At 42.6% G+C, this 114,974-nt stretch overlaps 1 protein-coding gene across 1 annotated transcript; it reads left to right on the top strand.

Moving 5' to 3' along the window:
- Positions 1-3,520: 3,520 nt before the first annotated feature.
- Positions 3,521-80,107, top strand: LOC139372554 (NALCN channel auxiliary factor 1-like). Its single transcript, XM_071112292.1, has 3 exons — positions 3,521-4,482; positions 73,411-73,582; positions 76,936-80,107. The coding sequence occupies exons 1-3, from the start codon at positions 3,778-3,780 to the stop codon at positions 77,262-77,264; spliced, it is 1,206 nt and encodes a 401-aa protein (XP_070968393.1). The 5' UTR covers positions 3,521-3,777; the 3' UTR covers positions 77,265-80,107.
- The last annotated feature ends 34,867 nt before the right edge of the window (positions 80,108-114,974 follow it).

The raw sequence follows: 114,974 nt of genomic DNA, 5'->3' as shown, positions 1-114,974 counted from the left end.
TCAAACAATGTCTGACAAGGACATGAGGGGAAACAGAGGGTTAAATACACAACATGTAATTGATGGGATTGGAACCAGGTGTGAAGGAAGACAAGACAAAACCAATGAAAAATGGATCAGTGATGGCTAGAAGGCCGGTGACGTCGACCGCCGAACACCGCCCGAAGAAGGAGAGGGACCGACTTCGACGAAGTCGTGACAAACTATGTCGTCGTTCAGCCACTACTTGGTGAAGCATAAAATATTACATTATTTATTTTACTTTTACCCTTTTTTTCCCATTTTCATTGTATCTAATTGGTAGTTACAGTCTTGTCTAATCACTGCAACTCCTGTACAGACTCGGGAGAGGCGAAGGTTGAGAGCCATGCGTCGTCTGAAACATGACCCAACCAAGCCGCACTGCTTCTTGACACAATGCCTACTTAATCCCAGAATCCAGCCACACCAATGTGTCAGAGGAAACACCGTACACCTGGTGACTGTGTCAGCATGCATGCGCCCGGCCTCCACAGGAGTCGCTAGAGCACGATGGGACAAGGACATTCCTGCCTGCCAAACCCTCTCCTAATCCAGACGAAACTAGGCCAATTGTTCGCCACCCAATAGGTCTCCCGGTCCCAGCCAGCTGCAACAGAGCCTGGACTCAAACCAGGATCTCTAGTGGCACAACTGCAATGCAGTGCCTTAGACAACTGCGCCAGTAGGGAGGCCTCAGATATTATACTTTCTAAGGTGCCGTTGGTAGGATATTCGTGATCGTAGCTTGTCTATTTTGTTATCCAATATTTGTACGTTAGCTAATAGGACTGATGGTAGAGGCACATTACCCACTCACCATCAGATAAGGCACCCATTACCTATGTCCCCAATATCTCTGTCTCTTTCTAATGCAAATGACGGGGATGAGGGCATTGCCAGGTGTCTGAAGTAAATCCTTTGCGTCAGACTCGTTAAAGAAAAAATCTTCATCCAGTACGAGGTGAGTAATCGCTGTCCTGATATCCAGAAGCTCTTTTCAGTCATAAGAGATGGTGACAGAAACATTATATATAAAATAAGTTACAAATAACGCGAAAAAACACAAAATAGCTCAATTGGTTAAGAGCCCGTAAAACGGAAGTCATCTACCTTCTGCGCCATTCAACTTTAACATATCAGCTAACCACATCATATGATATAGCAATCTGATGCCTAATTGTGCAGTCAATGACGTGGAGCACAAACATTGGTTGATGAAATGCAACGCCTGCAATATAGTTGGGGGAAACGCCACCAAAAGCTTAATCATTAGAAAACATTTTCCCCCACTATACCCCATACTTGATTCAGAACTGATACTTAAGAATGTAGGATGTTTTTAATGAGATCAACAAGAAAAAGACAATAATGCAAAAATGATCAAACATTAGTATATGATACATCAAAAAGACACCACACAACAAACTACCAATAGCAGGTGTTTCTCATAAGCAATGAAGTAGTAGCCTGCCTTTCTACTCCATATGGTGTGTGTGTGTGTGTGTGTGTGTGTGTGTGCCTGCTCTATTGTCAATAATTGTTTCCTGGAATGCATCTATGTTTGCATAACCAATTCTGTGTAAATCCTGAAAATCTTCAAACCATCCCTCCTGTTAACCCGCCATGTCAAGTGTGTTTGCGTGTCATTGTCTTTGCATGCATACTGTATGTGTGTATGCATGTGGTCATTTGATTTGTGTATATACAGTATGTGCACATTAGTGTTTGATTGTGTTTCTGAGTGTTTATATTACTTTCTTCTGCATATATGCCTTTGTGTGTGTGTGTGTGTGTGTGAGAGAGAGATTTATAAAGAAGGAAATGCAATAAGACAGACAGAAATAAATATATGTTTTTTTCTCTATCAGCAAACCTCTGATCAACTTATCAGTCTGTATCCTCTACACTACACTCTACTGTATATAGCACAGCTTTCAGACCAGCTACCTCTCAGACAACTGGGCCCATATTCTTAAAGCATCTCATAGTAAGAGTGCTGATGTAGCTTCAGTTTGAACTTTTGATCACAATGAAAAAGATCACATGGACAAGGGGGACCTGATCCTTGATCAGCACTCCCACTCTGAGAAGCTAAATATAACCCCTGACCTCAGTTCAGTTTCTCGTCTGTGGCCAATTGTCTATAGATTGCAGTCATCAATGGCAAGGACTCAAAGTGATGCAGAATAATTCCAAATGCTTGATGGGGTGTTACTTTCCACTGACGTTCTCTCATGCTTTCCTTTGGGTCAACCGGGTATTTACAAAGGATCCGTGAAGGAGTAGTAAAGACATTTGTATGGAGAATAGAGAAGGAACTAACAAGTATTCTACAGGAGAGAAGGAAGAGAAGCTGAAATTAGTTCAAGGAGCTTTGTTGCCAGGAATCTTTACCAAAGCTCATCTAGCTATTCACCTGTTTTATGCAATCTATACCACTCTGGATCGTCAGTTATTTAACTGTTTAAATGAGAAAGAAAAACTTTTGTTTGGTTTTTAAATGGTGTGTTTCAAATGTATCTTTGCTTTTATTGCAGTGTTTAGGCTATACTATTTGTTTTGTATTTGAAGGACTGTTGCAAGATAAGCCTGTGGGATAGAAGAGAAACAAACAAAAAACAAGGTCCACAGCCAAACAAACCACACAATACATGATCAGTGTCCTTGGATTCAATCCTGAACCCATGTCACCCTGAATGGTTGATTGTGCCATGAATAAATGTTATATTGTTGTTATATAAAGGTTATAATGATTGTATAATGACATGCACCTGATGAACATGTCAGGCATAGCAAATGAAAGGAGTGTGGGTATGTTTCTTTCTTTTGACCTTGATGGAAGTATTCACATGGCCATAATTCAGTAATAATTCCAAAATAATGCATGCATGCTATACATACAGAACACACATCAACCCCTATGGGTCAGATCAGACTAAGTGTATTTTTTTGTATTACAGAAATGAAATCATTCCCGGGTTTCAGGATCATGGACAGCTATCACTCGAACGCTATGGCTGCGTTTTGTGACTGATGCTAAATATTTCATATTCAATTTTGTCATCTGTTAGGCTACTTGTTGAGCAGACTCTCCTGTCTCTCTAATCCACATTATTTCCTATCATCTGTTTTAGCTTTCAGAGTAGCTGGATGGCAACTGATGCTGCACCTTCTGAAAACAGACCCTCCAGGTGCGTCAGAATCGAACGGTCGCAGCTCTAAAGATGTCGCGCACGATACAAAAAAGTGTTTCAAGAAGAACATGATGACGGCAACTAACCCAGGACCAAGATGACAGTGGACATCAAAATACAACTTCTCAGGCATTTTGCCGCCTAGCAGACACGGAAGCGAAAATCATTGGGCTGACATAGAACTCAGCCTTCATCCGAGAGCCACGACCGGCGGATTCAAGTCGAACGTAAATGCAGGTTGCCGTAAAACGGGTCCACGCAAAGGACCAGTGCTGAGCGCAGGCTAGAGGAGAGGAGGGGGAAGCGAGACATGTTGCTACAGAAAACTAGCATCTTCATCGGAGAGCCATGGAGAACGCGGCCCCATCAAATCACGGTTTAATCTCCTCCAACATATTACTTGAATGTGAATTACAGATAATCGCGGTGGTAAACCAGCAGCACTACCTACGACCCAACATTTAAGGGGTGAAAAACGCAAATTAGACCCCAAGTCAATGAATGTTGCGGCAGAGAATCCCCCACGGTGGAGTCGGCCGGTGAAGAAGCGCGTTCCCAAAATATGACCTGGGGTGCTTGGACGTGTCTGCAGCAAGAAGACGGCTTCAAAATCTGGCTAGAACCCCGCGAGAACGAAAAGCCATTCGCCGACTCAGAGAGGGCCCAGAGATGGCGACTGTCCTTGGCTTCACTCTTGTTTCTAACCATTCTGCTCTCTGATCACTTATGGTTCTGCGCCGAGGCGAAATTGACAAGGACCCGTGATAAGTTTGCATTAACGGACATGGGAGTTTACCCGTCTGCAAACCCCATCCCATCATCCAGCCTCCATTTAGCACACAGCAGCCTCAGAGAAAACGAATATGCTATTTTTATAGGGAATTCTACCAAACCTTTGTGGCGACTTGAAACTTGCCACCACGATAGTTTATCTAAAAACTGCTTTACTTTTGATGACGCCGATCATTTGTGCAAGGACCTTTCGGAAAAAGAACGGACCCGGACAGTAAATATAAGTGATTTGTACCTTTCATTTTGTAATTCTTATTCTCTTTTGGATTTGTTTTACGGGTCTACGAGTCCGGACAATTTGAACTGCAGTTTTGACGTGATTATTGATGGCGATGTGGCGAGGTGCAGCCTGTGCGTCCAGGCGTACCAGCGCTACGACCAACACGCCCTGGAGAAATATGAGGAATTTGAGCTTATGACTCAGAAATATGAAACGGATGCATATTCAGTGAGAACATGCATGGACGAATGCAAGGTAGGCTGACGGGGATCAACCCCCAATCTGTTGATTTTTGCTAAATAGATACAGTTTGGTCCCATACAGTCGTCAATCGTCATGGTAACGGATGGCAGATTCAAGGAGATCCTCTGCTCTCTTATCAGAAGGTTCAAGCAGGATGAGAAGCATATGGCCTTGTACTCTAAGGTCTTTCATGTGTGTGCCTTTGGTTGCTTTTCCCCCAATTGAGGAGTTTTAAATCGGTTGTGGAATGGAGAAAGGGCCAGGCCTTTAGGTGTCATAACTTTGCTTCCACAGGCTTCACAATATCACCAGAAGTAGGCTATTATTTCCAAGCAAATATCAGCCATCTTTACATGTTAATTCTTTCTGTAAATTATGATATTTTATTTTAGTGCTAGGCTAGTATGTGACAAAGACTACAGTAGCTGCTACTATTTTCCTATTCCTATTGTGGTGCGCATGCGGTGTAGCGGCCACTCGGTGCCAGGTGTTCCGCCATGGCCACCCCACTCCACATTGAGTACATTTCAACAACGTTATTAGGGCACCGGTGGCTTCCATGCCTAATCCGCTGGAATGGGCTTCCCCCGTCTCATTTGGCACTGCTTGCTCGTTATTCGCCCGCTGTAGCCCAGGGCAGCATTTTTTTCAGTCGTAAACTCGACAATGGCGTTGACACAGAATTACGACAGCTGCTCTCTTTTTATCACATAATTTCTACCTCAAATATGATCATGTGGCCTGGAGGAAGCTTCGACCCTGTAGTTTTGTTTTACACTACACCGACTGGTTGGTGAAGAGCCATTAAAAAAGAGGCCTATGTTCCAGTGTGCCCTTGCCATCTCTATTCGGCAATCGTATGCAACATTCACGAGTAGCCTGCTTGGAAAATATTGTTTATTCTGCATTCAGGGTTTTTGGTGTCAGATATCCTGTGCTCTTATAGGTTCAGTATAGAATTGTTGTATATTTTCTATTTGATTCTTTAAAATCCGCCACTATGGACTCGGATGAGAGCTGTCCATGGTTCTGAAATCAATCTATAGAAAGCCGAAGCTCCAAGCGAATGGCAGCCATGCGGTCAGTATTCATAAACCAGTTAGTGAAAACAAACAATAAACAAACAAAACATGGTGTGGGGTCGAGTTGCTCCTAGACACGATCTTCAGTCAATTTTGCATTTCTCCAACTAATGGTTAAGGCTAGGATTGGGGCACCACCTGAAGTGCTCAATGAACACAGGTGTTTGTAAACCCTACACGAGTCATGATAATAGTGTGTGTGTGTGTGGTGCTGAAAGACAGCTCCCAGCCTCCCACCAATAGGCCAGGAATCACTGTGGTGAGGATGCAGTAATAGCCACACAATTTTTTCACAATTTTGTCAGGATACTTTTGGCAGGATGCTTTCATCCATGTGGAGCTTATTGTGGTTCGATAATGATGAGATAACAAAACAAAAACATTGGCCTACATGCTCATATTTGTTTTATAATTCTCAAGGGATATCTCCATCACTACTAAAGATTTGTTTTCTGTCTTATCAGTATTTTCAGTTGATTTGTTCATTTTTTCTTTTGACTTTCATCCTCTTTTTCTGTCTATCTGTCTCATCCTCTCCTCCAGTACTCCCTCCATCCCTGGTTTTGACAGGCAGATGATGGATGTTGAGGGCATCACTGTAAACCCCAAAGCATGTTTTACTCAAATACGTCTAGTAAGTTGTACTCAAAGTCAATGAAAAGTCATTATTACTTAAAATGTTAATGTGGCACTGACTCGAAACTAAATGAGAAGTCCCACCAACATTTTTTTTAAAGATACAGAATGATAACCAACCTACAAACTAACTTTTTTTCCCAGCATGTTGATTTTATATAATTGTTTTTAATATCTGTGTTTTGGCATGTACATTGAGTGATTGATTGATTCAATGTTATGCTACACAAAATACTTTTTGTAAACGAATCCAATTATTTAATTTTAGCCTTCGCAGTCATTATGAATGCAGGTTGTGGGTGAATACAAATCTCAACTGTTGGATAGCCTAATGCAGGCTAGATTCCAATAGGAATTATCAAAGCCAGCATAATGGTATTTACAATTAGTGTTTCAATATTCTAGTAATTTTCCCAGGTTTTCCAGAAATCCTGGTTGGAAGATTACTGGAAAAAATGTTTGGGAAAGTTTGGGAAATTTTGCAACCCTACTTGCAGGCCTGATGTGGCCTGTAAAACTATGAGTTTCAGGCCACTGTATAACGCCTTTCGGTATATGTAATGGTTCAATTATAATGATAATATTCACCTAGGAACTCAGTTGGGGAAGGCCAAAGGACTGAAAATGTATGAATTCAACAACCATCTCTCAGTCATTAACAAATACAGTCATCGGTGGTAACTATACAATTCAATCGAAAAGATAAGGCACATTGGGAAATCATTGGAGGCGTGGCTAGTGGGGGCAGTCAACTAATAATATACCTTACAAAAAAAAATGCATTTGTATTACTCACATGAAGGTAGTACTGCTCACTTCAGCTATTTAAGTTTCTTAACTTATTTTTAGGTAGTCGGTTTACTCAAAATGTTTGAGTAGCCAGAACTTCTCCGGTTTTAAAGTGTTGGATGTGTTGTTATTAACTTTGCAATACAGCGGGCTCCAAAATTACTGGCACACCTGACTTGCAATGCACAAACAATACTTAAAAAACATAAACAATATCATTATAGAGATAATCAAAAAATACCAGCACGTGAGAAATACTGTACTTTATTAATGTTTTAATGGAACCCACCAACATTTTTTTTTGATTTAATTAAAAATCAATGTCCTCCAAATCAAGGTTTCACAATGAACATCTGAACAATGAACAAATATAACACATTAAACCAGGAATTAAATTCCACTTATTTAAGTTTATCTAAGTCTTAAGGAACTATATTGAGCCATTACATTCTGTTTCACTAGGGTTTAAAAACGCATGAAATATCCCTTTGTCATCCAACACCATGAAGAAAACAAAAGAACTGGCAGTTCAAAATAGACAGATGGTCATAGACCTTCATAAATCTGGTAATGGCTACAAGAAGATCCACAAACGATTGAATATACCACTGAGCACTGTCAGGGCAATTAATAGAAAATTCGAATGATATGGAACAGTTGAAAACCTCACGTGTAGAAGAAGATGCAAATGCATTTTGCTCCCAGGATAGGGAGGACACAGACGCAAGTGCTTGGAGTTTGCCAAACGTTATTTAAATTATGACTGGAAGAAGGTGCTCTGGTCAGAGGAGACCAAAATTGAACGTTTTGGTCGGATACAGCATCAGCATGTTTGCTGTCGAAACAGAGTTGCATACAAGGAGAGGCACCTCTTACCCACGGTGAAATATGGTGGTGGGTCAGTGATGTTTTGGGGCTGTTTTAATTCCAGAGGTCCAGGGGCACTGGTTAAGATTGATGGCATAATGAATTCCACCAAGTGTCAGGCAATTTTGGCTGACAATCTGGTTGCCTCTGCCAGAAGGCTGGGACTTGGACATAGGTGGACTTTCCAACAAGAATGACCCGAAACATACCTCAAGATCCACACAGAAATGGTTCTGTGACAACAAAGTCAATGTTCTGGCATGGCCATCTCAGTCGCCGGACCTCAATCCAATCGAAAACCTGTGGGCTGAGTTGAAGAGGACAGTTGATAAGAGCAAACCCAAGAATGTGAAGGATCTTGAAAGGATCTGCATAGAGGAATGGTCCAAAATCCCTCCAAATGTGTTCCTTAACCTGGTCAAACATTACAAGAAAAGACTCTATGCTGTTATCCTTGCCAGAGGTGGTTACACTAAGTAAAAAACGAGGAGTGCCAATAATCATGAAACCTTGATTTTGGTGAAATGTATTTTGTATTAAATAATTGTATGATTTTGGTTGGTTGGTTCCATTGAAACATGAATAAAGTACAGTATTTCTCACATGTTGGTATTTTGAGTTTATCTCTATAATTATATTGTTTATATTTTTTTAAGTATTGTTTGTGCATTGCCAGTAACTTTGCATCCCAAATGGCACCCTATTCCCTAAATCATTCAATCAATCAATCAAAATGCATTTATAAAGCCCGTTTTACATCAGCCGATGTCACGAATCAAAATCAAATCAAATCAAATTTATTTATATAGCCCTTCGTACATCAGCTGATATCTCAAAGTGCTGTACAGAAACCCAGCCTAAAACCCCAAACAGCAAGCAATGAAGGTGTAGAAGCACGGTGGCTAGGAAAAACTCCCTAGAAAGGCCAAAACCTAGGAAGAAACCAAGAGAGGAACCAGGCTATGTGGGGTGGCCAGTCCTCTTCTGGCTGTGCCGGGTGGAGATTATAACAGAACATGGCCAAGATGTTCAAATGTTCATAAATGACCAGCATGGTTGAATAATAATAAGGTAGAACAGTTGAAACTGGAGCAGCAGCACGGTCAGGTGGACTGAGTAATATTATTACAAAGTAATATACAGAAATCCAGCCTAAAACCCCAAACAACAAGCAATGCAGATGTAGGAGCACAGTCAGAGCCCTCAAAAGTAGTGCACTAAATAGGGAATAGGGCGATTTGTGTGTTGTTTCTCTCTTTAACTACATGCTTTTGCCATCGAGTCACTCTGTTAGCCTGGCCCTATATCGGTTTGTGCTGACTTGCCAACTCCTATCGTCAATGTTTGGTGTGACAGTGAGAATAGGAGTTGACAAGATAGCGCAAACAGATCTGGGACCAGGCTAGAGTGGCAATGCGTCACAATATAGTGTGCCTGATGTAGTGCGTTCGGTTGGCCAAATGACTGCTGTCACAAGGTCAGGTTCACAGAGAGGTCACACTTCAGTTGGATGGAAACATCTGGACATAGATACTTGTGGTCCTGTGTGGCTCAGTTGGTAGAGCATGGCACTTGTGGGTGTGTCTGTGTGTGTGTTTAAGTGGGGTCTGGTGGCACTTTACATTGGTAGATGGGCCCCTAGTAATGGCTGGAACGGAATTAATGGAATGGTATTAGCCATTACTATGAGCCGTCCTTCCCTCACCACAAGTGAGTGAGTGATCCCTCTGCCCCCCCCCCCACACTTTCTAAATGTAATCCGTTACATTTACCTGTCTAAAATTGTAATCCGTAACCTAACTTTTGTATTATCCAAACTCAGTAACGTAATCTGATTATATTCTGTTACTTTTAGATTACTTTCCCTTTAAGAGGCATTAGAAGAAGACAAAAATGTATGTTACCAATTGAACGACATCTATTGCAGGATAAATCAATGTTAAAGTTTACATAACTGGCCAAATATGGATTTGACATTTTACTTTATGGGTTGGTGATGTAGGCTTCTTCTATCGCTTTCTACTACATATAATAATAATACAATTAAATTATATCTTTACTTTAAAAACCAAAGTCTATCAGAATTCCAGTCATTCCAATAAATGTTATACCTCTTGATCTTCAAGAATAGGACTTGGAAGTATAGTATATATTAGCTAAATTGTTTTACCTGACCATGACCCCAAAACTAAGGATTTATTAGCCAGCCCAACTCTATTGTTTATGATTTTGATGTCATGGAGGACTGATTGGGCTCATTGATTCGAGTTGAAAAATAAATGCTGCACTCATGGAATGGCATGCTTTGAGCATTACTGAAAAATGCTATTTACATGTGAAAAATGAATGCCATATGCTGCATTTGCTATAGGCCTATTGTTCAGCTTTTGTTGGCGACACTTTGATATCTTGATAATATGCAGCTGTTTAAAGGGCAAATCCACAGATGAAACAATTACAAAATCAACATCCCGCCCCTGTTTTGATCAAAAGCTAAGGGATGGGCCTGCAGAAATGTAACCACTCTCAGGTTAATAGACAGAGCTATGGATGCAAGGACTGACCATCTATGATATCAAAATGACTGTTTTAACCATTTTATGAGGCTATACAGTGTTTATTAACATTTCCAATGTTTACAAGCATTGGAAAAGCTTATATTTTGGGTTCTCATGGAGGGTGACAGTTGAACTAAGCTCATAAGTTATATTTTTGAAGAATATAACTTGCCTAAGGAGAATGTAAACGTCCAACTTCAACTGTATACAGTGGGGCAAAAAAGTATTTAGTCAACCACCAATTGTGCAAGTTCTCCCACTTAAAAAGATGAGAGAGGCCTGTAATTTTCATCATATGTACACTTCAACTATGACAGACAAAAGGAGAAAAAAAATCCAGAAAATCACATTGTAGAATTTTTAATGAATTTATTTGCAAATTATGGTGGAAAATAAGTATTTGGTCAATAACAAAAGTTTATCTCAATACTTTGTTATATACCCTTTGTTGGCAATGACAGAGGTCAAACGTTTTCTGTAAGTCTTCACAAGGTTTTTACACGCTGTTGCTGGTATTTTGGCCCATTCCTCCATGCAGATCTCCTCTAGAGCAGTGATGTTTTGGGGCTGTTGCTGGGCAACACGGACTTTCAACTCTCTCCAAAGATTTTCTATGGGGTTGAGAGCTGAAGCCTGGCTAGGCCACTCCAGGACCTTGAAATGCTTCTTACGAAGCCACTCCTTCGTTGCCCGGGCGGTGTGTTTGGGATCATTGTCATGCTGAAAGACCCAGCCACGTTTCATCTTCAATGCCCTTGCTGATGGAAGGAGGTTTTCACTCAAAATCCCACGATACATGGCCCCATTCATTCTTTCCTTTATACTGGGAGAATGTCATATGATCAGATGAAACCAAAATATAACTTTTTGGTAAAACTCAACTCGTCGTGTTTGGAGGACAAAGAATGCTGAGCTGCATCCAAAGAACACCATACCTACTGTGAAGCATGGGGGTGGAAACATCATGCTTTGGGGCTGTTTTTCTGCAAAGGCACTAAGATGACTGATCCGTCCCATCAGTCGTCTTAGTGCCTTTGCAGAAAAACAGCCCCAAAGCATGATGTTTCCACCCCCATGCTTCACAGTAGGTATGGTGTTCTTTGGATGCAACTCAGCATTCTTTGTCCTCCAAACACGACGATTTGAGTTTTTACCAAAAAGGTATATTTTGGTTTCATCTGACCATATGACATTCTCCCAATCTTCTTCTGGATCATCCAAATGCTCTCTAGCAAACTTCAGACGGGCCTGGACATGTACTGGCTTAAGCAGGGGGACACGTCTGGCACTGCAGGATTTGAGTCCCTGGCGGCGTAGTGTGTTACTGATGGCAGGCTTTGTTACTTTGGTCCCAGCTCTCTGCAGGTCATTCACTAGGTCCCCCCGTGTGGTTCTGGGATTTTTGCTCACCGTTCTTGTGATCATTTTGACCCCACGGGGTGAGATCTTACGTGGAGCCCCAGATCGAGTGAGATTATCAGTGGTCTTGTATGTCTTCCATTTCCTGATAATTGCTCCCACAGTTGATTCTTCAAACCAAGCTGCTTACCTATTGCAGATTCAATCTTCCCAGCCTGGTTGTCACGTTCTGACCTCTATTTCCTTTGTTTTTGTATTTATTTAGTATGGTCAGGGCGTGAGTTGGGTGGGCAGTCTATGTTTGTTTTTCTATGTTTTGGGTCAGTTCTATGTTTTCGGCCTAGTATGGTTCTCAATCAGAGGCAGGTGTCATTAGTTGTCTCTGATTGAGAATCATACTTAGGTAGCCTGGGTTTCACTGTTTGTTTGTGGGTGATTGTTCCTGTCACTGTGTTTGGTGTCACAGGATAGGACTGTTTTGCGTGTTCACATTTCTTGTTTTTTGTTAGTTTGTTCATGTGTAGCGATTTATTAAAACATGAATAACCACCACGCTGCGCTTTGGTCCGCTTCTCTTCCTCCTACAGACGAACACCGTTACAGAATCACCCACCACAACAGGACCAAGCGGTGTGGTAATGGGCAAAGGAAAAAGCAGCAGCAGGAGCAGCGCGAGGAGGTATGGACATGGGAGGACGAACTAGACGGTAAAGGACCTTGGGCTCAGCCAGGAGAGTATCGCCGCCCCAAGGAAGAACGGGAGGCGGCGAAAGCGGAGAGGCGCTGGTATGAGGAGGCAGCGCGGCGTCGTGGATGGAAGCCCGGGAGTCAGCCCCAAAAATTTCTTGGGGGGGGGCTAACAGGGAGTATGGCTACGCCAGGTAGGAGACCTGAGCCAACTTCCTGTGGTTACCGGGGGGCTAGAGAGACCGGGCAGGCACCGTGTTATGCTGTGGAGCGCACGGTGTCCCCAGTGCGGGTGCACAGCCCGGTGCGGTACATTCCAGCTCCGCGTATCGGCCGGGCTAGAGTGGGCATCGAGCCAAGTGCCATGAAGCCGGCTCTACGCATCTGGTCTCCAGTGCGTCTCCTTGGGCCGGCTTACATGGCACCAGCCTTGCGCACGGTGTCCCCGGTTCGCCTGCATAGCCCAGTGCGGGCTATTCCACCTCGCCGCACTGGCAGGGCGACCGGGACCATTCAACCGGGTAAGGTTGGGCAGGCTCGGTGCTCAAGAGCTCCAGTGCGCCTGCACGGCCCGGTCTATCCGTCACCACCTCCACACCCCAGCCCTCCGGTGGCAGCTCCCCGTACCAGGCTGTCTCTCCGGCCCATCCGTCCAGAGCCTTCCTCCTCTCCAGCGCTGCCGGAGTCTCCCGCCTGTCCGGCGCCTCTGCCGGAGTCTCCCGTCTGTCCGGCGCCGCTGCCGGAGCCTCCCGCCTGTCCGGCGCCTCTGCCGGAGCCTCCCGCCTGTCCGGCGCCTCTGCCGGAGCCTCCCGCCTGTCCGGCGCCTCTGCCGGAGCCTCCCGCCTGTCCGGCGCCTCTGCCGGAGCCTCCCGCCTGTCCGGCGCCTCTGCCGGAGCCTCCCGCCTGTCCGGCGCCTCTGCCGGAGCCTCCCGCCTGTCCGGCGCCTCTGCCGGAGCCTCCCGCCTGTCCGGCGCCTCTGCCGGAGCCTCCCGCCTGTCTGGCGCCTCCGCCTGCGCCGCCCGTCTGCCCGGCGCCGCCAGCGCCGCCCGTCTGCCCAACGCCGCCAGCGCCGCCCGTCTGCCCAGCGCCGCCAGCGCCGCCCGTCTGCCCAGCGCCGCCAGCGCCGCCCGTCTGCCCAGCGCCGCCAGCGCCGCCCGTCTGCCCAGCGCCGCCAGCGCCGCCCGTCTGCCCAGCGCCGCCAGCGCCGCCCGTCTGCCCAGCGCCGCCAGTGCCGCCCGTCTGCCAGGAGCCGCCAATGCCGCCCGTCAGCCAGGGGCCGCCAGTGCCGCCCGTCAGCCAGGGGCCGCCAGTGCCGCCAGTCAACCAGGGGCCGCCAGTGCCGCCAGTCAGCCCAGCGCCAGCGCCGCCAGTCAACCAGGGGCCGCCAGTGCCGCAAGTCAGCCAGGGGCCGCCAGTCAGCCAGGGGCCGCCAGTGCCGCCAGTCAGCCAGGGGCCGCTAGAGCCCCTCTGTCCCGAGCAGCTGCCCCTCTGTCCCGAGCAGCTGCCCCTCTGTCCCGAGCAGCTGCCCCTCTGTCCCGAGCTGCTGCTTCACCTCTGTCCCGAGCAGCCCCTCTGTCCAGTGGGGTCATTGAGAGGGGTGGGCATGGGGAGTAAGCCACGGAGGTGGACAATACGGCGGACTAAGACAATGGCGAAGTGGGGTCCGCGTCCCGCGCCAGAGCCGCCACCGCGGACAGACGCCCACCCAGACCCTCCCCTATAGGTCAAGGTTTTGCGGCCGGAGTCCGCACCTTTGGGGGGGGGTACTGTCACGTTCTGACCTCTATTTCCTTTGTTTTTGTATTTATTTAGTATGGTCAGGGCGTGAGTTGGGTGGGCAGTCTATGTTTGTTTTTCTATGTTTTGGGTCAGTTCTATGTTTTCGGCCTAGTATGGTTCTCAATCAGAGGCAGGTGTCATTAGTTGTCTCTGATTGAGAATCATACTTAGGTAGCCTGGGTTTCACTGTTTGTTTGTGGGTGATTGTTCCTGTCACTGTGTTTGGTGTCACAGGATAGGACTGTTTTGCGTGTTCACATTTCTTGTTTTTTGTTAGTTTGTTCATGTGTAGCGATTTATTAAAACATGAATAACCACCACGCTGCGCTTTGGTCCGCTTCTCTTCCTCCTACAGACGAACACCGTTACACTGGTGCAGGTCTACAATTTTGTTTCTGGTGTCCTTTGACAGCTCTTTGGTCTTGGCCATAGTGGAGTTTGGAGTGTGACTGTTTGAGATTGTGGACAGGTGCCTTTTATACTGATGACAAGTTCAAACAGATGCCATTAATACAGGTAACGAGTGGAGGACAGAGGAGCCTCTTAAATAAGAAGTTACAGGTCTGTGAGAGCCAGAAATCTTGCTTGTTTGTAGGTGACCAAATACATATTTTCCACCATAATTTGCAAATAAATTCATTAACAATTCTACAATGTGATTTTCTGGATTTTTCCCCTCATTTTGTCTGTCATAGTTGAAGTGTACCTATGATGCAAATTACAGGCCTCTCTCATCTTTTTAAGTTGGATAACTTGCACAATTGGTGGCAGACTAAATACTTTTTTGCCCCACTGTATATATATATATATATATATACACAGTTGAAGTTGGAAGTTTACATACACCTTAGCCAAATACATTTAAACCCAGTTTTTCACAATTCCTGACATTCAATCCGTAACAATTAGGAAAGTTAGGATCACCACTCTATTTTAAGAATGTGAAATGTCAGAATAATAGTAGAGAGAATTATTTATTTCAACTTGTATTTCTTTCATCATATTCCCAGTGGGTCAGAAGTTTGCATACACTCAATTAGTATTTGATATTTGGCCTTGCTCGCACACGCTTTTTCAGTTCTGCTCACAAATTGTCTATAGGATTGAGGTCAGGGCTTTGTGATGGCCACTCCAATACCTTAACTTTGTTGGCCTTAAGCCATTTTGCCACAAGTTTGGAAGTATGCTTGGGGTCATTGTCCATTTGGAAGACCCATTTGTGACCAAGCTTTAACTTCCTGACTGACGTCTTGAGATCTTGATATGCTTCAATATATCCACATAATTTCCTTGCCTCATGATGCAATCTATTTTGTGAAATGCACCAGTCCCCTCCTGCAGCAAAGCACCCCACAACATGATGGTGCCACCCCTGTGCTTCACAGTTGGGATGGTGTTCTTCAGCTTGCATGCATCCCCTTTTTTCCTCCAAACATAACAATGGTCATTATGGCCAAACAGTTCTATTTTTGTTTCATCAGACCAGAGGACATTTCTCCAAAATCTACAATCTTTTTCCCCATGTGCAGTTGCAAACCTTAGTCTGTCTTTTTTTATGGAGGTTTTGGGGTAGTGGCTTCTTCCTTGCTGAGTGGCCTTTCAGGTTATGTCGATATAGGACTCGTTTTACTGTGGATATAGATAGTTTTGTACCCATTTCCTCCAGCATCTTCACAAGGTCCTTTGCTATATATATAGTGTGTGTATATATATATATATATATATATATATTTTTTTTTATCAGAATGAATTTGATTGAGCAATTTAAGCCTTACATTTATTCCATAGGCTTGCACCCGCACTATGCAGCTGTTGAAAGAGCACATTTTTCACTGGCTGTCCACTGGTTTCAAAAACAATGAATGATAGGCAGGTTAAACTTCTTGAATTCAACCATTATTAGGTTCAAATACACATTTCGTTTTGTGAACAGCCATTCACAACAACCACAATCCGTGAGGCACAGATAGATAAATGAGTGAGCAGCAGTGTGATTCACATCAATGCGTTTTGTAGATATCAATAATAAGTGATATCCATATTGCCGTAGACAACACTCTGCTGTCATCCTTACCTCCAAGCATTTATTCAAGATGGATAATCATTGGATGCCGACAGTAGTCGCACCATTGGAAGACATAGCTTTGACTGTAGCCTACAAAAGCCTGTTCCTGCTCTTTTCTCGCCATCCATCAAACACATTTGGTTTGTCATCACAGCGGTCTCTGACTTGTGGTCAGACTCGCTCAGCTGGAACAAACTTGCGCCTTTTTCAATGCTGATTTGAATGTAATTGAGAAAACAGAGAAGTGTCAAATAATTTTTTTCCGGAAACATCCTTTCTGAATTTAAAACTAATCTTCGAAGTAATTAACTAGTTTTTCAAAAGTATCTGTAATCTGATTACAAAATTTTTGCTGTTAACATTAACCCAGCAAAGGAATGTGTGTGTGTGTGCGCATGTGTTGATTGAGCGGGACAGAACTGGTGCTGAGAGGTGAAGGGTGACGTGAAACTTTCTCGTTCATTCAAACACACACATACAAATGCTCTCTCGCACGCACGCACATGCTCGCTCGCTCACTCACTCACGGGTAGGTTGTTTAGCAACTAAAGCGGTGTGCTCAACCGTGGAGCAAAACAGGCAGGGTTGGTTAAGAATCAAAGGATTGTTGACAACATGTAAACTATATTTCTCCCCCAAATATTTATTGAAAACATAAATACCTTTGCACAATAAGCAGTTGTTGTCTCTCAAATACATTTTTACAATTGTTGGTTAGCTAGCTAGCTTAAGTTTAATCACTATCGGGAAATTATGGTCTTTAGTACCACTTTGTAGGAGTTTTTTTTTTATACTGCAAAGAAACTGTGGTGGAGGGTTTATGAGTGGCATTTCTGCATGTCAAATGTCTGTTTTTGTGTGTGTCTATATACTGTTTGTTTATTAATAACACTTTCACACTTACCATCTCAATTTGAAAGTCTATGCCAACGCCGTGGTTTATTGTCTACAATAAATATTTCATAATGACCTTGTTAGTGTCAGGATTACAGAAACATACTAAGATCAAAACCTATGCTGTGTTTTAGCATCTACACCAATTCTACTGTTGTGTTTTTTTCAGACCAGGTGTGATCTCAGGTCTATGGCCCTGTACACACTCAAGTTTTACAACTGATCTACAACTCATTTGACACAAAGGTTGTGATACAACAGATATTTCTGTGATACAATGGAGAGTTTGTCTGCACAAAAATATTTATAGAACTATTGGAGGTGTCTTCACAATGCTTGTGTAAATAGTTTTGTGCAGAGAAGATCTTCGTTGTATCATAACCATTTGGTCAAATGTGTTGTACATCAGTTGTACAACTTGAGTGTGAACGGGGCCTATAAGAGTCAGTAGGCAACTTGACCTCACAGTTTCACTTTGGGATTTGATGTAACGTCGATTTTTGACCCATTAATTCTGCGTGGTTACAGGGTTAAAATGTCACGGTTTTCTTCCTGAGAAGGAGGCGGACCAAAACGCAGCGTGGTTATAGTTCATGGTTCTTTAATAAGAAAACTCAAACATGAACAAACTACAAAACAATAAACGTGAAAACCGAAACATCCCTATCTGGTGCAGTAAACACAAAGACAGGAAACAATCACCCACAAAATACCCAAAGAATATGGCTGCCTAAATATGGTTCCCAATCAGAGACAACAATAAACACCTGCCTCTGATTGAGAACCAATCTAGGCAACCATAGACTTACCTAGACACCTAAACTGAACACAACCCCATAAATCTACAAAAAACCCTAGACAAGACAAAAACACATAAATCACCCATATCACACCCTGGCCTAACCAAAATAATAAAGAAAACAAAGATAACTAAGGCCAGGGCGTGACATAAAACAGAAACAACTCAAAGGGTTAAGTTTAGGTATTAATTCCAAGTGGTTAAGGTTAGGGCTATGGTTTGGGGAAAGCATAAAATTAAATAAAAAATACATATAGTATCATCAAGTGCTCTCCCTGCTTGCTAGACAATTGTGAACTGCCATGGAGCAGTGGTTTATGCAGCATCATCTGGCTCTGTGAGTTTGAGCCCAGTGCTGTGCCATAATGTCTTTGTTTTTATGGTTTGCGCCGAGGACGGCGTATATCGAAGTCCTCAGGATAGAAATTGACGTGTGTTTCTAGTGACCAGCCTGTAATAGGAGCCATATAGCTACAGTTCGGTTCCCAGGGCTGAGGGCTGGCTCCTGAATCGACTGGCCACTAATTGAGTCAGCATGTCAGCACTGCTACAGGTCACCGTGACTCTGGGCTTCCCCCTCCCTCTCTCCCCCTCGCTGCCGTGGGAGTTTGACCTTGTAACCTAGGAAATATTGATTTTAAATCCCCAAGGGTCTCTCTCTCTCCCCCCTCCTTCTCTCGTTCTGTTTCTCGACCTGACCGCTGAGAGGGAGGGCCGTTAGAGCAGCAGTGAGAGGCAATAGTTTGGCACCTACTGACTTGAGTTTCCTCTTGACTTTGTTGTTGCTTAATGCAGTAAAATTCTCTCCACTAGTGAGAGTGGGTGAGAGATTGAAACCTAATGATACCTTTACAGAATTCACCTCACCTCACTGTGTGTGTGTGCACGTGGGTACACCTTCCCAGAATCTCCTCTCCAGTGTGTGTGCTCTGTTGTGTGTGTCATCCCAAACCTAACCCCATCCTTAGGAAATTGAATGACATAGTCTAAGATTCATTGTCTTGTTCTATATCCCTAAGCGTGGTAATCTCAATGAAGGGAGCTTGGCGATGGAACAGCATTGTGGCTGTGTGTGTGTCTCCTAGGATGTTAAGGCTCTCCTCTCCTCTCCTCTCCTCTCCTCTCCTCTCCTCTCCTCTCCTCTCCTCTCCTCTCCTCTGTGTGTGTGTGTTGTGCTATACTACGTGCTGTGGGTACACCCTGCCAGACACCCTTGACAGGGGCCTGGCAGCTCCCCATTCATCACTCACCCACACCGTGGTGGGCACCATCACTCGCTCCCTCCCTCATTTCCTCCCCCCATCCCTGAATGAGATACAGCCCCATTCAATCACAGCAACAGTATGTTTATTTTTCTAAACGAGCGAGGAAAGAGGGAGAGAGAGACGGTATGTTTCTGTGTATGTGTGTGTAAAGAGAGGGAAAGGCAGGGAGAGAGAAAGAATGAGGGAGCGAGGGAAAAATATAGATTATGAATGTGTTTGTGTGTGAGATACAGTGCCTTGCGAAAGTATTCGGCCCCCTTGAACTTTGCGACCTTTTGCCACATTTCAGGCTTCAAACATAAAGATATAAAACTGTATTTTTTTGTGAAGAATCAACAACAAGTGGGACACAATCATGAAGTGGAACAACATTTATTGGATATTTCAAACTTTTTTAACAAATCAAAAACTGAAAAATTGGGCGTGCAAAATTATTCAGCCCCTTTACTTTCAGTGCAGCAAACTCTCTCCAGAAGTTCAGTGAGGATCTCTGAATGATCCAATGTTGACCTAAATGACTAATGATGATAAATACAATCCACCTGTGTGTAATCAAGTCTCCGTATAAATGCACCTGCACTGTGATAGTCTCAGAGGTCCGTAAAAAGCGCAGAGAGCATCATGAAGAACAAGGAACACACCAGGCAGGTCCGAGATACTGTTGTGAAGAAGTTTAAAGCCGGATTTGGATACAAAAAGATTTCCCAAGCTTTAAACATCCCAAGGAGCACTGTGCAAGCAATAATATTGAAATGGAAGGAGTATCAGACCACTGCAAATCTACCAAGACCTGGCCGTCCCTCTAAACATTCAGGTCATACAAGGAGAAGACTGATCAGAGATGCAGCCAAGAGGCCCATGATCACTCTGGATGAACTGCAGAGATCTACAGCTGAGGTGGGAGACTCTGTCCTTAGGACAACAATCAGTCGTATATTGCACAAATCTGGCCTTTATGGAAGAGTGGCAAGAAGAAAGCCATTTCTTAAAGATATCCATAAAAAGTGTCGGTTAAAGTTTGCCACAAGCCACCTGGGAGACACACCAAACATGTGGAAGAAGGTGCTCTGGTCAGATGAAACCAAAATTGAACTTTTTGGCAACAATGCAAAACGTTATGTTTGGCGTAAAAGCAACACAGCTCATCACCCTGAACACACCATACCCACTGTCAAACATGGTGGTGGCAGCATCATGGTTTGGGCCTGCTTTTCTTCAGCAGGGACAGGGAAGATGGTTAAAATTGATGGGAAGATGGATGGAGCCAAATACAGGACCATTCTGGAAGAAAACCTGATGGAGTCTGCAAAAGACCTGAGACTGGGACAGAGATTTGTCTTCCAACAAGACAATGATCCAAAACATAAAGCAAAATCTACAATGGAATGGTTCAAAAATAAACATATCCAGGTGTTAGAATGGCCAAGTCAAAGTCCAGACCTGAATCCAATCGAGAATCTGTGGAAAGAACTGAAAACTGCTGTTCACAAATGCTCTCCATCCAACCTCACTGAGCTCGAGCTGTTTTGCAAGGAGGAATGGGAAAAAATTTCAGTCTCTCGATGTGCAAAACTGATAGAGACATACCCCAAGCGACTTACAGCTGTAATCGCAGCAAAAGGTGGCGCTACAAAGTATTAACTTAAGGGGGCTGAATAATTTTGCACGCCCAATTTTTCAGTTTTTGATTTGTTAAAAAAGTTTGAAATATCCAATAAATGTCGTTCCACTTCATGATTGTGATTGTTGTTGATTCTTCACAAAAAAATACAGTTTTATATCTTTATGTTTGAAGCCTGAAATGTGGCAAAAGGTTGCAAAGTTCAAGGGGGCCGAATACTTTCGCATGGCACTGTATATTATTATATTATAGAGGAGAGAAAAAATATTCTGTGTGTTTGGGGGAGAGAGAGAGACAGAACAACAACAGCCACAGGAAACTGTGATGAATTGAGAGGGAAACTCAGGAGGAGGAGGAGTAGAAGGACTTGACAGGTGTCTCCCTCGAGGGGGGCGGATAAAGATATTGTGACTTAGTGAAAGGCAATGAATGATGTCTCAAGATATGTGTGTGTGTGTGTGTGGTTGTGTAGGATTACAACAGGAAATAAATGTGACTAAAGGAAGTTATGTATTGGGTAGTAGTATCTTCATTGTCAGTGTGGTGTACTGTATAAGGTACAGTGGCTTTGGAAAGTATTCAGACCCCTTGAATTTTTCCACATTTTGTTACGTTACAGCCTTATTCTAAAATGGATCAAATCCCAAAAGGATTCTTAACAGCTTGTACCCCCAAGCCATAAGACTCCTGAACATCTAATCAAATGGCTACCCAGACTATTTGCATTGCCCCCTTTATTTTACACTGCTGCTACTGTCTGTTTATTATCTATGTATAGTCACTTTAACTCTACCTACATGTACATATTACCTCAATTACCTGGACTAACCGGTGCTCCCGCACATTGACTCTGTACCGGTACCCCCTGTATATAGCCTTGCTATTGTGATTTTACTGCTGCTCTTTAATTACTTGTTCCTTTTATTTAAAAAATTGTACTTAACACTTATTTTTCTTAGAACTGCATTGTTGGTTAAGGGCTTGTAAGTAAGCATTTCACTGTAAGGTGACTGTTGTATTTGGCGCATGTGACAAATAAAATTAGAATTTATTTGATTTGATATTTAGCCCCTTTGTTATGAGACTCGAAATTGTGCTCAAGTGCATCCTCTTTCCATTGATCATCCTTGAGATGTTTCAACAACATGATTGGAGTCCACCTGTAGTTAATTCAATAGATTGGACAAGATTTGGAAAGGCACACACCTGTCTTCATAAGGTCCCACAGTTGACAGTGCATGTTAGAGCAAAAACCAAGTCATAAGGTCGAAGGAATTGAGCTTAGAGCACCGAGACAGGATTGTGTTGAGGCACAGATCTGCGGAAGGGTACCAAAACATTTCTGCAGCATTGAAGGTCCCCAAGAACACAGTGGCCTTCATCACTCTTAAATGGAAGAAGTTTGGAAAGAGCTGGCTGACTGGCCAATCTGAGAAATCGGGGGAGAAGGGTCAGCGAGGTGACCAAGAACGTGATGGTCGCTCTGACAGAGCTCTAGAGTTCCTCTGTGGAGATGGGAGAATCTTACAGAAGGACAACCATCTCTGCAGCACTCCCCCAATCAGACCTTTATGGTAGAGTGGCCAGACGGAAGCCACCCCTCAGTAAAAGGCACACGATAGCTCGCCTGGAGTTTGCCAAAAGGCACCTAAAGACTCTCAGACCATGAGAAACAAGATTCTCTGGTCTAATGAAACAAAGATTGAACTCTTTGGCCTGAATGCCAAGCTTTACCTGGCTTATAAAATACTTATTTTGCACCATAATTTGCAAATAAATTCATTAGAAATCATACAATGTGACTTTCTGGATTTTTTTTCTCATTTTGTCTGTCATAGTTGACGTGTACCTATGATGAAAATTACAGGCCTCTCTCATCTTTTTAAGTGGGAGAACTTGGCTGACTAAATACTTTTTTGCTCCACTGTATGACCACTCTATGGAAATATGAGACTTATGAACATGGTGTTTTCCCTTTTACCCTCACGACCCCTACAAGTGTCACAGGACTCGTCTGAAGGTAACCCATACAAATTAATGGAAGTATGGATGTAGTTTTGTGCCACCAAAAATAAGGGGTTAAATGTGTCCAGAAAAACTAAAATATTTCCTGATCTTTCTTATATCTCCGAGACATAGTACAGACACTTCAAAACCTTATTCATTATTATGTATTTTATTATTGTCTTTTTTGCCATTTATTAATGTGTAATTCAATACATTTCTATGGGCTACAGTAGTAAAGGCCAAATGTAATATTTAAAAAAATACAAATAAATAAAATTAAAAAGATACATAAAGGTTTCCTTGAATTCAAAATCAAATAGCTAAATGATCCACGGTATGACCATCTTACAACCATTCCACACAATAGCTTAGTAGAACCCCCCCCCCCCCCCCCCCCCGACATCATGAATGGCCATAAATGGAACATTATGTTATATAACCATCAACCGTTAGCTTACCTTGTAACACCGATGTGTCATGACTGTTTGTGTGGGCATGACTGTGTGTGTGCATTTTCATGATGACTGTTTGTGTGTGTGTGTGTGTGTGTGTGTGTGTGGGGGGGGGGTTCTACCTGTTTGTTGCCCCTTCTTGAAATTGGATCTGCAATTTGGAGGGCATTACGAATGAGTATTAGCAGTGAGAGTGAGAGTGGGAGAGAGATGGCGAGAGAGAAAATGCAAATTAATTTCTAAATATGTTCATGAATGGAGGGGTCTCTGTTTCACAGGTGCGCACAGGGGCCTTTGTGTCTCTCATTAGCGCCAATGCTATCGTCTTCTAGGGCCTGGCAGGAGGAGCAGTGAGCTGTCTCTCTTTCTTTGCTCCCACTTTCTCTCTCCATCTCTCTCTGGTTCTCTCAAAAAAATACTGTTAAAAACAACCTAGTTTGGGTAAATATTGGACAGAACACACATTGGGTTATTTTTACTATGCCAGTTGGGTCACTTAGTTGGATTATTGAGCAATGCGTATCCTACGAAACAGGTTTGAGGAGGTAGTGAGGTAACTTTGGTCAACTATGAGTTCAACTCGGGATAACCGGTCATATGAAAGTGGCAAACCTTTTAGCCAGCTAAAATTCTAGGGCAACGAATCCTTCAGACCTACGCTGCTCTGGGGCAGGCTAACTCACAGCTAACTCAACTACCCTGAATTAAATCTGACGTGTATTCATGGCTACCAAGGGAAGCCAGGCTTCTCCAAAGAATGTACAAAAACCCCCCCTAAAAAATACAATTTATCTTTCACGTGTCCTTCAGTATGCAAGAGGCGGAATGTATCTTGCCCTAGAAAACCTCCAAGCAAACTAAACAGTAGCCCTGTGTGTCAGTTTGTGTAGCGTATAAATCTGATGCTTTCTGGTTAGAAAGAGTATGACATTCTTCCCGCCCATACCATTAAATGCATGGGAAGCCAGCGAGCATTTGGCTTCCCTTGATAGAAACAAATATAAAATAATAGCCAATCAGCTGTCGTAACTCTCCTGTGACGATCTGAAGGATCAGGTTACAGTGGGTCCGCTCTACAGCGTGCTCTCTCTCATAGAGGGGGAGAGCGGAAAGTCAGCTGTTTTATGGTCGGTCATAAAATACGCTGCCTCTGTGCTCTGTAGTGTTCGAGGTTGGAATGTAAACTGTGGTACACAGTGAAACCCTTGGACATAAGAAGTTGTAATAATTAAACAATGTTTATATTTTTGAGAATGTGGGAGTAATCTGTGGGCATTTGAGGGACATTTCGAGTGTGTTTCATTTGGTGATCTCATTAAGTACAGGAAACACATAACTGTATCTCTTGAAGTGTACATTTTCCAGCTGTCAGGTTTACATCAAAATATTGTGAAATGTATGTGATTAAACATGAAACTATTTGTGAAAAGATATAATGTGATGTCAACCCACATTTTCTCATTTAGAAGGTTTTCATATAAAGTTATCCAAAGCAATGGCCACGTCGACGTGAGCATAGACATTACATCAGTGTCATGGACCGCCCTTTTCTCAGAAGTGCATTAAACCCACTTCCTACAAAATGTACATTAAGTCAGAGAACGCCGGGACGGAGTCCCCACATTGGAATGGCTACAATTCTATAGACCATTAGACCAGAAAATATGTAGCTGATGCTAGATGTTGAAATGGTTAAGAACTACAATTCTATAGGCCATGGAGACCATACGGCTGTAGTTTTGGCTACACGGCTGGAAATGGTTAACCTCTCTTGGGTAGGGGGCAGTATTTTCACGTCCGGATGAAAAGCGTGCCCAAAGTAAACTGTCTGTTACTCAGGCCCAGAAGCTAGAATATGCATAGAGTTGGTAGATTTGGATAGAAAACACTCTAAAGTTTCTAAAACTGTTAAAATAATGTCTGTGAGTATAACACAACTGACATGGCAGGCGAAACCCCGAGGACAAACCATCCACCACCAAAGAAACTCAGCCTACCACTATTTTCAATGGCTGTCACTTTTATTATAAGGCGAAGTCCTCCCAGATTCCAGTTCCTTGGGCTTCCACTAGATGTCAAGTCTTTAGAAAGAGTTTCAGGCTGTTTTTTGGAAAAATGAGCCAGAAATTGTAGTTACCCTAGGGTGGCTCCCATTTTGGCTGTAGTGTTTCCAAGCGCGTCAATGAGAACGTGTTCTTTGTTGTTTATCTCCGGTAAAGACAATAACGATTCTCCGTCTTAAATTGTATTGTTTATTTACATTTTAGGGTACGCAAGGTTTGATTCTAAACGCTGTTTGACTTGTTTGGAAAAGTTTATTAGTAACATTTGGGATTCCTTTTGTGTGCATTTTGATGGAGGGAACTGGGTGGATTATTGACTGAAGCGCGCCAGCTAAATTGAGTTTTTATGGATATAAAGAAGGACATTATCGAACAAAAGGACCATTTGTGATGTAACTGGGACCTTTTGGAGTGCCAACAGAAGAAAATCATCAAAGGTAAGGCATTTTTTATATCGCTATTTCTGACTTTCGTGTCGCACCTGCCTGGTTGAAATATGTTTTTCATGGTTTTGTATGCGGGGCGCTGTCCTCAGATAATCGCATGGTGTGCTTTCGCCGTAAAGCCGCACAGCAGCTGGATTAACAAGAAGTTAAGCTTTATTTTGATGTATTACACTTGTGATTTTATGAAAGTTAAATATCTATAATTCTGTAGTTTGAATTTCGCGCTCTCCAATTTCACCGGATGTTGGCCAGGTGGGACGCTACCGCTAAACTCTGAGAATATGGATCACTACAGAATAAGAGCAAGTCCTAGACATATAATTACTAGTCTGCAGCTGGAAATGACATAAATCTAGTACGAGAATACCAACAACCGCAGAAGCATTTATTCTATGCAACTGTCACACCCTAAACTGTTTCACCTGTCTTTGTCATTATCTCCACCCACCTCCAGGTGTCACCTGTTTTCCTCATTTGTCCCTGGGTACTTATTCCTGTGTTCCCTGCTTGTCTGTTGCCAGTTTGTTTTGTTGTCAAGTCAACCAGCGTGTTATTCCATTCTCCTGCTTTTTCCTTCTCTCTGTTTTTGCTAGTCCTCCCGGTTGTGACCCTTGCCTGTCTGAACTCTGAACCCACCTGCCTGACCTTTCTGCCTGCCCTGACCTTGAGCCTGCTTGCCACTCTATACCTCCTGGACTCTGACCTGTTTTTGCTCTTTTGCCTGTCCAGGACCATTCACTTGCCTACCCCTTGGTTGTAATACATTTCAGAGACTCTAACCATCTGCATCTGGGTCTCGCCTTGTGCCCTTACATCAGGTTGTGGCGAAATCTGCACGGAGTCTTCACCGTGCACTGCCACTTTAAGAGCGCATGAGCAGTAAGGAAGGAGGAAATGAAGAGAGCTCATTCAGCTCTTTGGGGAGGGGCTCTTTGGTGGCGCGACAGTTTGATTGTGTGTGCTGTGCTGCAGAAGTTTTGTTTGTTTTCAGCGTGTGTAGTTTATAGAGTATTTAACTCAATCGTCGGTGTAATCGCTCTAGGTCGTGGTTGTTTTCGTTTGGGACCACGGCCGTTATGGATCGCATGGATTAGTAGCAACATTGTTGCGAAGCTTTAACATACAAACCAACAAACCATCGGACAGTCAGACAGTACACCTGCACGCCTGAAGACCACAGCTAAGACCTCTCTTGTTCTCTTTCTCTTTTTCATTTCCCTCTATCGTTCCAGTGCTTTACCCTGCAACAGACTCTCTATTTTTCCAATGCACTTCCCATTGAAGTTCATTAGAGCTGGACTATTATTGCCCTGCCAGAAGTATTTGGACATTTTAGTTAAAAGGGAGGTTGCTTGCAAGTTGTGTATTGTTATGTGAACTGTATTGAGGTGTACTAATGACATGTGGCCGAGAAGACTGTGGACATTTTTAAGGCCTTTGTTGTATCGATGAACACCCCCCACATTCATACCCTCTGCACTCATCCACTAGAAAATAATACAGATTTTTGCAAATCCTATGTTGATGACTGGGTTCGTTCTTGTATGAAGTTGCTGTTGAATTGCTCTGCCATTATTAGTATTATTGTATGAGGTATTCTTGTTTGGGTTACCCCTGTGCTGTGATGTGGGTTTTATATGGTGTGTATTCTTTTTTCTCTCCACTGGCTATCTGGTAAACAGGCTACCCTCTAGGCAGTCTCTTCTGCTGATGTGTGTGGGTCTGGTAGTGGTACTCTCTCTATTCTACTCTTTTCCTTTCGGCATGGTTAATACCTGCCTGGCGCCCGAACAAAATCTTTCTTTACCCCAATTTGGGGATTAGGAGTTTTGAACAAAGAGAAGCACTTTGTTCTGCTGGACTCTCCCTCAATACTGCATGGCAGTTTCTATCAGGTGTTTATGATCATTGTAAAACCTGACGTGGGAGCCACGATATGCACCCAAAAGGCCACATCTTGACACCAATATCTACTGTTTGTTTGTTATGTATTTCTGGGATTATTTAGTTAGTTAGGAAAATAATTAAGCCAAGTTGTATATCGCTGATTCATCATTTAGGGTAGGGTTCATGCAGATATCCAAGGGTTTGTGACGTTCAGTAATGAGAGCTGATGAGATACTAATGATACGTTAATAGAAGACTAATCAATAAGATATGAAAAAGAGTCGATTCGGGAAATAGAGAATTGATAAACATTTTCCTGTGGTGCCCTGACTTCCTAGTTAATTAAAGTTTACATGATTAGTTTAATCACGTATTAATAATTACACATAGAAAATGTATTTGATAAAATAAGTCTTCACATTTAATGATAGTCACAGACACGACACAGCTTTGAGCTAAACTATGCGAGCTCAGCTGTGAATGCTCCTAGTCCACTATAATAAAGTGTTAATGGAAGGCAGTTTGAATTTAGCTTCAGACCAATCAAACTTGAATTGTTGCATCTTTGTTGTGTTGTTGGCCTCCAAAGGCAAAATTAGCCATGGATGGAGATAAGGATTTGGACTTGAGGTTTTATGTAATTCTCCGTACTGGCCAATGATTATAATAGTGATTCTGATCCAACCATAAATTCATACATTGCGACCCTGGCCTGATAGGAAGGACGTTCAACATGTAGCTAAATGTCATTAGCTAATGTTAACTAGCTGGCCTGGTGGGAGTTTGGCTAGCAAGCAAGTATTTTAGCCAGGTAGCCTAGAACAACAAAAACTAAAAGCATGTACTGTATGACAGAGTCATAGGCAGTTTAGGCAACATGAAAGAGAAGGATGGCATTTGTGTTTCTCTACAACTAGGGTGAATCAACATGCTTTTTCTACACACACACACACACACACACATGCATACACACACAATCAGTCACATCATATTTACCTTACGTGATTGGACTAAATAGTTATTGGTATCTTTTAGTTGTCACTGTATCAGACTATGCACAGGTGATTAGATGATGTTGAAGTTGAAATGGTACTGGAATAGTGGAGGCAGCTTCCGTTTTCTTTGAAACTTGCGGTAACTCTCCGTGGTTCTAAATCAATAGTTGTTCAGAAACATTACCTTGCTTGACCATGCTATAGGTCATGTAACTGCTTGTTACATGCAATATGTTTTGTAGACTTCACGGGACAGATGTTATTCTCCGGTTTTGTAATGAAACAAATGTATGGTTGAATTTATTCTGCCACTGTGACTTCTTATTGTCTTGGGCCTTAGGCCTACAGATCACGCTGTCAAGGCATATGAACTAACAGGTTATAAAGCAAACAAAGCAATTATCACAACACACAGGTTGTTATATGGATTTTTTTCTGGATTGGCTTCACCAGTGATTTTACCCACGCACTGTTACTGCTAAGCCACGAGTTGAGGACCAATGAAATCAGATTCCCTCCCTCTTGCAAAGATTGCATCATCATCATACCCTTCATTTGAGAAAGACGACAGTTAATATTTTATTAACCAAATGTTAATTTGTGTTTTACATTTTTTTAATGTTAAAATATCACATTACAAATTTAGTAATGGCATAATGCATTTTAAACTTCACACACTTTTGTACGACTTAATACAATTATTTTATCAACAGGAGTGGGATTGATAAGCACACCAAAGCACAACAAAGTCAGCATTAACGATAAGTAATAAAGACATCATTTCAGAAAGCCTAGCTTTCTGAATTTGAAAAATAACTTTTCTTTCATTTTGATTTTGGCACAAATGAAAAGGTGGCAGTGACTTGTCCATGGATTGATGTTTTAGCATTGTCTCAATGAAGAGTTTGGCATTCAACTAGCCATGTGTGAACAGTATGCGCAGTTACAAGCCCGCCAGAGTTATTTGCAGGCGGACGAGCAATATCCACATTATCGGAACAAATGAAGCCTGAGCTGGAATGTGAAGCTAACTGAAGTTGGTTAGCTGTAGAAAACCCTGAGTAGATCTACAATGAACAAAAATATAAGCGCAACATGTGAAGTGTTGGTCCATGTTTCATGAGCTGAAATAAAAGGTCCTATTTGCACAAAAAAACTATTTCTGTCAAATTTTGTGCACAAATTTCTTTACTTCTGTGTTCGTGAGCATTTCTCTTTGCCAATATAATCCATCCACTTAACATGTGTGGCATATCAAGAAGCTGATTAAACAGCAAAATCATTCTACAGATGCACCTTGTGTTGGGGACAATAAAAGGTCACTCTAAAATTAGCAGTTTTGTCACACAACATAATGCCACAGAGTGTGCAATTGCAGGAATGTCAACCAGAGCTGTTGCCCGAGAATTTAATGTTCATTTCTCTACCATAAGCCATTTCATTGTCGTTTTAGAGAATTTGGCAGTATGTCCAAATGGCCTCACAACCGCAGACCACATGTAACCACACCAGCCCAGGACTTCCACATCCGTCTTCTTCATCTGCGGGATTGTCTGAGATCTGGACAGCTGGACAGCTGATGAAACTGGGTTTGCACAACCCAAATAATTTCTGCACAAGCTATCAGAAACCGTCTCAGGGAAGCTCATCTAAGTGCTCATCATCCTCACCAGGGTCTTGACCTGACTCCAGGTACGAACCTGACTTCAGTGGGTAAAATGCTCACCTCCGATGACCACTGGCACTCTGGAGAAGTGTGCTCTTCTTGGATGAATCCCGGTTCCTACTGGGCAGATGGCAGACAGTGTGTATGGAATCGTGTGGGCGACGCGGTTTGCTGATGTCAAGGTTGTTAACTTCTCTAGGGTAGGGGGCAGCATTGGGAATTTTGGATGAAAAGCGTGCCCAAATTAAACTGCCTGCTACTCAGCCATAAAAGCTAGAATATGCATATTATTACTAGATTTGGATAGAAAACACTCTGACGTTTCTAAAACTGTTTGAATGATGTCTGTGAGTATAACAGAACTCATATGGCAGGCAAAAACCTGAGAAGAAATCCAACCAGGAAGTGGGAAATCTGAGGTTTGTTGTTTTTCAACTCTTGGCCTGTCAATTACAGTGTCAATGGGGTCATATTGCATTTCTTAAGGCTTCCACTAGATGTCAACAGTCTTTAGAACCTTGTTTGATGCTTCTACTGTGAAGTGGGGGCGAATGAGAGGGGAATGAGTCAGAGGTCTGCCAGAGAGCCATGAGCTGGCCACGCTCGTTCACGTGATCATTAGCTTACGTTCCATTGCAATTCTACAGACAAAGGAATTCTCCGGTTGGAACATTATTGAAGATTTATGTTAAAAACATCCTAAAGATTGATTCTATACTTCGTTTGACATGTTTCTACGGACTGTAACGGAACATTTGGACTTTTCGTCTGCTCCCAGTGATCGCGCGTCATGGATTTGTGAACTCAAGGCGCGAACAACAAGGAGGTATTTGGACATAAATTATGGACTTTATCGAACTAAACAAACATTTATTGTGGAACTGGGATTCCTGGGAGTGCATTCTGATGAAGATCATCAAAGGTAAGTGAATATTTCTAATGCTATTTCTGACTTCTGTTGACTCCAACATGGCGGATATCTGTTTGGCTTGATTTGTTGTCTGAGCGCTGTACTCAGATTATTGCATGATTTGCTTTTTCCGTAAAGTAAAAAAAAAATCTGACACAGCGGTTGCAATAAGGAGAAGTGGATCTAAAATTCTATGCACAAAACAGTTGTATCTTTTAGCAATGTTTGTTATGACTATTTCTGTAAATTGATGTGGCTCTCTGCAAAATCACCAGATGTTTTGGAACTACTGAGCATAACGCGCCAATGTAAACTGAGATATTTGGATATAAATATTATAACTTTACCAAACAAAACACATGTATTGTGTAACATGAAGTCCTATGACTGTCATCTGATGAAGATCATCAAAGGTTAGTCATTAATGTTATCTCTATTTCTGCTTTTTGTGACTCCTCTTTTTGGCTGAAAAAATGGCTGTGTTTTTCTGTGACTTGGCTCTGACCTAACATAATCGTTTGGTGTGCTTTTGTCGTAAAGCCTTTTTGAAATATGACACTGTGGCTGGATTTACAACAAGTGTATCTTTAAAATGGTGTAAAATACTTGTGTTTGAGGAATTTTAATTATGGGATTTCTGTTGTTTTGAATTTGGCTCCCTGCAGTTTCACTAGCTGTTGACGAGGTGAGACGTTAGAGTACAAGGTGGGACCCATCTCGTACCCTAGAGAGGTTAACAGAGTGCCCCATGTTGGCGGTGGGGTTATGGTATGGGCAGGCATAAGCTACAGACAACAAACATAAAATCTGCATTTTATCGATGGGAATTTGAAAGCACAGAGATAGCATGTTCCAGTTCCCGGCAATTTCGCACAGCTATTGAAGAGTTGTGGGACATCATTCCAAAGTACACAATCAACATCATGATCAACTCTATGTAAAGGAGATGTGTTGTGCTGCGTGAGGTAAATCATGGTCACACCAGATATTGACTGGTTTCTGATCCACTCATCTGCCTTTTGTGCATTGTTCTCAAGGGCTGACCATGTTCGGTGTTAATTCATTTCAGGTACACACTTGAAGCTTTTGGGGAGAGGATATTTTGGCCGCTTTCCCGATCCTCAATAATTTTACAGACATATAAATCGCATTGTCTGAGCCAGAATGGCCGATAAGGGCAGGAGCCTATCTACTGTTTCTGTAACATGATACAACTTGACCTACAAGTAGACTCCTGCCCTGAACAGGACGCTAGTTTTTCGCAGGGTCTTTCCAGAAGTGTGCACTTGCACACTCTCCTTCATATATTGAAAATAAACTGACTTGTGAAAGCAAAGTGAGTTTCCAATATTGTTAAACCCATGTGGGAAAAGTGTGCTAATCATACAACCAGAATCCCTCAAGCAAACTGGAAAAGAGTAGATAACCTTAGATTTCCCTAGATTTTAAGTACACAGGTTGTGGGCTGGTATGATTCATTACACTATGGCTCAATTCAATCGGTAGCACAGAAGGTCAGAGTTATAGGACGATTTACATTTAAAGGTAATGTTTCCATGTTAGGTTAGTATTGTGGAGTAACTTCAATGTTGTTGATTCATCGTCAGTTTTCTCCTATCACAGCCATTAAACTCTGTAACTGTTTTAAAGTCACCATTGGCCTCATGGTGAAATTCCTTTGCGGTTTCCTCCCTCTCCGGCAACTGAGTTAGGAAGGACGCCTGTATCTTTATAGTGACTGGGTGTATTGATACACCCACCACTCTTCAGGTTGATACAGTCATACTTTTGACACTTAGGTTCTGTGTCCATTTTGTTTCTCTTGAAACATGATCCCTGTGAGAGGCCATGTACAAAACTGATGTACAATATATTCAACACAATGTTTGTGATATACAGTAGCTGAGTTTCTTTCAAAATGTTATGCAGCCAAACCTGTTTTATCTCATAAATATCAGTATATTGTCTTGTTACTTCAATGTTGTATTAACTAAAAAGCAATAAAAAATGTGTTGTATCACAACCATTGTGTCAAATGTGATGTACATCAGTTGTACAGCCTGAGTATGTATGGGGCCAGAGAGTGACTAGTCACCCTGCATGAGAGAGGCAAACACATTTTTCGTACATTTTAGAGGGTCATATCTTGGGGCAAAATGCAACTATAAATCAGTGGCAATGGTTGTTATATAACTCGTAACCATTCTTAGAATTGTCTAACAAAGGTCATTAAACTTTGGACAGTGGCCAGCATTGGGCTATTAATAAAGAGCTTCCAGATTGTCATGCATTTGTGTAGATTTGTCTGTATGCTCAGTAATAAACTGTAGGCTATTACTAAGGGAAGGCATATATTCTCAGTCTTTCTAAGTTTCTTCATTGATCAAACTGCTGTATAAACATATGCTGTGTGTGTGTTTGTGAGATAATTTGACTTTAAACACACCTTTACAACCACATGTTATGTGTGTGTGTGTGTGTGTGTGTGTGTGTGTGTATACATACTGTATATGTGTGTGTATGTATGTAAGTGTACAGTAAGTGTGTGTGTGTTGATGAAAGTCTCCCTTCCCTCCACTTGCATCTTGATATCCACTATGCCTCTAGCTCTCTATCCACAGTCAAGTCCCTCACTCCACTGACATATTCAATTCAATTAGCATGCTGGCTTGGCCATGTCATCATCCTTGCCATTTTAATCATCCTGATGGGATGCATGCAGCTTAGCCAAGAGTGCCCTCTAAGGCTGCATCCCACATAGATCCTTATTCCATATACAGTGGACTATTTTTAACTAAGACCCATAAAGCTCTGGTCAAAAGTAGTGCACTATGTAAATAATTGGGTGCTTTGGGACACAACCTAACTCATCCCTACCAGAGAGCAGATGCTAACCTACACTAAGGTGTTCAATGCAATTCTGCATAATGGCTGCATACGCTCCAGATTTCTACAGTTCGGGCTTAGCTTCCAAACAAACCAAATCAAATTTTATTGGTCGAGTACAAATATTTTGCAGATGTTATCATGGGTGTAGCGAAATGCTGTAAAAGGTCTGGGTGTAGCTGGTGCAGAGGAGTCAGGCGCAGGACAGCAGAGATGAGTAATAAAAGTAACTTTACTCAAAATTACCAAATACATAATACCAAGCCCACACAAAAAGACCGAAATACATAAAACAAACACGGACAAAAACCATGGGGAAAACAGAGGGTTAAATATTGAACACGTAATTTGGGAATTGAAACCAGGTATGTAAAACAAAGACAAAACAAAAGGAAAATGAAAAGTGGATCGGCGATGGCTAGAAGGCCGGTGACATCGGCAGCCGAATGCCGCCTGACTTCGGTGGAAGTCATGACAAATGCTTAAGTTCCTAGCTCCAACAGTGCAATAATATCTAACAATACAAAATAATACACACAAATTAAGAAAGGAATTATGAAATATAGACATTTTAGAATGAGCAATATCAGAATCCGGAATATAAATATACACTGAGTATATCAAACATTGGGAACACCCTCCTGAGTTTTTTTCAGTAGATTACCCTTCTGGGGGTTCCTTTGAATCATAATCCTTAGGATTCATATGTATAATGCACTTCCTTAGTTTAACAATACTTTGCCGGCATTGGCTCTGTACCAAAAAGCATCCGCTAACTCTAACATTTTAAATTCCATTATATCCCAACTTTTAAAAGGAATAAGCATACGCAACCTTCCCGGTCAGTTACTGTTTCATATACAAGATCCCTAAACAGCAGAGCTGTAAGTTCACTTCAACATTGCCCTATTCTTTCAAATGTTCAAACACCTTCCACAGTTCAACAAGGTCACTACACATCAATCATCATGACAGCTTTAGTGCAAACACAGGCTTTACTTCAACGGAACAGCTGCACTATCAGGTTACATGAACACTCACTCGATAGCATGAGAACTTCCGGACAGGATGTACATATATGGGAATAACCACGTGACACATAACATTCCTCATCAATCACTTTTTGACACATGCCGAATACTGTATTCTCTCTTACCTGGATTCACCTTGTCAGTCTATGTCATGGAAAGAGCAGGTGTTCAGACCCTTAATTTTTGTCCCACATTTTGGTATGTTACAGAGCTATTTTAAAATGGATTAAATAAAAAAAAATCCTCATAAATCTACACACAATACCCCATAATGACAAAGTGAAAACAGTTGTTTAGAAATTATGGCTATATTCTTAAAAATAAAAAACAGAAATAACTTACATAAGTATTCAGACCCTTTGCTATGAGACATGAAATTGAGCTCAGGTACATCCTGTTTCCATTGATCATCATTGAGATGTTTCTACAACTTGATGGGAATCCACCTTTGGTAAATTCAATTGATTGTACATGATTTGGAAAGGTACACACCTGTCTATCTAAGGTCCCACAGTTGACAGTGCATGTCAGAGCAAAAACCAAGCCATGAGGTTGAAGGGAATTTTCCGTAGAGCTCCGAGACAGGATTGTGTTGAGGCACATATCTGGGGAAGGGTACCAAAACATTTCTGCAGCATTGAAGGTCCCCCAAGAACACAGTTGCCTCCATCATTATTAAATGGAAGACGTTTGGAACCACCAAGACTCTTCCTAGAGCTGGCCGCCCAGGCAAACTGAGCAATAGGAGGAGAAGGGCCTTGGTCAGGGAGGTGACCAAGAACCCAATGGTGACTGACAGAGCACCGGAGTTCCTCTGTGGAGATGGGAGAACTTTCCAGAAGGACAAACATCTCTGCAGCACTTCACCAAAGCCACTCCTCAGTAAAAAGTACATGACAGCCTGCATGTAGTTTGCCAAAAGGCACCTAAAGGACTCTCAGACCATGAAAAACAAGATTCTCTGGTCTGATGAAACCAAGATTGAACTCTTTGGCCTGAATGCCAAGTGTCACATCTGTAGGAAACCTGGCTAACATCCCTACAGTGCAGCATGGTGGTTGCAGCATCATGGTGTGGGGATGTTTTTCAGCGGTAGAGACTGGGAAACTAGTTAGGATAGAGGGAAAGATGAACGGAGCAAAGTACCAAGAGATCCTTGATGAAAACCTGCTCCCTTGCGCTCAGGACCTGACTGGAGCAATTGTTCAACTTCCAACAGGACAATAACCCTAAGCACACAGCCAAGACAATTCAGGAGTGGCTTTGGGACAAGTCTCTGAATGTAATTGAGTGGACTAGCCAGAGCCGGATCAAACATCTCTGGAGAGACCTGAAAATAGCTGTGCAGTGACGCTCCCCATCCAACCTGACAGAGCTTGAGAGGATTTGCGGAGAAAAATGGGAGAAGCTCCCCTTATACAGGTGTGCCAAGCTTGTCGCGTCATACCAAAGAAGACTCAAGGCTGTAATCGATGCCAAATGTGCTTCAACAAAGTACTGAGTAAAAAGTCTGAATACTTACACTACCGGTCAAAAGTTTTAGAACATTCACCCATTCATGGGTTTTTCTTTATTTTTATTATTTTCTAAATTGTAGAATTATAGTGTAGATATCAAAGCTATGAAATAACACATATGGAATCATGTAGTAACCAAAAAAGTGTTAAACAAATCAAAATATATTTGATATTTGAGATTCTTTTAATAGCCACCCTTTGCCTTGACAGGTTTGCACACTCTTGGCATTCTCTCAACCAGCTTCACCTGGAATGCTTTTTCAACAGTCTTGAAGGAGTTCCCACATATGCTGAGCAGTTTTTCGCTGCTTTTCCTTCACTCTGTGGTCCGACTCATCCCAAACCATCTCAATTTGGTTGAGGTTGGGGGATTGTGGAGGCCAGGTCATCTCTCCATCACTATCCGTCTTGAGGGCAGGGTACTGGCTGGAGGTGTGTTGGATCATTTTCCCGTTGAAAAACCAATGATAGTCCCACTAAGCGCAAACCAGATGGGATGGCGTATCGCTGCAGAATGTTGCAGTAGCCATGCTGGTTACGTGTGCCTTGAATTCGCAATAAATCACAGACAGTGCCACCAGCAAAGCACCCCGACACCATCACTCCTCCTCCATGCTTTATGGTGATAAATACACATGCAGAGAACATCCGTTCGTTCACTCACACCGTGTCTCACAAAGACACAGCGGTTGGAACCAAAAATCTTGAATTTGGACTCCAGACCAAATAACTAATTTCCACCTGTCTAATGTCCATTGCTCGTGTTTCTTGGCCCAAGCAGGTCTCTTCTTCTTATTGGTGTCCTTTAGTAGTGGTTTCCTTGCAGCAATTTGACCATGCAGGCCTGATTCACACAGTCTCCTCTGAACAGTCTGTCTGTTACTTGAACTCTGTGAAGCATTTATTTGGGATGCAATTTCTGAGGCTCGTAACTCTAATGAACTTATCCTCTGTAGCAGAGGTAACTCTGAGTCTTCCATTCCTGTGGCGGACCTCATGAGAGCCAGTTTCATCATAGTGCTTGATGTTTTTTGTGACTGCACTTGAAGAAAAGTTCTTGACATTTTCCGTATTGACTGACCGTCATGTCTTAAAGTAATGATGGACTGTCATTTCTCTTTGTTTCTTTGAGTTGTTCTTGCCATAATATGGACTTTGTCTTTTACCAAATAGGGCTATCTTCTGTATACCCTCCTACCTTGGCACAACACAACTGATTGGCTCAAACGCATTAAGAAGGAAATAAATTCCACAAATTAACTTTTAAGAAGGCACGCCTGTTAATTGTAATGCATTCAAGGTGACTACCTCATGAACTGGTTGAGAGAATGCCAAGAGTGCAAAGCTGTCGTCAAGACAAACGGTGAGTATTTGAAGAATCTCAAATATAAAATATATTTTGATTTGTTTAACGCTTTTTTGGTTACTACATGATTCTATATGTGTTATATTTATTTGTATATATTTTTTATTTCACCTTTGTTTAACCAGGTAGGCCAGTTGAGAACAAGTTCTCATTTACAACTGCGACCTGGCCAAGATAAAGCAAAGCAGTGCGACAAAAACTACAACACAGAGAAAACACAATAGAAAAATCTATGTACATTGAAATGTATTATTTCATAGTTTTGATGTAGAAAATAGTCGAAAATAAAGAAAAACCATTGAATGAGTAGGTGTTCTAAAACTTTTGACCGGTAGTGTATGTAAATATAATATTTCCGTTTTGTATTTATAATAAATTAGCAAAAATGTGTAAAAACCTGTTTTTGCTTTGTAAATTATGGGGTATTCTGTGTAGATTGATTAGGGAAAAATACAATTTAATCAATTTCAGAATAAGTCTACAGTAAATTAAATTAATTCCCCATAGCCAGCAACTTTCTTAGTGCAAAGGTTGCATTTTCAGATCTCATCACGGACAACATTAGCATTTTAGCTAACTTTGCAACTATTATAAAGCCCCTTTGGAAGATCTGAATTCTTTCCAAATGCACTGTACATACCAAGGTCAATGGCTGTTCTAAAGCACGAAGCAACACGGAGTGCCTGTATACAGTCCTTAGCTGTGGTATATTGGCCATAAGCCACAAACCCCAAATGTGCCTTATTGCTATTATAAACTGGTTACCAACCAATTAGCATTCAGGGTTTGAACCACTCAGTTTATAATACAGTATATACTGTACATATGAAGTGGGTGAAACAGTATGTAAACATGATTAAAGTGACCAGTGTTCAATGACTATATACATAGGGCAGAAGTCTCCAAGGTGCAGGGTTGAGTAACGCTGGTAGCTGGCTAGAAAGAGTTAATACAATTGAGGGCAGGGTACTGGGTGGAGGCAAGCTAGTGGTGACTATTTAACAGTCTGATGACCTGGAGATTAAAGCTGTTTTTCAGTCTCTGTCCCAGTTTTGATGCACCTGTACTGTCTCCGTCTTCTAGATGGTAGCCGGGTGAACAGGTCGTGGCTCGGGTGGCTATGTTCCTTGATATTCCTCTTGACCTTCCTGTGACACCAGATGTTGTAGATGTCCTTGAGGGCAGGCAGTGTGCCCCCGGTGATGCATTGGACTGACCGCACCACCCTCTGGAGAGTTGCAATGGTGCAATTGCCATACCAGGCTATGATACATTCCTACAGGATGCTCTCAATGGTGAATCTGTCGAAGATACACCATTGTACTGAGGACTGTGAAGCAGCATGTCACTGCTATACTAATCTGGATTTATCTATGAACAGTTTTTAACTGAGTAGTTGCCCGAAAATGTAATGCTAAATTCTCCACCATAGGCTGCCTCCAACAACGTTTTAGGGAATTTGGCAATACGTTCAACTGGCCTCACAACTGCAGACCAGCCCAGGACATCAACATATGGTGTTGCTGAGTTGTATTTATGTCTGCAATAAAGCCCTTTTGTAGGGAAATCATTATTTTGATTGGCTGGGCCTGGCTGTCGGGTTATGTGAAATCGATAGATTAGAGCCTAATGAATTTATTTCAATTGATTTATTTCCTTATATGAACTTTAACTCAGTTAAAACATTTAAATTGTTGCATTTCTTTCTTAGTCTACATGGACCCTGATAAAAAGTACTATAGAGGCCTCCCGAGTGGCGCAGCGGTCTAAGGCACTGCATCGCAATGCTAGCGGCATCACTACAGACCCGGGTTTGATCCCAGGCTGTGTCACAACCGGCCGTGACCGTGAGTTTTATAGGGCGGCGCACAATTGGCTACGGGATGGTTTGTCCGGGGGAGATTTACTTGGCTCATTGCGCTCTAGCGACTTCTTGTGGTGGGCCAGGCACCTGCAGCCTGACTGATCGTCAGTTGAACAGTGTTTCCTCCGACTCAATGGTCTGGCTGGCTTCCGGGTTTAAGCGGGTGGGTGTTAAAGAGTGCGGTTTGGCGGTTCATGTTTCAGAGGACTCATGACTCGACCTTTGCCTCTCCCGAGCCCGTTGTGGAGTTGTAGCGATGAGACAAGATCGTAATTAGAATTGGGGATAAAAAACAAAAACAAAATATATAGTGTACTATACATTTATTTGGATTTTCATACGATCAACATACTATCTGTTGATAAGTAACTGCTTGCTAAGGTTACGGTTAGGGTTAGGTTTAGAATACGGGTTAAGGTTTGGGCTAGGACTAGGGTAAGGCTTAGTTGATAGTTGAAATGTTGCTGATAGTCCGTAGATAGTCTGTAGTGCATCTACATATGGACTATCCAAATAAAGTGTTACCTAAAGGAAAAAAGATTCCATTTGGAACACAGGCTACCATGTGGAGTTCAGTAAGTCTGTTTTGACAGACACACACTGTCACTCAGAACACACTGAGAGTAAAAACACTAGCATCAAACACCAATACAGAAAATACAAACAATTCATCTTTACAGTTTGAACAATTTCAGTGACTTCATACAAAGTAATATTTTCTTCAAAGAAAAGAGTGACATTCTTTCACATGATTTATTAAAATTTTTAGAACATAACAATTCTTTAAGGTAAATGAAAATTAGCAGTTTGCTTCAATAGTCTGTAGTAATTTACGGAATTACAATAATGAGAAAAAAAGGTAGAAACTAAAAGTACATACTGTAATTCGAACAAATAATTGAGGGGCTAATCCTGCCTCTCTCTAGCATCAGGCCACAGGTTTTCTTCAACACCACATCTAATGTTTTCTCTTGCCATGCACCTGGGGAAGAACCTTCTGGAGTGCCTTATCCATCCCTGGCAGTCCTCTGGACTCGTGTCCTCACATCCGGCACGCATGGCTTCCAAAAGAGACATTTGGTCATGTGGGTGGTGACCAAACACTTTCCACCCCCAGGCAGAGAAAAACTCCTCTATTGGGTTGAGGAAGGGTGAATATGCAGGCAGGTACAAAACCATAAATCTGTGATGTGCTGCAAACCAATCTGTGACAGCTGCAGAGTGGTGAAAAGCAACGTTATCGCAAACTATGACAAAAACTTGGGCGTTTCCTACTGGCTCCCCCTGTTCTGCTGGCACTAGCTGAGCATAGAGCTGTTCTAGGAAAGCTATAAGCATTTCTGTGTTGTATTGGCCAATGAGTGGTGTGTTGAGAAGCAAACCATCATTGGCCATTGCAGCACACATGGTGATATTTCCCCCCCTTTGGCCTGGAACCTCCACAGTGGCCCTTTGACCTAAAACATTCCTTCCTCTGCGCCGTGTTTTGGCAAGGTTAAATCCAGCTTCATCGATAAATACAAATGAATGTGGTCTTTCCAGTGCTTCCACCTCCATTACTCTCTGAAAAACAGTAAGTGCACAGTTTTACTGTAGAAATGCTAGTGTTTTTTTTTACTGTAAATATTTTGTATAGCTGTGTACGTAACCTCAGACGTCTTACCTGGACATATTGGTATCTTTGCTCTTTTACCCGTTCACTGTTTCTCTCGAACGGTACAGTGTATAACTGTTTCATTGTAACTTGGTGTTTCTTTAGGACTCGAGCAATAGTTGTTGTGCTGACAGAATTAAAATTTTCAAATATATCATTATCAGCCAGCACTCTATCTTGAATCTCCCGCAGTTTTATTGCATTGTTGACAACAACCATGTCAACAATAGCATTTTCCTGCGCATCTGAAAATATTTTTCCTCTTCCCCCTGTTGGGGGCAGCCTTTGGGTCCTGTTGTAAAAATATATTTTACAGTCAAACTTACTGTAATATATATCTGTGTAAATATTCTATAATTGCAATACAAAATAGATTCCTGTAATGTTTTCATTTACTGTAAGGATGTAACTCTCACCTGTTTGCATGATGGAAAATTTGCATTACAGATGCCACTGTGGATCTTTGCAGATTGGGTTGCACCCTCAACCCTGCCTCTCTCAATGAGAGACCATGGTTCACGACATGGTCTATAAGTGTAGCCCTTATTTCATCTGAAATAACAGCTCTTTGTCTTCTTTGTCTTCCTCCACGCATCCGCCCTCTCCCTGCCACCCTTCTCCCTCCACGAACCCATCTTCCTTGTTCCATTTCCAAAATGAATCTTTCTGAGCTCTACCTATATATACTGTAATATGTGTGTGTGTTCACTAACAAGTCTAAAACAAGACACCTGCTTAGCCTTTCAGCTGAAATTGCAATCAGCAGTGTTTGAAAGGCACAAGGCTGAAATCTATTCCGTTTTGAATGTGTGGTTCACAGTTTTGACAGCAGTGTGTTAGCATTTGAACAAAGTGCTGTAAATCCACAGTGTTGTGCAGGTTGTGGTTAAAGTCATGGGATAAGTGTGTAGAGTTTTGAAAACTGTGTTCAAGCAATGAAAAACGAACTAGAGTTTGGTCCACATGAACTGCTGCTGTGCAGACTGTAGTTAGAGTTTTGCACATGTGACTCCAGTTGTGTCCACTGTCGTTTAGCAATCGAAAAAAACTGTAAGACTAGTTGGTCAAGGTCTTAAAACTGCTGTACTAAGACCTACTCTTAAGACTTTTATTAAGGCCTACGTTGAGTCCACCTCTGAGATTTACACTAAGCACCTGCAGTACTTTTGATCATTGCGGCCTAATATGATGTACCTCCAACGCTTTGAAATCGGATACTTCCAATCAATCAATCAATCAATCAATCAATTAAATGTATTTATAAAGCCCCTTTACATCAGCAGATATCAATGACTCCTCGTACCTCTGCTTCACAATCAAAGGTGTTTATAGAATCCCTCTCGACCTTAACATCCAACTTCTCTGTCTGCAGTGCGAAAACTGTGTGTGTGTGTGTGTGTATGTATGTGTGTGTGTATTACTTAGCTGTGGCTGATTTCCTGTGTGTATTCTGTAAAATAGTTGTCTAGGGTCTTTTTACCTTATAGATCTTTGTATGTCATGTGATGGTTCAAGACCTGTATGCACAAAGCGTCTCAGAATAGGAGTGCTAATCTAGATCCAGTACTTGGGCATGTGTATGTTTACTGTATAAGAGACCTGCAGTAGTGCTAATAGTAGGTGTCTGCCTTAAAGCGGAAAAGAAAAAGAGGTGTGTGTCTTTCTTATCCATTGTTGGTACATTTACTATCATTAAGGGCTCTTAGTGGTTAGAGCGTTGGACTAGTAACCGGAAGGTTGCGAGTTCAAACCCCCGAGCTGACAAGGTACAAATCTGTCGTTCTGCCCCTGAACAGGCAGTTAACCCACTGTTCCCAGGCCGTCATTGAAAATAAGAATTTGTTCTTAACTGACTTGCCTGGTTAAATAAAGGTAAAATAAAAAAAAATAAAAAAAAAAAAAAATTACCATTGTGCAATGGAAGGGTAAATTAGACTAGCACAGAGGGACACTACTCATGCTAACCTCGCTCACAGCACCATTTCCTCTTCATCTCCCTGTTTGTGGCAATAGAAGCCTGTGTGACATACATGACACTGACTTTTGATAGTGTACGATCATCTGCTTATGATATTTGTTTATGTTCATCTGTACAGCATTAGAGGAGCTCATCTATGTGTTTGTGTGTGTATGTTTGTGTGTGTGCATGTCTCACACATCCCACTCACACATTCATACGTGTGTGTGTGTGCCTTCGTGTGTGTGTGTGTGTGTGTGTGTGTGTTTGCGAGTGTTTCTCACACACCCCCACAAATGACCCTGCTATGATGCCTCTCTGCGGTGCTTGAGGATGTTGACCTTGGCAAGGCTTTGACCCAGTGAGCCTGGCAGCCTAGAACTCCATGGCAAGCTTTTATGAATGAACAACTGTGACTGGAATTTTAATGTAGCATCCGAAGCTAAACCCAGTGCTGCAATGAACAACCTAGCACAACACAGACATAAGTCGAATCTGCTTCTCTACAGATCAATGCCAAAGGAGGGAGTACATGGAAGTCAAATTATACAGTCCAGCTGTTAACAAAATGGTTTTGTGTTCAGATATTTACTGTAGGGTATTGTAAGGTAAACAACCCATCTGTATTTTACAATCCTGTTCATAATTTTTTTTTGAAACGCATTCTGGCACTTTTTTATTTGGAGTCATAATCAGTGCTTACCATATAGACACGAACTGTGGCAGTTACCACCTACGTCATGTATTTGAGGTGTTTCATCGGTCTGTATTTTGTAGACCTTAAGCATTTAACATATCTGGTGACATCAGCCTCTCTACTCTGCAGATTGCAGGGCTGGTTTTCTAGGCACATGGTGTGTGTAGGACTGGGGGGTTGCTACTGTGTTTTCTTTGTGATGCTGGTCACGTGCAGGCTCTCTACAGAGACCCAACAGGGAGGCCTCGACTGTCGCTCACTCACTGGGGCTCCCCCTGTATTGACTGGTTCAAACCAAGGTTTCCTGTCTGCAACAAAACCATTTAAGCCCACTGAGCTAAAGCCTAGACATTAGCTCGGGGAGTTAATGTGAGTCTTCAGGTCTCAATAAAGGGTACTCATCAAGTGAGCATGGTTCAACCTCTGTTATACTTTATCTGCCTTTGACCTCCTTTGCAAAGAGCCATCTGGGTCACGACACCAAAGTGAGCGACTGGGTTTCAAAGATTGGTCTACTCTACCTTCTGAGCCAGTATAGTAGTACAAACAGTCTGATCTTGTGCTTGATGTCCCAGCTCTCTCCCCTCTCATTAGCCTTGCTGACCGGCAGAGAGTGGTGTGTTTGCGTTGGCCTGTCTAGAGCCCAGTTTATACCTGGTTTGAACATGCGTCCGTTGTCCAGATCTTGTCCAAATTCTGATTGTACCCACATCTGTCGACAGGTGTAGGCAATCAAAAGACTAATTTTGATCTGATTGTGATGAGATCTTCCTGACCACCTCCGATAGTTGAAGACGCATCTTGTACAAATATCCTTGAAGTGCAAATTAATCCGTACAACGAAAGCATATACATTTGTCCAGTATCAAGATTGTCCGACCCTAAAAAAATGTATGCACACCGGCCAGTTGATTTAAATGCCTACTGGCACTTTGGACCGATGCCACAGTACAATCCAGCTCTAAAGTAGCTTAAATAGTCCTTCATATTGTAGCCTATATCATATTGGACAATTGCCTCGCTCATGCTCACAGAAAGCTATGCGCCTTTACGCATCAGATTGGACATCTTCTGCACTTCATTGATAGCTGTAAAATGCTCAGACTCAGAATGAAATAGAAAATAAATACTAATGGAAATGGAAAAGGACTGCATGATAATACCAATGTGTTATGTTCATATCTGATATAGCAACTGAATTAGACTGTTCACCACTCGCCCACCATTCATAGGTGCCCAAAACCAGCTTCTCCCATTGATTCCCACCGGTGAGGTACTTTTTCTTAATGGGAGGAATCTCCCCTATTCGCAGAGTCATAGGCTGCATCTCAAATGGTACCCCATTCCCTATATAGTGCACTATTTTTGACCAGGGCCCATAGGGTGGTGCACCATAGGGAATAGGGTGCCTATTGGGAATGCAGCCATGCTATTATTGTAGGCTGAAGGTAATAAACGGCATGGTTGTTAGTCTGGACTGAGTTCAGGATGAGGAAAACGTTGCAGACATTTAAGAAACTGTGCTGTTTTGAATGACATGTTGAGGAACATTGTAAGTATGGCAATAGACAAAGATTTGTAATTATGAAATTATGGCAATAGACCAAGAATTTGGGGCTCTGGAGTGAATGGCTGACCGATTAAATGTAGCGCTCAGGTGGATGAATAGCAAGCTCACTCAGGATCTTTACAAAGCAGACATGAGATGAATGGCATGAGTGATGTCGGGGCTGTTTGAAAGCGTTAAAGGGGCAATCTGTTAACCACAAAAGTGGCAGGGGTGGGTGCACTTTGTTGTTGTTTTGAATCCCAGATTGACCATTTACTGTAAGTGCTGGAGAGTCATTGTGCACGGTCGTGACATGTCTGTAGTCTGTGACTGTGAGGAGCGAGTGGAAAACGGATGTAAAAGGGAATGGCAGAGAAGGCTGCTAGTGTTAGTGGTGAATTCCGCCTCTTTGGAGAAATGCTGAGACACATTTTGACTTCCTCATACAGGGAGGCAACGGAGAAATGTGTCAAGGGAAATGATTAATTGACCTTACCTGTCAGCTACCTGTACTTGCAACATGGAATGTCATTGTCTACCTGTTAGAATATTAGCCCACACAGCTCAAAAATCTAAATATATTGTCAAAGACTCCTGCTAAAAGGTCAACGTGAGGATACCCCACTCACACACTCTCTCTCTCTCTCTGCTCTACATTTGAGCTGCTCTCTGGTTGGTGAATGGGTTTTATGATCAAATATAAAAAGTCAACAGATGACTGGTGACATGACAGTCTTGTGATTGACAGTAGGGGCTTGACCTCCTGGCTGTCTCCCTCAGCTCTGAGAACCACTCTTTGGTTGTTGTGATGTAACACTTTTGGCACTGCTGAAGTCAAATCTAGGATCAGTTCCCATTCCCCCAATCCTAACCTTAACCATTAGTGTGGAAAATACAAAACTGACCCAAAATTAGCATCTGGAGGCAACTTCACCCTATACCCCTGGCACTGGTCATAGACGGGGTTGCCCTTCACCCACACTCCACCTTGTGAGAAGTCACTCGGTAGTTAGTTGGTGGGACAGTAACCGGAAAAGGTTGGGAACCACTGACTTACAGTAAGCATGTATCCAAAATGAAGTTGCTGGGGTCTTTTTTACACTGCTTTACTAAAACTCCATTGGCCAATAGAGTACTGTAATTTGCATATCAGATGCTTTTATCCAAAGTGACAACAGTAAGTCCATACATTTTCAACCCAGTGGGAATCAAACCCACATCCATGGTGTTGCTAGTGCCATTCACTTAAAACGGAGACACAAAGGACCATTTACAATACTTTAGTGTAAAAAATAATACATGATTGTGGAAGAGGTATTCAATGATCACACCTTTGACCAGATATGGGTTAGACAAGATGAAAATGAGATTTTCAGTCAATTTTGATGGGTAGTGCAAGTGAATAGCCTAATGTGAAAATAGTGAAAATGTACTGTAATTTACAGTACTGTAGCATATTATTTTCAGCACTTAAAAGGGCAATTCTGAAACAGGTAGGACTGTCTTTCATGTTTTTGCTAATGGTTTAACTGATTGTTAAAACTACTAAGTTGAGAATGTATCATTATGTTGTGTTTTGGTGATTAAACCAATATTTTCATTATATTTCACAGTAAACTTATATTTTGGATCAATGGTTGTGTGGCGAAAGATGTATCCCAACAAAATTAATTGCACAATGAAAGATTTTGAATGTCATAAAAAAAAAAAAATTAAACTATGCAAGTCAGTTAATTCAGAACAAATTCTTATTTACAATAACGGCCTAGGAACAGTGGGTTAACTGCCTTGTTCAGGGACAGAACCACATAATTTTACCTTGTCAGCTTGGGGATTCAATCTAGCAACCTTTCGGTAACTGGTCCAATGCTCTAACCACTAGGCTACCTGCCACCCCTAGATGCCATCAAGATGTTATTGCAAAAATGTTGGCATTTATTGTGACATGGTCTGGTTGTGTACTGGTTGCAGAAAGATGCAATTTTTTTGCGAAAATACATAAACGTTTTTACATGGTTGTAATCACACCCACCTGATATACAGTATGTGCCTTTTGGTGTATTCAACCAACTGAATTTTACATTGTTCCGTGCACTCGTTTTTTGCTGACTGCCACATTTCCTCTGTTCCATTCATTTCTTCTCCATCAGTCAGGCAGACGACAGGCATGTGAAAGGAGCGGAGGCTGAATGAGAGTGTTAAACAGAATAGGGAAAGAAAGGTTGCTTTTGAAGAGACGATGGTGGTCAAGGCACCTCAGCTCTAGGAGCTGTCACTCAAAGGCAGCGGGCTTCCTTTGAAGTGTGGTTCTCTGTAGGAAAAGGACCCAACTCTGTTGACCGCGTTTTTACTGATGGAGACCCGTGTTTTGTTTGGAAGAGACAGATTTAAAAGGAGATCAAAAAAAATATCCCATTTCTTTATGGAAGAGAGAAGAAGGAGGAATGTCAAGTTGTCTTTTCCAGAGAAGAGCAGCACTTGCTCAGCTGATGGTGTTATTTTTTATCATTTATATACATAGGTGGATCCCATTGAGATTAAACCTACATTGTATTACAAGAGAGACCTGTTCCCAAAAGACAGCAATCAAGACACTACAGTAAAATAACAATATGATTTACTGCCATTATTACTTCAGTATCCCTCAACGATTTATCCCTCCACAGATGTGCATGGTTGCAGGGTGTACATTTCCTCTCACTTCATGATGTAATGCTGAAATTAGTTATGAAGGCCAAGTTCCAGGCTGACTAAATTGTAGACTCATGCCAGATCTCACAATCCCTATATATGTGTTTAAAATCACACAGTATAGCAATCTGGTGCCCGATTGCGTAGACAATGATGTGACACAACCAATGGTCAAATCAAATCAAATTTACACATGGTTAGCAGATGTTAATGCGAGTGTAGCGAAATGCTTGTGCTTCTAGTTCTGACAATGCAGTAGTAACCAACGAGTAATCTAACCTAATAATTCCAAAACTACTACCTTATACACACAAGTGTAAAGGGATAAAGAATATGTACATAAAGATATATCAATGAGTGATGGTACAGAACGGCATAGGCAAGATGCAGTAGATGGTATCGAGTACAGCTTATACATATGAGATGAGTAATGTATGGTATGTAAACAAAGTGGCATAGTTTAAAGTGGCTAGTGATACATGTATTACATAAAGATGCAGTAGATGATACTCAATGTTAGTGGTGGCTGTTTAACAGTCTGATGGCCTTGAGATAGAAGCTGTTTTTCAGTCTCTCAGTCCCTGCTTTGATGCAGCTGTACTGACCTCGCCTTCTGGATGATAGAGGGGTGAACAGGCAGTGGCTCGTGTGGTTGTTGTCCTTGATGATCTTTATGACCTTCCTGTGACATCGGGTGGTGTAAGTGTCCTAGAGGGCAGGTAGTTTGCCCCCCCCCGGTGATGCGTTGTGCAGACCTCACTACCCTCTGGTGAGCCTTACGGTTGTGGGCGGAGCAGTTGCCGTACCAGGCGGTGATACAGCCCGACAGGATGCTCTCGATTGTGCATCTGTAGTTTGTGAGTGCTTTTGGTGACAAGCCGAATTTCTTCAGCCTCCTGAGGTTGAAGAGGCGCTGCTGCGCCTTCTTCACGACGCTGTCTGTGTGGGTGGACCAATTCAGATTTTCCGTGATGTGTACGCCGAGGAACTTAAAACTTACTACCCTCTCCACTACTGTCCCGTCGATGTGGATAGGGGGGTGCTCCCTCTGCTGTTTCCTGAACTCCACAATCATCTCCTTAGTTTTGTTGACATTGAGTGTGAGGTTATTTTCCTGACACCACACTCCGAGGGCCCTCACCTCCTCCCTGTAGGCCGTCTCATCGTTGTTGGTAATCAAGCCTACCACTGTAGTGTCGTCCGCAAACTTGATGATTGAGTTGGAGGCAAGTGTGGCCACACAGTCGTGGGTGAACAGGGAGTACAGGAGAAGGCTCAGAAAGCCCCCTTGTGGGGCCCCAGTGTTGAGGATCAGCGGGGTGGAGATGTTGTTACCTACCCTCACCACCTGGGCGTGGCCTGTCAGGAAGTCCAGTACCCAGTTGCACAGGGCGGGGTCGAGACCCAGGGTCTCGAGCTTGATGACGAGTTTGGAGGGTACTATAGTGTTAAATGCTGAGCTGTAGTCGATGAACAGCATTCTCACATAGGTATTCATCTTGTCCAGATGGGTTAGGTCAGTGTGCAGTGTGGTTGCGATTGCGTTGTCTGTGGACCTATTTGGGCGGTAAGCAAATTGGAGTGGGTCTAGTGTGTCAGGTAGGGTGGAGGTGATATGGTCCTTGACTAGTCTCTCAAAGCACTCATGATGACGGAAGTGAGTGGTCGTTTAGCTCAGTTACCTTAGCTTTCTTGGGAACAGGGACAATGATGGCCATCTTGAAGCATGTGGGAACAGCAGACTGGGATAAGGATTGATTGAATATATCCGTAAACACACCAGCCAGTTGGTCTGCGCATGCTCTGAGGATGCCGTCTGGGCCTGCAGCCTTGCGAGGGTTAACACGTTTAAATGTTTTACTCACATCTGCTGCAGTGAAGGAGAGTCCGCATGTTTTGGTTGCGGGCTGTGTCAGTGGCCCTGTATTGTCCTCAAAGTGGGCAAAAAAGTTATTTAGTCTGTTTGGGAGCAAGACATCCTGGTCCGCGATGGGGTTGGTTTTCTTTTTATAATCCGTGATTGACTGTAGACCCTGCCACATACCTCTTGTGTCTGAGCCGTTGAATTGCGACTCTACTTTGTCTCTATACTCTAGCTTGTTTGATTGCCATGTGGAGGGAATAGCTGCTCTGTTTGTGTTCGGTCATGTTTCCGGTCACCTTTCAGTTTCACAGGAATGCTGCCATCAATCTACAGTTTCTGGTCGATGCAATGTAATGTCTGCAATGAATTCCAGCTGGTATGTGTGTGTGTACGCATGCGCGCATGTTCCCTGTAATAACAGAGAAAGACAGCACATTTACACTGACTGATCTAATCTGTCTGAGAAGTCTGTTTCCTGCAGCCATACACAACTCAATTCCCCCTCAGACACATTTCTCTTTCCACGCACAGACACAAGACACAGTCAGTCATACAGACACAGCTTGGATGCACACACACACACACACACACACACATACACACACACACACACACACACACACTGCTCACCTACAAAGTCAAACATACTGTATATTGTTTTCTCTATTGCCTTTTCAACATATAGCGCCTTCAATAAGTATTCAAACCTCGTGACTTTTTTTCCATTTTGAAAATGGATTAAATGTAGATTGTTTGACACTGGCCTACACACAATACCCCATAACGTCAAAGTGGTATAATGTTTTTATTTTTACAAATGAATACAAAAATGAAATATAAGTATAAGTATTCAACCCCTTTGTTATGGCAAGCCATAATACAGTATGTTCAGGAGTTACCGTCTCACCGTGGAGGTATTTGACAGCCTTGAGGTTAGCCTAGCATCTTGCGACATCGAGAGAGAATTGCTTGGGGAAGATTAACGAGTTCATGTTTCCATGGGATATCGGGTTACTGCTAAGGAGTATCGTCTGCATTTATAGCTGTGCTTGCTGTGGACCTTGTGAGGAAACCTGCACGGAACTGCTATACTTTGCTGCGGGAATATCTTCAAGTCGTGAGTAACCACAACGGTGGGGTGCTTCTGAACTTTATGTCTGTCGTAATATTTTTTTGGACCTCCAACGCGCGCCAACGGGTTAAGCAAGCTTGAAATGATTTGGGCATGGGTTGTGCACGACTCATTGGGGTTTATTTTTATTTTTTTCTTCTGATGTGGTGCATTGAGAATGTAATAATACAAAATCAAATCAAATCAAATCAAATTTATTTATATAGCCCTTCGTACATCAGCTGATATCTCAAAGTGCTGTACAGAAACCCAGCCTAAAACCCCAAACAGCAAGCAATGCAGGTGTAGAAGCACCTACCTAGAAAGGCCAAAACCTAGGAAGAAACCTAGAGAGGAACCAGGCTATGTGGGGTGGCCAGTCCTCTTCTGGCTGTGCCGGGTGGAGATTATAACAGAACATGGCCAAGATGTTCAAATGTTCATAAATGACCAGCATGGTCGAATAATAATAAGGCAGAACAGTTGAAACTGGAGCAGCAGCACGGTCAGGTGGACTGGGGACAGCAAGGAGTCATCATGTCAGGTATTCCTGGGGCATGGTCCTAGGGCTCAGGTCCTCCGAGAGAGAGAAAGAAAGAGAGAATTAGAGAGAGCATATGTGGGATGGCCAGTCCTCTTCTGGCTGTGCCGAGTGGAGATTATAACAGAACACGGCCAAGATGTTCAAATGTTCATAAATGACCAGCATGGTCGAATAATAATAAGGCAGAACAGTTGAAACTGGAGCAGCAGCACGGCCAGGTGGACCCAGACAGGATGACCACATCAGTGAATCATCCCACTCAGGTGACGCACCCCCTCCAGGGACGGCATGAGAGAGCCCCAGTAAGCCAGTGACTCAGCCCCTGTAATAGGCTTAGAGGCAGAGAATCCCAGTGGAAAGAGGGGAACCGGCCAGGCAGACACAGCAAGGGCGGTTCGTTGCTCCAGAGCCATTCCGTTCACCTTCCCACTCCTGGGCCAGACTACACTCAATCATATGATCCACTGAAGAGATGAGTCTTCAGTAAAGACTTAAAGGTTGAGACCGAGTTTGCGTCTCTGACATGGGTAGGCAGACCATTCCATAAAAATGGAGCTCTATAGGAGAAAGCCCTGCCTCCAGCTGTTTGCTTAGAAATTCTAGGGACAATTAGGAGGCCTGCGTCTTGTGACCGTAGCGTACGTGTAGGCATGTACGGCAGGACCAAATCAGAGAGATAGGTAGGAGCAAGCCCATGTAATGCTTTGTAGGTTAGCAGTAAAACCTTGAAATCAGCCCTTGCTTTGACAGGAAGCCAGTGTAGAGAGGCTAGCACTGGAGTAATATGATCATATTTTTTGGTTCTAGTCAGGATTCTAGCAGCCGTATTTAGCACTAACTGAAGTTTATTTAGTGCTTTATCCGGGTAGCCGGAAAGTAGAGCATTGCAGTAGTCTAACCTAGAAGTGACAAAAGCATGGATTAATTTTTCTACATCGACAGAAAGTTTCTGATTTTTGCAATGTTACGTAGATGGAAAAAAGATGTCCTTGAAATGGTCTTGATATGTTCTTCAAAAGAGAGATCAGGGTCCAGAGTAACGCCGAGGTCCTTCACAGTTTTATTTGAGACGACTGTACAACCATTAAGATTAATTGTCAGATTCAACAGAAGATCTCTTTGTTTCTTGGGACCTAGAACAAGCATCTCTGTTTTGTCCGAGTTTAAAAGTAGACAGTTTGCAGCCATCCACTTCCTTATGTCTGAAACACATGCTTCTAGCAAGGGCAATTTTGGGGCTTCACCATGTTTCATTGAAATGTACAGCTGTGTGTCATCCGCATAGCAGTGAAAGTTAACATTATGTTTTCGAATAACATCCCCAAGAGGTAAAATATATAGTGAAAACAATAGTGGTCCTAAAACGGAACCTTGAGGAACACCGAAATGACAGTTGATTTGTCAGAGGACAAACCATTCACAGAGACAAACTGATATCTTTCCGACAGATAAGATCTAAACCAGGCCAGAACTTGTCCGTGTAGACCAATTTGGGTTTCCAATTTCTCCAAAAGAATGTGGTGATCGATGGTATCAAAAGCAGCACTAAGGTCTAGGAGCACGAGGACAGATGCAGAGCCTAGGTCCGATGCCATTAAAATGTCATTTACCACCTTCACAAGTGCCGTCTCAGTGCTATGATGGGGTCTAAAACCAGACTGAAGCATTTCGTATACATTGTTTGTCTTCATGAAGGCAGTGAGTTGTTGCGCAACAGCCTTTTCTAAAAAATTTGAGAGGAATGGAAGATTCGATATAGGCCGATAGTTTTTTATATTTTCTGGGTCAAGGTTTGGCTTTTTCAAGAGAGGCTTTATTACTGCCACTTTTAGTGAGTTTGGTACACATCCGGTGGATAGAGAGCCGTTTATTATGTTCAACATAGGAGGGCCAAGCACAGGAAGCAGCTCTTTCAGTAGTTTAGTTGGAATAGGGTCCAGTATGCAGCTTGAAGGTTTAGAGGCCATGATTATTTTCATCATTGTGTCAAGAGATATAGTACTAAAACACTTGAGCATCTCTCTTGATCCTAGGTCCTGGCAGAGTTGTGCAGACTCAGGACAACTGAGCTTTGAAGGAATACGCAGATTTAAGGAAGAGTCCGTAATTTGCTTTCTAATAATCATAATCTTTTCCTCAAAGAAGTTCATGAATTTATCACTGCTAAAGTGAAAGTCATCCTCTCTTGGGGAATGCTGCTTATTAGTTAGCTTTGCGACAGTATCAAAAAGGAATTTCGGATTGTTCTTATTTTCCTCAATTAAGTTAGAAAAATAGGATGATCGAGCAGCAGTAAGGGCTCTTCGGTACTGCACAGTACTGTCTTTCCAAGCTAGTCGGAAGACTTCCAGTTTGGTGTGGCGCCATTTCCGTTCCAATTTTCTGGAAGCTTGCTTCAGAGCTCAGGTATTTTCTGTGTACCAGGGAGCTAGTTTCTTATGAGAAATGTTTTTAGTTTTTAGGGGTGCAACTGCATCTACGGTATTGCGCAAGGTTAAATTGAGTTCCTCAGTTAGGTGGTTAACTGATTTTTGTCCTCTAGCGTCCTTGGGTAGACAGAGGGAATCTGGAAGGACATCAAGGAATCTTTGTGTTGTCTGTGAATTTATAGCACGACTTTTGATGATCCTTGGTTGGGGTCTGAGCAGATTATTTGTTGCAATTGCAAACGTAATAAAATGGTGGTCCGATAGTCCAGGATTATGAGGAAAAACATTAAGATCCACAACATTTATTCCATGGGACAAAACTAGGTCCAGCGTATGACTGTGACAGTGAGTGGGTCCAGAGACATGTTGTACAAAACCCACTGAGTCGATGATGGCTCCGAAAGCCTTTTGGAGTGGGTCTGTGTACTTTTCCATGTGAATATTGAAGTCACCTAAGATTAGAATATTATCTGCTACGACTACAAGGTCCGATAGGAATTCAGGGAACTCAGTGAGGAACGCTGTATATGGCCCAGGAGGCCTGTAAACAGTAGCTATAAAAAGTGATTCAGTAGGCTGCATAGATTTCATGACTAGAAGCTCAAAAGACGAAAACTTCATTTTTTTTTTGTAAATTGAAATTTGCTATCGTAAATGTTAGCAACACCTCCGCCTTTGCGGGATGCACGGTGGGGATATGGTCACTAGTGTAGCCAGGAGGTGAGGCCTCATTTAACACAGTAAATTCATCAGGCTTAAGCCATGTTTCAGTCAGGCCAATCACATCAAGATTATGATCAGTGATTAGTTCATTGACTATAATTGCCTTTGAAGTAAGGGATCTAACATTAAGTAGCCCTATTTTGAGATGTGAGGTATCATGATCTCTTTCAATAATGACAGGAATGGAGGTGGTCTTTATCCTAGTGAGATTGCTAAGGCGAACACCGCCATGTTTAGTTTTGCCCAACCTAGGTCGAGGCACAGACACGGTCTCAATGGTGATAGCTGAGCTGACTACACTGACTGTGCTAGTGGCAGACTCCACTATGCTGGCAGGCTGGCTAACAGCCTGCTGCCTGGCCTGCACCCTATTTCATTGTGGAGCTAGAGGAGTTAGAGCCCTGTCTATGTTGGTAGATAAAATGAGAGCACCCCTCCAGCTAGGATGGAGTCCGTCACTCCTCAGCAGGTCAGGCTTGGTCCTGTTTGTGGGTGAGTCCCAGAAAGAGGGCCAATTATCTATTGAAAGTTTCTGTCGGCTGAATGAGCAACACCGGTTGAGCGTTCCTACAGCGTTTCCTTCCAGAAACCGTGAGAAAGTTGTCCGGCTGCGGGGACTGTGCCAGGGGATTTATACTACTATCTGTACTTACTGGTGGCACAGACGCTGTTTCATCCTTTCCTACACTGAAATTACCCTTGCCTAGCGATTGCGTCTGAAGCTGGGCTTGTAGCACAGCTATCCTCGCCGTAAGGCGAGTACAGCGACTGCAATTAGAAGGCAGCATGTTAATGTTACTACTTAGCTTCGGCTGTTGGAGGTCCTGACGAATCGTGTCCAGATAAAGCGTCCGGAGTGAAAAAGTTGAGGAAAAAAAAACAAAATTATAAACGGTAATTAAAAAGTAAAAACCGTAAATTTGTCAGGTAGCAAAACAGGTTGGCAACAAAACGCACAGCAACTCGAAAACAAGTCTGCAAGTTGTGACCGGAAATGACGACAAGCCTCTCAGAAATGACGATACACATCTTGAACCTTATGTATGTTGCCTTGGTGGAGTCATTTACTGTTTCGATTTAATTTAATGCATGGGAAAGCATATTCTTATACAATAACAAAAATCTAAAATCATTCTATCCGTAGTTGTCATCACCCTAGATAGTTTACAATAGGGATTGTTATTGGAGATGTGCTTCTTACCTAACATCCCATGCGGTTGAGATATTCTACGTAAGGTAATATCGTGAGAGTCAAATTCGAGCCTGGTGAGAGGGTTACAGGTACAAATAAAAAAACAGACATTGAATACACCTTTGAGCATGGTGAAGTTGTTAATTACACTTTGGATGGTGCATCAATACACATAGTCACTACAGAGGAAGGAAACCACTCAGGGATTTCCCCATGAGCCCAATGGTGACTTTAAAACATTTACAGAGTTTAATGGTAGGATAGGATGATAGGATAGGAGATGGATAGGATAGGATAGGAGAAAACTGATGATGGATCAACAACATTGTAGTTACTCCACAATTCTAACCTAAATGACAGAGTGAAAAGAAGGAAGCCTATATAGAATACAAATATTCAAAAACATGCCTCCTGTTTGCCAAAGTAATACTGCCAAAAATGTGGCAAAGCAATTCCATTTTTGTCCTGAATACAAAGTGTAATGTTTTGGGCAAACGCAATACCACACATTACTGAGTACCACTCTCCGTATTTTCAAGCGTAGTGGTGGCTGCATCATGTTATGGGTGTGCTTGCAATTGTGAAAGACTGTGGAGTATTTTCAGGATAAAAAAGAAGTTGAATGGAGCTAAGCACAGGCAAAATCCTAGAGGAAAACCTGGTTCAGTTTGCTTTCCACCAGACAATAACCTAAAACACAAGGCCAAATCTACGCTGGACTTACTTACCAAGAAGACCGTGATTGTACGTGGCCTATTTACAGTTTTGACTTAAATCTACTTGAAAATCTATGGCAAGACCTGAAATGGTTGTCTAGCAATGATCAACAACCAATTTGACAGAGCTTGAAGAATTTTGAAAAGAATAATGGGCAAATGTTGTAGAATCCAGGTGTGGAAAGCTCTTAGAGACTTTTCCAGAAACACTCATAGCTGTAATCGCTGCCCAAACTGCTTCTACAAAGTATTGACTTGAGTGTGAATACTTACAATAGGTAAATTAGATATCTCTGTATTTCATTTTCAATACATTTGCAAAACAATTCTAAAAACACATTCTCACTTCGTCAATATGGGATATTGTATGTAGATGTGTGAGAAAAAAATACATTTAATCCATATTGAATTCAGGTTGTAACACAACAAAATGGGGAATAAGTCAAGGGGTATGAATAATTTCTGAAGGCACTGTAAGCCTATTCATCACGTAATTTATACCTCATTCAGATGACTTGAACTACTTTGGACCAGGGCCCAGTGCATTATATGCAGATGTATGATCTTCATTTGAACCAGTTTGTTACAGCAGGAAACTAATACTGCAGCAATTGGATATGTGAATTATTATGTGGATGATAATTAATGGACATGTGTTGTAGGGGTTGATCTATTTTTCATAGGGCAATGTCAAGTCTGACATTTTAAAGTGGAAATTACATATTTTAGAAGCCTTTTTAAACCTCGAATGCGCTACACATTTGCATTTCCTGCCGTGCAGGAAATTTCTGAGCAACAAAAGAGTGATCAAATTAAGATTTTGCATCTGTAGAGAATAGTTTGTCATTTGTGATGCACTATATCTTTCCCCCAGTGAAAGCTCCAGTGGGCTTCCAGGATGTGTAGACTGAGGAGATGGGGGAGGGGAGCATGAACAGCGCAGGATGTGCCAGTATATCACTGGGGCTAAGCTTCCTGCCATCCAGGACCTCTACACCAGGCGGTGTTAGAGGAAGGCCCTAAGAATTGTCAAAGATCCCAGCCACCCCAGTCATAGACTGTTCTCTCTACTACCGCATGGCAAGCGGTACCGGAGTGCCAAGTCTAGGACAAAAAGGCTTCTCAATAGTTTTTACCCCCAAGTCATAAGACTCCTGAAAAGGTAATATTTGCTTTGTGTGCACCCCCCCAACCCCTCTTTTTACGCTGCTGCTACTCTCTGTTTATCATATATTCATAGTCACTTTAACTATACATTCATATACGTATTACCTCAATTGGCCCGACCAACCAGTGCTCCCGCACATTGGCTAACCGGGCTATCTGCATTGTGTCCCACCCACCACCCGCCAACCCCTCTTTTACGCTACTGCTACTCTCTGTTCATCATATATGCATAGTCACTTTAACCATACCTACATGTACATGCTACCTCAATCAGCCTGACTAACCGGTGTCTGTATGTAGCCTCGCTACTTTTATAGCCTCGTTACTGTATATAGCCTGTCTTCTTACTGTTGTTTTATTTGTTTACCTACCTATTGTTCACCTAATACCTTTTTTTGCACCAATGGTCACAGCCTGTAAGTAAGCATTTCACTGTAAGGTCTACTACACCTGTTGTATTCAGCGCACGTGACAAATCAACTTTGATTTGATTTGACAAGGACAGGTCAAGCCAACAGAGAGGAGAGAGGCACTTCATGACTGCGCCATAATGAAAGTCATCCTGACAATAAACGACAATGTGATTAATATTTTATGTTTTTTGTTTTTTTTGTGGCGGGTGGCATTACCTCGAAGGAGCCGATAGATTTAATGCTAGCAGCGTGTGGCAGGGAATTTTGGCTGGCTCCCCAAATCAGGGGCATATGCTTTGCTTTGCTACACCACCCCACAGCCACAGACTGAAGAGAAGCGCATCTGAATCAGTTGTGCCTCATTTGGCGGATAAATGGACTTGCCACGATGAAGTACATGCCTCAGCTTGATGGAGAGATAATTACAAACATACGTGCTATGCTGCCCAATCCAAAATCAGCCCCTAGCTCCTAGGCAGTGGTGTAATGTGGAGAGAATTGTATGGGTATAGGCAATATGGAAGTAGTTCCACCTTGCTATCTGATAGGTTAGGTATATTTTCAAATAAAATAAAATGTTATTTGTCACATGCACCGAATACATATTGCTCATGTCTATCCAGTCCTCACAGATCTACATACGTGGTTAGGGGATATAGGGATATGGGGTCAGGGGTTAATTTGGGATTGCATGTTACTGTGATGTTAGGATGGGGAATGGCGATGATGTACTGTATAGCAGATCACAGCTTTTGACTCGTTCTTTATTTATACCAGGCAACAGATTTGGGCCTAATTTCTATAAAAACTAGCTCAATCCTTTACTTGCTGAACTGTGAGCACCAACTCAGCCAACTTACCCAGAGCTAAACTTCATTCCACAGTTAGCATAGCATTAGCCAGTGCCTTGCAACAGTCAATTTGCATTAGTATTATCTAGCTCATCAAACTAATACGATACCTTTGTGTCATTGGGTAATCTAATCGTTTTATTGGATTCTGCATCACTGCCTCTATTCTCTAGCTTGTATTACCCAGTTTTTGTAGGATTTCACTTCAACATGTTCTTATAAGTAGGCCTATAGTGCATAGCTTAGCCTTGCACAGCCGCCTAACAAATCATAATTACCAATGCTATAAAGCCAGACTCTGTTGTGTAGTAATTGTCTTCTATTCAAACACTTTTAGTCAAAAGATGAGGACCAACATGTTACGTTGACATTTTGTTTAGCATATTCCACAATAGTATTCATGGCATTCACACAATAGAAGGTGTCAGTGTGCAACTCTCAATTCCCTTCCCCTGATGTGGTGTGCGCCCTTCCTCTCTTTTCTCTCAGAGAAGAACAGAACAGAAAAGGAGAGGAGAGGAGGAAGAGCAGCATTGCATGCGAAATGATCTCGGGGATACACGTTAGGTCCAGGCGCAAAGGAGAGGAAGGCATGCACGTGAGATGGAGACGAGTGAGAGAAAGAGGTAGAGAGAGAGAGAGAGTCATCAGTTCTTCTTTATAATCTAAATGCAAATGTGTGGAGTACAGAAAAATATTATCTCAAACACTTGTCTACTATTGTGTATAGTGTTTGCGTCCTGTGTGTGTGTGTGTGTGTGTTCGTCATTGATCAAACTGGTTTTCAACACAATGGATTGCCTGTGTGAGAGAGTTTGAGTTTAAACACACCTTTACAACCACATGTTGTGTTGTGTGTAAATACACTGAGTATAAAAACATTAAGAACACTTTCCATGACATAGACCGACCAGGTGAATCCAGGTGAAAGCTATGATCTCTTATTGATATCACTTGTTAAATCCACTTCAATCAGTGTAGATGAAGGGGAGGAGACAGGTTAAAACTTCTTATGGCTGGGGGCAGTATTGAGTAGCTTGGATGAATAAGGTGCCCAAAGTAAACGGCCTGCTCCTCAGTCTCAGTTGCTAATATATGCATATTATTATTATTATTATTATTATTGGATAGAAAACACTCTGAAGTTTCTAAAACTGTTTGAATGATGTCTGTGAGTATAACAAAACTCATATGGCAGGCAAAAACCTGAGGAGAAATCAAAACCGGACGTAAGAAATCTGAGGTTGGTATGTATTCAACACACTTCCCATTGAAATCCCCTTGAGATATTAACCGTCTATAGAAATTTGAATGAGGCTTCTACTGTGCTGTGGGACTGAATGACAGCAGAATGAATCAGGTGTCTGGTAGTCAGCCATTTCCTGGTTATGCACATTTCACATTATAGCGACCTGCGTTCCATGGCTCCTCAAGACACAAAGGAATACTCCGGTTGGAACTTTATTGAAGACTAATGATAAAAACATCCTAATGATTGATTCTGTACTTAGTTTGAAATGTTTCTTCGACCTGTAATATAACATTTTGAAGTTTTTGTCCGACGTAACGCTGACCAGAATGAGCCTTTGGATATGTATACCAAACGCACTAACAAAAGTAGCTAATTCTACATTAATAACGGACATTATCGAACAAATCAAGCATTTATTGTGGACCTGGGATTCATAGGAGTGCATTCTGATGAAGATCATCAAAGGTAAGGGAATATTTAGCATGTAATTTATGGTTTATGTTGACTACAACATGGCGGCTATTTTGACTTGATTGTTCTGAGCTCCGTAAAGTGTTTTTGAAATCTGACACAGCGGTTGCATTAACTTCTTGACGCTACCCATCCAGTTAGCGGGATCATTTTCGGCAGCAACCGCTGAATAGCATAGCGCCACAGTCAAATAATATTACAAAAAAATATTCATATTCATGAAATCACAAGTGCAATATTGCAAAACACACCTTAGCCTTTTGTTAATCCACCTGTCGTCTCAGATTTTGAAATGATGCTTTACAGCGAAAGCAATCCAAGCGTTTGTGTAAGTTTATCGATAGCATAACATAACATTATGTACACTAAGCATTAAGTAGCTAGGTCACGAAAATCAGAAAAGCAATCAAATTAATCATTTACCTTTGATGATCTTCAGATGTTTTCACTAACGAGACTCCCAGTTACACAACAAATGTTTATTTTGTTCCATAAAGATTATTTTTATACCCAAAATACCTTTGTTTGTTTGTCGCGTTATGTTCAGAAATCCACAGGAAAGAGCGGTCACGACAACGCAGACGTATATTCCAAATAATATCCATAATGTCCACAGAAACATGTCAAACGTTTTTTATAATGAATCCTCAGGTTGTTTTTAAAATATATATTCGATAATATATCATCGGGTGTGTAGGTTTTTCAATAACACCGGGAGAAACAATGGCCGCTTTACACTGTAGCGCAAAACTGACTGAGAGCCCCCACCTATCCACTTACGCAATGTGATCTTTCACGCTCAGTTTTCAAAATAAAAGCCTGAAACAATGTCTATAGACTGTTGACACCTTAGGGAAGCCATAGAAAAGGGAATCTGGTTGATATCCATTTAAATGGAGAATAGGCATGCATAGAAACAGAGAGGTTTCAAAATAAGAGGCACTTCCTGATTGGATTTTCCTCAGGTTTTCACCAGCAATATCAGTTCTGTTATACTCACAGACAATATTTTTTACAGTTTTGGAAACTTTAGAGTGTTTTCTATCCTAATCTGTAAATTATATGCATATTCTAGTTTCTGGGGCTGAGAAATAGGCAGTTTCAAATGGGTACGTTTTTTAGCCAAAAACGAAAATACTGCTACACGCAAAAGGTTAATTACAGGCATATCTATAATTCCATGTGTATAACTTGTATTATCATCTACATTTATGATGAGTATTTCTGTTGAATTGATGCGGCTATGCAAAATCACTGGATGTTTTTGGAACTCAGATTTTTTTATATAAATATGAACTTTATCAAACAAAACATACATGTATTGTGTAATATGAAGTCCTATGAGTGTCATCTGATGAAGGTCAAAGGTTAGTGATTCATTTTTTCTCTATTTGTGATTTTTGTGACTCCTCTCTTTGGCTGGGAAAATGGCTGTGTTTTTCTGTGGCTTGGTGGTGACCTAATATAATCGTTTGTGCTGCTTTCGCCGTAAAGCCTATTTGAAATCGGACACTGTGGTGGGATTAACAACAAGACTACTTTTAAAACGGTATAAGATGCATGTATGTTTGAGGAATTTTAATTATGAGATTTCTGTTGTTTCGAATTTGGCGCCCTGCACTTTCATTGGCTGTTGTCATATCATCCCGTTAACGGGATTGCAGCCCAAAGAGGTTTTATAAGGAAGGATTTTTAACCTCTTTGATGTAAATCCCCTGTTTAGGTAACCTGTGCGGTTCTGGTACTGGTCCCCGACCGACTTTTTCATTTATAAATCAATCTATGTACACCGTAGATCGAAATCTGACACCACTTCTACCATTTAATTCACCCTTCTGACTGTCCATCAAGTCCTGGCTGAACCCTACTTCACAGCCTCTAACAACACATATGCCTGGAATCCTTACATCATAACCAAGCAGCAGAGAGTCGCTGTAGCACATTCAGAGATCGATTTATAGCCAGTATTCTAAAAATAAATTATGTTTGTCATAGATGGACGAGATTAATCTCTATGAGACGTTCACATCAATGGGGGCAGATGTTTTGATCAAGAGAGACCTTTAAAAAGTATGGACATTTTCTGAAACACTTAATATACAAATATGTATTTTACAGTTATAAGGAAGGTGAAATCTTATAGTTAGTCGTTTAATAAATTAATTATACAAATGTTTAGGAAATATTGACACAATTTCAAACCATATACAGTTTTGTTGCATAGGAAATACATCATATAAAATATTTCATATTTTCATATTTGTATCATATTTGTACTGTGAACTGTACTTGAGCTTGTGTCCTCAAAATTGACTACACCTCAGCAATTTATAACTATCTTACAGGAAAGGTGAGATTTGAGCCTTTCTTAGAGTACTAGTTATTGTTTATGGCCCTCTCATGGTAAATAATTACTTTTAGGTAATTATTTTAGGTACATTTGAAGCCTTGAGACATTTGACTCATGGATTATTATGTATGTGTGCCGTTCAGAGGGTGAATGGGCAAGACAACATTTAAGTGCCTTTGAATGGGGTTTGTATCAAGAACTGCAACCCTTCTGGCTTTTCACACTCAACAGTGTGTATAAAGAATGGTCCACCAACCAAAGGACATCCAGCCAACTTGACACAACTGTGGGAAGCATTGGAGTGAACATAGGCCAGCACCCCTGTGGAACACTTTCGACACATTGTAGAGTCCATGCCTCGCTGAATTGAGGCTGTTCTGAGGGGAAAGGGTGGGGGGTGCAACTCAATATATGTGTATGTGTTTGTATATGTACATATGGCCAAAGGTATGTGGACACCTGCTCGTCAAACATCTCATTCCAAAATCATTGGCAATAATATGGAGTTGGTCCCCCCCTTTGCTGCTAGAACAGCCTCCACTCTTCTGGGAAGGCTTTCCACTAGATGTTGGAACATTGCTGTTTGGGATGAAGTGGGGTATTGTGTAAATTGATGAGGGATAAAACAATTGTAATACATTTTAGAATAAGGCTGCAACGTAACAAAACATTTTTTAAGTCAAGGGGTCTGAATACTTTCCAAATGCAGTGTATAGTGTATCAGTTTGTGTGTGTGTGCATAGCTTAAAATAGGAACTTCACTTGCAAGGAACATTGGCCATGTTTTCTTTCTCTCCCTCTCTCTGGAAGTTCAAGCAGTGGAAAGAGTGACTAATCCCATCTGGATCCTGATTGGTCAGAATTTGTATTGGTAAAGGTGATGGTCATCAATGCTTGGAAAAGTTTCCTTGAAGCGATACTGAAACCCATTGAAGGCACTAGGCTACTCACGCCATTATGCAATCACACACACACACAGGTGCACCGCCAGAGTTATTTGTCCACATAATGAATGGGAACCCTATAAATATAATTCTATGGGAAAATCCCCTCAGATCATGGCAATTTGACTGCACCCTCATGGGTACACTTATGGCTGCTGGTCCACCGATCAACCACCCACGTATTTCTATGCTGGGAACATGACAGAGGTGTTGTCTTTGGCATTGCAAGACCATGGGAATATAAGGTTCTATCTGCGCAAAGCATAGTTCTGAGATATTGAGCATCAAAGTTTTCACATCCAAGATCTCAGAACAGTTTTTTTGTAAATTCTTTCATAACCCATTAAAGTTCTCACGTTAAAGATACCAAAATTGCATTTCTAAATCTTTATTTTTTTAGGGGGGTGCAATCGCAGATAGAACATAAGGTTAAAACAAACTTATCACATTTGATTGATTACTAGCAATTGAAAACTCAAGTCATGTGCATACGCCAGACCACCCCCTTCAATCCCTGAAATGTCAATCTGGGTTCAGCCGTAAGGGTCTATATTTTTTATTATTATTTAAATTTCAATGGAAAGGTACAGACATTTAATGGTGAAATAAAGAGAGAACCTTCCATTCTTTCTAATGACATCATCAAATATATTAATTAATGTTCATCACACATTTGTTAAAGCGATAGTTCCTGAAAATGACAAATATATTATATCCTATGGATAAGTAGCAACATTCCTAAAGCTTAGCACTGGATGAGTAAACTGATATATTTTTGTGGTCTCTGCCACACAAAGAAACAGACACCTCACAAGTCCTCAACTGGAAGCTTCATTAAATAGTACCCGCAAAACACCAGTCTCAACGTCAACAGTGAAGAGGCAACTCCGGGATGCTGGCCTTCTAAGTTGAGTTCCTCTGTCCATTGTCTGTGTTCTTTTGCCCATCTTAATATTTTATTTTTATTGGCCAATCTGAGATATTACTTTTTCTTTGCAACTCTGCCTAGAAGGCCAGCATCCCGGAGTCGCTCGCCTCTTCACTGTTTTTCACAATTTTTACGGATACTATTTAATGAAGCTGCCAGTTGAGGACTTGTGAGGCGTTTGTTTCTCAAACTAAACACTATAATGTTCTTGTCCTCTTGCTCAGTTGTGCACCGGGGCCTCTCACTCCTCTTTCTATTCTGGTTAGGGCCAGTTTGCGCTGTTCTATGAAGGGACATTGTACGAGATTTTCAGTTTCTTGGCAATTATTTTAACTACCACCCAATCCCTAATTTGAGTAAACTAATGGACAACAACACTTAGGCTTGTACTTCCAGCTTATACATACCATATACATTTTAAGGACACAGTGTATTTTTAGTCCCATCCTTCAGCTACCCTCAACCCCTCATCATTTAGCTATTTGATATAAAAAATGAGTACCACTTTAGGTATCACATTTTTTTTAAAGTATTTGATAAAATATTGAATTTGCCCATAACAACGTATTGAATAACATATTCATAAATGGCAAAAAAGACAGTCATAGAATATATCATAAGGAATACGTTTTTGAATTAATAAAGCTCAGGAAATATGCACTGAACAAAAATATAAACGCAACATGTAAAGTGTTGGTCACATGGGCTGAATAATTTTGCACGCCCAATTTTTCAGTTTTTGATTTGTTAAAAAAGTTTGAAATATCCAATAAATGTCGTTCCACTTCATGATTGTGTCCCACTTGTTGTTGATTCTTCACAAAAAAATACAGTTTTATATCTTTATGTTTGAAGCCTGAAATGTGGCAAAAGGTCGCAAAGTTCAAAGGGGCCGAATACTTTCGCAAGGCACTGTATCACCCATTGAGCATGTCTGGGATGCCCTGGATCTACATGTACAACAGTGTGTTCCAGTTCCCACCAATATCCAGCAACTTCACACAGCCATTGAAGAGGAGTGTGACAATATACCACAGGGCACAATCAACAACCTGATCAACTCTATGCGAAGGAGATGTGTTGCACTGCATGAGGAAAATGGTGTTCACTCCAGATAATGACTTGTTTTCTGATCCACGCCCCAACCTTTTTTTCAAAGGTATCTATGACCAACAGATGCGTATCTGTATTCCCAGTTATCCACACCCATAGATTAGGTCCTAATGAATTAATTTCAACTGACTGATTTCCTTATATGAACTGTAACGCAGTAAAATCTTTGAAATTGTTGCATTTATTCATCTGATGATATTGAGGAGTTTACCACATCAGCCACCGGCTTCATTAATAACTGCATCGACAACAACATCCCCACAGTGACCGTACATACATATCGCAACCAGAAGACATGGATTACAGGAAATATCCGCACTGATCTAAAGGTTAGAGCTGCTGCTTTCAAGAATCAGGACATTAATCCTGGCGCTTATAAGAAATCCCGCTACGACCTCTGACAAGCCATCAAACAGAGTGTCAATACAGGACTAAGATCGAATTCTACTACCCTGGCTCTGGCGCTTGTCGGATGTGGCAGGGCTTGCAAAATTATCACAGATTGCAAAGGGAAACCTAGCCATGATCTGCCCAGACGATCTAGATGCCTTCTAAGCTTGCTTCGATGCAAGCAACACTAAACCATGCACGAGAACACCAGGTGTTCTTGATGAGTAAGATCTTTAAACAGGTCAACATTCACAAGGCCAAATACTTATTTTCCACCATAATTTGCAAATAAATTCATTAACAATCCTACAATGTGATTTTCTGGATTTTTTTCAAATTTTGTCTGTCATAGTTGAAGTGTACCTATGATGAAAATTACAGGCCTCTCTCATCTTTTTAAGTGGGAGAACTTGCACAATTGGTGGCTGACTAAATAGTTTTTTGCCACACTGTATATAGCCAAGTCATAGTTAATCATTGTGGTGTATTTGTTATTACTTTTATTCTTATGTGTTATTACTTGTCTTTTATTTATCTATTTTCCTTTCCTCTGCATTGTTGTTGTCTACACCTGTTACAAAGCATGTGATGAATACAATTGTGACCTGGTAGGGCTACTCGTGATTTCGCTTCAGGCTGAAGGTTCCATCTGCTCTTTGGGTTAGGTACTTGCAACCAGTAAAACTGCCCTGGTCTTGGCACTTGATCTCCAGGAGTCAATGGGTGGGGGTTGTTTTATATTTGGTAGGTCAGAACAAATCCAAAGGGCAGCTCACCATACTCAGAAGGCACATACTGTTGCTCTGAGTTTGAGGCCAACAAGGTTTACATCTGGCAGTTGCTTCCAATTGCAGCAAGGTTTTGCAGGATGTTTCTTGCAAACTCTTTACTGGGTAATGGTGTAGGGGCTGGACAATAGAGGTTTGTCAAAATCCACTCACAAGTCCTCCGGGGACCTTGTTGGCAGGTGCATTGTCTTTCTTTGGTGGCTTTACTTTCAATATTTGAACTGTATTTAAAGGTTTTTACTGCAGACCTGACGTATGCGTGGGAATGTGCCATGTTTGAGGCAAGGATGTTTTGCTCTCTTTTGGTGGTACAGATGTGTAGCCCATTTTAATGTAAAGCTATGGTGTACAGTAAACTGACGACATGGTTGCACTTTTCCTGGCCCTCTTTGCAGTTCCATTTAGTCTCCATGATGAATGGACTTTCAGGGGAGAAATTTTCCTGGAAATAAGTAAAAATAGAATTGAGTTAGACAAGTCAACCTAATATTTATTTTAATACACCACAAGGGACACAGAAATAAGAACATAATAATGATAATGATTGTCCATACAATTCTATAAGCTATAACAAAGCAGAATCCAAAAGAAGAACAATGCAAAAAAGGCTACTTAGCTGAAATGTTTGATTATTGCATAGATTTTAGGGTTTTCAGTAGTGCTAGGTTTAAAAAACAAAAAATGTTTTATTGTAACTGGTAGGGCCAAAATTATTCAATTTGGGTCTATTAAATCTAATTGAAGATCCATAATCGATTTACATTTCAGCAGGGCGTTTAGCATGCAGATTTTAAATAATGTTGCAAACTGAAACAGGCTGAATATAAAGTTAATGTCATTTCTGCTACATTTTTGAGTGACTATTGATTATTTTAGTATTACATTTTTCTGGATTCAAATTAAAATGGGAATTGGGTAGGTTTTTACATACATATGCAGTATCTTCTATATGTGGATTCCGTGGTTCATGGCATCCCAGCACACGACTAGAATGCATACTACCACACTTGCAAGTAGAAATTGCCATACTCAATTGACAACCCCGCTTACCTAACTGACCAGCAAACAATCTGAATTATGTACGGAGTCTCATTCTTTCGCATTGAGCGAAAGGACCTCGCCCTCACATTACACCTGCCTGCCTCACTCCTCCTGACTGTGAAACCATTGGACAAGTCAAGATGACAAGCACAACCACAACAACAACAACCACATCAACTACTGAACTACAAAGGTTGTATGTTGTACCTGTACCAGGTTGTACCTGTACCAGGTTGTACCTGAAAGTATTCAGTAATATTGTCAATGAAGTTATGTTAACATATCAACTGTACACCTTTTTCAATCTACAACGTTACATTAGCTATAGCCAGCTAGCTAGCTACTGAGCTCTAGCAACAAACTGGCTGCAAAAACACTTAACGTAAACTCACCCCATTCCGTACAAATGTGCGCAACCGCAACATTCAAACGAGGCCACAAAGAAAACTGATGGGATTGTAGCGACTGTGTTGACGGCAAAATCGGGGGTGTGAACTAGGTTTCTATTCAAGGGTTGATCGACATGGTAATGGCTCTATAGTATTGAAGAAAAGTTGAAAAAACTGACCCTCCGTTACATCTTGATGTGTCATGTCGTAACGTACAGCACGCATAAAGCAACTATTTATGTCTTACAATCTCTCTCCACCAGGTGTAGCACTTCTCTCATCCTTTAAAAACAAGAAATGGACAGTGACGGGGGTAAGGGGGATACCTAATCATTTTTTTTTGGCATCATTGCATGCGATCATCATTCTCAAAGCCGCTGTTTACTTGTAAGATCACTTCAGCACCACCCTAAAAACCCGATTCAAATTCGACACAAACCTTCAAATAGGTATGTAATGACACATTATATAAACTCTTTATAGTGTTTTATTTATATCTGTCCAACTTAAGGTGATAGTTGGACAGATCGAGTCAAAAAAAGCAATTTTCCCACACATCTCTCCTTCTCACTATCACGCATTAGTTTCGCTTCCCCACACGCCATTTTTAAAAAGATCCGACGGGGCTCATTGCCTGCTTGAATTATGCAGAAACGGGCAGGATTTAGGTCATGTAATTGATATTGTTGGAAAGGGGAGAAATTGTGCTTTACAATGGTATTGACATTACAGTTGATCTGGAAGTATTACGTTTTTGGGGCGCTAAAATAAGGGCAATTGTACGGACCAAGGCAATGTACGAGTTTACGTGAGTTTACGTTATATACATAATCTTACCTTGTACATTGTGAATGTAACTCCCGATTAATGTACTGTAACCTTTTAGTTGGACTGCCTTGGGCAGTCTGACATCTTCATCTGCCCATATATCGATATAAGTCGATGTTATAGCCGGCAACAGTTGTAACTATGTGCACGTGACATTAAAACTTCAAACTTGTAAAATGAGAAGTCCACACAATTGTGGATTTGACTTCTGGGGTTCTCCCCTAGGATTTCCCACCTCAGCCTTGCTTTCTTTCAAAATAACGGCTGCGGGACTAAAACGTATGGCTTTAAGCTATATTACCATCATAATATAGTAATACATGGAATTTAGCAGACACTTTTCTCCAAAGCGACTTACAGTCAAGTGTGCATACATTTTGTTGGTCCCAGGAATCAAACCCACTATCCTGGCGTTGCAAGTGGCATGCTCTACCTAATGGGCTACACAGGACCACCATCAAATGGCCATAATAATTGAATGACACACAATATCTGGTTCAGGACTCCAGCCCTGTAGGTTCCTGTGATTCACCAATATTAGCTTTACACTTTTTCAAACACAAAATAAGTAATAAATGGACTACCTTAAATAAAGAATGGTACCACAATGGTACTGCCCATGATGTCACAGATGCCATAATGGCACAGGAACTCTATGAACACTACAGACAGTTTTGTGGCAGGCCTGGCCGAAGCTGTTCATGATGCTGAAATGGACAGTGCCGCTTTAGAGTCAGTCTGGTGGAAGTCTAATGTAACCTGATAGATGCTGTCCGTGGTGCTGAAACAGTGATGTCCTTGGGAAAACTGGTGTATATTTATTCACAGTTAAAACAGACATAGCTTTATCTAACCGTGTTCCTGCGGGTGTGTGTGAATAGATGAGGGTGTGTGAATAGATGAGTGAGTGTGTGTGTGCGCTTGTGCATGTGCTTCTCATTCAAATGCAGCTTGTGCTCAAAACCCCCTATGTTTGGTAATGTAAAGGAGTGCTGTACCGTTTACGTCACAGATGGAGAATGAGTGGTGATTATGTTTTCTTCTCTGGTAAACTATTCTTTATCTCTTTTATGAGCTAGAGTTGTGTTCAGGTTACTCCAGTGCCAAATTCAGCATGGCACAATGTTATGGAATGTTCAGTTATGCATGCGATCATCACATTATGAGAACAGACATGCCTCTCATACAGTATATGTAGGGTAAGGAATAATGCCTGCTTTATTTGTGGCATTCCTATCTGCAACATTTAGTGTTTTGCACACTCCTGAACATGACAAATATCATTGCACCAGTTGTTAATCACTTGCCTTTTTCCACTCTTTGTTTATCCTCTGAATGGAGCATGGCCATGCTGAAGCCATTGGAAAAAGTGGCACTTAAATTCTGACCTTGGCTCTCAGCCAATGATGCGGGCCGTTCGGGTCGATATCATCATTATCGCTGTTTAGCATGCTCAAAGACTAATTTACACTATAACTCCTAGGAAACTTTGACCTTTACTATTGTGTGGGCTTAGATAGACCAATCCACTGAAACACAAATTAAACAGTCTGATTACCAGCAATGACGAGAGGGAGGAGGTGAGGGCCCTGGAGGAGTGGTGCCAGGAAAATAACCTCACTCTCAACGTCAACAAAACAAAGTCGCTGATCTTGGACTTTGCATGCTGCTTTACTCATTTCATATACTTTATTCTACTGTATTTTAGTCAATGCCACTCCAACATTCCTTTATACATTTCTTAATTCCATTATTTTATTTATTTTTAATATTTAAAATTTTCACCTTTATTTAACTAGGCAAGTCAGTTTAGAAAAATTCTTATTTACAATGACGGCCTACCCCGGGCCAAACCCGGATGACACTGGGCCAGTCATGCGCTGCCCTATGGGACTCCCAATCAGGGCTGGATGTGATACTTTTAGATGTTTGTGTATTGTTGTGAATTGTTAGATACTACTGCACTTTTGGAACTAGGAACACAAGCATTTCGCTACACCCGCAACAACATCTGCTAAATATGTGTATGTGATTTCATTTTTTTTAATAGTCAATTCCTGATAGGTACATTATGCATTTTTGTGTGAAGGTGGTGTTGTCTACTGGGAGAAAGGGAGATTGCACTGGGGGATGGGGGCCATTGATTTGTTTAAGGGCAGAGTCGGTTGTACAGTACATTGGCATTAGCAGCACTATGAAAGGTCTTGTGTGGCTCAGTTTGTAGTGAATGGTAATTGTAATGCCAGGGTTGTGGGTTCAATTCCCGCTGGGACTACCAATATGAAAATGTATTTATGTACTATTGTAAATGTCATACTTTATGGGGCAGAGAACCTCATCCTGAGGATCAATTAGGAAGAGACATTCTCCTCTGCTGGTTGTTTATAGGTAATGGCAGCAAGAGTAGGAGTGCTGAAGAACTGAAAGCTTTATGAACACAGGCCCAGGTGATTCCAAATACAATGTACTGAACAGTAATTAGTAGAATCATTGAATTCAAAATAATTTTCTTCCTTTCTTTAGGTTCTGATACTGCATAATTGGACATTTGAAAGTGATATGGCAACAACCCCACCCAGCCTTCCTTGGGTTGTAAAATTCTGGTAACTTTCCAAAAAATGTCCCAGTTTTCCATAAGGAGGATTGCCATAAGCTACTTCCTGCTTTTTCCTTCCTAATACCAATCATCTCCAACCAGTATTATGGGAAAACTGGGAAAATTTGGGAAAGTTACAGGAATTTTGTAACTCTATACCTTCTGCTATTCTTTTCATATTGTTTTCATATACTCCTTTTAGGTATCATGTAAGTATGAACGTAGTATAAGAGGAAGGAAATAAGTACAAGTAGTATAAGAGGAACCTTGCCTCTGTATTTACCAAAATAGCTCAACAATGGCACACTGCCACAACTCCTTGTTCTCCTCGAGATACTTTAAATAAAAGCACTCCTAATTACAACAAATATGATTTAGTCACATGTCATGGGTGGATTACATTGACAATTGATGATTGGCATCTGGTTGTCTTTTATACAGTCATGTATCTCTAACACATATCAATTTATAAGGCTGAATCACATCAAATGGGATTTTGCAAGATCTGTGAGAAATTGTTAAATAACTGTTTCTGAAAAATTCCTATAGTTTTTTCTGGAAATATGTGTACTGAAAAATCTCTAGTTTTGAAGATAGGATGGATGTTATTTAATACCATTCAGAGCCAAACAGAAGACAACTGAGATCTTTGTTTTTGAACAGACATAGCTTAGTCTTGATGTCAAAGTAATAGTTTGCTTATTTATGATGTGCTAAAAGTGAACTTCCCCTTTAAGTTGTTTGAATTTACATATGGGTTTGATTTGGTTTAACTAACATGCTCTATCTTCTACCTCTCAGGCTGCCTACAAACCGTGGCTGTGTGCACAGTATTTCCCCACCACACAGAGGCATTGTAGAAGGACAGTACCTTGTCTCCAGTACTGCCTTGAGGTTCAGCAGAGGTGTCCCTTCATACTACCGGACAACGACGATCTCATCCACGGAGGAAGCCCCAGCTTCATATGTACAGGTGGGTGTGGTGGTATGGACTGATCAATCAGTCAGTCAATCAATCAAGTGTGATTTGCATTCACAGCTTATGCGGGTGGGCGTATATCCACTCTAGGGCTATGCTGTTTACCTGAGATGCAACATGGATCTAGGATAGATGGGCTTGGGTCAATTAATTTTGAAATGTACTAATTGTAGGAATTTATTTGCACTCCTATGTCCACTGACAGGAATTTAGATGGTATTGTATGTTGCAGGATATATTTAATTGTGCTCTTGTGCCCCTGATGATCCCTTGTAAAATTACTTTTCAGTGGTATCGATAAAGTTGTACGGTTTTGAACTCTGGTACTCAAGCCAATAATGTCCTTGTCACTAGCGACATCTAGTGGACATATAAGGCAGTGTTAGTAAAATCAATGACACTTCCCTCTCAGTGTAAAGTGTATTGCTGAGACAGTCACTGTGATGGGGTACAACTCCAGAGTAGTATTTTAATATTCCACAGTGATCAAGACAGAACCAAAATAACATGACCTGCCCTGTCCTGATTTGATATCAGTGGGGTGCTCTGTCATTTCCTCCCCCAGCCCCAAAAACGTTAAGTGTTTCAATACCGTAATTAGAGCAGCCTTTGATATCTTTGTATTACTTGTGCATCAGCGATTAAATGGTAGGCTTTGCCTTTTGAGATCCCCATTTTCTGATACTCATTTGATGAGATTAGAGAGATTACACAAGTCGTGACATCAAATCAAATGACATTTTATTGGTCACATACACATGGTTAGCAGATGTTATTGCGAGTGTAGCGAAATTCTTCCGCTTCTAGTTCCGACAGTGCAGTAATATCAAGCAAGTCATCTAACAATTCCACAACAACTACCTAATACACACAAATCTAAGGGACGGAATAAGAATATAGAATTATATGGATCGGCATAGGCAAGATGCAATAGATGGTATAAAAATAGAGTATATACAGTTGAAGATGGAAGTTTACATACACCTTAGCCAAATACATTTAAACTCAGTTTTCCCAATTCCTAACATTTAATCCCATTCCCTGTCATAGGTCAGTTAGGATCACCACTTTATTTTAAGAATGTGAAATGTCAGAATAATAGTAGAGAGAATGATTTATTTCAGCTTTTATTTCTTTCATCACATTCCCAGTGCGTCAGAAGTTTACATACACTCAATTAGTATTTGGTAGCATTTCCTTTAAATTGTTTAACTTGGGTCAAACATTTTGGGTGGCTTTCCACAAGCTTCCCACAGTTAGTTGGGTGAATTTTGGCCCATTCCTCCTGACAGAGCTTGTGTAACTGAGTCAGGTTTGTAAGCCTCCTTGCTCGCACACTCTTTTTCAGTTTTGCCACAAATTGTCAAGGCTTTGTGATGGCCACTCCAATACCTTGACTTTGTTGTCCTTAAGCCATTTTTGCCACAACTTTGGAAGTATGCTTGGGGTCATTGTCCATTTGGAAGACCCATTTGCAACCAAGGTTTTAACGTCCTGATTGATGTCTCTAGATGTTGCTTCAATATATCCACATAATTTTCCTCCCTCAATGCCATCTATTTTGTGAAGTGCACCAGTCCCTCCTGCAGCAAAGCACCCCACAACATGATTCTGCCACCCCCATGCTTCACGGTTGGGATGGTGTTCTTCAGCTTGCAAGCTTCCCCCTTTTTCCTCCAAACATAAAGATGTGGCCAAACAGTTATATTTTTGTTTCATCAGACCAGAGGACATTTCTCAGAAAAGAACAATCTGTGTCCCCATGTGCATTTGCAAACCTTAGTCTGGCTTTTTTTATGGTGGTTTTGGAGCAGTGGCTTCTTCCTTGCTGAGCTGCCTTTCAGGTTATGTCGATATAGGACTTGTTTTACTGTGGATTTAGATAATTTTGTATCTGTGTCCTCCAGCATCTTCACAAAGTCCTTTGCTGCTGTTCTGGGATTGATTTGCACCTTTTGCACCAAAGTACGTTTATCTCTACAAGACATAATGTGTCTCCTTCCTGAGCAGTATGACAGCTGGTCTCATGGTGTTTATACTTGCGTACTATTGTTTGTACAGATGAACGTGGTACCTTCAGGCATTTGGAAATTGCTCCCAAGGATGAACCAGTCTTGTGGAGGTCTACAATTGTTTTTCTTGAGGTCTTGGCTGATTTCTTTTGATTTTCCCATGATTTCAAGCAAAGAGGCACTGAGTTTGAAGATAAACCTTGAAATACATCCACATGTACACCTCCAATTGACTGAAATTATGTCAATTAGCCTATCAGAAGCTTCTAAAGCCATGACTTAATTTTCTGGAACTTTCCAAGCTGTTTAAAGGCACAGTCAACTTAGTGTATGTAAACTTCTGACCCACCAGAATGATATAGTGAATTATAAGTGAAGTAATCTGTCTGTAAACAATTGCTGGAAAAATGACTTGTGTCATGCACAAAATAGATGTCCTACCAACTTGTCCAAAACTATAGTTTGTTATTAACAAGAAATTTGTGGAGTGGTTGAAAAATGAGTTTTTTTTTACTCCAATCTAAGTGTATGTAAACTTCCGACTTCAACTGTACATATGGGATGAGTAATTCAAAATATGTACAAATTATTACATTGGCATTGTTAAAGTGACTAGTGATCTATCTATAAGTCTGTATGTAGACAGCAGACTCTCTGTGTTAGTGACAGCTGTTTAACAGTCTGATGGCCTTGAGGTTGAAAAATAGCTACTGTCTCTCGGTCTCAGCTTTGATGCACCTGTACTAATCTCGCCTTCCAGATGGTTTCATGATGAACAGGCTTGGGTGGTTGTTGTCCTTGATGATCTTTTTGTCCTTCCTGTGACATCGGGCGCTGTAGGGGTCCTGGAGGGCAGTGGCGTAGATTATATTTACCGTGCTGCAGTATGGAGTCGCTACAAAATGTCACTTACGTCTTTTTTAATTTAGAGTTCAATAAAGGATCATTAATGTTAGGTTATGATACAGCATATAACATAATGATACTGATAGTTTATTCATATGAAGACTGGGATAAACGTGCATACTGACTGGTATTTATGCTCTCATGCACATGGTCATCTGTCTTTTTTTTGGTGATACATTTCAACAAAACACTGCATTACCACACTGCAAGTAAGACTGGAACTAGGCTGGGTCATTTATTTAGCTTATTGTGGGTCATCTGAATGAATGAATACACTTTATTGGTATTGGGGAAATTGGGTTTGTCATCATCATCAGACACAGGCATGGATGATACAGACACACAGGGATGCATGAGAGGGATGCACAGAGACATGAGCATCTATGGCTTATATCAGTGTTTACCCACTACTCTCTTCATCCCCCACAGGGCTACTCGGGAGCCATGGGCAGCCCAACAGCCAGGCAGAGTGTTGCGACGTTCGGTGGGACTCTAAACCGGACAACCGTTCTCGTGGGACGCTGAAAAGGACTCCAACTCCCTCCTGCCATCACCAACAGGGGGCATCGACATCAGTGACCTCGGCCGCCACACCCACCAGACAGTGCAGCAGTAGCGGCCGGCTGAAGCTGTGCATGCTGGTCTTTGTTCTTCTGCACACCGTAGTCACCATTACCACCGCATCCCACAATTCCTCTGGGGTCGTCGGTGTGGCAGCCATTTTCCCCCTGGAGGAAAGCTCCTCCAGTGAGGAATAATGGAAAAAATGTGCAAAAAAACCTCAATGTTTTATTTGGGAATGAGTGAGTTGCAAAACCGGTTCTGACCAGTTCTGGCTCTCTGTTCAGAAAGAACCCTGGAAGGTCCCTGGTATGTGCTGTCGAAGCCTCTTTGGGCCACAGGAAGTGAGAGCAATTTACCCGGAGCAAAGGATGCTGGACATTGTAGTCATGTGGTGAGGCGACGACGTGGGTGGGGCCAACACATCTCAGACCAAAGGATCAATATCATATCACCGTGTCAATCTAAACCTGAGTTCACCTTTTCAGTCTCTTGTACTATATTGTTTTTTTCTCCTCCTGGTTCAGTTGTTTGTGGAGTTTGTTGGAATGTGAGTGGGTTGTCTTAGAACACATAAGAGGCAGAGAATATTGAAAAAGGTATCACCAACCTGTGTGTTTTTATCCACCCCTCTCTTAACCAGTAACATTTAGCTGCTCCTGGATATGCTAACAATATTCTTAACTCAAACACTCACAAACAGAAAGAGTAAACACTTATTGATCCCCCCTGTCCTGGTGGATACATAGAACATTTCAGTCATATCAGGGTTCTCTCATGGCAGTACATATAACTCTAATACAGAGCCAGTGAAGAGCAGGTGTAGTATACCTTTCTACACTGTTTTGCCGACCTGAACCGTATTGTGCTCACTTGGATTATTCTCCTTACACGGTTGCATGTAACCAGGCCAGTGAAGTACAGTACTGCTCAGCTCATTTTAGTTCGGCTCAGTAGTGTGAATTGGGTAGCAGTGGAGGTCTTGTCACTTGGATTCAAAATATTCCCACCGATGGACTTCAGTGTACTTCCGAGTTCATATTATTTGAGCCAATAAGTTTCTCTCTCATTATCCTGTGTCCATGCGTTTGTATGTGATGGGCCCAAAGGGGACGTCAGATTTACGAAGCTCAATTTACCTCAAATTAAGTGACCTGTTGGCTTAGATTGACTTTTTCTAAAGCAGTACATCCAAGAACCGTATGTTTGGCTTTTATATTTGACTCATATATTTCTCAATATAAGGCTCTGGTACATCATACCAGTACATTACAGCCAGTTCACTTCACACAGTGGGAGAGGTGTCACAAGACCTGGGTTCAAATAGTAGTTGTTCTCTTTGAAATATTTTAGCTGTACTTGATTGAGCTTGCCTGGCGCAATGTAACCAATGGGATTGTCCCAAAAGTATAACTGAAAATCTTTCCCATCTCATCTCCAGACAAGCTCAATCAAATGCTCAACACACTTGACAGAAAACGGACACAATTTTACATACCCTCTACAATCATACCCTCTCCTGTTTGTCTCTATTTGACCTAATTGACCTCATTGTGACCAAGATAATCACCTTGTATCTTTACACAGAGCTAAGGCCTTAGCTAGTAGGCGTTTGTGTGAAGGTAAGGAGTTCTCAAGGGCTGGCTCTACATACTGCATTTCCTTCCGTTGGTGTGACTACTGCTAACCGGTACTCATTGATATGGCACATTTGGGAAGAAATCTGATAGGCTCCTTATGCTTTCACCTTTGACCTTGACATCCCTGTCTTATCCTTCCCGTTCAACTGAGTAGCGCATATTATGGCACCTTTGTTTTTTCTACACGTACATATAATCGGTACTGCCGGAATAACTCTGAAGTCAACCGTACTCGGGCATGAAGACATCAATCTGACGATTAAGGTGACATTTCCTCAAGACCCTGATCTTGGGTCAGTTCTGCATTTGACCCACTAATGGTAGGTGTTAGAATTGGAGGAGGGAAACTGATCCTAGATCTTTACCTAGGGAAAACTTCACCCTGAAAGCCTATGTGTTTTAGCCTTTTCACATTATTTTCCCCTTAGGTTCTCGTAACAGTTGATTTTCTCACAGACACTCATCGAGGTGAACTGTTCTTTGTAGCGATCAATGAACAACATTACTTTATTGTTTCCCTCACCTTTACTTTATTCCCCCAAAAGACAGCAGCGGATGTACCCCTCTCTGTAGAAATAATCTCCCACAAACTCCCCCAAACATTCATGATCTGAACCTTGTGGATCTATGCAGATGTCCTACCCTTGTCTGGCCCCGTACATACTCAAGTTGCACAACTGATGTACAACACATTTGGCACAATGGTTGTGATACAACTGATGTTTTTGTGATTCAACAGAGAGTTTGTCTGCACAATGGTTGTGTAATTATTTTTCTGGAAAAAAAATACTATGTTGAATGACATGTTATGCCATATGCATTGTACTTCAGTTGAACAACTGGAGTGTTTACTGGTGTAAATATGTCCTAGAGAAGTGAGATATTCAAGATGTCCACCTCTTGGAGATTTCTGTTTTTCTATTTAGGGGAAGCTTCTTGTGTTTGTTTTTCGTTGTTTTTGGTTGCATTTTCTGTTAATGGTCTCACTTCAAACAAACTACAACTTGTAAAGGCTTTATAAGCATCTACAGTTTGTAGTACTTATGAGTACTTTATGTATGCTTTATAAAGCCTTTTAATGTTGTACTTCGTTTGAAGTTGGACCTTGTTAAGAACTGTCTTCAGCATTGTATGTCAGATCAGTAGGAAAGAGAAGATTGGGAAAAGGTGTGATAGGTGTGTGCAAGGAAAATAATGAAGAAAAAGAAAATTGTAAAAAAAAATTACACAGATACCTTATCTTACTATTGTCATATTATCATACGATAGATGCTTTAGTGCAATTATCTTTTCTTTTTCTACAAAAGAGTTTGATGAAATAATTTATAATGCGTCTCGAAAGTCATCATCTTTTTTGAACATAAGAGAAATGCAGCCACATTTATTAAAATTTTGTTCAAAATAAATAAAACTATGTTAAATATGATTGTTGACTGCTTCTTTTGGATTGTATTTTATTTCGTACCATTGACCACAGTTACCTGACTATAGGCCTATAGCCAGACCAATTAAATTTGGCCAACATTCTGTGGTAAGTGGGCAATCTGGGATTCAAACAATAACAACAACAAAGAGGTCACCTGACACTTTTTTGGTAAACAAGTAAACTTCCAGGGCCAGTTTTACTCTGCATCTGCAACAGGTGCAGGGTTAACAAATAAATGTATTTGCCACATGCGCCGAATACAACAACTGTAGATTTCACCGTGAAATGCTTATTTACAAGCCCTTAACCAATATTTACCAAGGCTAGTCTAAAATAAAAAATAATAAAAAGTAACACAATAAGAATAACAATAATAAGACTACATACGGGGGCACCGCTAAGGGTGCAGGGCTATAGGCTAGTTGATGTAATCTGAACATGTAGGTGGGGGTGAAGTGACTATGCATAGGTAACAAACAAACACTGAGTAGCAGTGTAGAAGAGGTGGGGTCAATATAAATTGTCCAGTGGCGATTTTTATGAATTGTTTAGCAGTCTAATTGTCACGCCCTGGCCATAGAGAGGCTTTTTATTCTCTATTTTGGTTAGGCCAGGGTGTGACTAGGGTGGGCGTTCTATGTTCTTTTTTCTATGTTTTTGTATTTCTTTGTTTTTGGCCAGGTATGGTTCTCAATCAGGGACAGCTGTCTGTCATTGTTTCTGAATGAGAACCATACTTAGGTAGCTCTTGCCCACATGGGTTTTGTGGGTAGTTATTCTCTGTTTAGTTTTTTTGTTACACCTTGCAGAACTGTTCGTTTGTCGGTTTGTTGTTTTTGTTCCAGTTTTCATCTTTATTAAAATCATTATGAATACGTACCACGCTGCTCTTTGGTCTTCTTCTCCTTCTCCCGACGACAATCGTTACAATAATGGCTTGGGGGTAGAAGCTGTTGAGGAGCCTTTTGGTCCAAGACTTGGCGCTTCGCTACCGCTTGCCGTGCGGCAGCAAAGAAAACAGTCTATAACTTGGGTGACTGGAGTCCCTGACAATTTTATGGGCTTTCCTCTGACACCGCCTATTATATATGTCCTGGACTGCAGGAAGCTTGGCCCCAGTGATGTACTGGGCCGTTCGCATTACCCTCTGTAGCGCCTTACTGTCAGATGCCGAGCAGTTGCCATACAGGCAGTGATGCAATCAGTCAGGATGCTCTCAATAGTGCAGCTGTAGAATCTTTTGAGGATCTGGGGACCCATGCCAAATCTTTTCAATCTCCTTAGGGGGAAAGGTTTTGTCGTGCCCTCTTCACGACTGTCTTGTTATGTTTAGAACATGATAGTTTGTTGGTGATGTGGACATCAAGGAACTTCAAGCTCTCGACCTGCTCCATTACATCTTCGTCACTGTTAATGGGGGCCTGTTCTGCCCGCCTTTCCCTGTAGTCCACGATCAGCGCCTTTGTCTTGCTCACATTGAGGGAGAGGTTGTTGTCCTGGCACCACACTAACAGTTCTCAGACCTCCTCCCTATAGGCTGTCTCATCATTGTCGGTGATCAGGCTTACCACTGTTGTGTCGTCAGCAAACTTAATGATGGTGTTATAGTTGTGTTTGGCCACACAGTCATGGGTGAACAGGGAAAACAGGAGGGGACTAAGTACACACCCCTGTGGGGCCCCAGTGTTAAGGATCAGCGTGGCAGATGTGTTGTTGCCTACTCTTACCACATGGGGCGGCCCGTCAGGAAGTCCAGGATCCAGTTGCAGAGGGAGGTGTTTAGTCCCAGGGTCCTTATCTTAGTGATGAGCTTTGAGGGCACTGTGGTGTTGAACGCTGAGCTTAGTCAATGAATAGCATTCTCACATAGGTGTTACTTTTTTCCAGATGGGAAGGGGCAGTATGGAGTACTGTTGAGATTGCGTCATCTGTGGATCTGTTGGGGCGGTATGCGAATTGGAGTGGATCTACGGTTTCCAGGATAATGGTGCTGATGTAGGTGGTCCTAAAAGTACAGCTAATAGGCTCATTTTCTGACAATGTATCCCAAGGGACTTTATATACCCCTGGTAGCATTTGCTAATCATAATGGTCTATCCACAGGGGGTACTTGAGACCATAGGCTTGCTAGTAAAATACATGAGATGGTATTTCAGGGGGACTCCGGGCACAGAAAAATGTATTTGGGAACCACTGCTCTAGACTACCTGCCAACTCCAATGACCATTGTGTAATAATGTAATGCATAATAAATACCATGTATATTATAATATAATGCCTTCTGTATGGAGAGTCAACCCTAGGAGTAAGTTATCTCATCGCTAAGACTATAACACTAATGAGTCTGCACCACTGATTGTGAAACCAAAGGTTTTGGTTGGGAGAACAGTGCTGTGTTAAAGTATTATTCTGGTGTCAGTTGCTGCTCTCATCTAAGGTGAAGTTACACTGCAAACATTGTGTTTGCATTCAGTCGGTGGTGTCTTTTGTCTGCTTTTTTAAAACTTTAACACCTGTTGATGCATTGACTAGTTCCGCTTCATGTCCATGAATAGTTGTGTGGCTGTTGATAGGCTGAAGTCTCATTTATACCTAGTTCTAACATGCATCCATTGTCCTGATCTCATTTCACATTCTGATTGTACCCACATTTTTTGGACAAATGTAGACGATTAAAAGGAGCATTCTCATCAGATTGTGATCAGATCTTCCTTACCAGATGATCTTCCAGAGGTAGTCAGGCACACATTGTGGCTGAATAGCTTACAAGTGTAGACAGATCTGGCCAGTGAAACCATTTAATTAATCATTATCCTGCATACTAAAATCATTGACAGGTGGTACCATTTAGCCTTGTGAGCCAGCTTGATCTTGCAATCTTATCATTTGTCTTTGCTAGCTTGCGAAATCAAGTTGGCTTGCGAGGCTAGGCCACAATATGTGTTTTAAAATAAATAAATACATATTATTTAGAAAGAATAGCTGTGAAATAATTTGCCTAGAGGGATGGACCAGGTAGTATAGTCACAATGCTGACACAGTGGACAGATAAGACACACATTTTAATACCATTTGTACACACATTTAAAACAATAAGAATGTGGACAAGATCAGGACACATGATTTAGCTCCAGGTGATCTGAGATGCTTTCTTTTGTACTATTGTTTTATGAGCAAGGCCTTATTTCTATTACAGCATATTGGATGACTGTCATTCATATTCCATTCACCTAGCTCAAGGTCACATCGATAGGTTTAGGCTACTACATTGAACACAAATACAAACACAACATGTAAAGTGTTGGACCCATTTTTCATGAGCTGAAATAAAGATCCCAGAAATGTTTCATATGCACTAAAAGCTTATTTCTCTCTAATTCTGTGCTCAAATATGTTTACATCCCTTTTAGTGATAATTCCTCCTTTGCCAAGATAATCTATCCACCTGACAGGTGTGGCATATCAAGAATCTGATTAAACAGCATTATCATTACACAGGTGCACCTTGTGCTGTGGACAATAAAAGGCCACTCTAAAATGTGCAGTTGTGTCACACAACACAATGCCATGGATGTCTCAAGCTTTGAGGGAGTGTGACATTTTAGAATTTGACAGTACATCCTAACTGCCTCACAACCGCATACCACGTGTAACCACAGAGTATGTCTGTATTTAGTAAAGTACTTTTGTGGGAAAAACTAATTCTGATTGGGTGGAACTGACTCCTCAGTGGGTGGACCTGGCTCCCAAGTGGGTGGGCCTATGCTCTCCCAGGCCCACCTATGGCTGCGCCCCTGCCCAGTAATGTGCGATCCATAGATTAGTGCCTAATTAATTTATTTCAATTGACTGATTTCCACCTATGAACTGTAATTCAGTAAAATCTTTGAAATTGTTACATGTTGCGTGTAATTATTTTTCAGTATTTAGTTGCAAAAGCAACTAAAACAAGAGTTTCTATTGAACAAATTCAGGTAGATCCATCCCTGTTTCGTTCTGTTTAAGAAAAGTTTTGCAACAGAATTGGCGGAATGAATTCACCCATAATCACCCGCAGACACAGTTCACTTTTCATAACAGCTATACAAACAGCATCATCTCCTCCTCTCACAATTTCCCTTTGCTTGTTGACTTCAGTGCACAACACAACAGCTGTCTGTGACCAGGCAAAAAAACCTCTCCAAACCAAACCTTCAAACCATAACCGCTACATACCGCCTACATAGTTTTCACCATATTAGCTAACGTCATTATCTATATAGCTACTAGAACAAACAGGTTAGTAAACCCACAATTCAATCCATGTGTACCATCACGGAGTAGTGTACAGCAAGCAGTTTAGCAATTGGAAGCATTGGAGTGTTGGATAGCCTTAGCCAGCTAGTTAACAAAAATGTAATTCCTCAGTCAGTTTGTTGTGTAGGCTAAATTAATAACATTAGCTAGCGTACAATAAGTGGAACTGAAAAAATAAATACAAGGAAATATCTCTGTCTCTGCTGGTTCTCCTTAATTTTTGAAGAAATGTATTTGTTCAAAACTGTTCAACTCTTGTCTTTCTCTCTCTTTGTGTCAAATTCTCACCACAGTACTAGATTCATTCTCTGATCCTTTGATTGGAGGGCAAACATGTCTGTTCATGCTGCAAGAGCTTTGATAGGTTGGAGGACGTCCTCTGGAAGTCATCATAATTAGTGTGTAAGTCTATGCAAGGGGGTGAGAACCATGGCCTCCTAGGTTTTGTATTGAAGTCAATGCACCCAGAGGAAGATGGAAAATAGCTGTCCTCCGGCTACAGCATGGTTCTATCCTACAGTGCTCTTTAGGATACTGTAGACCTTCATTGCAAAACAGTGTGTTTTAATCAGTTATTTGGGGACATACGAATACAAACTCAGCAATAAAAGAAACACCACTTTTCAGGACCCTGTCTTTAAAAGATATTTCGTAAAAATCCAAATTACTTCACAGTCTTCAGTATTAAGGGTTTAAACAATGTTTCTCATGCTTGTTCAATGAACCATAAACAATTAATGAACATGCACCTGTGGAACGGTCGTTAAGACACTAACAGCTTACAGACCATAGGCAATTAAGGTCACAGTTATGAAAGAGGCCTTTCTACTAAAGAGGCCTTTCTACTGACTCTGAAAAACACCAAAAGAAAGATGTCCAGGGTCCCTTCTCATCTGCGTGAATGTACCTTAGGCATGCTGCAAGGAGGCACGAGAACTGCAGATGTGGCCAGGGCAATAAATTATAATGTCCGTACTGTGAGACGCCTAAGACAGCACCACAGGGAGACAGGATGGACAGCTGATCGTCCTCGCAGTGGCAGACCATGTGTAACAATACCTGCACAGGATCGGTACATCCGAACATCACACCTCCGGGACAGGTACAGGATGGCAACAACAGCCTGATTTACACCAGGAATGCACAATCCCTCCATCAGTGCTCAGACTGTCCGCAATAGACTGAGAGAGGCTGGACTGAGGGCTTGTAGGCCTGTTGTAAGGCAGGTCCTCATCAACGGCAACAACACCGTCTATGAGCACAAACCCACCGTCGCTGGACCAGACAGGGCTGGCAAAAAGTGCTCTTCACTGACGAGTCACGGTTTTGTCTCACCAGAGGTGATGGTCGGATTCGCGTTTATCATCGAAGGAATGAGCGTAACACCGAGGCCTCTACTCTGGAGTGGGATAGATTTGGAGGTGGAGGGTCAGTCATGGTCTGGGGCGGTGTGTCAAAGCATCATCGGACTGAGATTATTGTCATTGCAGGCAATCTCAACGCGTTTACAGGGAAGACATCCTCCTCCCTCATGTGGTACCCTTCCTGGAGGCTCATCCTGACATGACCCTCCAGCATGACAATGCCACCAGCCATACTGCTCGTTCTGTGCATGATTTCCTGCAAGACAGGAATGTCAGTGTTCTGCCATGGCCAGTGAATAGCCCGGATCTCAATCACATTGAGCACGTCTGGGACCTGTTGGATCGGAGGGTGAGGGCCAGGGCCATTCCTCCCAGAAATGTCCGGGAACTTGCAGGTGCCTTGGTGGAAGAGTGGGGTAACATCTCACAGCAAGAACTGGCAAATCTGGTGCAGTCCATGTGGAGGAGATGCACTGCAGTGCTTAATGAAGCTGGTGGCCACACCAGATACTGACTGTTACTTTGATTTTGAATCCCCCCTTGTTCAGGGACACATTAATCTATTCCTGTTAGTCACATGTCAGTGGAACTTGTTCAGTTTTTGTGTCAGTTGTTGAATCTTATGTTCATACAAATATTTACACGTTAGGTTTGCTGAAAATAAACGCAGTTGACAGTGAGAGGACATTTATTTTTTTGTTGAGTTTATTTAATAAATGTTTGTCTAAAAAGGATAACTTTTTTAATGATTCATTATTTATATTTTTCTGAAATTCACTCAGTAGGATGGTCCTCCCTTTCCTCTTCTGAGCCTCCACTGTCGCTGGCCACCCTAGAACAATCCAGTGTTTCATTAACCATTCTTGAGTGCTTTTTGATGAGTGTTCGTGGTTGTTGTCCTGCTGGAAAACCAACAATCTTTAACGGAGACCCAGTTTTGGGACACTGCACTCCGAAACACCTTGATAAGCTACTGATTTCATGTCTTGCACATGTTCAAGCCCCAGAGTACTAGAGGCAGAAAAGCAACCCCACAGCGTTATCGAACCTCCACCATGTTTGATTGTAGGGAGGGTCTTCTTTTCTCTGAATGCTTGACCTACGACCAAATTAAGTATTCAAAGAAAATAACCATCCTTACAATCAAAAATTGGGGAGGTTTGATAATGCTATAAGGTTGCTTTGCTGCCTCTGGTAGTGAGGGCCTTGAACGTGTATAAGGCATCATGAAATCAGCATACATTGTGAATTATTTAAGAAAAGTGCATGGGTAGAGCTGGGCAATATGGACAAAAATCCACATCATGATAAATTGCCTGAATTGATGCAATAATGATAAAATGAACAATACGTTTATAACATTAATGTGCTCTACAGTTTGATTTTATTATCCTTTAATTAAACTACTACTTGTAATTTGATGGTTGTAGCCATCAATTGTCCCATTAACTATCACCCATATTATAAAATGTATTCCATTTCAAACTTCACATTTCTCTAGTATAGGCTTCTTATCGTAATGAACTATATCAGCAAAATGCCTGCAATAAGTGATCCATACGGTTTATCGTCCCCGCTCTATGCATGGCTGTCAATATATACACTGCAACTGCTGCCAATGCCAATACTATATTCTAACCACATCCCCTCTCCAGTCTCTATCACCATATACCCTGGGCCTGAGGTATGAGTCCAGTGTATTAGAGTAGAACACAATGCATCTCTCTTAAGGGCAGACTATTAACTTCAGAGTATTGCAACGGTATTGCAAGGGACAATGATGCTCCCAACCCTGGTATACAGTGTTGGTTCCCAGAAGATTTGGTTTCAAAGATTTGCTCCACGGGTACTGTTTGAAAATCAATGAGAAATCCAAACATGCTGTCAGTGTGCGTGTGCGTATATGTATGCGTGAGTGTGTGAGTGTGTTTGCGTATGTGCGTTCATCCGTATGAGCTTGCGTTCTGTGTATGTGAGCGTATGTTTGTCTGTGCAGTTGTGCGTCAGTCGGTTTGTGAAAGAGTGTGTGTGAGAGAAATAATTATTCATAGCACATAGCAACAGATCTCTGGATTTAGTTCAGAGTCAGAGAGAACTGTGGGGCAAACTCTAGAATTCTGAATGCAAGAGGGATACACAGTATTTTATGTATTTAAAATCCCTCTAATGTCTAACTGCTATACAGCAGTGGCAAAATCTAACAAGATAATAGGAGTATTACACAGATAATCTCATAACCTTTCTGAAACACTGTATTTCAAATCAAATCAAATGTTATATGTCACATGCTTCACAAACAACAGGTATACACTAACAGTGAATTGCTTACTTATGGGTTATTTTCCTAAATGCAGAGTTAAAGATAAAAAAATGACAATAAAAATGTGAAGGAATAAAGGAAGAAATACACAGTGATTATAACAATAACGAGAAAAATAACATGATGTTATTCCTTACACCAACAGCTTTTCTGCTGGGTGGTTCAGAAAAGTACATGTTGAATGTGTTTTTCCACTCTGGGATCACATCTTTATGTGGCTGCTTAAAACTTATTGCTCCTACTTGAGACGCAGATGTCTCAAGTAGACACCTGGAAATGCAAATGCGCTACGCTAAATGCTAAATGTACTCGTTAAAACTCAAACCTTAATCAAAATTCACATGCAGGGTATTGAATTAAAGCTACACTCGTTGTGAACCTAGCCAACAAGTCAGATTTTTAAAATGCTTTTCGGCGAAAGCATGAGAAGCTATTATCTGATAGCATGCAACACCTCAAAATGCCTGAATGCGACGTAAACAAAGACTTTGCTTATCCGGCGCTACACAAAACGCAGAAATAAAATATAAAGCATTCATTACCTTTGACGAGCTTCTTTCTTGGCACTCCTATATGCCCCATAAACATCACTATTGGGTCTTTTTTTCGTTTAAATCGGTCCATATATACCCAAAATAGCTTTCTATGGAAGCTGTGTCATTCAGAAAAAAACATTGTTTTTAAACGCTGCGTCATTTTTTAAAATTAAAAAAGTCGACAATAAACTTTCACAAAACACTTCGAAATACTTTTGTAATCCAACTTTAGGTATTAGTAAACGTTTATAATCTATCAAAATGATTACAGGGCGATGTATATTCAATAGCTCCTCGTGTGCAAATCAATGGCTGCCAATGTGCACATTGAAAACATCCTGGTGGAGACCGGAAGAAACGGAATCCAGTTAGTTGGATTTTCCAACAAAAAACTCCATTGAAAATGACGACAATGGCGACATCGTGTGGAATTTGTATGAATTGCATGCCGGTCGATATTACATTTTGTGCCCTTTTAACAATCCATGAAATTGACTTATGCAAATTATTTTTAGCTTTCAGAGAGCAGTTTTTCTTGCGTTTTTCAATGAAACACACAATCTGTTATAGTCACAGCCGTGATTTAACCAGTTTTAGAAACTTCAGAGTGTTTTCTATCCACACATACTAATCATATGCATATACTATATTCCTGGCATGAGTAGCAGGACGCTGAAAAGTTGCGCGATTTTTAACAGAATGTTCGAAAAAGGAAGGGGTAGACTTAAGAGGTTTTAACTAATCTACTCCATCCCCAATTTGTTTTTACTGCATTTGTTGTATCAATATTGTGTTACAGTGCAGTTTAACACATTTGTGTTTCAACAACACAAACAAAGATGTTAATGGTGTTATGGCTCATAAAGGTATAGTGATGTGGGAACTATCTATTATCAAAGCCAGATTTACTCACAAATAAACCCTGATGCAGCCCAAGTTCACCATCCAACAACCAGAGTGACATGCACTTCACTACACACAGCATGCATTTGGACAGTGAGCCAACATTTTAAACTTGGCGCTATAGCATTTTGTATTTGAGATCAAATGTTTCATATGAGGTGACAGTACCTTTTATTTGAGGGTACACTTTTAGAAGCAAAGGAGCCTGGAAGAACCTTTTGGGGTTAAAAAAAAATTGCCACAGAGGGAGAACCATTCCAGTTCTGAAAAGGGCCTTTGAGGAACCCGTGTTTAAAGATTCAAACTAGAAGCTTTTTGAAGATTGGAGGCGTTGCTTATTGGAGGGGTGGCTTTCAGATAGTTATTTTTGTCCACCCGCTGAGTAAATGTAATTTGTGTTCATCATCTTAAGTTTGTACACGTACAGTATTACATGTATTACATATAGTAACTATCGTAATACAGTGGTAACTATTCCAACTTCAGGATTTGCTCTTGAGGAACACCGCTATAAGCCTCATTGAAGCTACAAAACTGTCAATGTTCAACCTTAACATGTGATGGTAATACAACAGAACAGATGAACAGGAATGACATTTACTTCCACGGGTGGCCAAAAAATATATATCTGAAAGCCACATCCCTATTAAGCCATGCTTACAGTCCTGGGTTGCTCTATGAACCCTTTGCTACATTGAAACATAAAATGTTCCTCCATAAACATCTAAACTAACCAAAGGTGCAAATATGAACCATTGACTAGCAATTGAGGAACTCCAGGGGTTACTTGAGGATCTCCAGGGTTCCTCAAGTCACCACTAATTCTAAGAGTGTATTTTCATACACTCTTACCATTTAGAAATGAAAGCACTTTATGTATATAGCGCACCCAGTTGAAGTCATATGTGAAAACACAAATATATATTTTTTTGTGGATATAGCGTTTTGGAATAAAACTCTTCACATTCTCCTAACCTGCTAAATTTTTTCAAAGTCACATATGTGTTACACGTTTGTAATAAATATTACCATCCAACAGTGACGCGCTAATTTCAAAGGAAAAATGCATTTAGGCCTACCTTGTCTATCCTTGTGGAAAATTGTTTGAGGTGCATAATATCCATATTCTTAGCTGGCTAGGTGAATATAAGGGTAAGTTATTGGAGCACCAAAGTTTGTAGACACCAGTGGTGGTCGGTGTCATTTAAGATGGGAAGGACAATTATTATTTATGAGCATGGCCTTCTTCCTATTGCAGCGTACTGGATGACTGTCATTCATATTCCATTTAGCCAGCTCAATGTAACATTGATATGTTTAGGCTACTTACTACATGATACTCAAATTTTCCCTATACCCATCATGAGGTTGCTACAACCTAGCCTTTGAATGAAAGTTTACAACGCAGGTGCACAGATTGAGCGAAATTTTAGTAATCAAGGTGACAGACATTGACACATCCAATACCGCCTTGCACAATCTTGCCTGGATCTAGCTGATCCAGGGTGTAATCATTAGTCCAATAGTTGTAAACAATATATTTTGGGGGACAAATTCAGGTATGTTTATCCCAATTTAGTTCCATTTGCTTACGTTTAAGAAACACTTTTCAACAGAATAGTCGGAATGAATACACCCCTGATCAGACATTTCATTTCACTTTCATACCAGCCAGATCATTAAGCGCATCTATGCGCTTTCCTCCTCTCACCTTTACCCTTCACTTGTGGACTTCAGTGCACATCTGCTGTCTGTGACCAAGCCAAACCTTCATATCATAACCGCTACACATAGCTAATATGGTGACAACAATGTAGGCTAAGGTCACGTCACAACATAGCTAATTGAACTAACGCATTAGTAAACCAGGTACAATCGTGCAGGACAGTATAGTAAGCAGTTTAGCAGTTACACCGGTGGGCGCCAGTGGCAATAAATTAATACAACCAAAAGCTTACCTCGACTTGGAAGAGTTCCAGTGTTGGATAGCCATAGTCAGTTAGTTAACATACAGTAGTATCCCTCTCTTTTTGAGCTGGATGTTTGAGTAGGATAAACTAGCTAGCAAGCTGCATTTAAGAAAAATACAAAATTACTAGCTCTCTCTCTCTTGCTTCTCCTTACATTTTTAAGAAATTAATTTGTTCAAAACTGTTCAACTGTTATCTTTCTCTCTCTTTGAGTCAAATACTCACCACATTTTATGCACTGCAGTGCTAGCTAAACTGTAGCTTATGCTCTCAGTACTAGATTAAATCTCTGATCCTTTGATTGGGTGGACAACATGTCAGTTTATGCTGCAAGAGCTCTGATAGGTTGGAGGACGTCCTACGGGAGTGGTCATAAATATTGTGTAAGTCTATGGAAGGGGGTAAGAACCACGAGCCTGCTAGCTTATGTACTGCAGTCAATGTACCCTGAGGAGGACGGAAACGAGCTGTCCTCCGGCTACACCATGAGGCTAATGAGACTAATGTAGTCCATCATTGCAAAACAGTGTGTTTAAATCAATTATTTGGTGACATTAATATATTTAGTATAGTTTTATTTAAAAAGGATAACGTTTGTTTCACTACTTTTATTTGTATGAAATTTACTGAGGAGTATGGTCCTCACCTTTTTCCTCTAAAGAGCCTCCACTGGTAGACATGCCTAAATTCTCAAAGGCACTGATATGACTCTCCCACAACATTAAGCCTGTACGTATTGTGTTGCGTTGAGCATGCAGAGATTGACACAGAGACAGAGAGGCTTTAGTCCACAAAACAACTTTACTAAGACGGAAAATAAATATATCAAAGAAATCACTTCGGTTTTGCTTGGTCTTTCTTCTCTCTCTTAACTGGTGTCCATCTCTCCACCTTCTCCTTTGCGGTGTGCCATTGTGCTCCTTTTATTTAGCCTCCACGGCTGGTTGGTACTTTCCTCTAATTACCTCCACTGATATCTGTCCGTGTTGGGGTGCCCAGCTCCCGTATCCCCAGCAGAGGGAGCCAACGTTGCCCCTCTATTACCATCCCCCAGGGATACCACAGTATGCACAAAATATGGATTCCACTCAATGATATTAATAAAGGTAGCGCCTGTAGGGTATGCAGTAAAGCCCAATGCTTCACCTGTTCATTAACAGTGACTGGAGCCAGGAATGCGTGCGCCAACAATTTGAATGGATTTCAATCATGGGAAAGTTGGCACAGGTTGATGACACATACCCTGGCGACTCTCTGAGCTTTTGATGCGGTATTAGCAATTTGCATAAAAACCACTAGAATCATTGATGGAAAAATATGTTGGGTTACCGAAGCACTGTCTAAATGTTAACATTTAAACACGTTTGAAGGTATGAAATTCACTCTGTTAAGAGTGGATACATATATACACCTGAAAGAGTTCAAATGAACACTACAGGGATTTAGTTAAACACATCCAATTTTGCTGTGTGTTGACCAAAAGGCAGACAAATTGATATTCTGTCACTTTGTCAAAGAGAGTTCTCAGCTCGACATGACATTGTTATGCTTTGTTCTAAAAAGCATGAGGGACTTGACAAAACAATTTCCCAAAGTATCTATTGATTTAACAATGAAGTCAAAATTACAATATATGCAATCACTATAACTATAACCTTCAGGAAGTTTAGTTTTGCTTGGTAAATTGATTGTGAATATAATAGTCATATTATAGGGTTGATGCTCTCTTTCTTCATAATGGAATTGCTGTGATTTTTTTCTACCACAACAATGAGGCTGGGTGCAATAAAGAAAACATGGTAACACTTTAGGAGTGGTGCCAAGGCTGCGCACCAGAGCTCCAGTGCTCCCCCACAGCCCGGTCCATCCGGTGCCTCCTCCACGCACCAGGCCTCCTGTAGATCTCCCCAGCCTGGTGGGTCCTGTGGCAGCCCCACGCACCAGGCTGTCTCTCCGTCTCCTCCCTCCAGGTTCCCTCGCCTGTCCGGTGCCTCCAGAGTCTCCCTCATGTCCGGATCCGCCAGAGCCGCCCGTTAGTCCGGAGCCACCAGAGCCGCCCGTCAGTCCAGAGCCGCCCGTCAGTCAGGAGCTGCCAGATCCTCCCGCCTGTTTGTCCTCTGTACAGGTCCCCGGCGAGGGTCGCCGCTCCAAAGGCGCCACCTAAGTGGGCCAAGACTAAGGTGGAGTGGGGTCCACGTCCCGCGCCGGAGCCGCCACCGCGGACAGATGCCGACCCAGACCCTCCCCCTATGGGTTTAGGTTTTGCGGCCGGAGTCCGCACCTTTGTGGGGGGGACTCATTAAATATGGCAGGACTTGAAATAAGCATTTCTTGCTTGAAAACCCACACCTGTTGCTGAGTTAAAGCAGTTCTGCATGGAATGGGCTAAAATTCCTCCATAGCAATGTGAGACTAACCAACAACTGGCTTGTATTCACTCCCCTTGACATTTTTCCTATTTTGTTGCCTTTACAACCTGGAATTTAAATTAAATGAATCTTTAAGTCATTTCACAGATTCTTAAATGGATTGAGTTACGGGCTTTGACTAGGCCATTCCAAGGGATTGTATTCTCGGGTGATGAGAGGTGTTGGGTTTTTGCCAGACATGCGTATTTCATGGCCAAAAAGCTCAATTTTAGTCTCATCTGACCAGAGTACCTTCTTCCGTATGTTTGGGGAGTCTCTCACATGCCTTCTGGTGTACACCAAACATGTTTGCTTATTTTCTTCATTAAGCAATGGCTTTTTTTTCTTGCCACTCTTTCGTAAAGCCCAGCTCTGTGGAGTGTACAGCTTTAAGTGTTCATATGGACAGATACTCTAATCTCCACTGTAAAGTGTTGGAGCTCCTTCAGGATTATCTTTGGTCTCTTTGTGGCCTCTCTGATTAATGCCCTCCTTTCCTGGTCTGTGAGTTTTGTTGGGCGGCCCTCTCTTGGCAGGTTTGTTGTGGTGCCATATTCTTTCCATTTTTTAATAATAGATTTAATGGTGCTCCTTGGGATGTTCAAAGTTTCTCAAATTTTTTACAACCCAACCCTGATCTGTACTTCTCCACAACTTGTCACGTCACGTTCTGACCATAGTTCCTTTGTTTTGTCTTTTGTTTTAGTATGGTCAGGGCGTGAGTTGGGTGGGTTGTCTATGTTAGTTTTTCTATGATTTTCTATTTCTGTGTTTGGCCTGATATGGTTCTCAATCAGAGGCAGCTGTCAATCGTCCCTGATTGCGAACCATATTTAGGTAGCCTGTTTTGTCATTGTGGATTGTGGGTGATTGTCTATGTTATGTTGCTTGTTAGCACCACTGTGCTAACAAGCAACATGTCATTAGCGTCACGGTTGTCACTTTGTAGTGTTCAGTTTTTCTATTAAAATGACGAACACTTGGTCCGATCCTTACTCCTCTTCGGACGAAGAGGAGGAAATCTGCCGTGACACAACTTTGTCCCTGACCTGTTTGGATAGCTCCTTGGTCTTGGCTCACATCAACACCATTATCCCAGAAACCCTAGACCCACTACAATTTGCATACCGCCCAAACAGATGCACAGATGATGCAATATCTATAGCACTCAACACTGCCCTTCCCCACCTGGACAAAAGGAACACCTATGTGAGAATGCTATTCATTGACTACATCTCAGCGTTCAACACCATAGTACCCTCAAAGCTCATCACCGAGCTAAGGATCCTGGGACTAAGCACCTCCCTCTGCAACTGGATCCTGGACTCCTGACAGGCCGCCCCAAGTGGTGAGGGTAGGTAGCAACACATCTGCCATGCTGATCCTCAACACTGGAGCTCCCCAGGGGTGCGTGCTCAGTCCCCTCCTGTACTCCCTGTTCACTCACGACTGCATGGCCAGGCACGACTCCAACACCATCATTAAGTTTGCTGACTACACAACAGTGATAGGTCTGATCACCAACAACGACGAGACAGCCTATAGGGAGGAGGTCAGAGACCTGGCCGGCTGGTGCCAGAATAACAACCTATCCCTCAACGTAACCAGGACTAAGGAGATGATTGTGGACAACAGGAAAAGGAGCACCGAGCACGACCCCATTCTCATCGACGGGGCTGTAGTGGAGGTTGAGAGCTTCAAATTCCTTGGTGTCCACATCAACAACAAACTAGAATGGTCCAAACACACCAAGACAGTGGTGAAGAGGGCAAGACAAAGCCTATTCCCCCTCAGGAAACTAAAAAGATTTGGCATGGGTCCTGAGATCCTCAAAAGGTTCTACAGCTGCAACATTGAGAGCATCCTGACCAGTTGCATCACTGCCTGGTACGGCAATTGCTCGGCCTCCGACCGCAAGGCACTTCAGAGGGTAGTGTGTACGGCCCAGTACATCACTGGGGCAAAGCTGCCTGCCATCCAGGACCTCTACACCAGGCGATGTCAGAGGGAGACCCTAAAAATTGTCAAAGACCCCAGCCACCCCAGTCATAGACTGTTCTCTCTACTTCCGCATGGTACCGAACGGCCAAGTCTAGGACAAAAAGGCTTCTCAACAGTTTTTACCCCCAAGCCATAAGACTCCTGAACAAGTAACCAAATGGTTACCCAGACTATTTGCATTGTGTGCCCCCCTCCAACCCCTCTTTTACGCTGCTGCTATTCTCTGTTTATCTTATATGCATAGTCACTTTAACTATACATTCATGTACATACTACCTAAATGGCCCAACCAACCAGTGCTCCCGCACATTGGCTAACCTGGCTATCTGCATTGTGTTCCACCACCCGTCAAACCCTCTTTTTACACTTCTGCTACTCTCTATTCATCACATATGCATAGTCACTTTAATGATACCTACATGTACATACTATCTCAAATAGCTTGACTAACAGGTGTCTGTATATAGCCTTGCTACTCTTTTTCATGTCTTTTTACTGTTTTATTTCTTTACTTACCTACACACACACACACACACACACACACACACATACCTTTTTTTCCGCACCATTGGTTAGAGCCTGTAAGTAAGCATTTCACTGTTTTATTAGGCGCACGTGACAAATAAACTTTGATTTAATTTTATTAGAGACAGAGTTAAAATATCCAATAGTTTGCACTTTTATTCACTAGCAACCCGCATTCAGAATGACTGTCAGAACAATGGAAATTGATAGAGGATACTACCTAAACCATTTAAACTTGAACAACCATTTAAGTAACAGGTGCAATACATCTAACTAACTGATTTGATTCGTTTATAAAAAAGTTTTTATATATCATTGCGTAGCATCAAACCATATATTAAAAATAATCCCACACTGGGATATATTATAATAATCGACACTTTTTACTCTCCACAGTGTAAAACAATAACTTTGCCAGCCTTAGCTTTCCTAATGTATTGGTACCTGACTTCGCTGAAAAGTTGCATATTGCAGGGGCTATTCGATGCTAATGCAGAAAGCCACAGGATGTTTTCTGCTGGTCAAGGGCAGTCAAGTCTGGGTGAACCAAGGGTTATATCTGTTCTTAGTTCTACATTTTTTGAATTGGGCATGCTTATTTAAGATAGCGAGGAAAGCACTTTTAAAGAGCAACCAGGCATCCTCTGGGGGTCTATTTCCTATCAACGGGACAGTTGTGAAATATTCAGCGTGTTATGTCAAGATTGTCAAGATTGCAGATCTTATATCGAATGCTAAATTCAAATCAAATCAAATCAAATCAAATCAAATGTCAAATCAAATTTTATTTGTCACATACACATGGTTAGCAGATGTTAATGCGAGTGTAGCGAAATGCTTGTGCTTCTAGTTCCGACAATGCAGTAATAACCAACAAGTAATCTAACTAACAATTCCAAAACTACTGTCTTATACACAGTGTAAGGGGATAAAGAATATGTACATAAGGATATATGAATGAGTGATGGTACAGAGCAGCATAGGCAGGATACAGTAGATGGTATCGAGTACAGTATATACATGAGGTGAGTATGTAAACAAAGTGGCATAGTTAAAGTGGCTAGTGATACATGTATTACATAAGGATGCAGTCAATGATATAGAGTACAGTATATACGTATGCATATGAGATGAATAATGTAGGGTAAGTAACATTATATAAGGTAGCATTGTTTAAAGTGGCTAGTGATATATTTACATCATTTCCCATCAATTCCCATTATTAAAGTGGCTGGAGTTGAGTCAGTGTCAGTGTCAGTGTGTTGGCAGCAGCCACTCAATGTTAGTGGTGGCTATTTAACAGTCTGATGGCCTTGAGATAGAAGCTGTTTTTCAGTCTCTCGGTCCCAGCTTTGATGCACCTGTACTGACCTCGCCTTCTGGATGATAGCGGGGTGAACAGGCAGTGGCTCGGGTGGTTGATGTCCTTGATGATCTTTATGGCCTTCCTGTAACATCGGGTGGTGTAGGTGTCCTGGAGGGCAGGTAGTTTGCCCCCGGTGATGCGTTGTGCAGACCTCACTACCCTCTGGAGGGCCTTACGGTTGTGGGCGGAGCAGTTGCCGTACCAGGCGGTGATACAGCCCGCCAGGATGCTCTCGATTGTGCATCTGTAGAAGTTTGTGAGTGCTTTTGGTGACAAACCGAATTTCTTCAGCCTCCTGAGGTTGAAGAGGCGCTGCTGCGCCTTCTTCACGATGCTGTCTGTGTGAGTGGACCAATTCAGTTTGTCTGTGATGTGTATGCCGAGGAACTTAAAACTTGCTACCCTCTCCACTACTGTTCGATGTGGATAGGGGGGTGTTCCCTCTGTTTTTTCCTGAAGTCCACAATCATCTCCTTAGTTTTGTTGACGTTGAGTGTGAGGTTATTTTCCTGACACCACACTCCGAGGGCCCTCACCTCCTCCCTGTAGGCCGTCTTGTCGTTGTTGGTAATCAAGCCTACCACTGTTGTGTCGTCCTCAAACTTCTTGTTAATATAACCGCACTATCCAATTGAGAGTAGCTATTACTGCGAAAAAATGCCATGCTATTGTTTGAGGAGAGCTCCTAACAACAAAGCAGTTTTTTCAACGCGAAAGGTTTGATAAATTCACCTCAGAAGGAGAAATATGTACTTACATTCTTAATTCTTGCTCTGATTTCTGCCTGTAAATACACAGTCTAGTTCAAAGTGGATGATGGCAGGCCTATGTGGCAAATAGCTTATTTGCATATAGGCCTACTGTAGATCTGGTTGGCTATGGAATATGGTATAGACTCCGGTCCTGGACAGGACATATGTTTTTATTTGTTTTATTTACTGCAACATCTATTAATTGTCCAGGAGCACGGCCACTTTCCCACTCTATATTGCTATAGAATTTTCAAAAATGCCTTACGTCATTCCCAAACATTCTATGAATTTCTATGAATTCATGGAAACATGAAAATTATCACATCTAAGAGCTCGCTTGTCCCCAAAATAAAAAAACATGTCATATTCTTCCTAGGGGTGTATATGAACAGATTTTAACAAGAAGACATGTTGCTAAAATGCTGTCAGTGTCACAAACCTCGCCGAGGATGGTGCCTCTTCCTGTTCGGGCGGTGCTCGGCGGTCGTCGTCGCCGGCCTATTAGCTGCCATCGATTCCCTTTCCGTTTGTTTTGGGTTATTGGTTAATTGGGAGCACCTGTTTTGTATTAGGGTTTGTTTGTAGGGTATTTAGGGGTACTAGGCCCGCTGGGTATTTGTGCGGGCTTGTTTTTGTTACTCTGTGTTTTGATGGTGTGATTTATTCTTGTATTTATTCTCCGGACTGTTTAGTCCTGTTGTTGTTTTGGACTGGCAACTTATTTACGCCCTGTGTGTTGGCAGTCATATGACTGTCACAGTCATACGCTGGACCTAGTTTTGTCCCATGGAATAAATGTTGTGGATCTTAATGTTTTTCCTCATAATCCTGGACTATCGGACCACCATTTTATTACGTTTGCAATTGCAACAAATAATCTGCTCAGACCCCAACCAAGGATCATCAAAAGTCGTGCTATAAATTCACAGACAACACAAAGATTCCTTGATGTCCTTCCAGATTCCCTCTGTCTACCCAAGGACGCCAGAGGACAAAAATCAGTTAACCACCTAACTGAGGAACTCAACTTAACCTTGCGCAATACCCTTGATGCAGTTGCACCCCTAAAAACTAAAAACATTTCTCATAAGAAACTAGCTCCCTGGTACACAGAAAATACCCGAGCTCTGAAGCAAGCTTCCAGAAAATTGGAACGGAAATGGCGCCACACCAAACTGGAAGTCTTCCGACTAGCTTGGAAAGACAGTACTGTGCAGTACCGAAGAGCCCTTACTGCTGCTCGATCATCCTATTTTTCTAACTTAATTGAGGAAAATAAGAACAATCCGAAATTCCTTTTTGATACTGTCGCAAAGCTAACTAAAAAGCAGCATTCCCCAAGAGAGGATGACTTTCACTTTAGCAGTGATAAATTCATGAACTTCTTTGAGGAAAAGATTTTGATTATTAGAAAGCAAATTACGGACTCCTCCTTAAATCTGTGTATTCCTTCAAAGCTCAGTTGTCCTGAGTCTGCACAACTCTGCCAGGACCTAGGATCAAGAGAGACGCTCAAGTGTTTTAGTACTATATCTCTTGACACAATGATGAAAATAATCATGGCCTCTAAACCTTCAAGCTGCATACTGGACCCTATTCCAACTAAACTACTGAAAGAGCTGCTTCCTGTGCTTGGCCCTCCTATGTTGAACATAATAAACGGCTCTCTATCCACCGGATGTGTACCAAACTCACTAAAAGTGGCAGTAATAAAGCCTCTCTTGAAAAAGCCAAACCTTGACCCAGAAAATATAAAAAACTATCGGCCTATATCGAATCTTCCATTTCTCTCAAAAATTTTAGAAAAGGCTGTTGCGCAACAATTTACTGCCTTCCTGAAGACAAACAATGTATACGAAATGCTTCAGTCTGGTTTTAGACCCCATCATAGCACTGAGACGGCACTTGTGAAGGTGGTAAATTACATTTTAATGGCATCGGACCGAGGCTCTGCATCTGTCCTCGTGCTCCTAGACCTTAGTGCTGCTTTTGATACCATCGATCACCACATTCTTTTGGAGAGATTGGAAACCCAAATTGGTCTACACGGACATGTTCTGGCCTGGTTTAGATCTTATCTGTCGGAAAGATATCAGTTTGTCTCTGTGAATGGTTTGTCCTCTGACAAATCAACTGTAAATTTCGGTGTTCCTCAAGGTTCCGTTTTAGGACCACTATTGTTTTCACTATATATTTTACCTCTTGGGGATGTCATTCGAAAACATAATGTTAACTTTCACTGCTATGCGGATGACACACAGCTGTACATTTCAATTAAACATGGTGAAGCCCCAAAATTGCCCTTGCTAGAAGAATGTGTTTCAGACATAAGGAAGTGGATGGCTGCAAACTTTCTACTTTTAAACTCGGACAAAACAGAGATGCTTGTTCTAGGTCCCAAGAAACAAAGAGATCTTCTGTTGAATCTGACAATTAATCTTAATGGTTGTACAGTCGTCTCAAATAAAACTGTGAAGGACCTCGGCGTTACTCTGGACTCTGATCTCTCTTTTGAAGAACATATCAAGACCATTTCAAGGACAGCTTTTTTCCATCTACGTAACATTGCAAAAATCAGAAACTTTCTGTCCAAAAATGATGCAGAAAAATTAATCCATTCTTTTGTCACTTCCAGGTTAGACTACTGCAATGCTCTACTTTCCGGCTACCCGGATAAAGCACTAAATAAACTTCAGTTAGTGCTAAATACGGCTGCTAGAATCCTGACTAGAACCAAAAAATTTGATCATATTACTCCAGTGCTAGCCTCTCTACACTGGCTTCCTGTCAAAGCAAGGGCTGATTTCAAGGTTTTACTGCTAACCTACAAAGCATTACATGGGCTTGCTCCTACCTATCTCTCTGATTTGGTCCTGCCGTACATACCTACACGTACGCTACGGTCACAAGACGCAGGCCTCCTAATTGTCCCTAGAATTTTTAAGCAAACAGCTGGAGGCAGGGCTTTCTCCTATAGAGCTCCATTTTTATGGAACGGTCTGCCTACCCATGTCAGAGACGCAAACTCGGTCTCAACCTTTAAGTCTCTACTGAAGACTCATCTCTTCAGTGGGTCATATGTTTGAGTGTAGTCTGGCCCAGGAGTGGGAGGGTGAACGGAAAGGCTCTGGAGCAACGAACCGCCCTTGCTGTCTCTGCCTGGCCGGTTCCCCTCTTTCCACTGGGATTCTCTGCCTCTAACCCTATTACAGGGGCTGAGTCACTGGCTTTACTGGGGCTCTCTCATGCCGTCCCTGGAGGGGGTGCGTCACCTGAGTGGGTTGAGTCACTGATGTGGTCATCCTGTCTGGGTTGGCGCCCCCCCCCCCCCCCTTGGGTTGTGCCGTGGCGGAGGTCTTTGTGGGCTATACTCAGCCTTGTCTCAGGATGGTAAGTTGGTGGTTGAAGATATCCCTCTAGTGTTGTGGGGGCTGTGCTTTGGCAAAGTGGGTGGGGTTATATCCTTCCTGTTTGGCCCTGTCCGGGGGTGTCCTCGGATGGGGCCACAGTGTCTCCTGACCCCTCCTGTCTCAGCCTCCAGTATTTATGCTGCAGTAGTTTATGTGTCGGGGGGCTAGGGTCAGTTTGTTATATCTGGAGTACTTCTCCTGTCCTATTCGGTGTCCTGTGTGAATCTAAGTGTGCGTTCTCTAATTCTCTCCTTCTCTCTTTCTCTCTCTCGGAGGACCTGAGCCCTAGGACCATGCCCCAGGACTACCTGACATGATGACTCCTTGCTGTCCCCAGTCCACCTGGCTGTGCTGCTGCTCCAGTTTCAACTGACCTGAGCCATAGGACCATGCCCCAGGAATACCTGACATGATGACTCCTTGCTGTCCCCAGTCCACCTGACTGTGCTGCTGCTCCAGTTTCAACTATTCTGCCTTATTATAATTCGACCATGCTGGTCATTTATGAACATTTGAACATCTTGACCATGTTTTGTTATAATCTCCACCCGGCACAGCCAGAAGAGGACTGGCCACCCCACATAGCCTGGTTCCTCTCTAGGTTTCTTCCTAGGTTTTGGCCTTTCTAAGGAGTTTTTCCTAGCCACCGTGCTTCTACACCTGCATTGCTTGCTGTTTGGGGTTTTAGGCTGGGTTTCTGTACAGCACTTTGAGATATCAGCTGATGTACGAAGGGCTATATAAATAAATTTGATTTGATTTGATTTGATTTGTTGGCGTGACTGTTTTTGTTGCGCTGGGGAATAAATCTGAAGAAACGACTGAACCCTGCTCTCTGCGCCTGATTCCACCCACCACACCTAGTAGATCGTAACAGAAGTCCGCACCGTTGAAATGGAATCAGCAGGAGCAGCGACCACTCCTCTCCCCACTATGGAGGAGCGCGTTCATCACCACACAGCTGTTCTCCATCGGATAGGTACCGCGATGGACCAGATGATGGAGAGGATGGAACGATGGGAGAGGAGTGGTCTCCCGACGTCTACCCCAGCTCCCCCACTGCCGACACCACCTACTCCACCTATGTCGTCCTCTGGGTCCGGCGCTACGTCTCTCCCCCCCGAGGGAGTACGATGGAGCGGCTGCTGGGTGCCAGGGATTTTTGCTCCAGCTGGAGCTCTACCTGGCTACCGTGCATCCGGCTCCCTCGGGTGAGGAGAGTGTGAGCCTCCTCGTCTCCTGTTTAACGGGCAGGGCCCTGGACTGGGCTAACGCAGTCTGGAACAGTCCAGACTCGGCTCGGGACAACTACCTGGAGTTCACCCGCCGTTTCCGAGCAGTGTTCGATCATCCACCAGAGGGTAAAGCGGCGGGTGAGCGACTGTTCCACCTCAGACAGGAAACGAGGAGCGCGCAGGACTTCGCGTTGGAGTTTAGGACCCTAGCTGCTGGTGCTGGGTGAAATGACAGGGCCCTGATGGACCATTACCGGTGTAGTCTCCGGGAGGACGTCCGCCGGGAGCTGGCTTGCAGGGACACAACTCTCTCCCTGGATGAACTAATAGACATGTCTATTCGATTGGACAACCTGCTAGCTGCCCGCGGGCGTTCAGAAGGGGTCCTGTCAATTCCACCTTCCAGCTCTCCCACTCCCACTCCGATGGAGTTGGGAGGAGCTGCATCTAGGGGGATCAGAGGGGGCTCCTCCTGCTCCTATTGTGGACGGAGAGGACACACTTCGGACCGGTGTTGGAGGAGTCCCTCTGGGAGTCGAGATGGTCGGCAGAACGCTCCTCGGCCACCCCAGGTGAGTAAGCACCAAACTCACCCAGAGCTCCCTGTTGGTCACATGTTTTTGTTAATTTTTTTTCCCTGCATTTTTCCCCTCTCTTCAGCATAAGGCGCTAGTCGATTCAGGCGCAGCTGTGAGTTTTATGGATCGTGGACTCGCCCGTAAATTGGGTATTCCGTTAGTGCAGATAGACCCACCTGTCCCCGTGCACTCCTTAGATAGCCGACCGCTAGGGTCAGGGCTGGTCAGGGAGGCCACGATTCCGCTGGACATGGTAACGCAGGGGAATCATAGGGAGAGGATCAGTTTCTACCTTATTGATTCACCTGGGTTTCCGGTGGTGTTGGGGGTTCCCTGGCTGGCTATTCACAATCCCCTTATTTCCTGGAAACAGGGGGCTCTTAAGGGGTGGTCAGACGAGTGTTCAGAGAGGTGTATAGGAGTTTCCATCGGTGCCACGACGGTGGAGAGTCCAGACCAGGTTTCCACCGTGCGCATTCCCCCAGAATATGCCGATTTGGCTATCGCTTTTAGTAAGAAGAAGGCGACCAAATTACCACCCCATCGACGGTGGGATTGCGTGATAAACCTCCTGGAGAACGCTGCACTTCCCCGGAGTCATGTGTACCCACTGTCACAGGAGGAGACGCTGGCTATGGAGACATATGTCACGGAAGCTCTGAGACAGGGGTACATTCGGCCCTCCATGTCACCCGTCTCCTCGAGTTTTTTTTTTGTGAGGAAAAAGGAGGGAGGTCTGCGTCCATGCATTGATTATCGAGGTCTCAATTCGATCACAGTGGGTTTTAGTTATCCGCTACCTCTCATCGCTACGGCGGTGGAATCATTCCACGGAGCGCGTTTCTTCACAAAACTGGACCTCAGGAGCGCGTATAATCTGGTGCGTATTCGGGGAGGAGACGAGTGGAAAACAGCGTTTAGTACCACATCAGGCCACTATGAGTACCTCGTCATGCCGTATGGGTTGAAAAATGCTCCAGCCGTCTTTCAATCCTTTGTAGATGAGATTCTCAGGGACTTGCACGGGCAGGGTGTGGTAGTCTATATTGATGACATCTTGATTTATTCTGCCACACGCGCCGCGCATGTTTCCCTGGTGCGCAAGGTTCTTGGGCGACTGCTGGAGCATGACCTATACGTCAAGGCTGAGAAATGTGTGTTCTCCAAACCAGCCGTTTCCTTCTTGGGTTATCGCATTTCCAGCTCGGGGATGATGATGGAGTGTGACCGCGTTAACGCTGTGCGTAATTGGCCGACTCCGACCACGGTAAAGGAGGTGCAGCGGTTTTTAGGGTTTGCCAATTACTACCGGAGGTTTATCCGGGGTTTTGGCCAAGTAGCGGCGCCCATTACCTCACTGCTGAAGGGGGGGCCGGTGCGTTTGCGGTGGTCAGCAGAGGCTGATGGAGCCTTCAACCAGTTGAAGGCACTGTTCACTGGGGCTCCCGTGTTGGCGCATCCGGACCCTTCGTTAGCATTCATAGTGGAGGTGGATGCGTCCGAGGCTGGGGTTGGAGCCGTGCTGTCTCAGCGCTCGGGTACGCCACCGAAGCTCAGTCCCTGCGCTTTCTTTTCTAAGAAGCTGGGTCCGGCAGAGCGGAACTATGATGTGGGGGACCGGGAGTTACTAGCTATGGTAAAGGCCCTGAAGGTGTGGAGACACTGGCTAGAGGGGGCTAAACACCCTTTTCTCATCTGGACTGATCACCGTAATCTGGAGTATATTCGAGCAGCGAGGAGACTGAATCCGCGCCAGGCTAGGTGGGCCATGTTCTTTACACGTTTTAGATTTACGATCTCTTACAGACCAGGTTCCCTCAACACTAAGGCCGACGCGCTGTCCCGTCTCTATGACACCGAGGACCGGTCTATCGAACCCACTCCCATCCTTCCAGCCTCTCGGCTGGTGGCCCCAGTGGTATGGGAGGTGGACGCGGACATCGAGCGGGCGTTGAGGGTTGAACCTGCGCCTGCACAGTGTCCGACTGGTAGAAGTTACGTACTGCTTGGTGTCCGTGATAAGTTGATTCGGTGGGCTCACACACTACCGTCTGCGGGTCATCCGGGGATCGATAGGACAGTGCAGGGTCTTAGAGGGAAATACTGGTGGCCCACCTTAGCTAGGGATGTGAGGCTCTATGTCTCTTCCTGTTCGGTATGCGCCCAGAGTAAGGCTCCTAGGCATCTTCCTAGAGGGAAGTTACAGCCCCTCCCGGTTCCACAACGGCCATGGTCCCATCTCTCGGTAGATTTCCTTACTGATCTTCCCCCATCTCAGGGGAACACTACCGTTCTGGTCGTTGTGGATCGGTTCTCTAAATCCTGCCGTCTCCTCCCATTGCCTGGTCTCCCTACGGCCCTACAGACTGCAGAGGCTCTTTTTACCCACGTCTTCCGGCACTATGGGGTCCCAGAGGATATCGTCTCCGATCGGGGTCCCCAGTTCACATCTCGGGTTTGGAAGGCGTTTATGGAGCGTCTGGGGATCTCGGTCAGCCTTGCCTCTGGTTATCACCCCGAAAGTAATGGGCAGGTGGAGAGAGTAAACCAGGAAGTGGGCAGGTTTCTGAGGTCATATTGCCAGGACCGGCTAGGAGAATGGGCGAGGTACGTCCCGTGGGCAGAGTTAGCCCAGAATTCTCTTCGGCATTCGTCCACGAATATGTCGCCATTCGAATGTGTACTGGGCTACCAGCCGGTCCTGGCTCCGTGGCATCAGAGTCAGACCGAGGCTCCTGCGGTGGAGGAGTGGGTACAGCGCTCTAGAGAGACCTGGCGGGCAGTCCAGGATTCTCTCAGGCAGGCCAGTGAACGGCAGAAGAGAGATGCTGACCGCCACCGCAGTGAGGCCCCGGTGTTCGCACCAGGGGACAGGGTCTGGCTCTCGACCCGAAACCTGCCCCTCCGCCTGCCCTGCCGGAAGCTGGGGCCGCAGTGTGTGGGGCCATTTAAAGTCCTGAGGAGGATAAACGAGGTGTGTTATAGATTGCAACTTCCCTCTTATTATCGTATTAACCCCTCGTTTCATGTGTCTCTCCTCAGGCCGGTGGTAGCTGGTCCCCTACAAGACGGTGAGGTACCGGAGGTCCCTCCACCCCCTCTGGACATCGAGGGGTCCCCGGCGTACACAGTACGAGCTATTCTGGACTCGAGACGCCGGGTGAGGGGCCTGCAGTACCTCGTGGACTGGGAGGGGTACGGTCCGGAGGAGAGGTGCTGGGTACCGGGGAGGGACATTTTAGATCCTTCCCTCTTGAGGGATTTCCATCGCCTTCACCCGGATCGCCCTGCGCCTCGTCCTCCGGGTCGTCCTCGAGGCCGGGGTCGGCGCGCTGCGGGAGCCGCGCGTCAGGGGGGGGGGGTACTGTCACGAACCTCGCCGAGGATGGTGCCTCTTCCTGTTCGGGCGGTGCTCGGCGGTCGTCGTCGCCGGCCTATTAGCTGCCATCGATTCCCTTTCCGTTTGTTTTGGGTTATTGGTTAATTGGGAGCACCTGTTTTGTATTAGGGTTTGTTTGTAGGGTATTTAGGGGTACTAGACCCGCTGGGTATTTGTGCGGGCTTGTTTTTGTTACTCTGTGTTTTGATGGTGTGATTTATTCTTGTATTTATTCTCCGGACTGTTTAGTCCTGTTGTTGTTTTGGACTGGCAACTTATTTACGCCCTGTGTGTTGGCGTGACGCTGGGGAATAAATCTGAAGAAACGACTGAACCCTGCTCTCTGCGCCTGATTCCACCCACCACACCTAGTAGATCGTAACAGTCAGTTCCACTTTAATTTCTGAATCCACACTATAAATGTAACACTGAAAAATTGACACTGGCCAATTTGCTGTGTAGGTCTCCCTCAGGAAAATAGCTCCTCTGAAAGAGGTGTAGCTACACTGATATATTGATGTTATTGCAGGGTTCTCTATTTTTCATGAGTCTTTTGAAATGTGTATGCACACCAGCTTCTGTGGCCTCTGTGGTGATTTGTCTTACTTGCAAGCAGTATAGGGCATTTATTTTATTACACAACAAAGAAACACATTTTTTGGTCTCTTTCAAAAGAAAGATATAGAAAAATGATGGAATTTTTGAATTCTGTAAAAAATACCATTTTAGTTCTGGAGGCTTTTTAGCTGTGCCACGATTAGTGTATTGATACGTCGACTGTCATTAGTTGTGTGCCACAGTATGCCACCATAGCTTTGTGGCTGACTCAACCCCCATCTGTCCAACAGACAGACGTCATACATCTGTGGTTCTGAAGATAGAGCCTGTGAAGGCTATGCTAGCCAGCCACCCACACACTCTCTCAGAAGAGTACACACGCAAGAATGCACCCACAAAAGACGAACGCAAGCAAACATACACTCTTAGAATTAGTAGTGACTCGAAGAACCCTGGAGATCCTCAAGGAACCATTGCTATTCAATGGTTCATATTTGCACCAGTGATTAGTTGAGGGGTTCTTGGAGGAACCTTTAATGGATCAATGTAGCAAAGGGTTCTTGGAGGAACCCTGGAGTGGAGGCATGGCTCAAAAGCGGTGTGGCTTTAAGTTAGATATTTTAGAGTATTAGAGTAAATGTAATTCCTGTTCGTCTGTTCTGTTGTATTCTAATGACATGTTAAGGTTGTAGCTTCAATGTGGCTAACAGATGTGTGTGAGTTCCAGAAGAGCATATGCAAATCCCAAAGTTATCACTTTATTACTGTATGTAATCAGCACTGTTGATATTATATTAGAATATGAAATACGCATATATATTCAATGAACATTTTAAAATGATGAACAAGAATGATATTTATGTGTGTCAAAAGTAACTATCTGAAAGCCGTGGCTCCAATAAGCCACACCTCCAATCTGACAGGGTACAATATATTATTAAAAAGGTTTTAAAAAAGTTCCCCCATCACAAAAAGTTTCTGGTTTGAACCTTTACATAGGGGTTCCTTGAATACCCTTTTCAGAGGGGTTCCTAGAGGAAACTTATTCAATTGGAAAGGTTCCGAATGTGTGGTAACCCAAAAGGTTCTTCCAGGCACAAAAATAGTTATTTGGCTGTCCCCATAGGGGAACCCTGTTTGGGTTCAGGTAGGACCCTTTATGATTCCAGGTAGAACCTTTTTGGGTTCTCCAAGGTTCTACATTGAAGCAAAAAGGGTTTACCTGGAACCAAAAAGGGTTCTTCAAGGGGTTCTCCTATGGGGACAGCCGAAGAACCCTTTTAGGTTCTAGATAGCATTTTCTTTTGTCACACACACACACACACACACACACACACACACACACACACACACACACACACACACACACACACACACACACAGACCTTTCATCAATGCCACTCATGCTGTCCACTGCCCCCTAGTAGGCTAGTAATGGAGCCCCCTTGTTTCCAGCCTGTGAGATGGAAAGGGTGCTCAGACAGAGCGTGATTACCTGAGAGGTGAAGAGACGAGAGGTGGCGGCCAGCACTCTAAAACACCCAGGACTGTTCTTATCAGACACATTGTACATCATAATCAGCCAGAGGGAGTTACTGCATGGAGAATATGGATTGGGGAAAAGTGTGTGTGTGTGTGTGTGTGTGTGTGTGTGTGTGTGTGTGTGTGTGTGTGTGTGTGTGTGTGTGTGTGTGTGTGTGTGTGTGTGTGTGTATACAAGTATACAACATCTAATCCAACCTTTACAGCCAAAGCATGCTGCAGCAACAAAGAACTAAATGCTGTCACTCAAATGAAGGAGAATTCATGCATTTTAATCAACCACGAATCCAAACATATGTTAATCTTGAAGCTAAATTAAAGGTTTTGCAAAATGCAAAACGCATCATACTGTGACACTTTCTGTATTTTGGAAGTTCTTTATCTTGAAAATTTGATTTCTTTCATGCAAAACATGTGGAACTGTTACAGTGGACTAATGAAACAAATACCAAAATATAGTTTTTGAGTGGTATTTTCCTTTTTTGAACACAAAATTGAATTAGACTTACATTTATGGAGTCAGAAATGCAAAAACTAGGCAAAAACTAGTCTTGAGGGTTAAACCTACAGTCGGTAGACACGTTGCCTAGGAACCGTTATCTCTCATCAAAGTTGATTCATGGTGACACTATGGTGAGAACTAAGGAGATAGACTTGTTTCATTTCACTGCCATGCTAATGTAGCATCTGAGGACATTAGGACATTCATTGGCTCAGACCTGTAAATCCTTCAATTATCAGGATTTTCCTGACTCAGTGATTTGAGTCATTTTACAGTCCTGAAATAACAAAGAAAATGTGTTCCTTGAAGAAATTTGCCTGGGAAAGAACACTTCGTGAGGAGGTTTATGTCATAGTCTGTTTGGCCTACCTTTGGCTGAATTAAGATTTTCCATGTTTTCCAAAACCAATAGAAGTGCATTTGAACAGTGAACTTGGCATCTGTTTTCAGCTAAAAATACATTGCTTTCAGGCATATGGTATGGGTATCAGGGTTGGGATTCAAATTCTGTAAATTCAGATTGTAAATTGAAATTCAATTGAATGGAAAATAGCCCATCGTTTTCAGTGAAGATTTTTCAAAATTCATGAAAAATGTATGCATTGCAATACCTTCCTCCTCAGCTCCTCGAGCGTACTTTGCATTTTGATAATTTCACAAAAAGAGATGGAAAGTTTGTCTCCAGGCTGGGTGCTTAATTGTTTATCTTTAGAATAGACATCCAGAGCAAAAAAAAACATGCAGTCACGGTGTTAGAACAGCTTGCAACCTTTGTTCTGGATTTTCTATATGTGCCTGTACACACCTCAACGCACTGGTCTGGCTACAGGGAGCATTCAACTAGGTAGGGTTGGGTAGCCGTCCGTCAGCCAGGAGCTGCCGGAGCCGTCCGTCAGTCAGGAGCTGCCGGAGCCGTCCATCAGTCAGGAACTCCCGGAATCGCCCGTCACTCCGGTGCTGTCGGAGTCGCCCTTCACTCTGCCGCTCGAAAGAGGCCACAGAGGCGGTTGAGGAGGCGGACAAAGTATATGGTGGGAGTGGGGTCCACGTCCCGCGCCAGAGCCACCACCGCGGACAAACATCCACCCAGACCCTACCCTATAGGTTCAGGTTTTGCGGCCGGAGTCTGCACCTTTGGGAAGGGTACTGTCACGTTCTGACCTTAGTTCCTTTGATTTGTGGTATGGTCAGGGCATGAGTTGGGTGGGTTGTATATGTTCCGTTTTCTATGTTGTGTTTTTTGGCCTGGTATGGTTCTCAATCAGAGGCAGGTGTCGTTAGTTGTCTCTGATTGAGAATAATACTTAGGTAGCCTTTTTCCACCTGTGTTTCATGGGTGTTTATTTTCTGTTTTGTGTCTACACCAGGCAGGACTGTTTCATTCTCGTGTTTTGTTGTTTTTGTTCGAGTATTCGTTTTCATAAAAAGATAATATGAATACTTACCACGCTGCACCTTGGTCCTCCTCTCTCTCTCCCAACGACGAGCGTTACACAAGGAAAGTGAGGCTCTCAACCTGCTCCTCTATATCCCCGTTGATGAGAATGGGGGCATGCTCGGTCGTCCTTTTCCTGTCGTCCCCAATCATCTCATTTGTCTTGATCACATTGAGCGAGAGGTTATTATCCTGGCACCACACCACACAGCCAGGTCTCTGACTTCATCCCTATAGGCTGTCTTGTCGTTGTCAGTGATCAGTCCTACCAAACTTAATGATGGTGTTGGAGTTATGCCTGGCCATGCAGTCATGGGTGAACAGGGAGTACAGGAGTGGACTGAGCACGCACCCCTGAGGGGACCCCATGTTGAGGATCAGCGTGGCAGAGGGACTAAACACCTCCCTCTACAACTGGATCCTGGACTTACTGACAGGCCACCTGGGTGCGGCCTGTCAGTAAGTCCAGGATCCAGTTGTAGAGGGAGGTGTTTAGTCCCAGGGTCCTTAGCTTAGTAATGAGCTTTGAGGACACTATAGTGCTGAATGCTGAGCTTCTCACATAGGTGTTCCTTTTGTCCAGGTGCGAAAGGGCAGTGTGGAGTGCAATAGAGATGGGATCATCTGTGGATCTGTTGGGGCGGTATGCAAATTGGGGTGGGTCTAGGCTTTCTGGGATAATGGTGTTGATGTGAGCCATGGCCAAATCAAATCAAATCAAATTTATTTATATAGCCCTTCATACATCAGCTTATTTCTCAAAGTGCTGTACAGAAACCCAGCCTAAAACCTCAAACAGCAAGCAATGCAGGTGTTGAAGCACGTTGGCTAGGAAAAACTCCCTAGAATTGCCAGAACCTAGGAAGAAACCTAGAGAGGAACCAGGCTATGAGGGGTGGCCAGTCCTCTTCTGGCTGTGCCAGGTGGAGAATATAATAGAACATGGCCAAGATGTTCAAATGTTCATAAATGACCAGCATGGTCAAATAATAGGTCTGGGACAGGTAGCACGTCCGGTGAACAGGTCCCGATTCCATAGCCGCAGGCAGAACAGTTGAAACTGGAGCAGCAGCACGGCCAGGTGGACTGGGGACAGCAAGGAGTCATCATGCCAGGTAGTCCTGAGGCATGGTCCTAGGGCTCAGGTCCTCCGAGAGAGGGAAAGAAAGAGAGAGAGAGAATTAGAGAGAGCATACTTAAATTCACACAGGACACCGGATAAGACAGGAGAAATACTCCAGATATAACAAACTGACCCTAGCCCCCTGACACATAAACTACTGCAGCATAAATACTGGAGGCTAAGACAGGAAGGGTCAGGAGACACTGTGGCCCCATCCGATGATACCCACGGACAGGGCCAAACAGGAAGGATATAACCCCACCCACTTTGCCAAAGCACAGCCCCCACACCACTAGAGGGATATCTTCAACCACCAACTTACCATCCTGAGACAAGGCCGAGTATAGCCCACAAAGATCTTCGCCACGGCACAACCCAAGAGGGTGCGCCAACCTAGACAGGAAGATCAGCCTTTCAAAGCACTTCATGGCTAGAAACATGAGGGTCGGTAGTCATTTAGACTACCTTAGTGTTCTTTGGCATAGGTACTATGGTGGTCTGCTTGAAATCTGTTGTTATACAGACTCAGTCAGGGACATGTTGAAAATGTCAGTGAAGACACTTGCCAGTTTGTTGAGTAGACGTTCTGGTAATCTGTCTGGCCCCGTGGCCTTGTGAATGTTGACCTGTTTGAAGGTCTTAGTCACATTGGCTATGGAGAGCGGTGATCACACAGTCATCCGGAACAGCTGATGCTCTCATGCATGCTTCAGTGTTGCTTGCCTCGAAGCGAACATACAATTAATTTAGCTCATCTGGTAGGCTTGTCACTGGGCAGCTAACAGCTGCTTCCCTTTCTAGTCTGTAATAATTTACAAGCCCTGTCACAGCCGACGAGCATCGGAGCCGATGTAGTACAATTCAGTCTTAGTCCTGTATTGACGCTTTTCTATGTTTGATGGTTCGTCTGAGGGCATAGTGGGATTTCTTATAAGCGTCCGTTTTAGAGTCCCGCTCCTTTTAAGCGGCAGATCCACCCCGTATGCAACAGGAGTTCCCTGATCCTGGTGCAGAATATACAGTGTTTCTCCCCATATTGACCAATCCCATTCAATTCAATATTAAAAAAGACAATACAAGTAAAAGTTAGGACTAGTAAAATGTTTATGCTGAGTGCCAGGTCTTTCTCCATTCAGAGACAGTAGTATCAAGCCCGTCTATCAGTCTGGACTTTACCACATCATCTTGCAAGTCTCCATGTGTTGGCTCCATACGTGATTCTGTGAACACATACACTGTTCTTTTACCAATGCCAGTTAGAATAGGTCATATTTGGCACACAAACATATACTATGTTGGAGTTTGAACAGTTTGAACAACAAACCTACTTAATTCTGTTCTCCCCATTAACGACCGTTGGTGAGCAGGTAAGAGGTGAGGCTGGAGGTGAGGTCTTTATCAGAGCCCCATTGATAAGCACATCCCCTCATTAAAGTTACTGGTCTCTCTCTCTCTCATACACACACACACACACACACACACGCGCGCACACACACACACACACACACTGATTACATTATCAATTGTAGGTATGGGATTAGCTTGTTGGAACTAACCTGATCGCTGCGTTCACCGTCCTATTTCGCTTCAGATGTCATAAAATGTGAAGTGAAGTAGAATGGTGAACACAATAATCAGGCTGGTTACACCAGGCTTGGTTATGCCCAGGACATTATATGCATCAGTGCAGTTTAAGATGAGGGAGGACAAAACATTTTTTTCAGGAGCATGGCCTTATTTCTATTACAGCATATTGGATGACTCTCATTCATATTCCAGTCACCCAGTTCAATGAAACAGCGATAGGTTAGGCTACATGATACTCAAATTTTCCCTATACCCATCATGAGGTTGCTACAACCTATCCGATGAATGAAAGTTTACAACGTAGGTGCACACAGGTTGAGAGACAAATTTGCTGGTCCGACCAATCTGATTCAACGCTTCAAGATTGCTTCGATCACGTGGATTGGGATATGTTCCGCACTGCGTCAAACAACAACATTGACGAATACGCTGATTCGGTGAGCGAGTTTATTAGCAAGTGCATCGGCGATGTCGTACCCACAGCAACTATTAAAACATTCCCAAACCAGAAACCGTGGATTCATGGCAGCATTCGTGCGAAACCACTGTGCGAACCACTGCTTTTAACCAGGGCAAGGTGACCAGAAACATGACCAAATATAAACAGTGTAGCTATTCCCTCCGCAAGGCAATCAAACAAGCAAAGCGTCAGTATAGAGACAAAGTAGAGTCGCAATTCAACGACTCAGACACAAGAGGTATGTCAATCACGGATTACAAAAAGAAAACAAGCCCCGTCGGGGACCAGGATGTCTTGCTCCCAGACAGACTAAACAACTTCTTTGCTCGCTTTGAGGACAATACAGTGCAACTGACACAGCCCGCTACCAAAACCTGCGGACTCTCCTTCTGCAGCCGAGGTGAGTAAAACATCTAAACGTTAACACGTTTGCAAAGCCCTTGCAAAGCTGCTGGCCCAGACGGTATCCCTAGCCGTGTCCTCAGAGCATCCGCAAACCAGCTGGCTGGTGTGTTCACATACATATTCAATCGCTCCCTATCCAGTCTGCTGTCCTCACATGCTTCAAGGTGGCCACCATTGTTCCTGTAC

This window comes from Oncorhynchus clarkii, chromosome 18, assembly GCF_045791955.1.
Source record: "Oncorhynchus clarkii lewisi isolate Uvic-CL-2024 chromosome 18, UVic_Ocla_1.0, whole genome shotgun sequence".
Taxonomy (NCBI): Eukaryota; Metazoa; Chordata; class Actinopteri; order Salmoniformes; family Salmonidae; genus Oncorhynchus; species Oncorhynchus clarkii.
The sequence above is the reverse complement of the archived record's forward strand: the minus strand, read 5'-3'. Positions and strand labels throughout refer to the sequence as shown.

Coding starts and splice junctions, on each gene's coding strand:
- LOC139372554 (XM_071112292.1), top strand. CDS start 3,778: ATGACCTGGGGTGCTTGGACGTGTCTGCAGCAAGAAGACGGCTTCAAA. Junction 4,483..73,410: donor CATGCATGGACGAATGCAAG/GTAGGCTGACGG, acceptor TCTACCTCTCAG/GCTGCCTACAAACCGTGGCT. Junction 73,583..76,935: donor CCCCAGCTTCATATGTACAG/GTGGGTGTGGTG, acceptor CATCCCCCACAG/GGCTACTCGGGAGCCATGGG.